General features: G+C 40.4%; 3 protein-coding genes and 1 long non-coding RNA gene across 5 annotated transcripts; 2 read left to right on the top strand and 2 right to left on the bottom strand.

The window, feature by feature from the left end:
* Positions 1-2,475: 2,475 nt before the first annotated feature.
* acot20 (acyl-CoA thioesterase 20) lies at positions 2,476-13,699 on the bottom strand. Its single transcript, XM_034162139.1, is given in 8 exon segments — positions 2,476-4,238; positions 10,231-10,286; positions 10,289-10,432; positions 10,511-10,829; positions 10,831-10,899; positions 10,901-10,937; positions 10,939-11,066; positions 13,610-13,699. Coding segments are annotated over 7 exon segments (1,239 nt in total). The 5' UTR covers positions 10,959-11,066; positions 13,610-13,699; the 3' UTR covers positions 2,476-3,644.
* A 7,024-nt stretch (positions 13,700-20,723) lies between these two features.
* susd6 (sushi domain containing 6) lies at positions 20,724-75,265 on the top strand. The gene is made up of 7 exons (XM_034161866.1): positions 20,724-20,896; positions 26,066-26,240; positions 61,695-61,889; positions 68,344-68,538; positions 68,643-68,781; positions 72,758-73,191; positions 74,870-75,265. The coding sequence occupies exons 2-7, from the start codon at positions 26,108-26,110 to the stop codon at positions 74,893-74,895; spliced, it is 1,122 nt and encodes a 373-aa protein (XP_034017757.1). The 5' UTR covers positions 20,724-20,896; positions 26,066-26,107; the 3' UTR covers positions 74,896-75,265.
* Positions 75,266-87,911: 12,646 nt separating this feature from the next.
* Positions 87,912-112,672, top strand: srsf5b (serine and arginine rich splicing factor 5b). 2 transcript variants are annotated; one of them, XM_034161824.1, is made up of 8 exons: positions 87,912-88,001; positions 88,212-88,340; positions 97,922-97,992; positions 99,698-99,820; positions 99,913-99,985; positions 101,230-101,303; positions 105,739-105,846; positions 111,391-112,672. In XM_034161824.1, the coding sequence occupies exons 2-8, from the start codon at positions 88,218-88,220 to the stop codon at positions 111,716-111,718; spliced, it is 900 nt and encodes a 299-aa protein (XP_034017715.1). In that variant the 5' UTR covers positions 87,912-88,001; positions 88,212-88,217; the 3' UTR covers positions 111,719-112,672. The 2 variants fall into 2 exon arrangements, with proteins under 2 accessions (XP_034017715.1, XP_034017714.1); XM_034161823.1 differs by having other exon boundaries at positions 88,198-88,340.
* Positions 112,673-119,868: 7,196 nt separating this feature from the next.
* On the bottom strand, positions 119,869-122,116 carry LOC117503378. The gene is made up of 3 exons (XR_004558553.1): positions 122,010-122,116; positions 121,051-121,286; positions 119,869-120,119 (listed from the first exon to the last, which is right to left on the bottom strand). It is a non-coding gene; the product is annotated as an uncharacterized LOC117503378 (long non-coding RNA).
* Positions 122,117-122,755: the final 639 nt, after the last annotated feature.

Raw genomic sequence — 122,755 nt, 5'->3', positions numbered from 1 at the left:
AACCAAAAGTGTTGCGTTTACATTTTTGTTGAGTGTAGTTATGGGCTATGTGGCTGTGATTGGAGAAATTGTGCACAGAAAAGGAATGCATGTGTTTTCATTGGTATCCCCAGTTATACAGCTTCATGATGGTATAGGATTTTCTTAAAAAGAAGACCTGAAAGTTTAGCTACAAATTGCCAGAAGGTACATCTGAGATGCAAGCCTAGATTTGATCTGTTTTGGTGTAAGAAAATCCTTCTCCCCCCCCTACTCCACTATGAAGCTAAGAGTGGTGACGCAACATGCAGAATTTGCACTAAGCACAATTTCTCCAATCACAGCCACATAAGCCTATAACTCCTTCTGGATTGTCTGGGTGTCTTTCCTCACTATGTTGTTGTTCTGTTTTGTCAGTTTGTAAACAAACTTTTGTACAATTTGTAAAAACCTTGCAACTGTTAGAATGTCTTAAGCAGTGGGTCACCCGTCTGGGTCTGGTCTGCTTGACGTTTCTTCCTCATTATCAGCAAAGTGAGTTTTTCCTTACCTGTTGAACTTCGGGCACATTGTGTGCTCTTCTGTGCACTCACACCACCAGCGCCCACATTCAGCTTAGTTTCCACTCACAATTTCAAGGGAAAAACCAGATGACCACTATGTGGGCAAATATATTCCAAAATAACAGCAGAGGAAAACTGGAATTAAGGAATGGACAGAGCATGTGGCTGGGGGACGGTGGCAGAATCTTTTGTTGGTACTGCAAATTATGGCTCCTTCACACATAGTGCCAAGTTTGGACGAATACAGCGAAACAGCGCAAAACAGTTCGAATTTGCACACCGCGAAACATCACACCAACGGGCAGGCGTGCACAATCCCGGTGCAAGAGGTCGTGCACGTGACGGTGTCTTTCAAGCAGGAACAGTGTGAGACGCACCACATCACATCACTTATGTGGAATAAATAATAATAAAAAATAGCTGGTACCTGTGGGATCACCACACCGCTTATGTGGAATAAAAAAATAAAAATAAAAAAAAAAACTGTTGGTACCTGTGGGACCACATCACACCTCTTATGTGGAATAAAAAACACACACACACAAAAAAAAAACAGCTGGCACCTGTCGAACCACATCAAACCACTGATGTGGAATAAAAATAAAAAACAGCTGGCACCTGTGGGACCACATCACACCGCTTATGTGGAATAAATAAAAATAAAAAACAGCTGGTACCTGTGGGACCACATCACACCACTTATGTGGAATAAAAAAAACACACACACAAAAAAAAACAAAACAGCTGGCACCTGTCGAACCACATCAAACCACTGATGTGGAATAAAAATAAAAAACAGCTGGCACCTGTGGGACCACATCACACCGCTTATGTGGAATAAATAAAAATAAAAAACAGCTGGCACCTGTGGGACCACATCACACCGCTTATGTGGAATAAAAAAAAAGCTGGTACCTGTGGGATCACATCGCACAGCTTATATGGAATAAATAAAAAAGCAAAAAAAAAAGAAAAAAAAAAACCACACACACACCACTCACGAGACTCGAACCCGCACCTTCCAAAAGCTCCGACTGCCAATCAGAAATGTTACCACTGAGCTACGGAGCTGTTCTTTGAAAACTGCAGGAAGCTGCCTGTATTACAAAAAAAATTTAAATCACACACCATATAAAAACACCGCATTTATCAAGCGAGCAATACAAATATGATCCATCTGTTCCTCTGGTGATGACCCACGGTCACAAACATAGTCATGAAATGACATGAATGAGAAGCAGTGTGCTCGGATGTCCACATCTACTGGTCCGGTGCGTCCAGTTGCCATATGTGTGTTCTGTCCGACAAGCGTGTCTTGTTGACAGTGCACCGCAGCACAGACACCACTTCATGTGGAACAGAGATCACATGGTGACGTGACGGTCAGATCCCCTGCTGTATGTTCTAATCTGATGGTCCGTTTCAACCTGGCAGGCTGTCATTGTCCGTTCCGTGCATGCACTTGCTACCTGCAGCTTGTCACCACGGCGATATATGTTTTTATTTACAGTAGTGTTCAGAATAATAATAGTGCTATGTGACTAAAAAGATTAATCCAGGTTTTGAGTATTTTTCTTACTGTTACATGGGAAACAAGGTACCAGTAGATTCAGTAGAAGCCACACCTCCTGTGAGTGGAACGCACACACCCAGGTGTCAGTGTGTGTGTTTGCAAAGTCACACTCGTGCGGAACTTAGACAAATTTCACTGCGAGTATGACAGTGGTTATCTGCAGTCTGTTGTCATGCCAAGAGTGTGACTGGTCACACATTTTCTAAGTACCATGCGGGCCATGTGAGGTGTTTGTGCGTGTCACCTGGAATTTGGCCGGCACCTGCCTGTCACCACACTCTGTCAGCCGCTGGTGTGCGCAAAGAGTTGTGGCAACAGGTGTACGAGGCGTTGGAGGCAGGGATGAATTTACACAGTTTGCACACAATTCCTGTGTCATGCGCACTTCGACCAAACTTCGCACTATGTGTGAAGGGGCCCTTAGTGATGTCATTATTGAAACACTATTTAGAAGTGTGAGATAACCTATATCAGAATATTTGTGTGAGCTGCCTGTCGAAAAGAAACCATGCTGGCTGGGGCAATGGCACCTCCTGGACTGTTTACAAATGTGCATCAATACCATGTTGTGAATTTCATGTTTAAAGGCTACAGTTAGTGCAGGATCTGCACATCCACTAGGATGTGCGTTGCCTTTTATTGATTTATTTATGAAATAATGGATGTCTAACAAAATAAATTGGTGATACTGGGAGTTGTGTGTAGAAAATGGAGGTATAATGAGATAAAGTCAGACTGCAGGAGAAATTTCCTGCAGCCAGATTAAAAATGTGAGAACATTCAACATCCAGCAAGGCCTTTGAGACTTCTCCTGGGGGCTTTGGAAACGGTTGCAGTCAACTTATTATACCTACTACTTGGAGAGAATTCTATCTGCAGGACATGAGGGGTGCAACCAGTGTTGGGAAGGTTACTTTACAAATGTAGTAGGTTACAGTTCACTAGTTACTCTGTTTAAAATGTCACGAGTAATTACATTACTTTATCATTTCATCAGAGTAATGTGTTACTTTTGAATAATTTTTGAATACTTTTCTAAGAATTTTTATTAAACTGGACATTAAAGCTGAGAAAATACAGATTTAAATGTGGCACCTCACAACAATTACTGTCAAACGTTTATCAGAAGTTCTTCAATGTCACTTAAAATTGCGGTTAATAATCCTTTAATATTTTTATTATATCCAAATGTAGTCACCGATATTGTAAAAAGTAACTAACTACATTTTGCCTACATTTAATTTGTAATTTCATGACATAACGCTGTTAAATGTAGCTAATTAGCAGGGCTGTGCAACACTGTTAGTTGATTTCATTTCAAATCGTGAACTGGATTTGAATTTTGAACCGAGATAGCAAAACGGACGCAGAGTTATAAGTACAAAAATTTTGCACAACACCGCTGCTGCTTCCTCCCCAACTCTGGGTGTAATGGTACGATGGTGTCAAGGTCACAGTTCGGCTCAGATCACTGTGTGTGTATGTGTGTCTCCCCTCAACACACAGTGACTTTACATGAGCACTGATTTTTAGCAGGTGTTATTGTTGTTGTCCAAGTTCTGCTTGAAGAACTCCTGGACTCTTTCCCAAAGGTCCACCTGAGCCTCAGAGTGGGCTTTCGCCTCCCCACCAAATGCCACAGCTTGCCCTACAGCTGAATGGAAGGCAGATGGGCAAAAAGGCATATAAGGGACATCTAGTAAATGCCCAGCCTTGGGGTAGGTAATAACTTTAAATGACTCTTTGCCGTGACGTCTCAGTATTTCCGCAGCCTGCTTGGCAAAAAAGGTGCTGTTCCAGTTGCGGTCATCTTCAGAGGCAGCAAAAAGGAACTGGCAGTTGGCACGTTCTATCGGAATCAAGGATGCTCTGTTCTTCTCCAAAGTAGGGTCTGGCAGTGCATCACGTATATCTATAAGTCCAGAGTCCGTGAACTTAATATTCTCTATGACAGGCAGAAGCGGCGGCATAACAATGCCTTTGTAGTGTAACGGAATCACATTAATTGCATTGCAGGTATTAATACAAACAGTTGCTGAGATCCCAGACAAAAAAGATGACATTGACAAAGCCAAAGAACCACTATGAGAAATTGATATGATGCCGATCCCAGGTCCACGAACCTGCAGAGAGAAGGATTGATGTTAATATATTGAGAATATGAGGGGGCGACTGAGAAGTTCTGAGCCTGACCCAGAAAAAGTAAGGTGCGATTCTCCATCTTTTGGGTCTTTCCATGCCGACTCACCTGAGAGGCACCAGGTCATCCCCTCAGACTTTGCTAAGAAAATTCGTACATGTAGGTCTATATATTACTCGGCATGCAAAAGATCTGCTTTCAGTTGGGTACCGCCAAAGGGGTTAAATGAAACAACATACTACTTCTGGGGACAGCCCTCGTCTGTCCCCATCACAAACACAGCACTTTCTTTGAGTTTTTGGGCAATTTACACAGCAAACAAAGTGAAAATGCAAAGAAAAAGTGACGATGCAGTGGAAAGCGGGCATATGATGTGGTTTGTTTATAATGGCCCAGTCACACGGCACACGACAATTCCTGAACGAAGGGAAAAAGTAAAAACATGTCACAATTCGTTGAGAAAAGGTGGACAAAAGAGCTTTATCACCAAATAACCTGCGAAGCAAGAGCGCAAAAGGGACGAAAGAGGAACTTAACAAAACTGAAGCTCACGATCTCGACGCTTTAAACAAAACTCGTCCGGAGCCACAGCTGGAGCAGTGTGTGTCTGCAGCTCTGAGTTCCAGGACTCGGCGCTGGGACGGAGCTCATAGTGCCTGAGTCCTGGAGAAACTGCAAACAGAAGCTGTGGAGATCTGTGTGCACATCGGTGGACCCACCTGCTCTGGTTCCTCGTCCAGAACAAAAGAGGGATCATCTCCTTCATCATCAGAATCCTCACTGTCTGTCGACACACTGCTCCAATTAAAAAAAAAAAACTGTGATGCACTGTGATCACTGCTGTATCACAGTATTATGTTTCTAAGCCATATATTGATTTATAACAGAAAACTGTCAAAAGGGAGAATAATATAAGTGTAAAGATGATTGAATATATCAGAGCAGTAAATTAATCAGTGCGTGTGAATGCGCGCATTGACTCACGTGCGGTTATTCCACCAGCTGATCACTGATCCATAATGTGAATTTTTCCTTCCAGAACAGCTCTTTATATTATCCTTTGAATCATCTACCTGTTGCCACATGTACAGAAGCTGGATTATCATTCCTACACTCATATTGTTATATTTAATAAAAAAAAGTGCACGCAGCAGCAGCTGCTGCTGCTGCTGCTTTTAAGTACCATTGGAAATTACACAACTTTTTTGTTGTTTCAAATTCAACAGTTGCTTGTGGCAAAATAATTAATTATATCCACACAAAAGATTAATTCTGTCCTATGTAAGGTGCCTGAGCCCATTGAAGCTGACCCCAAAAACTAAACAAACGATTAAAAAAACGTCAAGAACGACAACAAAACGAAACACAGATGAATTGAGGTTTTCGTTGCCCTTCGTTCAAATTTTTCAACAGTTTAAAAATCCTGACGAAGTGCCAGCTGCAGGAACGAAGCTGCGCGACGGTTAAACGATGCCAACGAAAGTCCAGATTTCTTGTTTCGTCAGGGCTTCGTTGCCCTTCGTTAAGTGCCATGTGACTGGGCCATAACCCGGAGATCAAACATGTTGAGGCGGTTGTGCAGGTGAGAGACCGCGGCAACTCTGTTAAGGTGTGTAAGCTAAAACTTACAGTCACAACCTCTCCCATTTGCCTCGTCTTCCCTTCTCCACTGGGAACTAAAAAAATTTTTTTTGCATTTTTCACAACTGCTTCAGTGATTGCAGCAGAAAACAAAACAGTACACCATTTGTCCGTGTGAAGTATAATGCCACTGAATGTTAATTCTACATTAACATGATCAGATACTAAATTTTATCACCGGTGGATATTATGCAATTTTGTTTTAATGAGTTTATCATAAACATAATTAATTTATACAGTCTACACAGTTTGGTTTCCAATTTATAAGCTTCTGAATATGAAAAGTGATTATTTACAAAACTTTCATTTGAATAAAAATTTTTCTAAATATGAAGCCAGCAGCGTTAGATAAAATCCTTTGGTCAGCTGAATGACCTTACATAAACCAGTCTTCAGAAAAAATATAAAGTTATATATAATGCTATATATAATGCTGTGTTTGTACTGTGTAATGGCAGGCTGTCCCCAGAAGTGGTCAAATCCCTCGATATCACACAGGGGTTCAAACGAGACTGCAGTTCCCTTTTCCTCTTAGTTTAGGTAATAGACGCCTTTGGAATTTGATCCTACAAATGCCATATGCAAAAATGTCACCTTTCCCTGACTTCAGGGGCTTATAAATTTAGAATGAACCCCTTAGGAAGCTCATACTTATACATACATATTTACTAAGTGGTATCCATATTTTCTATTTTATCAGATAGCATCTGGGATTAATACTTTTTACACAGTATGAGGCTATAAATATTTTTTCCAAAATGGGGAAAATACGGTGGAACTGTAGGAGCTCTCCTGAAAATATCAGCTTAGAACTTTCCCATCATGATTCAGCAATAATAGAGATATATATTCAGGGGTACACAGGTTGCCAGGGTAACACATTTTGGTAATGAATTTTAAATTTTAAAGTAACCCATCAAAGTGCTCTAAAATGGGCCCTTTTTTTTACCTCTGATTTGGCCATGTGGCTTGGGTTTAGGAACTTTATATTTTTTCTGAAGACTGGTTTATGTAAGGTCATTCAGCTGACCAAAGGATTTTATCTAACGCTGTTGGCTTCATATTTAGAAAAATTTTTATTCAAATGAAAGTTTTGTAAATAATCACTTTTCATATTCAGAAGCTTAGAAATTGGAAACCAAACTGTATAGACTGTATAAATTAATTATGTTTATGATAAACTCATTAAAACAAAATTGCACAATATCCACTGGTGATAAAATTTAGTATCTGATCATGTTAATGTAGAATTCACATTAACATTCAGTGGCATTATACTTTACATCTTTGAAAATAGATCCTGAACATGTTTAAAGTCACGTCCACCAGAACTGACATCTGAGGCCTGAACTACACAAAGAATGTCAAGTAATGGAAGGATTAGGGTTCAGGTTTGTTTTAAGGACTTTAACATAATGCAAATGTTTTATAAGATATAAAATTTAAATTTTTACAGTGCATCCGGAAAGTAGTCACAGTGCTTCACTTTTTCCACATTTTATCATGCCTTATTCCAAAAGGAATGAAATTCATTTTTTCCTTCACAACTGTACACACAATACTCCATAATGACAACATGAAAAAGGGTGCATTTGTTTTTAGATTGAACTGTTAAAAATAAAAAACTAAGAAATCACATGTACATAAGGTGTGACATGTTCTGTTATTTTTATGTTCTTTTTTTATGTGTTGTTTTAAAATTTTATTTTATGTGTTTTATTTTGTAAATTTGTGTTTTTAATGTTAAGCACTTTGGACACCAGTCGGTGCTGTAAAGCGCTTTATAAATAAATGTTGATTGATTGATTGATTGATTGACATAAATATTAACATACTTTGCCATGAAGCTCAAAATTGAGCTCAGGTGCCTCCTGTTTCCACTGATAATCCTTGAGATGTTTCTACAGCTTAATAGGAGTCCACCTGGGGTAAATTCAGTGTATTGGACATGATTTGTAAAGACACACACCTGTCTACATATAAGGTCTCACAGTTGACAGAACATGTCAGAACACAAGTTAAGCATGCAGTCAAAGGAATTGACTGTAGACCTCTGAGGATTGTCTTGAGGCACAAATCTGGGGAAGGGTACAGAAACATTTCTGCTGCTTCGAAGGTCCCAATGAGCACAGTGGCCTCCATCATCTGTTAATGAAAGAAGTTCTGATCCACCAGGACTCTTCCTAGAGCTGGCCGCCTGTCTAAACTGAGCCACTGGGGAGAAGCGTCTTAGCCAGGGAGGTGACCAAGAACCTGATGGTCACTCTGTCAGAGCTCCAGCATTCCTCTGTGGACAGACGAGAACCTTCCAGAAAGACAACCATCTCTGCAGCAATCCACCAATCAGGCCTGTATGGTAGAGTGGCCAGACAGAAGCCACTCCTTAGTAAAAGACACATGACAGCCCACCTGGAGTTTGACAAAAGGCACCTGAAGGACTCTCAGACCAGGAGAAACAAAATTCTCTGGTTTGATGAGACAAAGACTGAACACTTTGGCGTGAATGCCGGGTGTCATGTTTGGAGGAAACCAGGCACCATCCCTACAGTGAAGCATGGTGGTGGCAGCATCATGCTGTGGGGATGTTTTTCAGAGATCTGAACATGGCTGTGCACCAACACCCCCACCCAACCCGATGGAGCTTGAGAGGGGCTGCGAAGAGGAACAGGCAAAACTACCCAAAGATAGGTGCACCAAGCTTGTGGCATCATATTCAGGAAGACTTCAGGCTGTAACTGCTGCCAATTTTTAATTTTTCATAAATTTGCAAAAATTTCAAAGAAACGTTTCATGTTGTAGTTATGGGGTGTTGAAAGTAGAATTTTGAGAGGAAAAAATGAATTTACTCCATTTCTGAATAAGGCTGTAACACAACAAAATGTGGAAAAAGTCTTCACTTTTTCCACATTTGAATACTTTCTGGATGCACTGCATATTCACCGTCTCTGTACATAACTTTGTAAGTACATAAGGTGCTACTCAGCTGAACAAACTTGATATATATGCAATTTTTTTATAAATTAATTGCAATTGGTATGCATTTATAAATCAAACACCATCCTATAGCATTATTAATGCCTGAAAAGAATTCCACCATACTTTCACATATGCCATTTTTAGAGTCACATTCCAAAGGCATCTCTGACCTAAACCAAGATGAATTAATCCTTTCATGTGGCGTAATAACACAGAGATCTACATTTGAACTTTTTCTAACAATATCTGAGGTGGTGACCTGGGCAAGTTCCTGAAATTTAGGTCAGTTGTAGTCTGAGAAACCAACATGTCTTGAGAATGTGTGAAGCTTTGACACACTGGGTGCAATGTTGAGAAATGTTGGTTTCTTAGACTATAAAAAATAGAGAACCACATCCTACTTTTCTGGGTCAGGTTCAAAACTTCTCAATCGCCCCACACATTTGCCAACACTTGTGAACGCTTCACCACGAAGTCTTTTAACTTTTTTTTTTTTTTTTTACAGTGACTACATCAAAATTAACAGTTATCACTTTAAAATGAGTAATCATGACGCAACATCACACTTATGGAGGGAGCAGTAAATCATCTATATTAGAAGCCAAGAGGCCTCTGTATGTGTGCGTGCATGTGTATAATTTCGATCACAGACAAATTGGGGAGAGTTGACATTTGCCATTTGGTATGCTTATATATTTTGGGTCAAGGATGAAAGGTGCCCAAAACGGAATACTGACAGGAGTAATATTTTGGAGAAATTACATATATTACATAACAACAATGAACAATGGATTGTTGATACATTCTGGACTCACGCCATTCCAGCAGGGGGGCAGTAAATCATTATATATTAAAAAACAGGTTTCCTCTGTGTATGTGTGAGTCACGGACAAACATCGGAGAGCTGACATCTGCTGTTTAGTATGCTTATATATTTTGGGTCAAGGATGAAAGGTGCCAAAACGGAATGTTGACAGGAGTAATATTTTTGGAGAAATTACATATATTACATAACAACATGAACAATGGATGTTGATAATTACATTCAGGACTCGCATGCCATTCCAAATCATAGAAACTTTGCATAATTATTACCACACCTGAAAAATGTCAGCTACCTATTTTATAAACACTACCCAATCTAGAGCCCGTGGATCCCCACAGGTGACGGGCAAGTTTCTCTACATGAAACACTGACAATTTTGCAGGATGTACAAACAAGAGTAGTTTTTTTAACTGCAATTCCAGGTAGGCTATAACTGCTGGGACATTTGATTGGATTAAGCAGCTATAGAAAATGACTGATTCTAAGTTGTACTTTTTTCAGCGTATCGGCTTTTTTATTCTTCAGTACTAACCTGGGGTTGTCTCCTCAGGAATGCTACTGCCTCCTCAAAGTACTCCAGATCTAGATTTTGGGCTTTTTTGGCAAATCCTGGTATCCAAAATACGCAAGAGCCAGAACCACAAAACCTTCATTTGCTAACAAACTGGCTCTCGGTTCAGTCAGACCTCCACCGTATGTGTACATGTCCACTATTCCTGGGAATGGACCCTTTCCTTGTCAAAAGAAGAAAAAGAGGAGTACTTGCATTTTCCCACTTCTGAGCATCCTTCACATAATTGTTCAACCCTTACCTGGTGGTATGAACAGGACTCCTCGGACTCGTCCTTCTTGCACAGGTATTCTCTTCATGCCCTCTGTCATGAATTCCCTCTCACAGGTCTCAGAGGCAAAGAGTTCACCAGTGTCACTCAGTGCTTCTATCTTCACCTGCAGTGGGCTGAGCACGTTTCTTCTTCAGTAGTTTGTTGTGTGGACTGTCTGGTGCATGGTCCAGAACAAACCCATTGGCTCCACGCCAGTGTAACTTCCTCCAAGAGAGGGTGTACTGCAGACGTCCACTTGGCCACGTCCATCCGCTGTGTACATGGCAGATGCCTTAAAAGTCACTCCTCCTGTCATCAACTAGTGTGGACCTCAAGTCTACTAGTTTATGAGCAGAAAGACCCTCAACCTTTATTTGCCACAAGTTTGTCAAAAAGACAACGAACACTGGGCAGATTTCAGTCGGATCTGTGCCATTACAGCTGTACAATATGGGCTCCGTGACTCAGTGGAGAATCTGGGTTCACCTCACTCCTTCCTTTGGGCTTTATTTCTGTTTTATCCACAGCTCTCTTGCAGCTGTACCTATCAAAGCATGTAGAGGCAAATAAATGTCAGCACAAGTCCAAAATACAATACAATGTAATCATTCTGCAAATATCATTACTACTTTAGACCATAATTCTCTAAGGTTGAAATCTGTGAGTTTGTTAGTATGTTCATTAGTTGTTCATGGAAAAAAAAAAAACACACACACACACAAAGACACTCACTTTTTCAGGCAACATGTAAAATTGCCTGACGATGTCCAGTAAGATTTTTCAAAGCAAAACTTTAGCTATGTTTTTTAATGTATAGTTTGCTAACAGTGGAAGCCCTCTGCTCATGCTGTTAGCATCTCGCGTTATATGACACCCGTTAGCATCGTGTTAGGTGATGTTAATACGTTTTTCAGGGTGTTAGTGTAATTTTTTACCCTGGTTTCTTTATGTCATTTACCGCCCCTTTCCAAGAACCAAACCATTATTTCCTCATTTTGAGTTATTGAAAGTCACATGAAAACCAGGCCTGGGACCCTCCACAGACAGTGTCCATATTATGAAAGGTCACGACTGTAGCTTGTACAACACTTTTTATACCATGACGCGTTTATAGTAGGGTGTGTTTTGTCTCACATTTCTAATGTTATTGGCTCTCAACAACAGGGGGAGCTCTCCCTGTATCGGAACTTGCACACCATGATGGAAGTGATATATTTTACACTTTAAACCAGGTTTTAAAACTTTCAAACAGATAACCACAGTACAAACACTGATAACTAACATAAAATAATGAATTAGCACAGCTATTATCAAACATTATCTATCATATTATGCAAACCTAGAGAATTTTTCACACTAACATGAGTCTGTTGGAATCAGATGACATGATGCTAGCAAGACGTGAATGATTAAACCCATTGTGAAAAACTGTTTTTAAGGCGCTCTCCTTACTCAGCCACCACAAATACTGCATGTATTTTTTTAAGCACATTATGAATCGCGTTGCTCACAGGAGGCACAGCTCATGCTGTCATTATAGGTGCAATATCTGCATCTTGACATCCCCTAATGCCAAGTAGTGACAAGCCACTAATACATTTCTCAGCCCTATCTACATTGATGTCACTGATGATGCCACACCAGCACAGAAGATTCCAGAAGTTCAAACAACATAATGGAATACTTTTAATGGTGTCTGAATGAGTAATTTGTATAATTGAGGTAAATTCTTCCTCGGGGCTGTGCAGAGAGAGGAAGCATATGATCTTGTTCTTGTTCTGCATAATCTGCAACCTCCCCCTGGTTATGCTAGTCAGGCCAGAATCCCATGCTACACTGGCATCATCCATGTGGACAACTGTATCAAAGCTGATGCAAATCAAATCTTTGGCCTGTCTATATAAGAATTTAATTTTGTATTTGACTTGCTGATCACTTTGTCAGCTATAACATCGCACAAGGGGCAATTAAATTTAAGCAGCCCATAAAAACCATAATAACACAACACATAATAACAATAAAAAAAATAAAAACAGACTAAAGGAGGAGTTAAAATGGGTAGTCAGAAAAAATAAATAAATAAAAGACGCCAGACCTACAGAACATTTAGAATCCAATCGCCAAAGGGAATAAATGACTTTAAAAATGGTTGGTTCTACAACTGGTGAAGCATAACAGCATCCTGAAGGAAGCAGAGAAAACTCCCCTGATAGAACATGACCTGGCAACGACAACATGCTTTCAGCCTTCCGGAGGAATCTTTGAACAAATTTTAACAATATTGTTCAGGCTGTTTCTGTCTTTCACTGAAAGGCTGTGAAACCAGCAGATAAAGACTCTCAATAAAAGACTGATAAAATAACAAAGGCTGACAGGCCTGACAGAAAAAAACTCAATTTACGCAGAAGATAAATTCTCTGCTGTCCTCGCTTCACAACCAAAAATGTCTCTCTTCATTTTGTTTCTTGTGATCAGTGAGGAAGCACTTCATGAGAAAAGATGTTTGCAGCACAAAATATACTGGAAATGATTCCGCTGCTCTCCGTAGCCAGCAATCAATTTGCTCTATTCCGGTGTCAAATCCTGCAAAATCTCCCAAAATCTCAGGGAGGTGGCCTTCGCTGCGACATGTATGTGATATTAAATGTATTTATTTATTTATTTATTTATTATCAGAATCTGGCCCAAATATATTCCAGCAGTGAGGCGGATCACTCGCTTAGTGATCAGTCGAAAGGAGCAAAGTTTGACTTTTATTATGTTGACAGGAGTAGATGTGATTCTGACCTCTGATTGATCAATAACAATTGGGAATTACAGTCCACACAGACATGTTTGCAAATTTCTGTGTGAATTAATTGATTCCTTTACACATTTACATATTTGATTACTGAGAACAGTTACATCAGTATTATCCCACATACAGTCTGCGTTCAACACACATTTGCAAACAATTTGGCATGAAGAACATCCGATATAAATATAACACACTCACACCTCGATTCCCTACACATGAAATCTGAAGCGGGTGGAATTTAACAAAGTGTGATTCGGAGCTGAAGTAACTGTGATTTACAGAAAACATACCTGTAAATAAGAAACACTGCAGAAGAACTTTCCTTTTGCTTCTTGTTTTTTTTTTTTTTTCTTCTTCTTCTTCTTCTTCTTCTTGGTTGTCGGCAGGCTCGGCACGTTCAGTGCATTGCTGCCCCCCTCAGGTCAAAAGACACAGAACACCCATGGAAATATAAAGAACACCCACAGATGGCGAACACCTATTAAACGTCTTCTTCTTCGATTTGCAAACTGACACAGTGTATTACCGCCACCTCCTGTTTGGGCATGGAGAATGGAGTCTGATGTATGCTGTTATGTTAATAAGGAAATAGATAAGGGAGGGGAGAAAAAAAGAAGGTGGGAGGAATGTAACGTACTATATTCTATTGAATAACACAGTTCCCTTTAAGCAATGAAATATCCAATTGCCATTAGACATGGGGTTAGATTGCAAAAAAAAAAAAAAAAAAAGAGGTTAAACATAATTCAGCAACATCATGGGAATACCACACAAAAACAAAAGGATTTGGAAGAAAATTAATAATGTAACACAGTTTAAAAGTTACAATTTTGCCAGGCAATAGTCAGATCCCTCCCTGGAATACTTCCATTCCCAGAATTTGATACAGGTTTACTGAAAGAAAAGAAAGTCAGTAAATTAAGCAAAGATTTATATACAGCAGGTGGTCATATAAAGATTTACTCAGAAAGCTAATAAATAAATAATTTAAAAAAAAAAAAAAACAAATCCTGAAAGTGGTCAATGTGGTCAACATTTTCAGAATTTAACAGTTGAGAAGATATAACTACCACAAGATGGGTTGAAGAAGGTAAGATATTTAAAACAGTTATGTGTATATTCGTATAATTCAGTGGAAGTTTGCTAGAATCTTTTAAAGTGGTCAAACAAATTGAGTGGATCTGATGATACACTAACAAATTTCTGTTTTAACTTACAGTACTCAACTTGGCAGTAGGATACTATTATTCTACAATGTGCCTACTGGAACATACAACAGTTTTAGAACTGCAAAAAGATTACTGTACTGCTCCATGTTGAAATTACAGTCAGCAGCTGTGGTTGCCAGACTAATTATGTATTTAAAAAATAAACAAGCAAATAAAAACACATTTCTTTGAACCAGTGATGTTCTCTCAGAGGTAAATGCACTAAATGTATGTTTGTTTGAGCCTACTTGATTGCATGACATCATGCTTGATATTTTCTGAATTCTTGATATTAACATAAAGTGTTTTAGTGGTGCAGCTTAGTTAAATTTCCATAAAATTGTTCATTTTGTGATAAAAGCATGGAATATGGCGCACATATTTGAAATTAACTAATGTTTATTTTCAGATATGGAGCCATCCTGGAGCTGACCTCTAATGAGCTAAGGGTCAATAAATAATTACAATTCCAATAGTTTGAATGACTATGGACTGACTGAATTCCATGGAGTTATGGGGTCAAAACAGCAAAAATGGTGACAAAGGTCAGTTTCAGTTTGTACAGGGGTCAAAAGTTAAATGTGCTCCAATTTTGGTATTAAAAAAAAAGCAAATTATTGGTTGAGTTAATAGCATTTTAAAAAGGAATAGTTTGCACCATCTGTCATGTTACAGGGTAACATATGTCATATGTATAGAATCCAATGGATGTCGACCTTGTTTGACCTTTACTTTGGAGACCATACATTCAACGCAGTCAAAACTTTTCCATTTATTCACACAGTGTTTTTGGAAATGGCCGCTGCCAGTGTGGAAGCGAGCGGAGCAGTTTTTCTGCCGTCGTTTCACTCAGGTAAGTCCACATTTCTTCACCCTTAGCTCATTTTGAACCCAATTAACTCATGCATTAGGTTATCGAAGTGCAGTTTTTAATAAGTTAACTGTTTCTCAGAAAATTGTCCACTTCCCGTACTCCTGTCTGAAAATGCCACCTGCTGTATCTAACAATGCTTTACGTGTTGTACAAATGCTACCCGTTTGTGATGGAATATTAGCAAATTTTCCTCAAGAAAAAGATTGTTATTGCTGCCAGTTCTCTTCAGGAGCATGACGAGACTGCAGCCAACTTTGTGAAAAAGTATGAATCAAAACACAACTCTTGTGGTGTAACAGCAACACAGCCATGGGTGCAAGATTTCAGGTACAAAACCTGGCAAGGGTGTGCAACTTGTAATTTAATTAAAAAATGATAGGATAGCACCAATAATAATGGAATAATAGAACAAGAAATACTTAATACAACATTAATACAGAAATAAATCATTAGAATTTAAGCTGAATTATCTATTTTTCTCCAATTCTTTTCTCTCTGGCTTTACTTAATCTAGTTATATCAACTGATTGGACATTACTTAGTTGCTTAAATGGGAAAAACAATATCAGAATCAGAATCAAATTTAAGTAAGTTCTCACATACAAGGAATTTGATCTGGTGTAATTGGTGCAAAAACAACAATAAAAACAAAAGGAAAAAAATACTTCTGTAAGAAGCAAAGGAGTCAAATAGACAAGCAAACAGGCAAAACTATGTTCACTGTCAAATAAATATAGCGGAATGGGGCTGTGCAAAGGCAGATGTACGGTACGTTTCAGTGCAGGGAGGGTGCACATACCGAAAATTAATTCTGTCTGTTGTTACATGGCCGTAGTTGTAGCACCTGAGCCATAACAACACATTAGAGCTGACATCAAAACTCACATAACCAACACTTCATCTGACAACACTCAGTGCATTCCTCTGTTCAGGACCTGCTGTTAGTTTGCCACGAGGGGGAGCTATTCTACTGAAACAGCATCCAAAATGTGGTCTGAAGACATAAAATAAGTGCAGCAGATAAATGAAACAATCCTGCAAATGGAGAGTCAAGCACCAAAGTCGGCACAAATACTCCTTAGACATTACTATTTTGGAAAAAAAAAACAACAAGCCACATGAATTTTCAATACAGGTAGGGGTCAACTGAAGAATTACACAGGGGTCAAAAGTGCGCCACTCAAATTGAAAACGACACTAAATTATTTGTCTGATCATAACGATTCCAAATAGGTATAGTTTGGACTATGTCTGACTGAATGTTCAGGAGTCATGGGGTAAAAACAGCAAAAAATGGTGACAAAGGTCAGTTTCAGTTTGTACAGGGGTCAAAAGTTAAAGTTGCTCCAGTTTTGGTAAAAAGTGATGCAAATTATTGGTTGCGCTAATAGGATTAATAAATGGAATAGTTTTGACTGTGTTGAATGTTTGGTCTCCAAAGTAAAGGTCAAACAAGGTCAACGTCCATTGGATTCTATAACATGTGACATATGTTACTCTGTAACATGATAACTAAGCATGATACATGGTCCATACTATTGCTTTTTAAAACCCTGTTGACTCAACTAACAATCTGCATCATTGCTTTTACCAAAATTGGAGCAACTTTAACTTTTGACTCGTGTACAAACTGAAACTGACCTTTGTCACCATTTTTTGCTGTTTTTACCCCATGACTCCTGAACATTCAGTCATACATAGTCCAAACTATACCTTTTTGGAAGCATTATGATCAGACAAATAATGTTGTCTAGTTTTCAATTTGACTGGAGCATTTTGAATTTGACCCCTGTGTAAGTCTTCAATTGACCCCACCTGGCCGCCTATTGAAAATTCAAGTGGCTATTCAGTTTTTCAAAAGAGTAATGTCTAAGGAGTATTTGTGCTGAATTTGATGCTTGTATCACCATTTGCAGGATTTTGCTATCTTTGCTGCTGCACTAAATATACAATATGTGTTTAATGTAAGTGCACTGTTGGAGATAAATCTGCAGTGGCTGTTAGCTTAATAGCCCTTAAAAAAGAAGTAAATATTTAAAAAACAGGAATATGAGAAGTAGTCAGTGAATATGAACAACAAATTTTCTGTTCAAACTATTTCAGCGAATTATAGTCAAAAGTGAGAAACTCAAGCAAGCAGGACTTGTTCTTTTTTATTAGTTCATTATTTATTATCCATTTATAAAGTACATATAAATTATCAAATTCAAAAGTAAAAACAATTATTGTGTGAAATTGACAGGTTTTCAAAGAAACGTCTCTACAGACACCCTCTCTACTTTTAAGATTAGGCTTAAAACTTTCCTTTTTGCTAAAGCTTATAGTTAGGGCTGGATCAGGTGACCCTGAACCATCCCTTAGTTATGCTGCTATAGACGTAGACTGCTGGGGGGTTCCCATGATGCACTGTTCTTTCTCTTTTTGCTCTGTATGCACCACTCTGCATTTAATCATTAGTGATTGATCTCTGCTCCCCTCCACAGCATGTCTTTTTCTTGGTTCTCTCCCTCAGCCCCAACCAGTCCCAGCAGAAGACTGCCCCTCCCTGAGCCTGGTTCTGCTGGAGGTTTCTTCCTGTTAAAAGGGAGTTTTTCCTTCCCACTGTAGCCAAGTGCTTGCTCACAGGGGGTCATTTTGACCGTTGGGGTTTTACATAATTATTGTATGGCCTTGCCTTACAATATAAAGCGCCTTGGGGCAACTGTTTGTTGTGATTTGGCGCTATATAAAAAAATTGATTGATTGATTGATTGATTGATTGATTTTGCATGCCAGAATAATATAACACATATGACAGCATCATTTTCTGACTTGGCAGAGCAGTTATAACATTTAATCCACAGGTACATTTGTAAATAGAGATGGGTGACATTGGATGTACACTTCACAGAGTAATAGTACACAAACTTACACAAGCTTAAAACTTGGGGTTAGGGTTTAGGTTTTTTTAACTGTCTTAGCAGATACAGCTGTACAGTGGCATAAGGAACAGGGTGGTGGATACAAGGAAATGAGATTCCTCTGTCGGGTATGTGGGTTTACACTAAGGGTGAGAGGCTCTAACATATGCGTGGTGGTTCGGCCATCTGGCGAGGATGCCCCCTGGTCGTCTCCCTCAGGAGGTCTTCCTAGCACGTGCAACTGGGAGGAGTCCCCAAGGAAGAGCCAGGACATGCTGGAGTGATTATATTTCCCAAATGGCTTGGGAACTCTTCAGGGTCCCATAGTGTGGGAAGAGCTGCTTGCACGCCTGCCATCTAGACCTGGGCCCAGATAAGCAGCAGAAATGAATGAATGAATGAATGAATGAATGAATGAATGAATGAATGAATGAATGAATGAATGAATGAAAGACTCACATTCAACTCCGTCCTTTTAGATTATTTTTATAATCCAGATCTTATAAGTCACAGAGCTCCATGTGGGTTTCTTGACCAGCTTTTGGAAACGACTAGAAAGTGGCTTGTTGTAACCAGAGACCAGTCAGGTGACGTTTATTAATCATTGAAATTGTTTTTTAAAATTCTCTTTGTATTGTTTATGGCTCTGACTTCTTTCCTAGTCATAGAAAATCCAGCAAAAGGTGTTAATTATGTTCTATCTAGTTATCCCCATGACATGCATTGAAAAATGGGCACTGGGTGTTTCCTCTCAAAGAGAACAGTTCACGTGATGCAACACACTTCTGGGAGGCATCCCTCATGCTGCCTATCTGCAAGATTTAATCTGTCATCTTGGAAGCCTAAATGAAAATCAACACGCAATGGCTGTAACACAAGCGTGAAGCTTGCTGTGTGTTTCATGCCTTATAATAAGCAGTCTTCACCTGAGTGAAGAACAGTTACAAAATTGTCAGTATTTTCGCTTAAAAAAAACTAAAAATATAAGCAAGCCATTGAAACCAGCACATTAACACTGGTTTTAGGCTAGAAATAGGGGAAGCCAGGGCACAGTGGATCAGAAATTTTGTTTTGTGGCAGCATAAACGCATTATGTATAGGTTTAGGTCATTCTGTTGTGGATTTAATACAGCAAGTTATTGTTTATAAGGCTGTTATTTATGTCTCCCCAAGTGTAATTTACAGGTGTTTAAAATTGATTTTAAAATTTTTGATTCACTGTGCCCCGGACACTAATTCACGGGGCACAGTGAATCAACTTAGAATATAATTTAAAAACACATGATTATAAAGATTTCTTCAAAATTATTAAATACATGCTGATACATATACAAACTATAATCCAGCAAACCAGGACATTAAATGTGTGAGTGTCTTATATAGTGATATAAGTCCTTTAGAAACTATTATAAATACATCTGTCATAATTTCTGTTCAAACATGAAAACAGTTGTTTATATACAGAAATTATAGAAATAATTCATGGAAAATAAATGTATAAGCTTCAACAAGTAATATTTGTCATCCATGTGATACTGTGGCTTAGTAAATCACTTTCTAGACTGATTCACTGTGCATGTGACGCACATGAGACATGTTATCAAATAACTGATAGTCTGGAGAAGACATAACACATATGAGTTGAATGTGGGTAGTCTTCTAACTAATAATTTTTTGGGCCACCTTTCCTCCATTGTGAGAAATAAATACAAAGACACTGACATCTACAAAATTTACTTTTGATAGGAAAAAACTGACTTCACTTGTCACTTAGTTTTACCCTTAATGTATCCAAAAACAAAACACTCATTTATAAGGGGGATGTCTTTATGCATAAAAATATGGCATAACTACTGCAAATATATATGTAGTTTTGCAGATATAGCTATTGACTCACTGTGTCCTGTGATTCACCATGCCCTGGTTTCCCCTAAACTACAGCACTCACAGACTTCTCTTGTTGAGTCATTTAAAAGTGAATGATTGTGGTAAAATAGTGGTTACAGAGGTCATTGACCCCTGTAGGTCAGGATGCCTCCACATCTGAAAATGAACTTCAGTTCATTTAGAATATGAGTGCCAAAGTTAATGCTTTTATCACAAAAAATGCAATTATTTTATTTGCTGTATCTGCTGCACTAGACTCAGAGTGAGCAGTCCTTTTTTGCAATGATCACAAATATTAACATTGCTTGGAAGAAGCTCCTGCTCCTATCGAAAAATGGCCTACATATCTGTGAATCATGTGCAAATAAAATAAAATAAAATAAATCGAGAATTATGGAAAACCTTGCTGAGAATTTTGTTAACGAACGTAGGAAAAGATGTCGACATAAATTGTTTCGATCCTTTGTCCTCGTCATAATTGGGTACTTTTATTTTGAAGTCTAGTCGGGTTAACGGAGTTGGACGCCTGTTTCCGCTCACGGCTCAAAATAAAGAGCAGACGAGGACAGAGAACAACGAAAGTCTGCCGACGGACGCTTACCACCCAGAGATTTCTTTGTTTCTTCCTTTTTTTATATACAACAGTTGGCGCGTCAGATGTACATGTACTCTTAAAGAGAAAAAGTCGCTGCTGGTAACCTTAATTTGGTGAGTGTTGCTCTTTTTTCCGCCAGCTAAGCAGATAGGCCTCCCCCCGTCCCTGCCGTGTGTTTGTTTATTACATATTCATAACAGATAAACACACTCGAGCGGTGAATAAACTACAAAGGAACATCTGCGTTTGTCAACCAGCTAACGAAGTGTGAAGTTAGTTAGCAATAAAGATGATAATTGTTGAATTGTGCGCATTTATTCGGCTAGAATGACAGACTGTTTGACAGAGAGCTTTGAGACGGACTGAGGACGTTTATTTTGTGTGTGCTAGCTGATGTAGATACAGTGCTGGAGTGTAACAGTGTTATTACATATGAACAATAAAGGTTACCGTGACGTGTTTAACAGTCGGCACCGTGTCGGTGTGCGTTTAAATGTCTCACGCACACGCACGTGTCGAAGCGTGTGACTCCGCTTTTTTGCCTCGATGAAAACAGCTGATCAGGAACGGTTCCATTTATTACTGACTTTCCATATGATGTGTTCAACTCAAACGCCTACAGCTCTTCTGTTTCCCTTCCCTGTGTTCCCGTAAAACTGTAGTGTCAAAGTTTTGTGTTATAACCAACAGACACAACATTCTAAGTGTGATTATAACTTTGCCTGACTCATGAACAACAAAGATCCAAGTGTAACATAAGGCAAAAGTTTTCAAACTCACTTTTCTCTGATTGCACATATTCTGTTTCAGCAAACAATATGTGTATTAAGTCATTTAGAAAGCCCACTTTATTACCCTGCACATCGGGGAAGTGGCAGGGGCAGGGTAGTGTTTTCATGGGTGTGTGTCTGTAGACAAGAAACTTAAAAACAGCTGGATGGATTTAAGTAAGGAGTCCAACATAGAGAAATATTGGATTCAGAAAAGTTATATTGGACGAGGTGTACTCTGGCCAGGTTGCACTCTGGTCAGAGAAGGGATGGGTATCGAGAACCGGTTCCTTTCGGGTATCGTTAAGAAATGGTTCGAATGGTTTGTCAGGAAAATTATAATTTCTCTACATTGATTACAGACCCTGCAGCGGGTCTGTAATCAACTTTTCTGCAGCGCCGCTTTGCTTTGAACCTTGAACCAATCGAAGAGTGATTCGCAGATTGAAGCAGTGCTTCGATCATTGCTTCGTTGATTAATTTTTTTCTTTCGCTTTCCCCCGCAAAAACCCAAAAGAGCATATGGCTGTGAGTATTATTTACCTTTTTTATGTTAAACCGACCTGTTATGGTCTTCTGAAACAGTTGATATATGTATTTTATAACTTAAAAACGGAACCGATGCTAACACATTAGCATGTCTATGACATTTTCAAAGTTAAGTTAGCATTAAGCAGTTGCAGCTGTCAAGCGTTTGTTGTAAGAGTCAAATGTATTACAAATTGTAATATTTTTTAAATGTGTTTTTGTTTATATATTATTAATAATAGCAAGCACAACAATAATAGTAATAATAACTAATCTAATGATTATATACAATTTTAGAGAAAGAGACAAAAAGAACCTGAATAAAAAACAAAACAGAAAATGTAAAACCAACTAGCAATGAACATACATAAATAAATAAATACATACAGACATACAGAAATAAATAAGTGTTTCCTGTGAACACCTAGTGACTCTTACACCTCCATTTCATCCCTGTCTCATTTAAGTTTAATGACAGTTTGTTTCGGTCAAACCATATTTTCAATGTGTTAATTTCTTCAGTGATTTCCTCCAGAACTATCTGCCAAGCTAGAAAACTGCTGCATCCTAGTAAGAGCAGAATACTACTGGAATGAATTTGAATAAGGAACGTTTTTTTTTTTTTCCCTCACCAAAATGGATGCTGCACTCACTGCAGTTTAATATCTGGAATAGTCCCAGATTGCATTTCAGAGCTTATAGAATTCAAACATTTTCATGCAGGTGGTGTTGGGGGGTAATTTAGGGTTTCAGCTTTTTTTGTTTTTCACCACTTTCATCCCTAAATATGTGAAATTGTGAGTCACTTTTGTGCGGATTAAAGTTACTAACTGGGACTCCTGTCTTGTTGCGAGAAAGAAACAAGAATCGTCCTCCGTTCTGTTCACACAGCTCCTAACGCTGCGCGGCTCTCTGCCGAGTCAAGTTAGAACGATAGAATCCAGTCGGAATTAATAACTTCAAAGTGAAACACCGTTTTGTTTATTTTTATTTATGTCCAGAGATCAAGGATACAGTGACCAATTTCATATTTATTTACTTTAAGACTCAATGAAATACATAGAAAACCTGTAAAGCCTACTTTTAGTACAAAATTCACAAGAGGTATCGATAAAGGAATCGATAAGGAATCGGATTGATAAACAGAATCGATAATGGCACCAGTATCGATAAAATCTTATCAGTACCCATCCCTAGGTCAGAGTGGGTCCATATGATCACTGTCAGTGTTAATTTAACACTGGTGATTTTACTGGGTATATATGGTTGTGGGATCACTTCCCACATGGTCATTTCTATGTAGAGTTTGCATGTTGTCCCTTTGTTTATGTGGGTTCCCTCCAGGTGCTCCAGCTTTCTCCCATGTCCAAAAACATACCCTGCCTCATGCCCAATGACTGCTCCACCCCCCCAAACACTCCTTGACCCTTAATTGGAGTAAGTGGGTATAGAAAATGGATGGATGGTTATGGGTGTAGAGTACGTATGTTTTTCCCTTGTTTGCCTGGGTTCCCTCCAGGTTCCTTCCTCCCACTTCCAGAGATTTGCAGGTTCGGTGAAGTGGAATCTTTAAATTGACTGTACGAGTGTGTGTGAGTGTGTGAATTTGTCTGTCTAACTGTATGTGGCCCTGCGATTTACTGCCGACCTGTTCAGCGTGTACCTTGGCTCTCGCTCAATGACCAGGGGGTTGGACTCCAGCTCCTGCCCCCTCATCCTTAATTGGAATAATTGTCTATAGAAAATTAATGAATGAATCTGTGGGTTTAGTTTACTGAGCTGTTCATAATTTCATTCTTTATTCTCTTTCCCCACTCAACATTCTTGGATACAGATGGGGACAAATTAAAAGAAAAACCTGAACAACACTTTTCATATGGCATGAGGGGTCACTGAATGATTTGATGAGAATGAAACTAATTTGTGTCATATGTCTATTTGAATCAATGTCAAGGCACGTTGAAGTTGATGTTTTGGCCAGTGGCTGTCCAACGCCATACTAACACAATTCATGTTGGTTTTTCCTTTAATTTGTTACCTGTCTACGTAACGTACATAACAAAGGGTTCTTTCTATGCTGCCACGCAGAGCCCCATCTCTGGGCTTCCTCTGCAGGCCCAGCCAGGTTGTAGTAGCACTGGGGCCCATTGGTTAGAAATCTCCTCCCAGCTGTTTCTTTGGAACACTGAGTGTTCTCTGTTCCTAACATACATCTGTAATGCTGCTCTTCTTGGCTGTCAGAGCATTCCAGGAACCCTGGGTAGCTGAAAACTGCAGCAACAGCCTGCTGGCTGGCAGGTTGTCTGTGCCTGAAGTGCACAGTTTGTAGACAGCTGATAAAAGGTTGCAGCAATAACAGCAACAATAATATATCCGTTAAAAGTACCTGAAGAAAATTGATGCATCATAAAATGCATATTCATCATTACGTACCCTGATAGGTCTAATTAAAGCCATTACAAAGACGTACTGATGTACTTGCAGCTTAGGCTACCTCTATAGTCAAAGGTTTTCACAATATCAACATTTTTGTAGTCAATGCCAGTGAAAATGCACAATGCTTGATATATGTTTCAAGAAACAGAAATTCTTTTTAACAGTATTTAACAGCTTTTGAAACATAAAATTTAATATTTAAAACTATATGGAAATGTAAAGGCCCTGTCACAACTTGACAGTTTTGCCTGCGTATGCCGGCCATATTAAACACACTGGCGCACGTTGGCGTACATCTAATAAATTAATGCAGCTGTCACACCTTGACGATTAACCAGCATATGCCGACAGCCCTGTTTGCACCCAGTGGTTCGGGTCGGTACTGCACTGTGTGGTGTGGGTCAGAAACAGAGTAAATTTAACATTATTTAATTTTTTTCTATTTTCATTTTTTTATTTTGGTGGACCATTTTCATTGTGTACAGAATGCTGATGAGTCGACTGGCTGTGGTACATGGTGGCATGAATGAATGGAGTGTTGTGACTCTTTAAACTTTGAAAGTGCCATCAATGTCATCTGATCAGACCTGATAAGGTCATCACAGACCTTAATAATGAAACGCTGTGATGATTTAAACTTGTAAAGCTCCAGTTTGCCGGGATCAGGTGTGATGTGAATGAAGTGCTGTGTGATCTGTCACCGACAGCAACGGCGCTTTAAATGTTTAATCAGCGCATTAATCAGGCATGACCACATCTTATCGATCAGGTCGTTTGATGTTCACACCGACAGCGATGACACTTTAAAGAGTTACAGCACATTCATCGAGTGTGCTCAACCTGATTGATCAATCCTATGTTTTACGTACAGTTTGTAGTTCAGTACAGTTGTACAGTTCAATAAAGCCCCTCGATCAATCAGTCATTCAATCATAAACAATATTTACATTTTAATGGCGTCTGCAGGAGGCTTTGCGTGTGTGTTTACATGAGTTTTGACAAGAGCTGAAGTTGTACAAATCAATTATATTTGTAGCTCATCCTGTTTATTTGCAGGTATTAATAAGACATTTTTAACCCATACATAGCAAGTTAGCTTTGAGTTTGCAGACGTTAGCGCGCATGCGCAAAACAGATCAGATTGATACCGAATGTGACTTTATAACCCCTGAAAATACATCAAGGTTAACCATCTTTGAACTTGTCCAAGGTCTGTGTCCCAATAATTTTTCCTGTGACTTTCAAGAGTCTGGCAGTAATAGGACTGGACTTATGCTGAGCACAGATGGACGGATGGACGAAAAGCCTTCCCATTACCCAGTGGTCATATTTGCTGGCCTTGGGTAAAAAGGAATCATAGCATCAACTATACACTCCTTAACAGTTAATCAGTGGTTATATCATGTTAACAAAACCAATGTCACACTTTCTTCACATCTCTTTGTTCTTGTATTGCTTTTGGTTGAATAATCCTCACTGAGTGTTGATAATTAATGTGTGTTTACGCTCTCCTTCCCTTGCCATCTCTTACTGTGTTTCTGTGCACAGGTTAAGCCATAGAAGACTCCCGCTGGTCGGTGACGGAAAAACATGTGTGATGGAATGGTAGCGTTTCAGACGAGAATCCTGTCCTCCTCGTGTCCATCCCCCTCTATAGCCTACAGACTGGCTGCCCACGTGCTTTTCCTTCTCTTCACCCTGCTCCCTCACACTCACGCATCAGGTAAGACACCACCACATATACTCTGCTTCCACATGGTGCACATCAGCCGTATCGTCGACTTTACCTGTGTAGTCTTGAACCGGTTGAGGTTGTTTGACCTTTATGTTGAAGGTTACTCAGATTAAAGTGGCTTCCTTTATCATCTTGTCATTTTGCACTAGTTCCTGAGACTAATCCCACTGAGCTCTGAAGTGATGATGTCATAGCTAATTGAAACAACCACTCAGCTGGTTCTATACAAACAGTTGTAGGGGGAAAATGAATGGCATCACAATAGCCTCATTCATTTCCTGATTTTCTGATGAGTTCAAAGGACTATAAATGGGCAGCATGTGGTGAATGGTTGGCAGTGTCACCTCACAGTGAGAAAGTCCCAGGTTGGCTCTGACCTGGTCCTGTCTGTGTGGAGTTTGTATGTTCTCTCCATGTGTGAGTGGGTTCACAGACTGAGGTTTCTGCTGTCACGTTGATGTCATAAGGTTTTCATCAGTGACACTGAGTTTCCTCATTCTCATTCCTCCTTCTCTAACGTGACAGATCGTAAATCTTAAAATGATGTAAATGCTGATTTGGTATACTCTTGCATGGCATTTATGCTGTCATTACTGCAGTCAGTGTTCCTGTTCTTCCTTACCCACACACGCACACACACACAGTCATTGCAGATATCAGATCTCTTTCCAAATAAACTCGATTCACAACCCACATTGTGGCATGTGCCACATATTTGCCATCAGAGAGCACGCACTCTGTGTATTTGATATGAGGGTGTTTAAGACCTGTGGAGGTACCTAAATTCACTATTTTTTTCCTTTAATTCTTTTGATATTTGTCTTTGTTAGTGTGAAAATAGAAATATCACTAGAGATCACTCAGAAACTGTGTACCTCCACCAACGCTCACCAGTCAAAATGGTTATCTATCAAGGATGATAAATACATTTTTTTTAATCATTGTGTTCAGTTGATAGTTTCATTTAGAAAGTACAAAGGAGCTTCTGAAAAGAAGAACATTTACTCAAACTCATTTACACACTTACTGTAAATTAATTAAATCTCCTAAGACAAGCTTTTCAAAATCATTCTCTTGTGATGGCACATTAGTTCAAACAGGAAGAAGATCCTGGGTTCAACAATGCTGAGTTTCTTTCTTTTTTTTTGGTCTTTGCATTTTGCACGGACAAAAATTAAAAGAGATTTGTTCCTACATTTGATGGAAATATGTCATTGCTGCCTTCCATCAAATTAGAAAGGGGATGGGGAATACATGAGAATACAGTAGATTAAACTGCTAGAGAGCAGCCCGGAGTTATGTCCAGGGCTTATGCAGGTGGGTATGTGGAATGTTCTGTCTCAGCAAGGAGAACAATCTTCTGATTCTCTCAAGGGTGCTTGGGAGGTGCCACATTGGTGGAGTAACACTCCCTGAGCTTAATGGATCTTGAAAAAGGCACATCTCAAGAGGGTAATGCACCTACTTTTGGTCTGCTCACCTGAATGGCCGTCTTATCAATGGTGTGGCAGTTACTGCGTTCGACTGGCTCCTTCAGATGGGGTCAGACATGACTCCTGTCGGCAAGCATATTATGATTCTCTGACTTACCCACTCTTTTGGCATCTTGTCAGTAGGGTCAGTGTACATTCCAAATGTTGTCAGTAATATCTCAGTGAGGGAGGCATTCCTCTCGCAGCTTTATTCTGTGATTTGTTGCTGTCCCAGAGGTGATTCCCCTCTGGTCATACAGGAATCTTATTGCAGTGGCTGTCACTGAGATCATCAGGTTGGTCCCCATAGGAAAATACTGAGAAATTGGTTAAATGAAAATCGACTGCAAAATGTTTGGTACTTTGAGCTGGTAGATCCTGACTCTAGGGCAGTGATTCTCAACCGGGGTGCCGTGATCGATCGTCAGGGGTGCCGTGGGCAATTATCAAATATCACCGTTATCGGGTGTATGTGCTGTAATAGTGTGGCAGATGTAATGCTCTTTTATTCCAGTAGATGACAGCAAAGCGCTGTACTAGAGTATAATAGACATACTTGCGCACATAGCGTTGTGCGTCTCCATGGTTACGGGTTGCTGACTACAGCGTGAATCTCAGCTGCTCACGGAGCATGGCTCCTCTGGGGAAGGAGAAACTGCGTTGGCTGTGGAGGTGTGCGGGGAAGGCGGCCTCACCTCCGTTGATGTCACCGTGGTCAGACTTGGGCCTTCTCGCTCACAACTGGGTTCGCTGAAGGCAGCCTCTGCACTCCGTGAATATTAGAGTGGCAGATTATTGTGAATAAAAGTGTCAACACGTCTAAAAAAAAAAAAACACTTGAGATTAGGGCTGTCACAATTATTACAATCAATCGCGATTATTTTTCATATTCGCGATTATTTTTCATATTCGCGATTACCGTGAATTATTTATTTTATCCACAAAGCATAAAAGGACTCAGAATCTGACGTCATTGTGCTGCAGCCTCCGTTTGGAGCTGTCGGTGTGTGTGTGTGCGTGTGTGTGCGCGCGCGGAGTCAACAGGCTGCAGACTGCGAGGGAGGGGGCGCGTGAGGGAGATTCCTGAATGCAGGCGCGACACGTTACAGTCTGAGAACCATCAGTGCACAGCGAGCGCAGAGCAGAGAGAGGATTTTAACCCGAATAAACATGTTAACAAAACCAAAACATGAAGCTGCCTTTACTTCTCTCTGAACTTTCTCTAAAGGTGTGATTCTGCCGTTACCGTCCTGTTCACACCATGTGCGTGTCGTATGCTGAATTAATGAGATCATGAGATGAAATAAACGGTCAAATAGCTTTAAAAACATATTTAAAAAAATGAGAATATATGAATGAACTGAGCCACAAAAAACAAAAAAAAACCCTGACATGGAGAAGCTGTGGTGATGTTCAGATGCACAGATCACAAAAAGCAGGTGAGAACTCTGAACTTTAACAGCTGTTATTTTCCAAAGGTATTTATTTGTTCAGTATGGGCTTAATGCAGTGTTTAAACACAAAACGTGACTGATGAAGAGAAACAATTTCAGAAATGCAACAGAAACAACCACAATTCAGAAAAAGTTGGGACTGTATGTAAAATGAAGATAAAAATAAAAATGTTGCACCATTCCCAGTTTCTCCACTCACAGAAGCCAAACGTTCTTCCAGAGTTGTGTAATTATACTACAATAGTAGAATATAAAGAAGGGGAAAAAAAGAGAAAAAATAGAAAATATATTCGTCAATCGCAATTATTTGTCTGACAATTAATCATCTCCAGAAATTCCTAATCGTGACAGCCCTACTTGAGATCAGAGCGCAAAATGCTTGAGGATTTTCGAAATGCGGTGTTTTCTGTATCGATTTTCTATTGCGATAATTGGGTTTTGCGCAAAACCAGAGGTACTAGAATTATAATATTATTTTGATTGGTGGTGTGCCGCAGGATTTTGTAAATATAAAAAGGGTGCCGCGGCTCAAAAAAGGTTGAAAATCACTGCTCTAGGGCATCCAGCTGGACATGGTCTTCCAGTACTGGTGGTGTAAAAAGATTAGCCATGATGTTGTGGTGAACATGCTAGAGATGCTTGCAGAAGGTCTACAGAATTACCCACTTAATGAATGCTGACCATAGACTTCTATCCATCCATCCATTTTCTTCCGCTTTATCCGGAGTCGGGTGGCGGGGGCAGCAGCTCAAGCAAAGCCGCCTAGACCTCCCGATCCACACACACCTTCCCCAGCATCTCTGGGGGAACCCCAAGGCGTTGCCAAGCCAGCCGAGAGATGTAGTCCCTCCGGCATGTCCTGGGTCTTCCCCGGGGCCTCCTCCCGATGGGACGTGCCCAGAACACCTCTCCAGCAAGGCATCCAGGGGGCATCCAGAAAAGATGCCCAAGCCCCCTCAACTGGCTCCTTTCGACGTGGAGGAGCAGCAGCTCAACTCCAAGCTCCTCCCGAGTGACCGAGCTTCCCACCCTATCTCTAAGGGAGCACCCAGCCACCCTGCGGAGTGAAACTCATCTTGGCCACTTGTACTTGCGATCTCGTTCTTTCCCATAGGTGAGGAACAGAACGTATATCGATCGGTAAATCGAGAGCTTTGCCCCCATACTCAGCTCTCTCTTCACCACGACGGTCCGATACAGCGACCGCATCACTGCAGATGCTGCACAAATCCGTCTATCGATCTCACGCTCCATCCGTCCCTCACTCGTGAACAAGACCCTGAGATACTTAAACTCCTCCACTTGAGGCAAGGACACTCCACCGACCTGAAGAGGGCAAACCACCTTTTTCCAGTCGAGAACCATGGCCTTGGATTTGGAGGTGCTGACTTTCATCCCGGATGCTTCACACTCAGCTGCAAACCACCCCAGTGCACGCTGAAGGTCCTGATTTGACGAAGCCAACAGAACCACATCGTCCGCAAACAGCAGAGATGAGATTCTGTGGTTTCCCAAACCAGACCCCCTCTACACCCTGGCTGCGCCTAGAAATTCTGTCCATAAAGATAATGAACAGAACCACCAGAGCCCTGGTGGAGGCCAACGTGCACTGGAAACAGGTTTAACTTACTACCGGCAATGCGAACCAAGCTCCTGCTGCGGTCGTACAGGGACCGGATAGCCCTTAGCAAAGGATCCCGCACCTCGTACTCCCAGAGCACCCCCTACAGGGTGCCCCGAGGGACACGGTCGAACGCCTTCTCCAGATCCACAAAGCACATGTGGACTGGTTGGGCGAACTCCCATGAACCCTCGAGCACCCGATGGAGCGTGTAGGTCTGCCAAAACAGAGGCACTGTCCCCGACCGCCACGCGATGTTGCAGAGGCGTGTCAGCCAAGACAGTCCCACAACATCCAGAGACTTAAGGTACTCAGGACGGATTTCATTCACCCCCAGGAGCCTTGCCACCGAGGAGCTTTCTAACCACCTCGGTGACTTCGGCCTGGGTAATGGGTGAGTCTGTCTCTGGGTCCCCAGCGTCTTTTTTTGTTGGCACGATCCATCACACAGGTGCATCAGTGTTCAGGACACAATCAGGTAGGAAAGTCAAGTGGACATCTATGTTTCACCTTCCTGCAGTAGAAAGATGGTTTGGTTACTTTTAAGAGGTGGGGATGAAGCTGTTGCCTGAGTAATGGCCATCCACGACCCAAGGCAGTTTCATAGTGTGATTGATGCCATGACAAAAAGCACCAGTGCATGTGATTTTTCTATGCTACATACCCACCCACTGGTAAACGTGATAAATTGCAGGGTTTTAAGCTTTGAAGGACTATGGTAGGATTTCCTAAATAATCAGCACTTCACTTAACTTTTGTGTTTTCAAGTGCCTCACATTCTTCCACACAAGGCACCCTGCAAATCAGCCCACCCCCACCCCACCCATGAGTACCGCTGGGCCTGAAAAAAATTATAAGTGACACACTGGTTTTTTGTTGATGTATTTATTTGGGGTTGCTGACATCATCATTAAGCGCAAAACATGATTGGCCACTCAACGCAGAGAGCATTGTGGGTAGTGTAGTTCAGCTTCACTTTGGACGTTACAGTGTTATCGCCTGCTCGACACAAAAACAAAACAGACTAATTTTAACATTATTTTATTTTATTTCTTTGTGCCATAGGACTTTTCTTCACCATTTAGACTCCGTTTGGATAAGCAGGACGCTTTATATGGATTATTTCTTCAGATGAATCCCACTAAACAGAATTTATATTTACTACATGTAAATATGAATCCCACTAAACATAATTTATATTTACTACATGTGTCTTTTACTCTGCCAGTCAATGCATTAATTGACGTATTTCGGCTGTTTAAGCTGCAGGATTCAAAGCATGTGAAAAAGCGGCAGCTTTTAGCTCGTAAATGATGGTGTATCTAATACGGAGATAAACTGTGACTTCTAATACTGTGTGTTACTGATTTTGAAAAATGATGACACTGTTTGGGGTTTTATTTTTTATTCATTCATTTTTCGTGTGTTCTTTGTGTTTGTGATCCTTGAATTTACCCAGCAGCCCCTGCGGCCCTTAAAGTGAAACTGGTTTATCAGACAGTTATTCGGTTATTGGTTATCTGTAATAAAGATACATTTTTTTAGCAGTTTATCAGTTTAGTGTCATAAAAGATAACTTTTCAATTATCTGATTAATGGTTATCGAAGCTAACTTTTTGATTAGCGGTGCCCACCACTGGGTGATATATATGTCAATCAAAGTGATTTATTGTGACAACTACTTCAAAATGTACAGAGGTGAACAACAGTCCCAAAAACTAGCCACAATCCCAGACAAGCCAAAAACACAGGAAAAAGCATGTAAAACAATCAACGCTGAATAAGATCTACAAAGGACTACAACGGGGTAAACACAGGGAGCTGGTAGGTACACATGGCGAGGGAATCAGGGAGAGGACAAAGACTAGGTGCTGATCAAGATACAGGAAGTGACCTTGATGGAGCCTTATTCAATGAACTGGCAACTATCAGTGGAACAAGGACGTGCTTAAATAACAAGATGGAATTGACAGCAAGTGAGCAACAAACACGGAGGCAGAACTACAGGACAGAATGAACAGAATTCAGGCAGATGAATAACTGAACAGACAAAACCCCGGTGATAGAATAAACACATGGACGACAAAGAGTGAGTAGAAAATAAATAATAAACCAACCAAAACCACCAAAGAGAAATGAAACACACAGAAATCAATGACGACCTTAGAGGTGACAAAAGGCAAATCAAATACAAAAACAAAGACTGAAATATCAAGGTAATAAAACATAAATGACATTCAAAGCCAAAACTATGATCAATACCAAAACCCGAATCATCACGGAGCAAAGACGTAAAACAAAGAAATAAACCGTGCACACACGAAGCTGGTAGACGACAGACACAAAACCAAACTGATGATCAACAAGCGTGGGGGATTGGAAACACACAAGACACAGAGGATGAACAAGGCAACGTGCGTAACACACACACACACACACACCGGATGCAGGGAGACAGGTGCACACGGCGGACCCGGGGAGACACACCCACACACATACACACACATCCACATGACGAAGGCAGGGAGAAGTGCACATAACAGACCAGGGAACACACACACACACACACACACACACACACACACACACACACACACACACACACACACACACACACACACACACACACACACACACACACACACACACACACACACAGGAGACATAAGACAAAATACTACACCATATAAAACTACAGGACAGACATCGCAGACAAATGGACAGATGAAAACCCAAAAACATGCAAAGAACTAAAAACCACAACCAGATGGAACCACCACAGTTTGGTGTGGTGATCACATTCCTGATTGTGTCTGAGTTGATGACAGTTGCTGTATAGTAAAGGTTAATGATTGTCGGGCAGGAAGTGGTGTATGTAGCACCAACTGTCAAATCTGGTAACCTACAAGTCATGAAGCATGTGACATATTTATGACTGAACACTGGTTCACTGTGTTATGATTTACTGCTGAAATATGTGCAGTTATAGCAACGCCTTGTTAAATAAAACAGGGTTTTTAAACTGCATAAAATACAGTGAGAAGTGGTTTGTAAATGGCTTTCTGGTGTGTGGTTGTCTGAAACCGCTGCTCCCTTGTTTTCACTCGGGGCTGCCGCAGCAGACCTGAGGTGGGTCTGCGTGTTAATTTTGGCACAGGTTTTTACACCGGATGCCCTTCCTGACACAACTCCACATTAAATACAGAAACGGGCAGAAGTGGGGTTTGAACTGGGAACATTCTGCACTGAAACCAAGCACACTTAGCCACCACTTCTGGTTGTCTGAAGCAGCAGAGCAGACTTGTGGAAGCATCTTGTTGATTAGGGTGGGGAGTAAAAATTACACTTTAAATCGGTAATGTACTTATTAAGTCTCTTCCGAAAAAACTGGAGGAGAAAGTACACAGAACAGCTACAGCTTCTGCACAGCGTGCATGAAAAGAACACCTGTTTTTGGACTATATGTGATACACCACAACACAAGAAGCATCTGGCAACAGGTTCTGGTGACATCTGGTGACAGTTCTTGACTTCAAAGTCTAAAAAACAAAGACGTTACATGACAGAGTGGTTGTTTGAGCTGCAAAAGAACATCTCCACTTTTATCTTCACTATCCGTCAGCACATTAAAGGCCCAGTTGACGGTTCAGTTGAAAGCAGACTCATTCTGTTGTTTCATAAAGGACTAAGAAAAGAATCCAGATAGATTACTTGCCAAGTATCAGGGCTGATTATTAAAAATCATCTCCACCACTATTTTCATTTTGATATACTAGACAACGTATTGTGGTGGAGCACAAGCAGATGTGTTCCTGTTGTCATCAGGCTGATTAACTATTCTGACACGAGTACAATGTGCATTAGTTCAACATAGCCAGTGTGCACGCGCATCATGATGAGGTGAACATAAATGTAGGAAGAAGCTGCAGATGTGAGTCAGACCTTTTTGCTGGAGTGATAATCTAATATTTGTTTGTTTTAGTGGAGTGACGTAAAGAACATCATCTGATTGTCGCAGGATTACCACTGCTGTCCTTTAGGGCTGCTACAATTAGTCGAGTAGTCACGATTATGTCAACTACCAAAATCGTCAACGACTAATTTAATAATCGACATTGTTTATCTTTTAAGCTTTGCTTTTTTTTCTCGAAACTACCACTGTGTCTGCCGCTGCCTTTCTGTCCTTGATGGACATGCGCAGTAGTGGTAATGGGGGTCAGCCGGGATGTCACGGGAAAGTTATGCCCAAACAACTATCATGGCTAGACAGCAGCAGAGCATTTTAACCAAAATTAAAGAGGAAGACATGCAAAGCAAAATCTGCAAGGCAGAACTTTCCTTCCACTGCGGTACAACAGCAATGCAGGAGCATCTGAGAAGGAAACACATTGTGGCTGATTCTGATGAAGAGAGACATTCATCTCAGTAAGTTAATTGGATAGCTAGCTGTGAACAGTGAGCTCCTTATATTTATAGCTGTAAATGTTAACCTTAACAGTTACAATTTCATTAGCCCGAGCACACATACGTTATGTGTTTGCTGTAACGTTATAACACCAATGTCATGTTTGAATAGGAAATGTGACAATGCTAATGTTTTATAATGCTGCATTGCCGTGATAAAAAACCCTTCCTCTTCAGTGGACAACTTTGTTAGCAAGTAAAAGTTGAATGAACTATCATCTTAACTGTCTTTATTTTTTAGTTAGCACATACTTTAAACACTTCAAGCTACAAGCTAGTGATGGTTATATAAGAGCAGCTGCATGCTGTTGCGTTAAGCCGCAATTTACGTATGATCTGATTAGTCGGCTAATCGCAAAAATAATTGGTGACTAGTCGGTTATCAGAATAATTGTTTGTGGCAGCCCTGCTGTCCTTTCACTTTTTTACTTATGGTTAGGGGGCGCTGGATCTGGTATGCATTGGATGACAGATAGTACAGCTGGCCAATCTATTGTTATTATACTAGTTAACTAATAAGAGTCTGGTATCGTGTACTTGTTTGTATGTGTCTTTGTCTTGCACCAGGTAAGCAGATCTGTCATGACATAAGATGTTTCAGCTCCACAGCGGAAGGAAAGAGTGATTATGAAAAATGTAAACACAGCAACATTGCAAAGGCACTGCAATTGAGACATTAGATGATAAGATGATAATTAGTGAAAATTGATTCATCAGTATCACACTGATGCAGCCACTGTGTCTGTATCTCTAAGTCAGGTCCATAATAGTTGGACAGTGACCCCGTGTTTGTAATTTTGCCTCTGTGTGTATTTAAACAGTCAAGATGTGTTTCTTTGGTTGACTTTTCTAAAATAAATATTCTTAGTAAACAGCTTTTAACAAAACCTTTCCACAAGTAAAGCAAGTACAATGGTTCCAGCATGAAGCCCTGTTCAATTTTATATTGAACATATTTTTTGCCAGAAATGAAAAAGAAAATAACTTTTCCAAAACTGTCACACTCTATAAGGAATTTTTTAGAGAATTAATATTAAAGAATCCCTTTACTTTTGTACAATTTATTTTATTTTCTATCTCTTTCTATTAACTGTTTGTTTAATGTTTAATATATCTTTTTAAATAAAGTTTCGAAAAAAAACATTGTGGGAGAGGCAAAAAATCAAGTAAAACCACCTTTGAAATATTTAGAACCATAAATAAACTTGAGTTTGTTTATTTATTTTGAAATTAAAATTGGCCATCACTTATTAAAATAAAATAACTTATCAAGGCCAGGGCTTCTCAAAGTCTGGGGACTATTTAATCACAGCGCAGCAAACAAGGTCAGTATGCTGAACGAGTCAGAGTGAGGAGGATTGTAGATATCCCTCTGCTCGGTGCTTTACAGGCTGCTGCAGGCTGCAGAGGAGGGGGAGACCCGCTGCCGCATGGTGAAAACAGAGACTTTCACTTTCAGTCGCCAAACATCAGAAAAGCCCGTGTAAGAAGGAGACAAGTGAGGGAAGCCACGAAGATATAAGTTATAGAGCAGGGGTGCCCAACCTTTTTTGAACCAAGATCTACTTTTAAAGTTGACATTGTTTCGAGATCTACCAAAACATATCGGACGCCACAGCGTAGTCACAATTTAATATAATAACACAATTACCTGGCACAAAGATAAAGTTTTAACAATAATAATGCATTATTATAGTAAATGTGCAAAAAATAAGCACAAGTAGACTTAGGACTGGCCTGTAACAACACAACACAACAACAAACAACTCAAATTACACAACACCTAATTAAAGTTGGAAAAGTTGTTCCCTACCTTAGTGGGACTTCTGGCACTGAGAGGAAGCAAGAAAAAAGAAAGGCTAAATCCAACAGTCACAGTTTATAGTTAATAGTCACAGTTTAATTGAGCTAACGGCTCACTATTTGCGTTCACAAACACAACAAATGCACGAAAAATAAATTAATAAAAATACTGACTTTTGAACTGTTTATATACCATTTTTGTCCACATTGTAACTTATTTCATCTCTAAGGTGTTATGTTGCTTCAAAAATGTTTTTTCTCATTTTAATTTTTTTCTCCTCTGCATCCTGCACCATGGAAGAAGAAGAGCCATCTTCTTCTTCCATGGTGTTTGTTAGCAGCCGACATCCTTATTGGTGCAGTGCTGCCACCTTCTGCATCAATCCATTATAGCAGCAACGTTACAGCACCGGTGTCATGCAATCGACTGGAACTCAGCTGGTTCTATCGGCTGGTCGGGCACGCCAGTTATAGAGTATATAGGTTAAAACAATATTTAATTATATCTGAAATGTAATTAAATACCTAAAAAGGGGCACCACCTGCATACTGCAGGAACTTGATCATGTTATGATCAATATTAATCAGTCTTTGATCTACAAGCCTGATTTACGTTTGTATTTGAAATGGCATAAATAAATTAAAATGCGTGAAGTATCAAGGGGCCGAATACTTTTGCAAACCACTAACCCTAAGTTCTGGATACGATTGATCAAACATCTGTCTTCAACTGGACACAACACAACTGACATAATATTTACACATTTATTTACATATGCACAGGTATAAACACACGTGACTGAGATTTTGAGAATCAAATCAAATCAATTTTATTTATATAGCGCCAAATCACAACAAACAGTTGCCCCAAGGCGCTTTATATTGTAAGGCAGAAGCCATACAATAATTACAGAAAAACCCCAACGGTCAAAACGACCCCCTGTGAGCAAGCACTTGGCGACAGTGGGAAGGAAATGAATAATGATTCATAGTTTTATTGCTGAGATGATCAGGCATGTGAGAATTGCGCTTTTTTTTTTTTGCGTATTTACACATTTTTAATTTCTGTCAAAGTTTTTTTGCTTAAGGTATAAATCATTCTGTTTTGAAGGTGCACGTTAGCTGTTGTAAAAAAAACATTTTACAACAATCATATGCTTATACAGTACTACCGTAAATGGGTGCGAATTGTCATAAAGTGGTCAAACTAAAAAAAAAAAAAAAAACTTGCTTTGTAGTGGCAACAGACTGCAGCCAAACAAAATGAGTCCAAATCTGCAGAAAGGTACAACAGAAAGGGACAAAACTAGTGATTTGAATACCAGGAACATTGACAGAGTATTGAGTTGTAAATATGTTGAGTTGCAAGTATTGATTGTAAGTCTATCCGTGCACATGCGATAATAATTAGTGGTCACTGATGTGTTTTATTGCTAATTATTAGTGATGGAGAAACCAAAGCATTTTGAACCACTGAATCAATATGAAGCAACTGTGTTGAAATGGCTCAGTGTTTCGAAGCATTTGATACAATTATATATGGCGACATCTGCTGCCCAGTCTCTAACAGAGCACTTGCATGGAACAATAAAGGGCAAGATGTCATGAAACAGTCAGGCACTGTCATGTGTGTTTAATAATAAAGGTCCTATACGTCTAATGTGATTGTGCCATCATAAAATACTGTATGTAATAGAGATATAAATTGTGAAATGCTTGTGCAACTAGGTATTGTTATGACCACAGTTGTACAAAATGAAGGGGATTTGGTGGCTTCAAAGGTTTGTTCCTCTTCTTTGTTACTGCCTCTCCAGTTTTGGAGACTCTCTCACATAGCACAGAACTTGGTGGCATATGACGTTAGATTTTGTCCAGCTTGTAAAGATTTGGATAAACAGCTGCCTCTATCCTCCCTATCTTTCCTTTCCTGACACTCTCAAACACTCACTACACAGACAAGCACACAAACACTTTCTAATGTCACAGTCACTTTACACTTATCCACTAACTAATCTAATGCTCTTTCTCTTGAATGTACGAGGGCTGTCCATAAAGTATAGGTCCTTTTTATTTTTTTCAAAAACTATATGGATTTCATTCATATGTTTTTACGTCAGACATGCTTGAACCCTCGTGCGCATGCATGAGTTTTTCCACGCCTGTCGGTGACGTCATTCGCCTGTGAGCACTCCTTGTGGGAGGAGTCGTCCAGCCCCTCATCGGAATTCCTTTGTCTGAGAAGTTGCTGAGAGATTGGCGCTTTGTTTGATCAAAATTTTTTCTAAACCTGTGAGACACATCGAAGTGGACATGGTTCGAAAAATTAAGCTGGTTTTCGGTAAAAAATTTAACAGCTGATGAGAGATTTTGAGGTGATACTGTCACTTTAAGGACTTTTCACGGTGCGAGACGTCGCGCAGCACTCTCAGGCGCCGTCATCAGCCTGTTTCAAGCTTAAAACCTCCACATTTCAGGCTCTATTGATCCAGGACGTCGTGAGAGAACATAGAAGTTTCAGAAGAAGTCGGTTTCAGCATTTTATCCGGATATTCCACTGTTAAAGGAGATTTTTTTAATGAAAGACGTGCGGGCGGATTGCAGCGTCGGCTCGCAGTCGCCGCGACGCTCCGCCACAGGAAAAACACCTCCATTGGAAGCCTTAAGGACAAGTTGGAACATGTCCAGATGTTAAACAATTTCTCATATACTCACTCCACTGAAAGCCATCAAAAGCTGCCTTGATTTTACAAATGGTTATCAACACGGAGGTGTTTTTCCTGTGCCGCCGCACCGCGCCGGCTGCGTCCCGACGCGCGGACCCGTCCGCACGTCTTTCATTAAAAAAAATCTCCTTTAACAGTGGAATATCCGGATAAAATGCTGAAACCGACTTCTTCTGAAACTTCTCTGTTCTCTCATGATGTCCTGGATCAATAGAGCCTGAAATGTGGAGGTTTTAAGCTTGAAACAGGCTGATGACGCTGCCTGAGAGCGCTGCGCGACGTCTCGCACCGTGAAAAGTCCTTAAAGCGACAGTATCACCTCAAAATCTCTCATCAGCTGTTAAAATTTTTACCGAAAACCAGTTTAATTTTTCGAACCATATCCACTTCGATGTGTCTCACAGGTTTAGAAAAAATTTTGATCAAACAAAGCGCCAGTCTCTCAGCAACTTCTCAGACAAAGGAATTCCGACGAGGGGCTGGACGACTCCTCCCACAAGGAGTGCTCACAGGCGAATGACGTCACCGACAGGCGTGGAAAAACTCATGCATGCGCACGAGGGTTCAAGCATGTCTGACGTAAAAACATATGAATGAAATCCATATAGTTTTTGAAAAAAATAAAAAGGACCTATACTTTATGGACAGACCTCGTATACTTAATATGTGTAAGTATGCAAGTGTGTAAATCAGTGTGTATAGTGTCTGAATGTCTCTGTGCCAATGTGGGTGTATAAATATATTAAGAGATTATTAACCGAGCAGGCCAGGTTAATGATTAATTTATTATATGGCTATAATATATATAAACACGCAAGCATCCGGTGTTGCCTGAATTTGAAAGCTACTGACGGTTTTGGGCTCGTAGTCAGACCTGTTCACCTCTGTGAAGAACGAGCTTAACAGATGGTACAGTTGTTAGCTGGTAAGCTTTCAATCTGTGTGTTTTTTCCGATGCTGGTTTGATATTTATGGAGTATGTTCATGTCCAACTTGGTTTTGCTTTACAAAAACCAATCATGTTTTTAGCTTTCTGGTTTGTAATGAAGTTTTCATTCTGTTCTTGACTGTTTGGAGCTGTGTTTTCATCTCGTTGCTTTTCATTTTGCACGTCCACTTGAAGATCGTTTGCTGTTAATTCATCCATTTTCTTTGTTCGCTTTTTGTTTTGTTTTATTTTGCGCCATCAAAATTGTGAACAAAGCCACAAATCTGATAGACGATCTGGACCAATTCTCATCATAACAGTCTGATATGGGAAAATATCAGACCAGAAATCAACCAGAGTGCACGTAGTGTCATAGCCATATAATAAGATGGTTTATCTGATCTAATGCTAATTTGACCTAAATATCTCTCTCTCTCATTCTAAGCACTACAGTAGTTTGATAACTCCCGCCCTGAATTCATATCGGTGTGACACATCACCGATATGCGTGTGATGTAATGAAGCTTCATTTGGGGAGTCATTTGATTTTTTGCAGGGTGAAGCGAGACATTGAAACATCTTGCCAGCGACACTTCTGCTTTGTCAGATCCATACAGTGTTGAGCCACCTGCTTTGAGCATAACATCACTACTAATTAACCTTCTTGCTTGGCGAGTTAGCAGGTGCATTTCTGGAAAACGTGTTACTCAGCATTTGTCGGCCTGTGATGTAGATTTTACGAAAAGCAGAAACATTCCGATGACTGACAGACAGAGTGAAATGAACGTTGCCATGACCGATAACGTAGCTTCTGAGCTTTCATTCGAAGTTTCATTATTATTACTTCTATTTTGTCATTTAATTTTTAAATGGACCAAAATGGAAATAAGTGTTTTCACTTTCTTGTGTCAACCATGTATTTTTAATGTATTTACAATTATATTATTGACTTACATTGGACTTACAAAATAAAAATCAAAGTGACGGCTTGGATTTACATAGGATGTACAGACAGACAGGAGGTGACACACGTCAACCAGGCACCGGCAGCAAATAGGAAATGCATGGAGGCTGCAGCAGCCACAGTTAAAACCCCTGTCTTAGTTTTGTATAAGTTAAGAGCACGTTGAAGCACGCTGGTACACGTCGTAATATAGCGAGTATGTCGATAAATTTTGGGCATGCACAATATTTCTGATGCATGCCAGCGTATGACTCATACGTCCCACATACGTAGAGGCCATATGTTGTAGGTAAGTTATGCAATTGTTGACAGTGACACATTTCTTGTGCGTTACTCATAAATCGAAATACGTCCATTGATTGGCTGAAAAACAAAGCTGTAGTCATTGTGCAGTTCAGTGTTACAAATATAAAACCATTCACACACGGAGTAAATATAATACAGAGAAGGATTCTCTTCAAAAGAAGATGGGAAATTTCAGAGACTGTGAAGACAGGAGACCCAAGTCTAGATGTGATCTGTTTTGTTTTTGTTTTATTTTTATAAAAATACAAATCCTTCTCTGTTCTGTGTTCTGGATGCTTTTATCTCATCCAGCTTTGCCTTTGTTGCATGCTCTGTTTGAAAACTGTGTTTTCTGTCAAAACTCATGTTTCAGAACGAGTCAGCCGCAGTCAGCAGAACATACCATTGATCTGACAGACTTGCTGATGTTGAGCCCTGGGGAAGGGATGGGCCATGCATGTGCTGTCTTGCTGTGTTTGAGCTGCTTGTTGTGAGAGGTGGTGTGGAACAACAGAGCAAGTCTTTCTGTCTAAGTAGTGCAACTTATTTTTATTGATCACTCCTTCTCCCCATAATGGAAAATTGGCAGCTACAGCCAGCTTGAAATTTGCATCGCACAAAGCATGAACTGTCTCATTCTTCTTGGCTGAGTACAGTGACGTAGCTCAGTCTGCACACTTTCCACCATTTTCCACTGAAAGGAAGTGCATTTACTACTGCTAAAATTGCACCAGTTTTATTATATAATATGTATATGTCACAAACATGAATGAGTGAAGCGCTTCAGCATCTCACCATGTCGAGGTCCTTCAAACTTTTTTGAGCAAATGCTTCAGGGAAGCATTAGCATGGCTAAAACCTTTCAGTTTCTTCCTCAAACTGAAAGCAAATCTTTAGAGATTTGCTTTATCAAGTTTTAGGACTTGATAAAGCCTGTAATCAGTTTTATTGCCAGTTTTCTTCAGACAAGTCAGGGGATGGAAACATAAACATTTCCAAGTCACTGAATATGTCTTGGACTTTATTTACATCAGTTATGAAGAAATACAAGCGTCTCTTTCACCAAAACATCAAATCTAGGCTTGCATCTCAGATGTACTTTCTGGCAAATTGTAGCTGAACTTTCGGGTCTTCTTTTTAAGAAAATCCTCCTCTATACCATTTCATCAGGAAGCTGGATTTTATATTTTACTAATGTAGACTTTCTTTCATTGGAAAAAAGACATTGTGCCTTTGAATGGATTTACAGGAATCTACACAAAAATATACGAGGTCTGTTAGAAAAGTATCGGACCTTTTTATTTTTTGCAAAAACCTGATGGATTTGAATCACGTGCTTGCATCAGCCAACCTTGAACCTTCGTGCGCATGCGTGAACTTTTTCATGCCTGTCGATTGCGTCATTTGCTGGTAAGCAGCCTTTGTGTGAGGACATGTGCAGTGCGCTCGGCGGATTTTCATTGCAAGGAAAAAGACGGAACGACTGGAGCAGCGCTGCATCAAATTTTGCCAGAAACTGGGTGACAGCCAGGTGGAAACCATTCGGAAGATTCAGACGGCTTTCGGTGGCTTTTCAGTCGTGTGACTATCCGAGAAATTGTGGACGAGGTGGGCATGTCACAGCATGTCCTGTGAGACTTCAACACGAAGGTGCTTTTTCTCCGCCGTCAGCAGCTTTGGCATGAATTTCACAGCCGCTGTTTTCATGGCCAAATGTTCTGTCACAGTGGAATGTGCCGAAAAAGTGCTGATGTCCACCTCTTCTGCAATTTTCGAATAGTCACGGTCCCGCATCACCACAGCGTTCACTTTGGAAATGATCTGGTTATTTCAGCATGTTGATGGCCGACCGGAGCGTGGCTCGCTCTCCACCATTGTGCGGACGTCTTTAAACCGGTTGTACCGCTCCTTAATCTGTGTGATGCCCATAAGATCGTCACCAAAAGCCGTCTGAGTCTTCCGAATGGTTTCCACCTGGCTGTTGCCCAGTTTCTGGCAAAATTTGATGCAGCGCTGCTCCAGTCGTTCCGTCTTTTTCCTTGCAATGAAAATCCGCCGAGCGCACTACACGTCCTCACACAAAGGCTGCTTACCAGCAAATGACGCAATCGACAGGCGTGAAAAAAATTCACGCATGCGCACGAAGGTTCAAGGTTGGCTCATGCAAGCACACGTGATTCAAATCCATCAGGTTTTTGCAAAAAATAAAAAGGTCCGTTACTTTTCTAACAGACCTCATAAGTACCTTTTTTACTATAAGGTATGTCATTGATATTTTACCATGATTTTCAAAATATTCTACAAGCTTGCTGAAAATGTTGAAAATGTATCATTAGATAACAAATTATTTGGTAGATCTGGAGTTGCATCAAGAAAGGTAAAAATGAAGAGACTGATCCATACAGTGAATGGGAGAACCTGACAGGATGGAGACAAATTTAGGTTTACTCTATAAATTTATTTTCTGACATGAACTTTGGACATTGTCTGGAGAATCAGGTACAGACTTTTTTTACAGAGTTGCTCTTTCATGTACTTAGCACGATTACCTGTGACAAACATGCGCCCACCCAGTGGAAAAGCTCTGGTTTATCGAGGGACAGTGTCTGCTGTCATTATGATTTACAAAGAGCAAACACAGTTGTTTGACAATGACTGGTTTCACACAACCAGTAACCATGAGTGAACAAAACGCTTTTGTGCTGTCATTCATATTCTCTGAAAAATGCTCACAAAATCAAAAATTCTGCCCGTGTATGTAAACGTATGAGCACAACTGTATGTTCCGGTGCAACTATAGATATTTGTGTTCTCACATACAGTTCCTTTAGACTGGTTCAGCGTTGCATTACATGTGAGAAAGAGGCTTAACTCAGTTTTTCATGGAAAAAACTAAATGCAGGTGGAGATAATCTTTTCTGCTGATATTTTGCCATTGAAATGATTTACAGTTTTGTTTTGTCAGTCTGAAGACAGTGATTTGATGTGTATTTAGTTGCAAATTCTCACTCCCAGTTCATCACATTTTAACGCTTTATCAGTATTTCCATCATGATGTTACCAGTTAGTGCCAATTAGTGAGTGTTTTTTTTTATAGCAGCATCTTTTCTCTCTGATGGCGTGCAGAGTAGGGCTGCAGCTATCGAATATTTTTGGAATTGAATATTCTTTCGATTATTTTATTGATTAATCGAGTAATTGGATAAAAAGTACTTTTGTGTTTTTAAACAATATCAGTAGTGGCAGGGCTCTCCCTAAAGCAGTGCCACAATATTTCTGTGCCATCATACAGATTTTTAAGTTTAGGGTGTTCCCTCTCTCTGTTTTGCTGGGTTATTAATTTTTTTCATATTAAGAGTTTTAGAGCTTTGCCAAACCATAAACCCAGGCAGTCTGTGAAATCTTCAGTCTGCGGACAGTGCATTCTTTTTTCCTTCTTATTGCATATTTCATTTGCACTTTTTATTACTGTGATTTATTCAGTGTTTAGTGTACGAGGTCTATTAGAAAAGTATCCGACCTTATTATTTTTTCAAAAACCATATGGATTTGAATCACGTGTGATTACATCAGACATGCTTGAACCCTCGTGGGCATGCGAGAGTTTTTTCACGCCTGTCGGTTACGTCATTCGCCTGTGGGCAGTCTTTGAGTGAGGAGTCGTCCACACGCTCGTCGATTTTTTTCATTGTTTAGGAATGGCTCAGAGACTGTTGCTTTGTTTGATAAAAATTTTTTCAAAACTGTAAGGCACAACTGAGTGGACACCATTCAATAAATTCAGCTGGTTTTCGGTAAAATTTTAACAGCTGATGAGAGATTTTGGTCTGGTAGTGTCGCTTTAAGGACGGTCCACGGCGCCTGACGGCGATCTGCGCTTCGAGGCGGCAGCGTCTCGCCGTTTCAAGTTGAAAACTTCCACATTTCAGGCTCTGTTGACGCAGTAAGTCGTCAGAGAACAGAGAACTTTCAGAAGAAGTCGGCATGAGGAGTTTATTCGGACATTCCATTGTTAACGGTCATTTTGTAATGAAAGAACGTGCGGGCAGAGTCGCATGTCGGGCTGGACCCGACCGCGGGGGGTCGCGGCAGGAAAAACACCTCCGTTGGAAATCTTAACGGGCAAGTTGGAACATGCCCAAGCTGTTAAACAATTTCTCAGTTACTCACTTGTTGAAAGCCATCAAAAGCCGCCTGAATTTTACAAATGGTTTTCAACACGGAGGTGTTTTTCTGGTCGCGGCGCACACAGATTTGCGTCGTCGTCACGGAAACGACTCGGCGAATTTGCGCGCACGTTCTTTCATTACAAAATGACCTTTAACAGTGGAATGTCCACATAAACTCCTCATGCCGGCCTCTTCTGAATCTTCTCTGTTCTCTCACGACGTCCTGGGTCAACAGAACCTTAAATTAGGATGATTTCAGCTCGAAACAGCCAGACAGTGTCGCCTGGGAGTGCTGCGCGACGTCCCGCTCCGTGGGAAGTCCTTACACCGACAGAAACACCCCATAATCTCTCATCAGCCGTTAAACTTTTCACAGAAAACCAGCTTAATTTCTCGAATAGTGTCCACTCGGATATTCCTCACAGGTCCAGAAAACATTTTGATAAAGCAACGCGCACCGTCTCGAGCAGCGTGTGAAACAAAGGAATTCAGCCGAGAGGGCGGGACCACATCTCACTCAAGGCCTGCCCACAGGGAAATGACGTCACCGACACGCGTGAAAAAACTCACGCATGCGCACGAGGGTTCAAGCATGATTGGTGTAATCACGTCATTCAAATCCATATAGTTAAAAAAAAAAAATAAAAGGGTCGGTTTATTATCTAAGAGACCTCGTATATTTAAAGATGCCGTACCGAGTGCAGCTCAAACTAAAGTCAAATTCTTTGTTTTCCGTGGATACTTGGCGAATAACAGAGCCTTTGAAAAACGGCTGTGGATTGCAGCGTTTCCACAGAAGCTGCCTAAAAACTGATGCTTAATAAAAACTCTTACCAAATCTGAATTAAAGCTTTATTTTAATCATTAAACATGACTCATTTAAAGTGCGCGTCCTTTTGCTTCATCTGCGGAGGTGGAGAACGGCCAGTGGAGCAAAATGTCTTTTTTTTAAATACATACAAACACACTGCGTCACTTTAAACTTTAAATGCACAATATGTCCGTTTCAGAAGATCCACTTGGACCCTTTCTCTTAAAAGGCTTTATTTTACTCAGCGTGTGGCTTTGCAAACTTGTAGCATCGCCTGCTACATTGATTAGCACTATGGTCTTCTTCTGTTTTTTGTAGGAGCGTTACAGCGCCACATACAGGCCTGGCATATGTACTACAGCTTTAAACGAAGCCTTGAGGCAAAGAATTTGCCTCGAACATTTTTTGTAATCGAATTACTCGATGAATCGTTTCAGCCCTAGTGCAGCGCTAACTGCTTCACTTCCTCATCATCAGGGAACATTCATCAAGCATTTCCCTGCACATCACAGTGTCACATCATGAGTTACCCGATTGACCGTCAGTCAGAATGAGCTGTTTGCGTCAAAATGTGACGACTTTGGTGTGAGACTGGGTTGTCAGGGTGTTTTTCATGTACAGAATGGACAGCATGTCGATTTATATCATGGGTACAGATTTTCATTATCCTCCAAATTCTGCCGTTTGAAGTAGTGAATTGAAAATCTGCTTCATAGAGAAATGTGTAAAAAACTGGACTATTACAGGTCACATGACATACAGAAAGATTCACGCGACTGTAAAATATGTGACATGGTAGAAAATAAGAGATAGAGAGCTTGTTAAACGTTGCAGCAATATTGTATTTAAAAAAGGCAACAACAAAATTCCAATATTAGAGTTACTTACTGATCTGTTGCCATGACTTTTGGAATTAAAGTTCTTACGAGATCCTATGTAAACTGACAGCGCTTTTTTGTCAACATTCTGAAAATGTCACTTAATGTTTGTACAAATCTGTAATGAAAACCCAGCTACTGTTCACATATTCTGCTTTATTATGTCAAAGAGCATCATTCATAAAATTCATGCTTTTTATAAGTTTTACACTCACTGGAAAACATGGTGCACCATTTCATCGTTCGTGCTTTCTGGTTTTGGCAGTGTAAGTCACAAACGCTGTGATCAGAATGCTTTGTTTGATAAGTGTGATTGACAGACAGGCAAAGAACTCATGGCTCTCCAGGCCTGCTGAAATCTGACCAGCTCACAGTTGCATCAGTTACATTGTCTGCGTGTGTGTGTGTGTGTGTGTGTGTGTGTGTGTGTGTGTGTGTGTGTGTGTGTGTGTGTAGAAGGTGTCCTATACACTTTTGTTTTATTCTGAAAGCTGAGAAGAAGGAATGTCTGCCTCCCAGCTGTTCTCTGTGGTGAGAGGGATAAAAGAGAGGAAGGGAGCTCAGTGTTTTCCTTTGCAGATGTCTCTCCATCTGTTGTTCAAGTGTCTGCGTGTGTGCTTGTGTGTGTGTTTGCGTGGGGTTGGAGTGAGGGGCACAGCGCCACATCCCTGCCATCACCCTCTTGCCTTCTGATGCGCATTTAACTCATTGAAAAGCTAATTTGTGTGTTGTTTTTGGAGGGATGCTGTGTAAATCTGTCACTGTGTCACATCGATCAGGGAACCTGGACACGGGGGCACGATGGCACCGAACGTGGCCTCTTAAATGCATAACAGCAGCAGGAGTGGGTGGAGAAAACGAGAATGTTTCTGCCTGCTTAGTGACTTCCTTCATGCTGAGTGTAGCATGTGTTTGTTTGTGTGTTACAGCTGCAGGAAGAGATGTGAAAAGTGGTCACTGAGGTTCTCTGGATGAAGTTTTTTTACAAACTCAGAGCTGTGTGACTCATATTTTACTGGCAGGCTTCCTGTTTACTGTACAAATGGCAGTTTGCTTTGGTATAACTGCTAAATGGGAACTGGTTTGCCTTTTATGGAATGTGTTTTCATATGGGAGTGAATTGTGTGTCCAACATTCTGTCTAATAATCAGATTCATACCCTGTGCTCCCTGTAATTCACACACACCAGAGGATGGTCAGTGGCCTTTTTGTGTCATTGAGCAGCACAAACAGTCTGTGGGCCTGCAGTCAGTTGTGACCTAATTAATATCAGCTGAGGTGGTAAAACAACACTTACATTCCAGTCTCAAGTTATCGTAGTCTACATCTTAGTCAATCGGTCCTTTAATCTACATCGTCTCAGTCCACTCAGCTGTAAATGGGTTTCGGTCTCGCCTGGGGAAGTAACCTGCATCGGACTGCGTGATGCTCCACAATCCAGAGATAAGCACCGGCATCAATGGGCAACACTTCTTCTTCTGTGGTATACTGGACTGAATTGTAAGTGTCGCTTTGCCACCTTAGGTGATTGTGAAAATTAGCTTAACTGCATGCATCTGCATGGACTCAAGCAAGTGTTTTTGTAGAAATCAATACTTGTCAAACTCCCCTCAACCCCCCCAGAGGGTAAAGAGCTGTGTCAGCAGGCACGGTTTACTAAGGGGGGGAAATATATTAACAGCAGCTGAATTCAAATGAAGCTGATTCATGTGGGAACAATAAAAAAAAGACACTATTCATCTTGTTTTACAAGGCCATTAAAGCTCAGAAGGCAAAAATATTTACTGAATCAAAATTATGTTTTAATGTTTTAACACGTCTGGCATGAAAAAAAAAAAAATTCAAATGTTCTGTAGTTTTGAACATGTTCTTTCAATAACATAAAATACATTACAATGTGCTTCCAGTCATGTCTTAAGCTATAATCACGTTATTTCTGCAGTCGTGAACAATAAAAGTGAACAATAGGTCAACAACAATGAGAAAACTGCTGAACCTTTCCCCTATATCCTGGTGTAACACCGCCCTTTCCGCGAGGACAAGCTGTTCTGTTCCACCCCGCGTGTGGGCCCTCAAACGAAGTACACGTACAAAGTTGACTGCAAATGATTAAGTAATAAAATGATGTTATGAGTGAAGAGAAGATGAAAACAGACCTGAGTGTTACCTGATGAAGGATTTGCACTTGTCTGCAATACAATATGACACCGTTAGTATCACTCTTGCAGACAGTGAGCGTTTCATGCCACATTTCTCTGTTCATAGTGAGGCATATCATTTCATGCAGCAAGCAGCAAAATACGTTTCACTGAAACCTCATTAGTGATGTGTTTAAAAGAATTAAAGCAAGTATATGAAACATGGTGCTACTTTTCATGTAAACTTCAACATAAACAGGCTCTGTCTTCCACCTATGCAAAGCGGAGTGGAAGTGTTATTTCTAGTTTCCACCCTACACAGTTGTCATTTTAACCCTCAACACCCCAGTTCTGTAAATACGTAGTAAATACACTTTGGACTGGAATATAAAACACTGCCTTACAACAGCCGAAAAGATTAATTAAAAAAGTATAAAAACCTTTATACTACCCCCATGGCATTATTACATTACATTGCGATATTTAAACCAGTCTGCTAAGAGATGCTAAAATGTAAAATAAGAGGAAGATCCTATTGAGGTTGATCTTTTTCTTTATTGAGTTGTGTGATGGATGTTGGGATGAATGAGAGGTTAAGGTGGTTCGTTTTACACTTGCATGCTCTGTAACATCTTCTTGAAGGTCAAAAGTCATACTCAGAGAACAGAATGTGTGATGCCTTATTCAAGATCCTGTGTGCCAACTTAATTGCAGAACTTTCATACAGTAGTTAAAGGGGAACTATGCAACTCTGGTCTTTTTTTCTTTGCGCTGTTTTCAATTTTTTCATCTTCTTCTTCTTTTACTTCTTTTTATACTTCTTCCATAAAGAGGTCCCCCTACAGCTTGGAGTATGTATTTCACAAAACTGTCGTTAAAAAGTCACTACCCGTCCTCTCCTCTTCCACCACTGCCCACGTGCATTTTTTCAGTTGAGACTAGTGAACACAGTCCGTGAAGCAACAATACACAGAAACACACAGAGAACACAGAGTTTATCTCAATATACTTAACAGGTGCAGCAGCAAGAACACCAGATCTTGCTCAGTTTTGCACGCTTCTTTATCTTTCAGCTCTCAGTATTCTGAGAACGCCCCACCGAGGTTGACTCGTGCATGACCCCTCGCTTGGTCACACATTCCTATTCTCTTCCTCACTTCCTCCAACAGCGGTTTTCTTTTTTTGTTTTTTTACTGGCTCTGCCATGACGATGAGTAAGTAAGAAATAAAGCCTTCGTTGGCTTGTTCTTAAAGCTGTTAGCTCGCTGGTGCCTCGATGGGGGGGGGCGTGTATGTGTTATAGTGCTGTAAAGCACTTGGTGTGACCGCGTCAGTGTCTCTGAAGTTCCCATGCTAGTTTTCCGCTACAAGACGCTTGGGCGGGAGGGACCAAGTCATTTAGGGATCATAATTTTTCCCAAAATGTAAAATTAAGGGGAAAATGTTGCATAGTTCCCCTGTAATCATGTCTGGTTAAAAAACTAAAAATAAAATCTAATTATTAAATATAAAAACACTGTGTGTGTGTGTGTCTAAGGCACAGTACTGTGCTTTAGATTTTGTACATGGGTAAAAATGGGCCTTGTACACAACTGTGTATGTGTGTTTGTTGTGTAAGATGTTTTAATCAAAGTGATTTGCAATATAGTCAAATGTGTAAAACTCCACAAGCTTGGATGCAAGGTGCTGACCTGCACTATGGTGCAGTTTGGGATTCAGTGGTTTTCAGACATTAATACACACAAAATCACTAAGCTGTGATTGAACCATTGACTCAACAAAACATTCACACATTTTACCAAAGGACACGATTTCACTGGGTTCTGAATAATGGGGTTGAGCAAATAAATAAATAAATAAATAAATAAAAATTTTCCCAGACAAACTGTGTTACATCAGCTGTTTACTCTGTCTTTCAAAAATCATGTAGACCATTAAAGACCACCTGAGGGAAGTGAAGTGAAGGTGAAGCCAAATAACTCAACGATTGTGTAATACAGCATACAGATTTGAGGAATACATTCTGAACTGCTCAGAAATTGATTTGGTTCATCCACAGGATATATTGAAAATGTGATGGAGTTAGATCATTGGCTAACTGTACTAATATGCACTTGCGTAACTGCGGGGATTTCCACTTGCGTCTGCCACCATGTGTCAGATTTAAGACATTTGGTAGTTCTTCATCTATAGAAATTTTAATGACTCAACCATGGTGTATTTTAGAAACTATTGCATTGTCCCTCACATTATTACCTAAATATGAATGTGCTTTTATAATAACACTGTTTAAGATGTATCTTTTCAAGCTTCATTGTTTGTGACATTTTAAATTTAGCTTGATGTCTGTGTGGATAAATAACTATTGTAGATACCTTTTATAAATCAAGATAAATACATAAAAAAGAAACGATGACCACTCAGACCTGCTGTCAGTCAAAATCTTTGATTTTGTATGTGTGTATACAGTGCATCCAGAAAGTATTCACAGCATTGCACTTTTTTCCACATTTGTTGTTACAGCCTTATTCCAAAAAGGATGAAATTTGTGTTTTTTTTTTTCTCAAAATTCTACACACAATACCTCATGATGACAATGTGTAGAAACTTTTTTTTTTTAGATTTTTGCAAATTTATTAAAAACAAAACACTAAGAAATCACACGTACATAAGTATTCACAGCCTTTGCCATGAAGCTCAAAATTGAGCTCAGGTGCCTCCTGTTTCCACTGATCATCCTTGAGATATTTCTACAGCTTATTGGAGTCCACCTGGGGTAAATAAAGTTGATTGGACATGATTTGTAAAGGCACACACCTGTCTACATATAAGGTCGCACATTTGACAGTCGAAGTCAAGTCAAAGGAATTGTCTGTAGACCTCAGAGACAGGATTGTCTCAAGGCACAAATCTGGGGAAGGGCACAGAAACATTTCTGCTGCTTTGAAGGTCCCAGTGAGCACAGTGGCCTCCATCATCCGTAAATGGAAGAAGTTCTGATCCACCAGGACTCTTCCTAGAACTGGCCGCCTGTCTAAACTGAGTGATCGCGGGAGAAGGACCTTAGTCAGGGAGGTGACCAAGAAACTGATGGTCACTCTGTCAAAGCTCCAGCATTCCTCTGTGGAGAGAGAAGAACCTTCCAGAACAACAACCACCTTTGCAGCAATCCACCAGTCCGGTATGGCAGAGTGGTCAGATGGAAGCCACTGCTTAGTAAAAGGCACATGGCAGCACACCTGGAGATTGCAAAAGAGCACGTGAAGGACTCTCAGACTATGAGAAACAAAATTCTCTGGTCTGATGAGCCAAAGATTGAACGCTCTGGTGTGAATGCCAGGTGTCATGTTTGGAGGAAACCAGGCACCATTCCTACAGTGAAGCATGGTGGTGGCAGCATCATGCTGTTGGGATGTTTTTCAGCAGCAGGAACTGGGAGACTAGTCAGGATTGAGGGAAAGATGAATGCAGCAATGTACAGAGACATCCTGGATGAAAACCTGCTCCAGAGCGTGCTTGACCTTAGACTGGGGCTATGGTGTGCACAGCCAAGATATCAAGGGAATGGCTCCAGGACAAGTCCTGAATCCGATTGAACATCTCTGGAGAGATCTGAAAATGGCTGTGCACTGATGCTCCCCATCCAACCTGATGGAGCTTGAGAGGGGCTGCAAAGAGGAATGGACAAAACTGCCCAAAGATAGGTGCACCAAGCGTGTGGCATCATATTCAAGAAGACTTGAGGCTGTAATTGCTACCAAAGAGATGCATCAACAAAGTATTGAGCAAAGGTTGTGCATACTTATGTACATGTGGTTTCTTATTTTTTTTTATAAATTTGTAAAAAAAAAAAAAAAAAAACCTTTTTCATGTTGTCATTATGGGATGTTGTGAGAACAATTTTGAGAGAAAAATGAATGTACTCCATTTTGTAATAAGGCTGTAACATAAAATATGGAAAAAGTGAAGTGCTGTGAATACTTTCTGGTTGCACTGTAATTTTCACTGATATTACAGGATGATACACCAATCAATCAATTCAATCAATTTTATTTATATAGCGCCAAATCACAACAAACAGTTGCCCCAAGGCGCTTTATATTGTAAGGCAAGGCCATACAATAATTACGTAAAAACCCCAACGGTCAAAACGACCCCCTGTGAGCAAGCACTTGGCGACAGTGGGAAGGAAAAACTCCCTTTTAACAGGAAGAAACCTCCAGCAGAACCAGGCTCAGGGAGGGGCAGTCTTCTGCTGGGACTGGTTGGGGCTGAGGGAGAGAACCAGGAAAAAGACATGCTGTGGAGGGGAGCAGAGATCAATCACTAATGATTAAATGCAGAGTGGTGCATACAGAGCAAAAGGAGAAAAACACTCAGTGCATCATGGGAACCCCCCAGCAGTCTAAGTCTATAGCAGCATAACTAAGGGATGGTTCAGGTTCACCTGATCCAGCCCTAATTATAAGCTTTAGCAAAAAGGAAAGTTAGGAATGGTTATTAGATCATGTGAATTTATGTTCACACATCCACTGTATTTATAAACAGTGTGAACACAAAAAGGACTAGAACCAACCTACAGCGACATATCCATTTTTAAAAGCACATGTTGTGAAAGTGTAGTGACACGGACCCACAACAGGGGGCGCAAATGAACGGTCAATAGATGAGCCAAAAAATAACAATTTAATGTTGTGAAGGTGCACAACGAATACACAGACAATCTCAGAATATGATTACAGTCAATCCACAAAGGTGACGTGTGGGCAGGCTCGAGGATAGAAGACGTCTGTCCTGAGAAGAGCCGGAACCACACGATTTCCGCCGCCACCGAACCTGGTGAATACTGGAGCTGCCAAGTCCCGAATTCCCAGGTGATCACCATCCCCGACTGTCGGATCTGGTACTGCTGGCGAAGAACAAAGACAGTCAAGTGTGGGTGTGTGTACACCCAGTAACAATAACGGTGGGAATGCCACCTCCACCTCTCACTCAATATGCTGATGAATTTACAGTGATCCCTCAGAGGAAAAGAGTGCCGTCCTGCACTCACTCAGCCTCCACAGGAAGAGGGACCGGTACTCCTGCAAACACTCACAATATACAGCTTATAAGTAAACACAAATGGCTGAGGATATTACCTCCATTGAAGTACGATATCTCGGCGATGAGGTGGAGGTGACGTCTGGGTTTTATGGAGTGGGATGATGAAGAATGAGTGACAGCTGTCAGGACATAATGAGTAACAGCTGTCACTCCCGGCTGTGTCCGTGGCGACAGCGCCCTCTCGTGCCTGAAGCCCGCACTTCAGGCAGGGCGCCCTCTGGTGGTGGGCCAGCAGTACCTCCTCTTCTGGTGGCCCACACAACAGCACATTGGGGTTGTGAAAACTCCCTCAGAGCTCTGAGCCACTGGAGCTACTGCTGAGGAACTCCTGTGGATAAAAAAAAAAAAAATTCTGTCTGTTATACTCTGAGACCAAAATCTTAGAGTTAGCCCCTACCCTCCATTCTTTAATCTTTTCTTCTACATTTGCCTTTTGGAAGTAATGTCTTTGGATTAGTCAAGTGAAACAACATGTTTGCTTATCTCTGACACATTCTCTTGCTCATAAACACACATTATGATGGAGAACTCCACTCCACTGTCAAATTAGGGTGACAGAGAGACCAAGAAGGTTATGCTGTGTATCTCATTCAATAAGCTTTTTTATATATCCAGAAGAAAAAAAATTTCAAAAGTAATGTCTCAGTTTCTGCTAGCCCAACGTGTAGTGTGACACACACTCTATTATTGTACAAAACCTCTTCCTTGTACAGAAAACCATTGTTTGACTGGGCGTGGCGTGTCTCTTTTTAGATACCATTTGATAACTAATTGTCTGATAGTCCATTCCTGAATCACTTCCAATCACCCTCTCTGTCAGTTTGACACTTTCTGATGAGTACATTTTCTTGTTATTATTTTTGTCTTTCTTCTGTTACAGTCCTCGGAAAATTCCTGTTACAAAAGAAAAACTTTGAAAATGTAGGTTAGTGGACTCATACAAGTAGTACTCAAACACCACTTCTTTCTTTTTTTAAGCAGACACTTGATCAATCAAACAATCAAGAGAGCAAAAAAGAAGATAAAACAGTTCTATGAGGCCTGTCAGGTATATCTTGTTTAACCTCTCTGTGCTTGCTTTTATTAGACACCTTGTGGTGCTCCTGTTGACAAAGATTGGTAACATTTCCTTTCAGGGTGTGGACAATGAATGTCACTAAACACTGTCACAGGTTCCGGCTCTAATCAGGCCTTATCAAACCTTGAACTCCATGGTAAAGGCAGTCATGTGTGAGTGCTATAATGATGTGTGCACACGAATTGATCTGCCAGCCCTAATAATGCTCCGCCCCCTGAAGGTGTCTGAAAATCACTGCAAAGTGTCAGGACGAAGTCCTGTGTCATATTACATGATGACACAGTAATGTTGTATCTGTCCCTGTGACCAGAGGCAAAGACAGCAAATGAGCAAACATACAGGATCTATATCACATCTGTTTGTGGCAATATGGAATTTAAGGTGCCCCAATTCAAAGAAAAGACCTGGGTATTGTGTTATTAACCATTTATTTGTGGTGTGTGTGTGTGTGTGTGTGTGTGTGTGTGTGTGTGTGTGTGTGTGTGTGTGTGTGTGTGTGTGCGCGCGTCAGAGCAGGAAGAGAGCTCATGCTAGTTTTACACCTGGCAGTTTTCCACACTACAGACAAATCCGTTTTTGCAGAGCTTTAAACAAAGAAAAGGGTGTACAGAATGGTAATTTATTCTTTTTTCGTGGAGTAACAGTGTGTCTTTGTCATTTTTATTCTTGAATTATTTTTTCATTCTGAGTTTCTTGAGAGAGTCTTAATTTAAATAATTTTTCCTGACTAACAATAGTTCTCTTGTTTCTTCAGTGGGTCTGTGTCTTCATTCATTCATTTTCTACACCACTTACTCCAGTCAAGGGCCACAATGGGGCTAGACTCTAGTCTAGAGCATATCCCAGCAGTCATAGTGCAAGAGTACATACATCCTGGGCAGGACGGCAGTCTGTCGCAGTGCTACCGATCAGTGTAACCACACAATACTTGAACCCAACAGCCCATTATGTAAATAGCCCTTAAAGTAATGGACAAGAAACCTGTAAGATGGCACCTCCGCTTAATTATAAAGAAATATAGCCTCCTTACTTTTGACAGTTTTGTGGACTTCTGATTTTTCAAACTGAAGACACCTTGACACTTGCGCAAATTTGATCCCCACATTGGCACACAACCTTGCATGTCAGTGAGTCAACTCACTGTCAACTGTTGTAAACTGCGTGGAATTTTGTGGCAAACATTCATTTCGTGCGACATGCGTGAACTAGTCATGAACATTGCGCAGCTATTCAAAAACACTGCGTGTCACTGTACGCAGGACATCTGAATGATTATTGTGTTACATCTATAATAAACATAACTTTACAGATACATTATCTAACTCATGAGAAGGAATGCCAAAATGCAACTGTTTTACCAATCCATTACTATATATATATATATATATATATATACATACATACATACACACACACACACACACACGAGTTCTGTTAGAAAAGTATCCGACCTTTTTATTTTTTGCAAAAACCTGGTGGATTTGAATCACGTGTGCTTGCTTGAGCAAACCTTGAACCTTGGTGGGCATGCGTGAATTTTTTCACGCCTGTTGATTGCGTCATTTGCTGGTAAGGAGCCTTTGTGTGCGGATGGGTGTAGTCTCTCGTCGGATTTTCTTTGCAAGGCAAATGGCGGAACGACTGGAGCAGCGCGACTGCATCAAATTTTGCCAGAAACTGGGCGACAGCCAGGTGGAAACCATTCGGATTATTAAGACGGCTTTCAGTGACGATCCTATGGGCATCACACAGATTAAGCAGCGGTATAACCGGTTTAAAGACGGCCGCACAACGGTAGAGAGCGAGCCACGCTTCGGTCGGCCATCAACATGCCGAAATGACCAGACATTTCCAAAGTGAACACTGTGGTGATGTGGGACCGTCGTGTGACTGTCCGAGAAATTGCGGAAGAGGTGAACATCAGCACTTTTTCGGCACATTCCACTGTGACAGAAGATTTGGCCATGAAAAGGTTTGCAGTGAAATTCATGCCGATGGCTTCGGCACAAAGCTGCTGCCGGAGCAAAAGCACCTCTGTGTTGAAGCCTCACAGGACATGCTGTGACATGCCCACCTCTTCCACAATTTCTCGGATAGTCACACGACTGAAAAGCCACCGAAAGCCGTCTGAATCTTCCGAATGGTGGAAGAGGTGGGCATCATTTTTCGGAGTCCAGCATGTCCTGTGAGCCCAGTTTCTGGCAAAATTTGATGCAGTCGCGCTGCTCCAGTCGGATACTTTTCTAACAGACCTCGTATATATATATATATATATATATATATATATATATATATATATATATATATATATATATATATATATATATATATATATAAAATTGCCTTTGAGACAAGATTCCACAACAAGCATGAGACAACTTGCAATTGTAGATAATTCCTCTGTGATTCTGGAAGCGATGAGAGAATGGTTTTATAAGCCAAGTTCTGAGGGAAAATGCTCCATCAGCTACAAAATGATTATTTTATACAGTGTGGCATCAAACGGGACAAAGCATGATGCATCGGCATGATGAATTGCGCATCAGTGTGGGAATCAAATTCATGCATGTATCAGAGCGCCTTTATTTTGAAGGGTGTCACCAACCTTGCTCCAGAAATCCTTTGTCAGCTGGTAAACAAACAAACTTTTGAAATAAGAATAAAGGGTGTAACAAGCAGTAACTATAGGACAGCCAAACACAGAACATTTGGAGTGCGTTAACACCTGAAATATAAACACTGACAGAGCTCAAGGTTGTTAACACACAAGCAAAACAATGGCTGAAACTGAAACACATCTGTGAACATTGACTTTTAAATATTTTACTGTCCTATTGTAACTTCCTTTTCTTATCTGTTTTGTGTTATTGCTTTGATCTTAATATGTTTTATATTCTTTGCAGTAATGAGGGACAGGGGTTGCAAATTAGCTGTGGCTAGAAACCTGCATGACATCTGTTTTTATATATCATAAGAAATAATGTTTAATGCATTTGTCCCTGTTCAATAAAAGAAAGAAGAGTATAGACAGACAAACTCATTCACACACCTATGGTCAGTTTAAAGTTTCCATTTCACCTAAAACACATCTTTGGAAATGGGAGGAAGGCGGAACACCCGGATGGAACCCACACAAACTCCATGCAGAAAAGACCGAGTTGAAGTGATACTACGACCTTGCTGTGAGACAACAGTACTAACCACTAAGTCGTTGTGCCACCCTTTACGTCTCCAGTGTTTATCAGTTTCTTTGTCATTGTCTTGACTTGTGATGTGTGAATAAGGGTGATTCTTAGACTACGGGCACTTATATCCTTTGATCATATTGTATGAAAAACAGAAAAAAGGGGAAATTTCACACTTTTATAGTTATCTTTACAATGAGTTAAGAATGACTGTGATGACTTTTTCACCTTTTTTCAGCATCATTATATGCAAATATTGCCATTTTGTGCTTGTCCCACATCCAGACTTTTGATCTTCAATGATAAAAATGAATGGTAAAGAAACGTTTTTTCTAATGTTTTAAAATATCTCTGAATAAAATATCAGTAAAATAATCAAAACATAATTGGGGTATTCAATGTCATACAACTGTTGTGATTTTTTTTTAAACAAAATGTAGTTGTCCCACACTATTGCCGTAATTTCCACCACAACACTGTAATGTCCCTAAACAGTTTGTATGAAAGATTGTTTGGGTAGTTTCTATGGAAATAAACAGTGACATCAGAGCACATGTATATAGCGCCAAATCACAACAAACAGTTGCCCCAAGGCGCTTTATATTTTAAGGCAATGGTGTGGTGGAAATTACATTTACAAGGCCAATAGTGCCCGTAGTTAAAGAATCACCCATAAATGTCTTTTATTCAGTGGAAACCTAAAACAAATGACACAAAGAATCATAAGCAGTGTTCTACTACATTTTGAATTATGAGACTGTGGCTGTCAAAGAATTATGGTATGTCTCCCAGTGTGTATCAGGCACTTTGTATGGCAGCGCCCTGACATCGGGTTAATGTGAGGCATTATTGTAAAGCACTTTGAGCATCTGATGCAGATGGAAAAACGCTATATAAATGCAGTCCATTTACCATTTTACCATTTATGTCACAACAGCTTGACTCCCCTGTGGACCAATGTCCAAATTCTATATTTGGTGTCTACAAATCAGAGATAAGACCATAATATACATTTTTTGTGAGTTATTGAGATAAATTTTTATTGTACGTCCAAAATATCCACTGACTCCCAAACGTTTATGAACAGTGGGTACATGTCCCCACAGTTATCACCAGGAGTGGGGATGCTGGATCTGTCAGATTGTAGCTGTGAATGTATGATGGGTGTCGATAATATAGTTTGTATGTGTTGACATGGGGTTTGGAGATGTGGTAATACAACATAAATTCAATAAATTGGCTCTACTTCAAAGTATCTAAATACATAATTAACCTTCAGATAGGATGATACCTGTCAGCCAAACAAGGTCTTGCTGATTCCAGTTCTGTAAATGTCACAGTCTGCCACTACAATGCTGAATCCTCCAGGCTCCCTCGACAGCAGTGGGACCTGGCTATTGTCAGGAAAGATGACTTTAAGCTTTAAGCGCTCTAAAAGGTTAGTCTGGTTTTTAATGAAAATAACACATTCTGGGGACTCGCTGTACGAGTCACTAAATTCAAAATCTAGCAACATTCCATAGCCCTGATCCATAAGAGGAGAGCTGCCGTTAACGGGCGTGGCCAGTTCGTATCCTGGTTCCAGAGAAGGCTATTCGACCGGGGTGCGAGATCAGCGTCAGCGGGGTGGACGTCCGGATGGAGGCAGTGAGCGGCTAGACGAATCTCCTCGCCACCAGCTTGAACAGCCTTTGTGCAGCCCTGCCGGGTAATACCCGTGGAGACACGAAGGTCGGACCCCAGAGACGGAGAGCTGGTTTTGTACACAAACACACTCATCGGAGGGTGAGCATGTGCCGTGTGTCCAAAAAAGCGGGATCTGACACTATCTTTAGCCAGAGGACAAGCCATGTGCCCACCCACCAGATCCTTCTCATGTTGGAATGCTATGATGTCAATGCTTATACCTCAGTACCACACCAGTTGTGGTGGCCCTTAAGGGTCGTGGTCCTGCCCCTCTTTCATCCGTTCCAATGATTCAATTGAAACCCAGTCCTTCCCACTTACCTTTCCCAGTGGGTGGTGTTTCCTGGTGGAAAGCAGCAACAGAGATACTGCTACGGAGAGTGAACCAGTTTTCTATTGATTTTGAGATTCTTTTTTTCCTTATTTTGTTTTGGTATATTTTGTTTGCGCAGTGGTTGGACTAATAATATTGCCACCAAACCCCAGCAGCTGTGTTCTACAGGCTTGGAGGGCACCTTCAGACCACCCTAGTTCCCCACCAGTGAAAAATGTTGCATTGATTTAAAATTATTAAACAGAATTTCATTTCCACTGCAGTGATGTTTACATGACCCTGAGTCATCTCAAAGCTGAAAGGTGGAACAAAATATTTTTATATTTCATTTCTTTCTCTGTAGGCTGTCCACAGCCACCTGGTGTACAGCATGGGGACCTGCTCAACCAGACTGAAGCAAACAGGGGCTCCTTTCCTCCGGGCACACAACTGAGCTACAGCTGTGAGCCTGACTACACTGCAGATGGACCCACCACCATCATTTGTACCAGTTCAGGAACATGGTCCCAGCAGCCCCCACGTTGTGTCCGAAGCGATGGTGAGAGAATGTCATATGCATGCAGACACGTCCCTGTACAAGTTCTGTTAACACATTAAACTGGCTGTGTGTGTGTGTGTGTGTACTTGTATATAAAGATTAAGGAGACTGTAAAATGAGGTGTGATCGGACACATCAGTAAATATTTCATCATATTCTATGGAAAAACAAGTTTTCTGCTGTTTATCTGAAATATGGAGTCAACCCAGCAACAGCAGAGATTTGACGTTCACAGTTGAGGTTTATTTATGTAGTTTCTGCATGAATTTGTTTACACATACATGTGATCATGTTCATAATTTGTGCCTCTACTCTCTGTTCCCTCACTGTGCATCTTCTGCATCCGAATTTAAAAAAAAAATGTCAAACACAAAGGCATTGCAATGGGACATGTTTTGTGCTTGTATGAGGTCTTTGGGCCACCTGATTTGCTTTTGCACATGCAGCGTGCACCACTCAGAGCAACAAACACTATGATATGGAACTTGTCAGTTTCATTTTTGCAGCCGGAAGCTTCGACGGCTTCAGCTGAAGCCCTACCGGAAGAAGAAAAAGTTTCAGTTCCTTGACTGGCCGCTTGAGCTTGGGTCCAAAAGCGAACAAGTTCCCATTGAACTCCATGTTAAAATGTCCACATATAGAGCAGAAATAAACGGGTGATTCTTAGACTACGGGCACTTATTATGTCCTTTGATCATATTGTATGAAAAACAGAAAAAATGGGAAATTTCACACTTTTATAGTTATCTTTACAATGAAAGTGTGTTAAGAAATTTGTTCTAGTAGTCTATGATGACTTTTTCACCTTTTTTCAGCATCATTATATGCAAATATTGCCGTTTTGTGCTTGTCGCACACCCAGACTTTTGATCTTCAATGATAAAAATGAATGGTAAAGAAACATTTTTTCTAATGTTTTAAAATATCTCTGAATAAAATATCAGTAAAATAATCAAACATAATTGGAGTATTCAATGTCATACAACTGTTGTGATTTTTTTAAGCAAAATGTAGTTGTCCCACACTATTGCCGTAATTTCCACCACAACACTGTAATGTCCCTAAACAGTGTGTATGAAAGATTGTTGGGGTAGTTTCTATGGAGATAAACAGTGACATCAGAGCACATGTATATAGCGCCAAATCACAACAAACAGTTGCCCCAAGGCGCTTTATATTGTAAGGCAATGGTGTGGTGGAAATTACATTTACAAGGCCAATAGAGCCCGTAGTTAAAGAATCACCTAAACATGTTTATAGCCTGGTACAAAAAAACGGTTTCGGTCTCTATAGATAGTTTCCTCCTCCATGACAACTGTATTTGGGGGATTTTTTTCTAACTTCTTAGTTTAAGACATAACGTTATGTGTGATTGGGAGCGTGGTTGCTCTGATTGACAGCGGCTGAGCGGTGCGTCTTTGCCTCTTGTAACAGTGGCAACTCACTGTCCGGTGGCAGCAGCTGCTAGCTGTTATGGAGGATTTTGTCTGTTTTGCTTGGAGCATTTTATTATAAACACCAGGAATGATATGGCTTGTGTTGTGAAATGTCCAAACAGATCATCTAATGGCCCAATCACACGGCACTTAACGAAGGGCAACGAAGCCCTAACAAAACAAGAAATCTGGGCTTTCGTTGACATCGTTTAACCTTCGCCCAGCTTCGTTCCCGCAGCTGGCACTTCGTCAGGATTTTTAAACTGTCGAAGAAAAGAAGGGCAACGAAAACCTCAATTCATCCATATTTCGTTTTGCTGTTCTTGAAGTTTTTTTTATCGTTTTCTTAGTTTCTGTAACGTTAGCATTTAGTTTGTTCGACCAGCTGAATGTTTTCACACAGCACAGAAGCTGTTTCTGAGCACTGCTGCTGCATTCATATACCGTCGGAAATTACAGGGCAAACTCAGCCTGTTTGCTTGGATTTTTTTCATCTGGGTGGGGGGTCACCTTCACTGGGCTCAGGCACCTTATGGGTGATTCTTAGACTACGGGCACTTATTATGTCCTTTGATCATATTGTATGAAAAACAGAAAAAAGGGGAAATTTCACTTTTAGAGTTATCTTTACAATGAAAGTGTGTTAAGAAATTTGTTCTAGTAGTCTATCTTTATTAGTTGGCTATGTACCACAGGCTTTTAAGGTGGCAGTAATTAAACCATTACTTAAAAAGCCATCACTTGACCCAGCTATCTTAGCTAATTATAGGCCAATCTCCAACCTTCATTTTCTCTCAAAAATTCTTGAAAGGGTAGTTGTAAAACAGCTAACTGATCATCTGCAGAGGAATGGTCTATTTGAAGAGTTTCAGTCAGGGTTTAGAATTCATCATAGTACAGAAACAGCATTAGTGAAGGTTACAAATGATCTTATGGCCTCAGACAGTGGACTCATCTCTGTGCTTGTTCTGTTAGACCTCAGTGCTGCTTTTGATACTGTTGACCATAAAATTTTATTACAGAGATTAGAGCATGCCATAGGTATTAAAGGCACTGCGCTGCGGTGGTTTGAATCATATTTGTCTAATAGATTACAATTTGTTCATGTAAATGGGGAATCTTCTTCACAGACTAAGGTTAATTATGGAGTTCCACAAGGTTCTGTGCTAGGACCAATTTTATTCACTTTATACATGCTTCCCTTAGGCAGTATTATTAGACGGCATTGCTTAAATTTTCATTGTTACGCAGATGATACCCAGCTTTATCTATCCATGAAGCCAGAGGACACACACCAATTAGCTAAACTGCAGGATTGTCTTACAGACATAAAGACATGGATGACCTCTAATTTTCTGCTTTTAAACTCAGATAAAACTGAAGTTATTGTACTTGGCCCCACAAATCTTAGAAACATGGTGTCTAACCAGATCCTTACCCTGGATGGCATTACCCTGACCTCTAGTAATACTGTGAGAAATCTTGGAGTCATTTTTGATCAGGATATGTCATTCAAAGCGCATATTAAACAAATATGTAGGACTGCTTTTTTGCATTTACGCAATATCTCTAAAATTAGAAAGGTCTTGTCTCAGAGTGATGCTGAAAAACTAATTCATGCATTTATTTCCTCTAGGCTGGACTATTGTAATTCATTATTATCAGCTTGTCCTAAAAGTTCCCTGAAAAGCCTTCAGTTAATGCTGCAGCTAGAGTACTAACGGGGACTAGAAGGAGAGAGCATATCTCACCCATATTGGCCTCTCTTCATTGGCTTCCTGTTAATTCTAGAATAGAATTTAAAATTCTTCTTCTTACTTATAAGGTTTTGAATAATCAGGTCCCATCTTATCTTAGGGACCTCATAGTACCATATCACCCCAATAGAGCGCTTCGCTCTCAGACTGCAGGCTTACTTGTAGTTCCTAGGGTTTGTAAGAGTGGAATGGGAGGCAGAGCCTTCAGCTTTCAGGCTCCTCTCCTGTGGAACCAGCTCCCAATTCAGATCAGGGAGACAGACACCCTCTCTACTTTTAAGATTAGGCTTAAAACTTTCCTTTTTGCTAAAGCTTATAGTTAGGGCTGGATCAGGAGACCCTGAACCATCCCTTAGTTATGCTGCTATAGACAGACTGCTGGGGGGTTCCCATGATGCACTGAGTGTTTCTTTCTATTTTTGCTCTGTATGCACCACTCTGCATTTAATCATTAGTGATTGATCTCTGCTCCCCTCCACAGCATGTCTTTTTCCTGGTTCTCTCCCTCAGCCCCAACCAGTCCCAGCAGAAGACTGCCCCTCCCTGAGCCTGGTTCTGCTGGAGGTTTCTTCCTGTTAAAAGGGAGTTTTTCCTTCCCACTGTCGCCAAGTGCTTGCTCACAGGGGGTCGTTTTGACCGTTGGGGTTTTTACGTAATTATTGTATGGCCTTGCCTTACAATATAAAGCACCTTGGGGCAACTGTTTGTTGTGATTTGGTGCTATATAAATAAAATTGATTGATTGATTGATATGATGACTTTTTCACCTTTTTTCAGCATCATTATATGCAAATATTGCCGTTTTGTGCTTGTCCCACACCTAGACTTTTGATCTTCAATGATAAAAATGAATGGTAAAGAAACGTTTTTTCTAATGTTTTAAAATATCTCTGAATAAAATATCAATAAAATAATCAAAACATAATTGGGGTATTCAATGTCATGCAACTGTTGTGATTTTTTTAAACAAAATGTAGTTGTCCCACACTATTGCCGTAATTTCCACCACAACACAGTAATGTCCCTTTAAACAGTTTGTATGAAAGATTGTTTGGGTAGTTTATATGGAGATAAACAGTGACATCAGAGCACATGTATATAGCGCCAAATCACAACAAACAGTTGCCCCAAGGCGCTTTATATTGTAAGGCAATGGTGTGGTGGAAATTACATTTACAAGGCCAATAGTGCCCATAGTTAAAGAATCACCCTTATATAGGCCAGAATTAAACTTTTGTGTGGATACAATTAATTATTTTGCCATAAGTACTGCTGAATTTGAATCAACAAAAAAATGTGTAATTTCCGACGATACTTGAACGCAGCGGCAGCAGAAGCTCCTGTGTGCGCTTATTATTTTTTATAAAATATAACAATATGAGTGTAGGAATGACAATCCAGCCCTTATATACATGTGGTAACAGGTAGATAATTCTAATGATTATTTAAAGAGCTGTTTTGGAAGGCAGAATTCACGTTGTGGATCAGCAGCAGCTCGTGAAAATAACCGCACGTCAATGAGCGGCATTCACACGTATTGATCAATTTACTGCTCTGATATAGTCAGTCATATTTACACTTATATTTATTCTCCCTTTTGACAGTTTTCTGCTATAAATAGCTTAGTAACGTGATACAGCAGTGACCACAGCACACCAGAGTTTTTTTTTTTATTGGAGCAAGACCGAGTGCCCAGCATGTGGTCAGACAGTGAGGATTCTGATGATGAAGGAGATGATCCCTCTTTTGTTCTGGATGAGGAGCCAGAGCAGGTGGACCCACCGACGTGCACACAGATCTCCACAGCTTCTGTTGGCAGTTTCTCCAGGACTCAGGCACTGAGCGCCGTCCCAGCGCCGAATCCTGGAACTCAGAGATGCAGACACACGCTGCTCCAGCAGTGGCTTCAGGCGCGTTTTGTTTAAAGCGTCAAGATCAACGTTTGCTTTGGTTTCATTTTGTTCCTCTTTCGTCCCTTTTGCGCTCTTGGTTTGCAGGCTGTTCAGTGATAAAGCTCTTTCACCCATTTTTCCTCAACGAATTGTGACTTTTTTACTTTTGTTCAGGAATCATCGTTTGCCGTGTGACGTCCCTGCTGCAATATTCGCACTGAGTGAAACTCTCGTATTTTATGTTGTAGACTACCAGGTTTAGCACTTTTAGCAGCTATCAGTACCCTGGTTTCTGAGGTCCCTTTAATGCATGTTTACTAAGGAAAATAAGCGGCTCATACCTTTTGTTGTCCATATCAAAGTAAATCATGACAAGAACCACTGCACAGTCCCCAAAAATATGACTTAATAAACACCCGAACTGAGGTTAACATGTTAGCTTAGCAGCTGACTGCTTCCGAAACAGCTACAGATAGGGGAGCATTCAGGCTTCTTTCTTCACACACTGAGCCACCCACACACCACCTCTTTATGACAGGTGGGTTTGGTTGGAGACAAATGCAAGGCTCACAGTCCCAGCTCTGTTTGCAAAAGGCTTTAATGAGAAGGCAAGCAATGGCCGGTACACAGGGAGGCGGCCCAAAAAGCACAGCAGAAGTACAAGGATCATCAGGCTAGACCTGGTCGGTAGATACGGGCAGGAGGTCAAGAACACACTGAAGCAGGCAAAACTGGAAAACACGAGAACAAGAGCTGGAATGATGGTACAAGGCGCAACAAACTGGCAAACAACCAACACCACCTGTGAACTAATAAAGCCCCAGGTGGCAATCAGCAGATTAATGACAGGTGTGCATAGTAAGACCCAGAAGTGGGGTGTGGCCAGAGAGAGAGAGAGAGAGTGAGAGAACCACAGACAGACCCCAGCAACAAAATCCCACAAGCACAGAAAAATAATACAAAAGCAAGAGGAGGAAAAAAAACAAACCAAAACTCCGCAACAGACCAGATAAACATCAGGCCCTGACATTTTATCCATTAATGAGTTCAGTTTCGGATCTCTGTAGAAAACCTATGGGTGACGTCACGCGGGCTTTGTCCAGTATATATACAGTCTGTGGTATCAACTTTGAGAATTTTGATTTGATCCCTTCTTTCTTCCCACACACAAAAGATACAATGAGATAAATGTGAATTGCTTGTAATTGTCACAAGAGTGAATATAAGATAAGATTGTGGATGATTTTGAGAGTCAGCAGGGGGCACTAGATAATTTTACCCTCAATTTGAACCCTGATATAATCTGACTTCAGGTACCTTAGGTATATAAGATTGTGAAAATTCTTTACAGTTTTTTTTTTCTCCCCAGTGTGTTCACCCCCCACCGAGCCAGAAAATGGGGGTTACCGCTGTCACCCGTCTCCTTGCCATCGTCTCTCCCACAAGACTGTCATTGAGTACTTCTGTGATGAGGGTTATACTCTGAAAGCAGACTACAAGTTCCTCACCTGTGAAAATGGCGAGTGGGATGCTCCCATGCAGATTAGCTGCCGGCTCAGTCATGGTCTGTCACTTTGGTTGTATTTGAGTACATATAATTTTTATGCAGGAATCTGGTCCATAGTGTTTGACTTCACCTGCTCATTTTCTCTAACTTCTGTCCCACAGACAAGGAGCCAAACTCTTCTCTTGGCATACCAGCACTCTCTATTGTGGCGTCCACTGCCAGTTCTGTGGCACTCATCCTGCTTTTAGTGGTACTGTTTGTTCTTATACAACCAAAACTCAAGTCTTTCCATCACAGCAGGTAAGTTAAACAGGTTAACATGCACATTACAGTATTCATAGCACTAAGATTAAAAACACTACATTTCACCATTGCTGTAATGGAAAGTGTTTTATTGTTGGCCCAAAATTTTATTAATTAAACTAGATGGTGCCTGCCCTTGTTACAGAGGGAGCCAGTCAGAATTCTGACTTGTCCATATCGGGCCTTTTTGACATCTTAAGTAAAGACTTACAGCATCTCACAATAGTAAATTTACAAAGTAAATAAACTAAATCATTTGTGACAGATCCAGATCACCACCAAGGTTTGCCCAACTATTCCTTTACCCAGGAACCATTCCTGTTTTCTTTTTTCATTAACCATATGTTGGGCAGCAACTTATCAACAGGTTATGCATGCATGGAGCATGTAGAGCAGGGAGCTTAGTGAGAAGTTGGCTAGCAATGTATGTCTGTGTAGGACTTACTTCTTTTGTGCAGAGCACACTTACATGTTGGTTAGGTGAATTCTGTCTGTCCATTTCTCCATCACACATGACGTGTGCCATTTTGTGGACACCGTATCTCCCAGTGTAGTTGTGCACAGATATGTGAATTTTGACCTTGGTCCCAGGATGACCTTGTTTCACGCCCATGGAATCAGAAAATATTAATAACACCTTTGTTGCTCTGCACAGTATAGTTCTTTGTCCAGTTTCATTGTCTGCAAAGACACAATAGATAAAGGGGACAGTCATATTTCCATGGATTTTATACTTTTTTATTACTTCAGCTGATAAAGGAGGGCCTTTAGCAGTTGAACCACTAAAAAGTATGAAATTTGATTATTAAATATGGATGTTTACTGTTCAACATCAGTGATGATGCAGCTAACATGCAGGTGTCATACAGAGGTTTGTAGTCGTGCTCATTCATGATTCAGATTTCATTTTTATTATACTTTGGATCATTTCTGTTAGCTTGACATGTAGTTTCTCATGACTTACATGGCTGTGTATTCAGTAGGGCTGCCACGACTAGTCGACTATTGGAACCGTCGACAACAAATTTAGTCAACGAGTCGTTTATTTTATTTAAGTCTTTGTTTTTCTCTCAGTTCATAGTTTTAGGCAGCGAGCCGTCCTGCTGTCATTTGGATGTTCAAATTTTGGGAAAGATGGCCTATTAAAGCAGTGGCCGTCTTGTTTAAAGACGTTTAAAATGCACAGTTTACCAATGGAGCTGTCGGAGTGTGTGTGTGTGTGCGTGCGCACGCGGAGTCAACTGGCTGCAGACTGCGAGCGAGGGAACCCAGTGCGCTGGAGACAGCGAGCAGAGAGAGAGGGAACATGTTAAAAAAAACAAACACAAAAAAAACACACACACAACAAAACCAAACCATGGAGCTGCCTTTACTTCTCTTACCACTTTCTCTACCTGTGCGGTTCTGATGGCATCGACCAGTTCATACCATGTGTGTACGTCGTATACTGAATTTATGAGATCATGAGATGAAATAAACCGTCAAATATCCTTAAAACATCCTGAAAAAATGAGAATACATAAATGAACTGAGCAAAAATTACGCATACACAGGTTAAAAACAAAACCCCGACGTGGAGAAGCTGATGTTCAGAGGCACAGATCACAAAAAGCAGGTGAGAACTCTGAACTTTAACAGCTGTTATTTTCCAAAGGTATGTATTTATTTAATCTTAAGCTTAATGTAGTGTTCAAGCACAAAACGTGACTAATGAGGAGAAAGAAAAATGACTTTTAAAAATGACTTCATCACACTAAAATGAACTGGAGTTAGAATAAAAATACAAGATGCTGATTTTTGTTATTTTTCAAAGTTATAAGCTGCAGCGATATGCTTTATTAATTTCAAAGTGAGTTACCTCTTATTTTATTCTGATTTATTTATACAAAAAATGTGGGGAGCCAAATCAGCCTGCATTGTTCTGTTCAGTTTATATCAAAGTTTTCCTTCACGTCTGTGTATTTTTTCTTTCTTTCTAAGAGTTTGGTGTTTACATTTGCTCCACAAAGTTTTAAAATACAATAAAATGTTCACACTTTTCTTTATAGCAGTTCTGTAATTTCAGAAATGCAACAGAAACAACCACAAATCAGAAAAAGTTGGGACTATATGTAAAATGAAGATGAAAATAAAAATGTTGCACTATTCCCAGTTTCTCCACTCACAGAAGCCAAATGTTCTTCCAGAGTTGTGTCTTGGTGGCTTCCCTCACTTGTCTCCTTCCAGCATGGACATTGAGTTTTTGAGAACTGCCTATCTGACACAGATTTACTATAAAGTACCACACTGTTTGTATTTCTGAATGATTGATGTAAATGAAGTCTAAGAAATAGTCACTAATTTGGAAATGTTCATGTTTTCATCCCCTGACGTTTCTCGGAAAATACTGCAGGCCTTAATTTAGGAAATTACATATGATCTGACTAGTTAACTAATCGCAAAAATAATCGTTGACTAGTCGACTATCAAAATAGTCGTTTGTGGCAGCCCTAGTATTCTTGTGAGTGAGTGACTTGTGAGTGATACATTGCCTGTACTACACAACTTTTCATGCAGAACGTATTTATTTCTCTATCCATTGTATATGTACGTATTTCTCTTGGGTGGCTTTAACCCACCCCAGCACACATTAAGGAGAGGCAGCATCAACCCTAGGCAAACCAATCACATATTTCAGTGTAACAAAAGTGTGAATATGTACATTTGCCATTTCACCACCACTCAGCAATGTTTGTGACACTCCCTAGAGCAGGGGTGGGCAACGAGGGCCGAGACACAGCAGGTTTTCCTTGCAACCAATCACCTCAGCAGGTGGGTTGCTGATGAGCCTCTCCCTTGAACATAAACACCTGGTTATCAATGAAATCACCTGCTGAGACACCTGAACATTAATGAAATCACCTGCTGAGACACCTGAACATTAATGAAATCACCTGCTGAGGTGATTGGTAGCAAGGAAAACCTGCAGCGCTTCTGCCCTTCATGGCACATGATTGCCCACCCCTGCCCTAGAGTGTACCAGTGGATGAAGAAAAGCTTAGGAGGAAAACCTTCAATATTTGGGAGAAAATATGAAAATCAGTCAGTCTTTCATTTTCTATGCCTGCTTACTCCAGTTAAGGGGCTGGAACCTATCCCAGCAGTCATAGGGCAAGAAATGGGGTACACCCTAGACAATTTTTGTTACCATTTGAACATTTATCATGTACACACTTGTTAATAGAACCAATCCAGTTAATATCTGTATGTTGTTGTCTCGAGTTTTAGTGAAGAATGTTCTCAATCTGTTTGAGGGCACTATGTTTTCACCCTGTCAGGACGTCCTTTTGAAAACTTTCTTTCCACACAATAACTAAAGAACACATTATCTGATAGGAACTCTTTCTTGTTGATGTATCAGAGGAGGGTAGAGGAAGCTTCCTTTTGAAAATGTGGGTTAATCCACCACATAATTGTAAAACAGAAATTGTTAATGATACAAATAGATCACACGCCATCTTCAAACCACCAATCTTTCATTATAGAGATAATTTCCAGACTTCATTATCACTTTTATGGTAAAACCGTACACCAACTTAATATACGAGTGTGAGCATATGGCACACTTTGCATTGCTCTTGTTTTGTTTGTTTTTTTAACAGTTAGCCAGTTTGCCTTTCACACCACATGCTTTAGCCAGAGTCCTTGAATGCTCTTTTCTATGGAAGAACACACTGTCTTTTTGTTTGGTGCTCTAAAGCCATAATGTAACGTCAGATTACATCGAATACACATTTAAACTGAGCATGCAAGGAAATCAAATTTATGAGTGAAGTAATTTAAAATACCATGGTTTAAATACCTTATATTAAATACACAAATAATACTTTCAGAAACATTTGATTTTTACTTGCAACATGACTGTGTGAGAAATCACCTCTGGTTTGTTTTTCCTTCTGTCTTTCATTTTTTTCCTGTATCTTGAACATATCAGGAGGGAGCAGGGAGTCATAGGCCAACCCAGCTCCATCATGGTGGAAGGGGTCCAAGTGACATTGCCTTCTTATGAAGAGGCTGTGTATGGAAGCAGTACTTCTGATTCTCCACCACCACAGACTCTATCAGCTCCTCCAGAGTCTCGAGTCCCAATCGTGCTGTCTGAGGGGCTCCCCCAGCGAGCTATGGCAGACCAAGACACCGCCACAGCCCGCCATAACAGAGACTTAGATTTGTGTCTCCAAACCACATCCTCTCAGCATCGCACAGAGACGGTGATGGTTCATCAGGCCCCCTCCTCGTCTTTAACGTCACTGACCAGAGAGCATCTTGAGGGCGCATGCGCAGTCCCTCTGCCTCTACGTAGAGACTCTGAAAGCAGTGACCAACACAGTCTGCTGTCTGTCACGTCTGTGGATGACTTTTCTGATGGTGAGTAGAACTGGTTTTGTTAAGACACTGATATACTTCAAAAGGATGAAGGAGAGCGACTGCGAGCCGCTACTGGTGCTGCTTGTAACGTAGACTTTCAGCTTTAATTCAAGGGGCTTAAATAAATAATACATATTACATAAATGTTGTATTAGTCATTTAGGAATTATAGCCCTTTTATACCCACAGTCCCTCCATCTAATAACTGAACAAACTAAATATTTGGTAAATGGACTGCCTTTTTTCCAAAGTGCTTTATAGTGATGCCTCACATTCACCCATTTTCATACACTCCCACACTGGACGTTGCTCAACAGCACACTGCAAATTAACCCCTTAACGCCTATTGTCACATATATGCTACAATATTTGACTCAAATATACAACATACCAAATTGACCAGTATGCCTGTTGTCGCAAATTTGCAACATACCATTATTATTATTATAACATTTTAACATACATTACCAAAATACCAAAATAACTATTTATTTTTTGTGCAAAAGTGTAATTAATAATCTCAACATTATGTACCATCTACTTAAAGGCAAAAACACACACAAAACATTTTTTTTATATACAGCTATATAAATTCAGGCCTTAAGGGGTTAAATATGGATTGTTGCTCATGCAAATTATTGCTTTTACAGCCAATTTGTTTTTAGATAAGTCAGAGAATGGATTCATGAACATATATATCTGTATCATATACATAGATGTCTTGAGCTTTATTTACATCAATACTGTATGGTACTGTACCATGAAGCTGTCTGGAGTAGACAGTTCTCTGATCATGAGGCTGTGACACCCATGACAGCTCTGAAGGAGATGCAGGCTTTTATGGGTGTGATTGGAGAAACTGAGGATAGTGCGACTGACGTTACACATGCTGCAGTTGGCAAATTAAATTTCCACGTTATGGTTACTAGATGTCCTGTATTGTACAAAGAGGGACTGGTCCTTTTATTAAAGAGGTTTTTAACATAAAATGAAGTCAGAGCATTTTTTAGAAGGGATGCTCCTGAGCCCAGTAAATGAATCTATTACTTTTGTTTTGTATTACACAGTTATTTATAGACACCTTGTCCCTGTGCAGTTCCAGTCTCAGGTCAGTCATTGGTTTTTGTGGAGAGAGTTCAGTTCTTTGTTTACAGGCTTGCTATTAGCCATAATGAACTCACGTTTTCAGCCTTTCATCAGTTTTATGTATTTCAGTATATTTGACTGTCCTGTAGGTGAACTCAGTTTTTTACATTACAGGCAGAAACATCAGAGACGTACAGCATAAACTACTGTAAAACATGAAATTAATACAGAACACAGCATGTGACAACTAGATGTCATTGGTACAAGTTCTCTTTGGAGCATCCCATAGGTACCACAGGAATTACTTTGGATCATCTCCCATAGCTGATGTTTTACTCTAAAAATCTCAAAACTCGCATTCTGTACTGTTTTATATTTGCTTACATATAAGTGTAACTAAAGGCAACGAGGAATATTTCACCTTTCCTTGGCTGCTTCTCTGGTGATCTGACCTGACTAATGCAGGCGGGCCAATACTTCCTGCACTGACAACATCCATATGACACACACCTATCATCTTATGTGAACATGAAACAGAAACAGTTCTTGGGTACTGCAGCAGTTTCATAAGCCTTCTCTGTTTCCTCTGCAGATATTCCCCTCTTGACAGAAGCATGAAGCCTGCCAGTCTCCTGTTGGCATCACAAGGAGAAACCCCCACTTCCAAATTATCGTACTGCTGACCAGGACTGACTGTAGCTGTCTACCTACCTACACTCAACAGGTAGCAAAGAAAAGTCTAGAAATGTTGCCGTTCCCGTCCAGCCTCCTCTGCCATTACAGCCTAAGCAGACAGACAGCAACCAATACTCAACTCAGAATGCTTCTAAGCATCATGGAGCTTCATTGGCTCTACTTCACTCTAGCAACCGGCTTAAGCCCAAAAAAACAGTGCTGTTAGCTCAGCATATATCATGTATATTCTGTTGTTGTTCTGTATGGTACTGTGCACAAGTTTTATGCACCTGTGCATTTTCAAGTGGGTCAAAAAAAAAAAAAAAAAATTAATTCAGAATGTCCAATTATTCCTATTCCAACAAAAATCAAATGTGCGATGTTTTCACCTTCCTTAAATAAAAACTCAATTATCATCGATCAGTTATTATAAAAACTCAATTTTCAGAAGGAATTTACAAACAAGTAGGGCTCTGTCTTCAATCAGCACTCCAAGTGTCCAAGCATCCACTGTGCTAACTCCACAGCATGGGGCACCTGTCACACTCTGGTTTAAAGGAAATGACAGGTGCCTCCCTCCGAGATTGAATTTAGGTTCACATTACAACAAACTCATGCCTGATGAATACAATAAATTACACACAGTATTTACATCCGTGCACTCAGTAGCTTGTTTTGCACCACTCTTCAAGATGGAGCCCCTGCAGTTTATTCCCAGTATCCTATATTTTTGCCAAACTGGTCGACCACTAAATAAATAACACTCAAATTGATGACAACTCTGAGAAAACAGAGTTGTCAGAGAATCAACACACACACACACACACACACAGAGTGCCTAAAACCTTTGAACAGTACTGTATATGACTTACAAATGCACAAGGCAGGTTGTGTACAGTAGGCTAGATGCATACTGTCTTACAATATGTCATTTCCATGAATACTTCAACATTGATAAGGTTATTGTTTCAATATCTACTACAGGACGATGAACCAAACACTGAACACGAGTTGAAAGTGCAGAATACAGACAAATTAGCTGAAGCATATTAGAATTACAGCACATTTTATGTCACCCCAACAGTTTTTAAAAGGACCAAGAGTTTTACTTGACATGGCAATGACAGGTTATTCATCTCCAGCTCCCCTGATCAGTACAAACTTTAGATTTTCATGGCGTATATAGTGATTTAGTTCATGTTTTAAGGTGGATGCCCTTTCTGACACAACTCCGGAACTACACAAAGGAAATTAATAATTTGCATTTTTTTTGGTTGTTGGAAGGAAAAGAAAACCCATACAGACTCAGGGTAACTCCACAAGATGAGGAACTGGGCTTTAAATCCATGAGCATCTTGATGTGAGTCAAGAGTGCTAACCTCTGCACCAACCAAACTCAGAAATAGAGTTTTTAATACCCAGTTGCAAATTCCTTGTAGTTGATTGCATTCAGTTTGAAATCCACAGACATGTTCTTGCTCTGACAAACTGCTGCTGCAGCTGTCATCAGTTCCTGCTTGTTCTTGATGCATTTTGCTTCTGTTTTCCGTCAGCAAATGCACGTTCAGTTGCATTCAGGCCAGGTATTTACCTTGAAGAGTCTTGTGATGCTTTCTCAGTGTATCTACGTGACTGTCCACCTGCACCATGAAGCAACTTCCAGTGAGTTTGGAAGCATTTGGATGAATGCGAACACATATTGCAGCTGTATAGAATTTATCTTGCTGCTTTTGTCAAGAGGCACAAAAAACTTTATTTTAATGAAACAGCACTGAACTCACCTTCAGTGTTTGCTTTGAATTCACATATGTTTAAATATTCATGGACCTGAGTGTACTTGTCTCCTCCAAGTTGCTCTGTATTAACATTGTTCACACAGGCCTTGTGGATAAATTGAGTAATGGTGACTGTCTGGAACTGCTGCTGAAGCATATATATATATTATATATATATATATATATATATTATATATATGATGTTCACGCCTGATGCTGTGGCATACAGAATCAGAATAGTCTTCCCGCTGTACTTGAAAAGTTGTGCTTTACAACTGAGTGTATGGCTGTTTTTGTGAATGCTGCATATTATTTTTTAGTTGTTGTTAAGAGAGCACAGTGGTTTCTTTTGAATGAAGCTTGAAGCCTCCTCCGTGTCTTTCCAGCAGCCTGTGTATTCATGTGGTATCTAACATATGGATGAGCAACATTGAAAACTACTTCATAAAAGCTAAAAGCATGGAGCAGCATTTCACATGCCATCATCACATCATGTCATTCATACATACACACACTTATATATACAGCAGGTAAAATAGTATGAAACACATCACAATTTTAGTCAGTGATTAAATTTCTAATGGTGCTTTTGACATGAAATGTTCACAAGATGCTTTTAACAACCCAAGTAATCCACACATGCACAGAAACCAAAATAAATAAGTACAGAAATTAGGCACTCAGTTGGAACTGAGCCAGCTGATATTAATTTGCACTGACAAGGGGCAGGACTGCTTTCTAATTACTGAGAGATTTCAGCTGGTGTCTTGGCTTTCCACACCTTTTTGCACCTCCCTTTGTTCAGGTGTTCAATATTACTTGTGTGATTTCACATTATTACACTAATTTATGGACATCTATGGTTTAATTTCTTTGTATGCGTGGGGTACTTGGATTGTTACTGACATTTGGTAAAAATTTCATATCAATAGCATCTTTAAAAATATATTTACTGAGGAAAAATATGGTGACATGTTCAATACTTATTTTACCTGACACTGTTTTTTGCACTGTGACACAGTGGTACTGTTTTGCAAAATTAAATGTTGCAGTGTATTAGCCCCTTAAAAATACGGGGACAATTATTATGAGCAAGAAAATGCATATCATTGACCAAATTATTTAGTTTAACCCCCCTGTACATACCCCCTGCAGTCCCAACCCCCCAGATATTGCATTTTTTCACTCAAAATGGCAATGACAAAGAGCCTGTAAACTGATAAAGTAAGCAATTTTAGTAGCATTTTCCCTTATCACACACAAAAATAATATTACAGGAACATTGTAAATATTGTGAGGTTTGAATAACGTGAGCATTTATGTCCATAATCGTAGGGGTTGGTGTTAGCACAAATAATTTGAAATTTCCCCTTAAATATATGGAGACAGTTATTATTAGGGATGCACCGATGCTGATACCAGTATCGGGTTTCGGCCCGATCCTGTGTTTATTTACTCATACTTGTAATCATAAAACGTCTCTGATATTCTGAGACCCGATACCCCTTTACAGCAGCGTGATGTCAACCTCTTAATTTTCATGCTCACGCTCCAAAATTCCTGGAATATAAGCTGCTACTTTTTTCATACGTTTTGATCACTGCAGCTTAAACAATGATGTGAGTAAATTACGTATTTTACAGGCTTTCATGTAATTTACTCATAAGTCAAAATATGGCCGTCAATGCTGTCCACTGATTGGCTGAAAGCTGCTGTCCACATGCACAAGTCCACAAGTAAATTCACAAACACAGTAAATAAAAGTCTTACCTGTTTGTTTCAGTGGAATTCATCATCATATGATCTTGAAGAAAAATAATCCACATAAAGCCTCCTGAGTTTGGAAAATAACATCTGAAAATACTTTAATTCCTTGTGTGACTGAAAAAATTTCCTCTGTGACTTTGGCACTTTGCTTCCTCAGTCAGAACTCAGATCATGATTTCGGCGGCGGAGATTGTCCATCAGGTTGGTGGGTTTCAGCCCTTAGTGTGGGTGTTTAGGCCGATAGGAGACCGGCTTGGTCTGCTACAGGTGTAATCCATTTGCGGAATGTCTGTGGCACTGTGTTCTGACCCTCTGCTCGCCTCCACAACCCGCAGTTTTGGTCAGGATTAGAGTCGCTGCTCCTTGTTAATGGCTCAGTTACCACAGGCTTCAGGCGATTCTGTCTGAACGGGAGGAAATTATCCCATGATCCACAAATGAAAAATAAAATAATGTTAAAATTACTTCATTTTGCCTCAGCTTGTCGCGGAGTTGCCGCGCAACACATTGTGTGCGTGTGCTGCTCATCAATATTTCATGTTCCACATTTGGGGAAAAAAAAACATTCACGGTTTGTGTATGTTACCGGTACGTATTTCATTTAAAGTTTAAAAAATAGTGTGGAGAGTTTCACATTGTAGATAAAAGGAGCTGATAACACAGAGAAGCTTCTTTTCATCAAAATAAATCTGCCCCTCACATTTTCAAAAGGCTTTTAGTCCTCACAGACATAAATAGTTATTGATGCAAAGTTTCAGTTCAGTTCCTGGTGTCATATTTTGTAGTCCACAGGTTACATTTCAGTGAGATGTCTGTCAGTGTCATGGTTTGTTAAGAAACACACAATTAATGTCAAAGGACAATTTGTTGTAGTCAAAAAGTGAACTTACATGATTTAAGTGAAATGTTTGTAAATAAAAACAAAGCTAATGATATTGGTAGCATTTACAGTCAAAAAGTAAGGAACAACTGCTAAATAAAACATGTTTTCAAAGTCATCATAAAACTGTAATGGTATCATTAAATATTCGTATCGGTACTTGGTATCGACGAGTACCCAAATGTATGTACTCATACTTGTAAAAGGTGGTATCGGTACATAATATTGCTTTTGTGTGTGATGAAGGAAAATGCTGCTAAAATAGCTTTATGTATCGGTTTACAAGCTCTTTGTCATTGCCAGGCAGCATTCTTGTGTATGTCTTGGGGCTTTTGACTTCAGGGGGCATATGCACAGGGGGTTAGACTAGATCATTTGGTCAATGATTTGCATTTTCTTGTTCATAATAACAGTCTCCATATTTTTAAGGGGCTATTTAAAAATATTTGCACTGACACCAGCCCCTACTAGGGAGGAGTTCCAGGCACATCCATCTGGGATATACACACATATACATATATATATACGGTATATAAAAATTTCAAAAATTATCTTCCTTAGATTCAAACTGAAAGTAAATCTCTACAAGTTGATATAAATTAATTAATAATACAAAAGCCAAGATGATGGGTTGTATAAGTAATCAGCCCCTTTGGTATAATACCTGTAAATAATCAGTTTAATTGCTAGTTTTCTTCAGACAAGTAAGGGGATGGATACATGAACATTTCCAAGTCACTGAATATGTCTTGGACTTTATTTATATCAGTTATGACGAAATACAAACAGTTTGGCACTCTGTGGTAAATCTGTGTGGAGGAGACAGTTCTGAAAAACTGAGTGACTGTGCAAGAAGGAGAAAAGTGAGGAAAGCCACCAAGACACCCAGACGTTATAGGCTTATATGGCTGTAATTGGAGAAATTGTGCACAGTGCATGTTTTGCATTTTGTATCTCCAGTTATACAGCTTCATGATGAAGTGGTGCAGAGGAGGATTTTCTTTCACCATAACATCAGATCTAGGCTTACATATCAGATGTACCTTCTGGCAAATTGTAGCTGAAGTTTCAGGTCTTCTTTTTAACAAAATCCTTCTCTACACCGCTTCATCATGAAGCTGTATAACTAGGGATACAAAATGCAAAAGATGCACTATACACAATTTCTCCATTCACAGCCACAGAAGCCTGTAACTTCTTCTGGGTTGTCTGGATGTCTTGGTGGCTTTCCTCACTCTTGTCCTTCTTGCACAGTCACTCAGTTTTGAGAACTGTCTCCTCCACACAGATTTACCACAGAGTGCCAAATCGTTTGTATTTCTTCATAACTGATGTAAATAAAGTTCAAGACATATTCAGTGACTTGGAAATGTTCATGTATCCATCCCCTGACTTGCCTGAAGAAAACTGGCAATTAAACTGATTATTTACAGGTATTATACCAAAGGGCTGATTACTTAAGCAACCCATCATCTTGGCTTTTATATTATTAATTAATTTAATTTTTGAAATTTTTATATTGAGAAGCCTGATTTACTTTTTGTCTTTGAAATGCCATAAACAAATTATATATATATATAGTAAAAGTAAGTCCCTTCGGCTGCTCCCTTGTTTGCACTCGGGGTCGCCACATCAAATCCAAGGTGGATCTGCATGTTGATTTGGCACAGGTTATATATATATATATATATATATATATATATATCCAAGTAATATTCCCACTAAGTCTGAAGGAAATCCATCCAACAGTTTTTGAGTAATCTTGTCTACAGACACACATGCTCGCCATTTGAAAACAATACACTGCTATCACAGCTTTGCCAACACACAGGGTAATAAATGCTAACATCTTGTAAGTGTCCAAATATAGGGGTACCAGGGGCACCAGATCAATTCAAAAAATCAAGTCGGTTTTGCTTATGTAATATACCACAAACCTGTCTGCTGTCTGGACATGTCTGGGTGTGTTGCAGGTAATCAGCTTATTATCACCTGCATGATGGAAATTGAGTTACATTTTGCTTGAAATTAGCTTGCTTGCTAGTTTCTTTAATTTCCAAATCCTAGGTGGTCACCAAGACCACCACTGCTTGTGGTGACCACCACGACTCAGTGCCAACAGTGATGCTGCTTTATACACATGCGAGTGTATAATGCAGCATCACTGTTGGCCTTAAGTCAGGTAACAATGTGTATTATTCATTTACTGTCGTCTCAAAGTACAACATTTATCATTGATCTGGATGGCTCAAAGTACAAGTCTCTGTGAAAGAATTGCTTTGCATCTACCTTCGTACTGAACTGATCATCTAAGCTTTTATGCATTTTTGACACTGCTGCACCTGAACGCAGTGAAAGAAAGTTTTGTTACATTGCCTCATATATTTGCACCTTTCTATTACATCAAGTGCTAATTTCAAAGGAAATTATAGTTTACCTTGCCCGGTGTAACAGTATATCTTCCCCCTGGATATCTTCGGGGGTGGGGGGGAGTTGTCCTAGTTGTCCCCCCCCCCCCCGGATATCTTCCTACCCCACTTCTGACCCCCCCTTTTTTTTTGTGTAAATTCTCGTAATTCACATCTATAATTTCTTCCCTGTTCATGTATTATTTGACGTCCCCACGTATGATTGGGTAGAGGTATCCAGATCACAATATCTTACCCCCCACCCCATCATGGACAGATGTTCTGTCATATTTCAGGTTGTCAGTCAGGTCCATATATTTGTAGAGTATATTTGGAAGTATATTTAAAGATACTTCAGAATAGGAAATAATACTATGGTAGATAGTTATAGCTATACGAGGTCTCTTAGATAATAAACCGACCCTTTTATATATTTTTTTTAACTATATGGATTTGAATGACATGCGATTACACCAATCATGCTTGAACCCTCGTGCGCATGCGTGAGTTTTTTCACGCGTGTCGGTGACGTCATTTCCCTGTGGGCAGGCCTTGAGTGAGATGTGGTCCCGCCCTCTCGGCTGAATTCCTTTGTTTCACACGCTGCTCGAGACGGCGCGCGTTGCTTTATCAAAATTTTTTCTGGACCTGTGAGGAATATCCGAGTGGACACTATTCGAGAAATTAAGCTGGTTTTCTGTGAAAAGTTTAACGGCTGATGAGAGATTATGGGGTGTTTCTGTCGGTGTAAGGACTTCCCACGGAGCGGGACGTCCTGCAGCACTTCCAGGCGCTGTCGTCGGCCTGTTTCGAGCTGAAAACATCCTAATTTAAGGCTTAATTCACCCAGGACATCGTGAGAGAACAGAGAAGATTCAGAAGAGGCCGGCATGAGGAATTTATGCGGACATTCCACTGTTTAAGGACATTTTTTTAATGAAAGACGTACGCGCAAATTCGCCGAGTCGTTTCCGTGACGACTCGGCAAATCTGTGTGCGCCGCGACAGGAAAAACACCTCCGTGTTGAAAACCATTTGTAGAATTCAGGCGGCTTTTAATGGCTTTCAACAAGTGAGTAACTGAGAAATTGTTTAACACCTTGGGCATGTTCCAACTTGCCCGTTAAGATTTCCAACGGAGGTGTTTTTCCTGCCGCGACCCCCCGCGGTCGGGTCCAGTCCGACATGCGACTCTGCCCGCACGTTCTTTCATTACAAAATGACCGTTAACAATGGAATGTCCGAATAAACTCCTCATGCCGACTTCTTCTGAAAGTTCTCTGTTCTCTGATGACTTACTGCGTCAACAGAGCCTGAAATGTGGAAGGTTTCAACTTGAAACGGCGAGACGCTGCCGCCTCGAAGCGCAGATCGCCGTCAGGCGCCGTGGACCGTCCTTAAAGCGACACTACCAGACCAAAATCTCTCATCAGCCGTTAAAATTTTTACCGAAAACCAGCTGAATTTATTGAATGGTGTCCACTCAGTTGTGCCTTACAGTTTTGAAAAAATTTTTATCAAACAAAGCAACAGTCTCTGAGCCATTCCTAAACAATGAAAAAAATCGACGAGCGGGTGGACGACTCCTCACTCAAAGACTGCCCACAGGCGAATGACGTAACCGACAGGCGTGAAAAAACTCTCGCATGCCCACGAGGGTTCAAGCATGTCTGATGTAATCACACGTGATTCAAATCCATATGGTTTTGAAAAATAATAAGGTCGGATACTTTTCTAATAGACCTCGTATACAGAAAGATACCAATATCGTTCATAGTCAGGCAAACTGTGCTTCATCTAGGACCATAAAACATCCATGAAATATCGAGTTTAAAGGTTGCTCTGTCCTGATTGGGCCTTATCAAGGTTTGGGTAAGCTTTAATCAGTGCTGCCCTGTAGGACTGTTGCCTTTCAGGGGTGGGGGGAAGATATCCTTAGGGGGAGATACAGTGGTCCCTCGCTATAACGCGGTTCACCTTTCGCAGCCTCGCAGTTTCGCGGATTTTTTTGTGCAATTTTGCATGCTTTTTTTTTTTTTTTTTTTAAACAGCTCATTGTGTTGTGCGTCCTTATCAGGCGGGCCGGTCGCGGCACCGGTCGGCATCACCGCGATTGCTCTCACTGCCTCCAAGGCGCTTACTGAGACTGCGGACTCGGTAAATGCAGCAGCGGGCCACTCACACCGCCCTCCTGTCTGCTGTGCGGAGCTGAGCCAATTCTGGCGTATAAAGTGTGTAGTGAGGGGTTTTACAGCCTTAAAACATATATAATAATTGCAAAAAATAGCGCTGACTACTTTGCAGATTTCGCTTATCGCGGGTTATTTTTAGAACGTAACTCCCGCGATAAACGAGGGACCACTGTATACTGTTACACCGGATTTCATGCGACTTAGAAACACTGGCGGTTGATCTGGTCACCCTGGAAACAGCGTCTGTGATTGATCTGGACTCCTGACAAATACTTTGCAAATCATTATGGTTGGAAAATATGAATTTTTGGTCTCCTTTTGTCCTTTAGTATCAATGGCCATGTGATTCATGCAAACACAGAATGTTGCCTTAGAATTTTGCATTTCCCTTTTTTTGTGTATACTTATAAACCTCAGCATTGACTGCTTCACAATATTGCAATGTATTCTGTTCTCCCAATGGCCTTATCAAGTTTTTTTCCCTCTCTATCTTTCCTTTCTATGCATAAAACTGTCTTATGTATTTATGAGTGTATTGAGGCGACTTTTGTTGTGGACACAGCTAAATGATCTATGTCCCTGGTTTGTCCAGTTACTGTAATGAAAATGATGGCCCAGTAAACAGCTGTTTATTCCTTTACTTTTGATACACAGCATTAAAAAACTTTGAGATTCAAATAAATGAATATATATAATAGCATTGCAATCTGGAGCACTGTTGTGCAGTGTTGTTTCCCTCAAATTAACTAGTACAAATGTTGATTTTTACTTTCAGTGCTTTCAGCTTTTGTTTTCCTCTGTACATCTGCAGTGGGTGTGAAGATACTTATTTAATATTTGTATAAAATTAATTTAATTTTACAGTGTGTATATAACTTTCTAAATAAAACTTTCTTTTGAATGTGGAAGATTGTGTCATTTATTCAAGCCTTTGATTGCTTTTGTCCTCTGTTGTATTGTGTATTTTCAAGTGAAATATTTATCAAACTGGCAAATATAACACCATATTCTGAGACAAGATACCTGAGATGAGACTTTTTTTTTATCTCTTAACTTGTGTAAATATCTGTGGCAGGTTAATTATTTTAAAAAAGTCAATACTATAATTCTCGAAGGCCCAAATCTGTGTGTTTTATGTTAGTTTGTACGGCGATAAACTTAAAAAAAAAAATTGAGATTGTCATTTTTTTCAGCCAACATAGAAAACTGTAACTAAGCACATTTTAAATCATGTTGTTCACAATGTAGGCACTCGGCTCCTGCTAACATTAGCCTGTTAGCATTGCATAATGAGTTGTTAGCAAGTTTTCATGCTAATGTTAGCATTGCATTATGTGATACCCATTAGCATTGCGTTGGGAGCTTCCCACTAGCCCAAGGGTCTACTAGTCCTGGTATTAAGGACAGCATGTTGAAGTTTTTCCATTTATGGTAGGCTGTATGATGCACAAAAGTAGGCTAAGTAATATTACAAAAGTGTGACAATAAAAAAACCCATTTAATTAACATGAATTAGCATTATTTGTTGATTTTCAATTCAACAGCTTTATAGGCAACAGTACAATTAGAGGTGATTAATGGTGTATGTCAACAGAATCATGTTTTATTTTTGTAAATTGAACAAAACAATCTGGTTTGATGAGTATTTGAAAGCATTACATTTATTTATGAACTTTTAAATTGGTTTGGGGTTATAATATACACCATCAAATAATAAAGAGGATAGGACCAGTCACAGAGGTTAATATGAGTGGACCCTAGGACCAGTGGACCCTCCCCCATTGCATTATGTGATGGCAGTGAGTCTTCATGCTGACATTAGCCTGTTAGGATCTCGTTATGTGATGCCCATTAGCATTGCGTTATATGACAGCCGTTAGCATTGTGTTAATGTAATGACAGCGAGTTTTCATGGTAACATAAGCCCATAGCATTGCGTTATTTGATGCTAGCAACTTTTCAAGACACATGAAGAATTAACTCCATTATGAGTCACTGCTTTAAGGTGCTCCCCTCACTCAGATCCTCAGTGACCACAACTGCATATTTTTAAAGCACTTTGTAACGGAGCCATCAGCTCCTGCTAAAGTAGATTGCACATAATGCTAAGCTAGCACCAAGCCAATATACAACATAGCAGACTAACTCTACTCAAATACTGCTGCAACACAATGGCAGCAATTATAAACTGCAACTGCATTAAATATATATAATTTAGGAGGACTCGAACATTTTTCTCAGTATTTTCCATGCAACTGCTCCAAAGAAAGACAAATGATTCAGCCAAGGTTCACTAGGTCTTAGTAGAGTGCGTTTATTAGAGAGAGTGGCGACATGACGAGTTGAAAAAAATCAATCACGTGACTCATGGTGCCATCTTAGGACAAAAATAGCGTTCACTGTTAATGTATCTCCATGTAAATCCAGCTAGTTTATTTATTCACTGAAAAATGACGGGTTGCTGTGCATTTGGATGCACAAACAGACACAACAAGGGCTTCAAGATGTACAGATTCAATTCAGATCCGAACAGATGAAAAATTTGGGAAAATAAAGTCAGCCGTGTGGGATGGAAGCCGACATCATCATCAAAGCTTTGCAAGGTAAATTTATTGTTCAGTCCTATGTACAGTAAAACTCAACTAAACCGTTGTTGTATAAACCAGAAATTCGCAGTCACCGGACAAAAAAAGTCCCAAAGTTTTGTATTGTTTTCCATGTAATAAACACCGTATATAATGGATTTTGTACAGCGGATTTTTTGCTCACATCGGATAAAATACAACATCCGATCCCAATGTATTTCCATTAAAAACCCCGAGCAGTCTGGACCTGCAGAGGTACAAATTAAAATTCAGCTCTGACACTCGCTGATTTGTGGAAAGTGGGAGAGGAACTGTTAATTCTACCCGGTCTTTTATGTAAGAATCTGCCCCTTACCAAAAACCAAACATTTTGAGTTCATTCAAGGTCACGTTAGAAACCAGGCCTGGAACCCTCACAGACAGTGTCCATCTTGTGAAAAGGCCCCTAAAATGAGTCATACAACACTTGTGGGTGTTAACATGGCTGTGGTTTAGTCTCACATTTCTAATGTTACTGACACTTACCAACAGGGGGAGCTCTCCCTGTGTCTGAAACTTGACACATGATGAAGTAAAACTTAACTTATATTTCTCAGAACTTCCAAACAAATAACACAAATAGTTGATAGCTAACATAAAATAAAGAATTAGCACAGATATTATCTAACAGAATCATTTCTGTGATTAAAAGTCCAACCGTTTAGTTTTTTCAAACCGTGCTCTGACTCGGACCCGCAGCCTCACGTGCACATGTTAAATCAAACACAAAAGGCTGTGATTTGACAGTTTTCTGCTTTTAATCCTTCATCTCCTATCATATAACAGTTTTTACAGTGCGCACGCTGATAAATGGATCAGAAAAGTCCACATTTGCAGCACGAAGTCGGTAAAAGAGGAAAATATTGCTTACCTTCAATTTAGAGGTGATGATTGCAGAAAGAAAAGCTTGTTGAGGGTCAAATTAGTCCATTATAAAGCATAATCCAGAGACGGAGAACTTTAAAACTGTCATGCATGGCACGGAGTTAAAGAGCAGCAGCTGCATAAATCAGGCTTTAAATTAATTAAATAAATCTAAATTGTTAATTTGACAGCTTAACTATTTTTATATTTATTTTGATAGCACCTGTAACTGGATGTGTTGCTGTATGTGGTTAAATTATTAAAAAAAAAATGTTGAAAACATAAAAGGTCCATTCAATCGATCAGCACAGTTGGAACAAAAATGGCGCCATGTTCTGAGTTGACGCCACTCTTAGTGTCTTTGAGTGACACCTAATGGTCAGAAAAAGAACTACTCAAATCTGTGACTGTGATGACGTCTCCGCTTTTTTAAAAACGTGACGTCAGACGCTCGATCACGCTCTCAGACTCCATTTTGTTTAATATCTTAGTTTTGAGCGGAGGCAAAGCGAGATTTTCCGTCGGGATTCCACTTAAAGGTATTTTTTTTTTACAGCATTTGAGGTGTATTTCGAAGATTGTAATTGTTAAACGTGAAAAATTTTTATACTTGTGGTAGAAACGAGCTAACGACGCCGTGTCTGACACAGGTCCGTTCGGCAGTCTTGGAAAAAGGGCCTTTTAAAATTTAGCAGATTAAAGGCGCTAATGTAATGAACGTGTGTTGATGTTTAGAGTCCTGTTTTCAGATCAACATGACCAGTCGGATTTTCATCGGTCGTTTGAGCCCGATGGCCAGAGAGAAGGACGTGGAGAGATTCTTTAAAGGTTACGGCCGAATCCGAGACATCGACCTGAAGAGAGGCTTCGGCTTTGTGGTGAGTCACCGTACCTAATTACACACGTTTATTCTTGTTTTAAGTGCTTCGACTATATCGTAAACAATTTCACTTGCTCTGCGAAATTTCTGGAATTTATCCTCTTTCATGGACCCATAATGCAACGCGCGTTTGGCGTCGCGGACCCCCTCCTCCCTTGCGCATTTTGCGCATGCGCGTAAGTCGGAAAACAGCATGATATCTCCGGTAGCGAGGGAAGTCTCTTCACTGCAAACTCGCCCCAGGGAAATCAGCCCATGCTTACTTTCTTACTTAAATAATTAAGAATAACTAGTTTAAAGTTGGGGACCTGCCAGTGTGATGTATAGAACTGGGCCCTGCTTCTCCCATCAGTGGGCTTTTTAACCTGACAATTGCATACCTTTACCTTAAAATATCATCTCATTTACAAAACATGAGTAAGAACAGTGTAGCCTATAGAGTTTCATGTGACGTATCAGTCACGTGATTTTGAGCCTCGCGACCATTGTGGATTACGATGCGGTGGTCACTGTGATAGGCTACGTGCATTTGGCGAACAATTGCAGAAGCTTCAACAATGGTCACGTTTTGTGCTGTCGTCAGTTGTTCAAACAGAGGTGATAAAAATGAGGTAGGTCGTTCATTTTACAGGCTACCAGCAGTTATTATGCATCAAGCAGTGGAATGTTACGAGCTTTCTAAGGGACACGGAGACCTGGCTCAGCAGAAGAGGCAGAGCAGATCTGAAGGAAGCTTTAATCTGGCCAGTACCAAGCGGATCAGTAGCTTGGTGGATTTCTGGTAGCAGCAGTTCTCTCTCAGCACCACGGTGCCGGGCCTGTAGAGGTGAAGCTTCTTCACACCGCCGGTAGCCAGGCGCTCTTCGGGGTGGCTTTGGTAGCGAGCTGCTTCCTCTGAGCTTTCCTCCAGTGGATTACGGGCGGTCTGCTTGGTTCTGGCCACTTTGTTACATCGTCATTAAATTCACTATCCGGTACAACATACAGATCCACTGAACCAACTGCTACACATTGATTACAATAAACAGCTTTTTCTCGAGAGTTTAAAGCCTCGTAATAAGCTTTCATTCTCTCTATTTCCTTTCACGCACCAGCCGTGTAATAATCCACAATAGAGACTGTAGCAATCGGTCACGTGATTGAAAACCCTCTATGGGGATGTGGACAAGTAGGCCAGCATCTCAGTTGGGTTTGCAGATAAATGTAAAGGCATGGAACACTACTGAATTTTCGGGGTGATTCGGATTGGGGGCGTCACAAATCTCTGTTTGGTCTCGTTTTCATTTATAAGCAGTTATACCATTTTGTTGTAAAAAGCCAACACTTCCTGTCTCACTTGACCTTATGGCTAAAATACTTCCTACCAAAACGTCTTTCAGGCCTTAGAATTGAATTCCTCCAGTTTTTACTCTTTACTAAATAAACCAGTCAAAAAATGGCAAAATATATTTTGCCTGCATGCCAAAATCAGCCTGCATCAATTTTATTTTTTACAGAAACTGTTTTGCAGGATACGATCTCAGGCACAGTTTAAGTGCCAGGTACAGTTAGGGCAACGGACCTGACAAACACGTTTCAAAAAGTTGGGACATCGGCAACAAAAGACTGGGAAAGTTGATGAATGCACAAAGAACACCTTTTTGACCTGTTTGAAACATTCCACAGGTGAACAGGTTAATTGGAAACAGGTGTGTCATGATTGGGTATAAAAGGCTCAGCCATTCACAAGCAAAGACAGAAAACCACTTTTTGAACAACTGCTTGAAAAACTAGTCCAACAGTTTAAGAGCAATGTTTCTCAACATTCAATTGCAAGGAATTTAGGGATTCCATCATCTACAGTCCATAATATAATCAGAAGATTCAGAGAATCTAGAACTTTCTACACGTAAGCATCAAGGCCGAAAACCAACATTGAATGCTCCTGACCTTTGATCCCTCAGGCAGCACTGCATTAAAAGGATCTTACCACGTGAGCTCAGGAACACTTCAGAAAACCATTGTCAGTTAACACAGTTCGTCACTGCATCTACAACCCCTGGCAATAATTATGGAATCACCGGCCTCGGAGGATGTTCATTCAGTTGTTTAATTTTGTAGAAAAAAGCAGATCACAGGACACGACACAAAACTAAAGTAATTTCAAATGGCAACTTTCTGGCTTTAAGAAACACTATAAGAAATCAGGAAAAAAAATTGTGGCAGTCAGTAATGGTTACTTTTTTTAGACTAAGCAGAGGGAAAAAAAATATGGAATCACTCAATTCTGAGGAAAAAATTATGGAATCATGACAAAACAAAGAACGCGCCAACACATCATAAGTATTTTGTTGCACCACCTCTGACTTTTATAACAGCTTGCAGTCTCTGAGGCATGGACTTAATGAGTGACAAACAGTACTCTTCATCAATCTGGCTCCAACTTTCTCTGATTGCTGTTGCCAGATCAGCTTTGCAGGTTGGAGCCTTGTCATGGACCATTTTCTTCAAATTCCAAAGATTTTCAAATGGATTAAGATCCGGACTATTTGCAGGCCATGACATTGACCCTATGTGTCTTTTTGCAAGAAATGTTTTCACAGTCTCTAGTGGCCCCAGAATGCCGGGGGACCTTCGGAGATCTCTTAAGGCCTAAGGTGCTTGCGGCCAACTTTCATCTTACCAAGGGAATATTCTAAGAAATGCCTGAGAATTTAAAGAATTCTAATAACATCGCTAAGAACTGTCAGTAAAACCTGACTCTACAAAATAGTATGTGAATGAGAATGCCTCTACTGGTGGTTAGCTCTCACTGCGGTATTGTATCACTTCCTGTTCCGGAGCACAGCAGTGTTTTGCTGTATCTGTTAGCTGTTTAATCTGCGCAGTTAGATTGATCTAGTTACCTAGATAACGATTTGTTTCACAGTGTAATCTTCACGTGCCTTAACTAAAGCACTCCCTCTGCTGAATCACCTCTAAATTATTTACACATTATTCACTTTGTGTGTTTTTAGGAATCCGCTAGCTTAGCGCAGCTACTAGCTCTTAGCCGGTTTAGCATGGCGGCTTCTCCTGTCTCTCCTGCACTTTTCTGCTCTGGGTGTGAAATGTTCAGTTATTCCTCGGCCTCCTTTAGCACTAATGGTACTTGTAATAAGTGTAGCTTATTCGTAGCTTTGGAGGCCAGGCTGGGCGAATTGGAGACTCGGCTCCGCACCGTGGAAAATTCTACAGCTAGCCAGGCCCCTGTAGTCGGTGCGGACCAAGGTAGCTTAGCCGCCGTTAGTTTCCCTCTGGCAGATCCCGAACAGCCGGAAAAGCAGGCCGACTGGGTGACTGTGAGGAGGAAGCGTAGTTCTAAACAGAAGCCCCGTGTACACCACCAACCCGTTCACATTTTTAACCGTTTTTCCCCACTCGACGACACACCCGCCGAGGATCAGACTCTGGTTATTGGCGACTCTGTTTTGAGAAATGTGAAGTTAGCCACACCAGCAACCATAGTCAATTGTCGTCCGGGGGCCAGAGCAGGCGACATCGAAGGAAATTTGAAACTGCTGGCTAAGGCTAAGCGTAAATTTGGTAAGATTGTAATTCACGTCGGCAGTAATGACACCCGGTTACGCCAATCGGAGGTCACTAAAATTAACATTGAATCGGTGTGTAACTTTGCAAAAACAATGTCGGACTCTGTAGTTTTCTCTGGGCCCCTCCCCAATCGGACCGGGAGTGACATGTTTAGCCGCATGTTCTCCTTGAATTGCTGGCTGTCTGAGTGGTGTCCAAAAAATGAGGTGGGCTTCATAGATAATTGGCAAAGCTTCTGGGGAAAACCTGGTCTTGTTAGGAGAGACGGTATCCATCTCACTTTGGATGGAGCAGCTCTCATTTCTAGAAATCTGGCCAATTTTCTTAAATCCTCCAAACCGTGACTATCCAGGGTTGGGACCAGGAAGCAGAGTTGTAGTCTTACACACCTCTCTGCAGCTTCTCTCCCCCTGCCATCCCCTCGCAGAGTTGTAGTCTTACACACCTCTCTGCAGCTTCTCTCCCCCTGCCATCCCCTCATTACCCCATCCCGTAGAGACGGTGCCTGCTCCCAGACCACCAATAACCAGCAAAAATCTATTTAAGCATAAAAATTCAAAAAGAAAAAATAATATAGCACCTTCAACTGCACCACAGACTAAAACAGTTAAATGCGGTCTATTAAACATTAGGTCTCTCTTCTAAGTCCCTGTTAGTAAATGATATAATAATTGATCAACATATTGATTATTCTGCCTACAGAACCTGGTTACAGCAGGATGAATACAATGGTTTAAATGAGTCAACACCCCCGATTCACACTAACTGCCAGAATGCTCGTAGCACGGGCGGAGGATTAGCAGCAATCTTCCATTCCAGCTTATTAATTAATCAAAAACCCAGACAGAGCTTTAATTCATTTGAAAGCTTGACTCTTAGTCTTGTCCATCCAAATTGGAAGTCCCAAAAAACAGTTTTATTTGTTATTATCTATCGTCCACCTGTGAGTTTTCTCTGTGAATTTTCAGACCTTTGTCTGACTTAGTGCTTAGCTCAGATAAGATAATTATAGTGGGCGATTTTAACATCCACACAGATGCTGAGAATGACAGCCTCAACACTGCATTTAATCTATTATTAGACTCAATTGGCTTTGCTCAAAATGTAAATGAGTCCACCCACCACTTTAATCATATCTTGGATCTTGTTCTGACTTATGGTATGGAAATTGAAGACTTAACAGTATTCCCTGAAAACTCCCTTCTGTCTGATCATTTCTTAACATTTACATTTACTCTGATGGACTACCCAGCAGTGGGGAATAAGTTTCATTACACTAGAAGTCTTTCAGAAAGCGCTGTAACTAGGTTTAAGGATATGATTCCTTCTTTATGTTCTCTAATGCCATATACCAACACAGTGCAGAGTAGCTACCTAAACTCTGTAGTGAGATATAGCTACCTAAACTCTGTAAGTGAGATAGAGTATCTCGTCAATAGTTTTACATCCTCATTGAAGACAACTTTGGATGCTGTAGCTCCTCTGAGAAAGAGAGCTTTAAATCAGAAGTGCCTGACTCCGTGGTGTAACTCACAAACTCGCAGCTTAAAGCAGATAACCCGTAAGTTGGAGAGGAAATGGCGTCTCACTAATTTAGAAGATCTTCACTTAGCCTGGAAAAAGAGTCTGTTGCGCTATTAAAAAAAAGCCCTCCGTAAAGCTAGGACATCTCATCACTAATTGAAGAAAATAAGAACAACCCCAGGTTTCTTTTCAGCACTGTAGCCAGGCTGACAGAGTCAGAGCTCTGTTGAGCCGAGTATTCCTTTAACTTTAACTAGTAATGACTTTCATGACTTTCTTTGCTAATAAAATTTAACTATTAGAGAAAAAATTACTCATAACCATCCCAAAGACGTATCGTTATCTTTGGCTGCTTTCAGTGATGCTGGTATTTGGTTAGACTCTTTCTCTCCGATTGTTCTGTCTGAGTTATTTTCATTAGTTACTTCATCCAAACCATCAACATGTCTATTAGACCCATTCCTACCAGGCTGCTCAAGGAAGCCCTACCATTATTTAATGCTTCGATCTTAAATATGATCAATCTATCTTTTAGTGGCTGTGTACCACAGGCTTTTAAGGTGGCAGTAATTAAACCATTACTTAAAAAGCCATCACTTGACCCAGCTATCTTAGCTAATTATAGGCCAATCTCCAACCTTCCTTTTCTCTCAAAAATTCTTGAAAGGGTAGTTGTAAAACAGCTAACTGATCATCTGCAGAGGAATGGTCTATTTGAAGAGTTTCAGTCAGGTTTTAGAATTCATCATAGTACAGAAACAGCATTAGTGAAGGTTACAAATGATCTTCTTATGGCCTCAGACAGTGGACTCATCTCTGTGCTTGTTCTGTTAGACCTCAGTGCTGCTTTTGATACTGTTGACCATAAAATTTTATTACAGAGATTAGAGCATGCCATAAGTATTAAAGGCACTGCGCTGCGGTGGTTTGAATCATATTTATCTAATAGATTACAATTTGTTCATGTAAATGGGGAATCTTCTTCACAGACTAAGGTTAATTATGGAGTTCCACAAGGTTCTGTGCTAGGACCAATTTTATTCACTTTATACATGCTTCCCTTAGGCAGTATTATTAGACGGCATTGCTTAAATTTTCATTGTTACGCAGATGATACCCAGCTTTATCTATCCATGAAGCCAGAGGACACACACGAATTAGCTAAACTGCAGGATTGTCTTACAGACATAAAGACATGGATGACCTCTAATTTCCTGCTTTTAAACTCAGATAAAACTGAAGTTATTGTACTTGGCCCCACAAATCTTAGAAACATAGTGTCTAACCAGATCCTTACTCTGGATGGCATTACCCTGACCTCTAGTAATACTGTGAGAAATCTTGGAGTCATTTTTGATCAGGATATGTCATTCAATGCACATAGTAAACAAATACACTCAACAAAAATATAAACGCAACACTTTTGGTTTTGCTCCCATTTTGTATGCGATGAACTCAAAGATCTAAAACTTTTTCCACATATACAATATCACCATTTCTCTCAAATATTGTTCACAAACCAGTCTAAATCTGTGATAGTGAGCACTTCTCCTTTACTGAGATAATCCATCCCACCTCACAGGTGTGCCATATCAAGATGCTGATTAGACACCATGATTAGTGCACAGGTGTGCCTTAGACTGTCCACAATAAAAGGCCACTCTGAAAGATGCAGTTTTATCACACAGCACAATGCCACAGATGTCGCAAGATTTGAGGGGCGTGCAATGGCATGCTGACAGCAGGTGCTCGTGTATTGAATGTTCATTTCTCTACCATAAGCCGTCTCCAAAGGCGTTTCAGAGAATTTGGCAGTACATCCAACCAGCCTCACAACCGCAGACACGTGTAACCACACCAGCCCAGGACCTCCACATCCAGCATGTTCACCTCCAAGATCGTCTGAGACCAGCCACTCGGACAGCTGCTGGAACAATCGGTTTGCATAACCAAAGAATTTCTACACAAACTGTCAGAAACCGTCTCAGGAAAGCTCATCTGCATGCTCGCCGTCCTCATCGGGGTCTCGACCTGACTCCAGTTCGTCGTCGTAACCGATTTGAGTGGGCAAATGCTCACATTCGCTGCCGTTTGGCACGTTGGTGAGGTGTTCTCTTCACGGATGATGCGAAGGACATGTGTTGCACTGCATGAGGCAAATGGTGGTCACACCAGATACTGACTGGTATCCCCCCCCAATAAAACAAAACTGCACCTTTCAGAGTGGCCTTTATTGTGGGCAGTCTAAGGCACACCTGTGCACTAATCATGGTGTCTAATCAGGATCTTGGTATGGCACACCTGTGAGGTGGGAGGATTATCTCAGCAAAGGAGAAGTGCTCACTATCACAGATTCGACTGGTTTGTGAAAATATTTGAGGGAATGGTGATATTGTGTATGTGGAAAAAGTTTTAGATCTTTGAGTTCATCTCATACAAAATGGGAGCAAAACCAAAAGTGTTGCGTTTATATTTTTGTTGAGTATATGTAGGACTGCTTTTTTGCATTTACGCAATATCTCTAAAATTAGAAAGGTCTTGTCTCAGAGTGATGCTGAAAACTAATTCATGCATTTATTTCCTCTAGGCTGGACTATTGTAATTCATTATTATCAGGTTGTCCTAAAAGTTCCCTGAAAAGCCTTCAGTTAATTCAAAATGCTGCAGCTAGAGTACTGACGGGGACTAGGAGAGAGCATATCTCACCCATATTGGCCTCTCTTCATTGGCTTCCTGTTAATTCTAGAATAGAATTTAAAATTCTTCTTCTTACTTATAAGGTTTTGAATAATCAGGTCCCATCTTATCTTAGGGACCTCATAGTACCATATCATCCCAATAGAGCGCTTCGCTCTCAGACTGCAGGCTTACTTGTAGTTCCTAGGGTTTGTAAGAGTAGAATGGGAGGCAGAGCCTCCAGCTTTCAGGCTCCTCTCCTGTGGAACCAGCTCCCAATTCAGATCAGGGAGACAGACACCCTCTCTACTTTTAAGATTAGGCTTAAAACTTTCCTTTTTGCTAAAGCTTATAGTTAGGGCTGGATCAGGTGACCCTGAACCATCCCTTAGTTATGCTGCTATAGACTTAGCCTGCTGGGGGTTCCCATGATGCACTGAGTGTTTGTTTCTCCTTTTGCTCTGTATGCACCACTCTGCATTTAATCATTAGTGATTGATCTCTGCTCTCTTCCACAGCATGTCTTTTTCCTTTTTCTTTTTCCTCTCCCTCAGCCCCAAGCAGTCCCAGCAGAAGACTGCCCCTCCCTGAGCCTGGTTCTGCTGGAGGTTTCTTCCTGTTAAAAGGGAGTTTTTCCTTCCCACTGTCGCCAAGTGCTTGCTCACAGGGGGTCGTCTTGACCGTTGGGGTTTTTCCGTAATTATTGTATGGCTTTGCCTTACAATATAAAGCGCCTTGGGGCAACTGTTTGTTGTGAATTGGCGCTATATAAATAAAATTGATTTGATTTGAGTAAATGGGTGATTCTTTAACTACGGGCACTATTGGCCTTGTAAATGTAATTTCCACCGCACCATTGCCTTACAGTGTAAAGCGCCTTGGGGCAACTGTTTGTTGTGATTTGGCGCTATATACATGTGCTCTGATGTCACTGTTTATCTCCATAGAAACTACCCAAACAATCTTTCATACAAACTGTTTAAAGGGACATTACAGTGTTGTGGTGGAAATTACGGCAATATTGTGGGACAACTACATTTTGTTTAAAAAAAAATCACAACAGTTGTATGATATTGAATACCCCAATTATGTTTTGATTATTTTACTGATATTTTATTCAGAGATATTTTAAAACATTAGAAAAAATGTTTCTTTACCATTCATTTTTATCATTGAAGATCAAAAGTCTGGGTGTGGGACAAGCACAAAACGCTAATATTTGCATATAATGATGCTGATAAAAGGTGAAAAAGTCATCATAGACTACTAGAACAAATTTCTTAACACACTTTCATTGTAAAGATAACTATAAAAGTGTGAAATTTCCCCTTTTTTCTGTTTTTCATACAATATGATCAAAGGACATAATAAGTGCCCGTAGTCTAAGAATCACCCAAATATGTATAAAACTAATAGGGCATTTGACACAAGACTAAGCCTACATTGAAAAACAGGTGGCAAAATTAACACTACGAGTAGTAGCATGTAGTTAGTATGAATACCAATGGAGAAACTTTAAACTTAATATAAAATGAAACCTTGACCATGGACCTCTGGTTGTCACATTGCATCCTGGTGATCAGCAGTTTGTGTGCCACACATTCCGTGCTCCATTATCATCAGACGTGGTTGATTGTTTGTGTGTGGTGTTTGTTCTTCTAACTGAACCTGATGTGCTGAAAATATTGAATGTTCTGTCAAACAGTTTCTTTAATGATACTGTCTTTCGTGATGCATATTTCTGTCATTGTGATGTTAGAATGTGAAGAAAAAAAAGGTGCCCCTAAATGTGTGTTCTGGTTGCTGTAGGAGTTTGATGACCCCAGAGATGCTGAAGATGCTGTGTATGAGCTTGATGGTAAAGAGCTGTGCAATGAAAGGTAAGGAAATGTATTCCTGTGTAATAAATTTGTATGTTAAATAAATAAACTGTTACTAATTTATAACCATATGTCAGTCGATGACAGGGTGTCTAAAAACTCCTCGGAGAAAAACGTGTATTGCAACAAACATACAATGTAAACTACAACAAGTAGATAAGTTTATTGTAACAAAATCTGCTTTATGTAGAAACTTTTCAAATGCTCTTTAGTTACATGGTGACATGTCTATAACTTGATTTAAGTGCTGTAAATAATAATAATCATGTAAAAATAAATAGTGTAAATGTCCTTAACACACTAAAACACTTGTACAGCTAGTCGGCTTTAGAAAGGTCACGGGACAGACCCAAGAACATTCTCAAATCAATGAAAATTCCTTGTTGTTCATTTAGAAAATATCCAGTGTATGACATGGTGGGGTAAATATGTCTAGGCTGTCCTCAAAAACCACCCACAGAGGAGACAAGTGAAGGAAGTTAACAGGGATGACTATCATTGTGATTTTAATGGTTCTACTTACTCTTGGCTGTAGTCACAGTCCACACATGTACAAACAAGCTGCCAGCACAGGGAGAGGTGGACGGGGAGTCAGTCAGACAAGACCTGCCTTCAGCTCTGCACACAGGGCTACAAAAGAGAGTGAGAGCTCTAAATTAATTTCCTTCATTTCTCCAGTACAGACAACCATACTTTTAAGGGGATTAAATGTGGAGTATCCATAGCACCAGGCCCGTTTTAATACCATGTTTCGGTACCCACCTCAAGAAGTCTCCCATAATAACTCTGAGTTGGGAGCCATACAGAATTTCCATCATTCAAGAAACTAATTCCACATAAGTGTGAGGAATTAGCTGTTTATCTCAAAAGTCTTGACAGAACCTCAAGGTCACACCTGAGGAATTGGTGGTGTTGGAAACCTCAGATTACCTAAGAGTATGTTATCCACTGTAAAAATCGACATTGTTGGCCTCGCAGGCAGCAGGTCAAAAATATGTTAGTTTGACTGTGACCCTGGTGTACTTAAACTGCTGGCTGACTGGAAATCTGACATAGTGGAAAAAAAACCTTAAAAAGCATCTTATATCTATTACCATTTAAATAAATTTAACAAATATACAAACTGATGTCAACAAACAGTGTTCATTTATCCATCTTTTGACTTGTCTAAAGAAAACTGGTTATGAAATGGGATTTAGTTGTTACTTTAAAGGGGGCCAAGAGCCCATATTTGAATTGGTCTTATAAGAGGAAATGTCGGCCAAGACTGATCATCTGAAAATGCATTTAATCAGCCACCCAATTAATAACTTGACCACAAATTGCTCTTGCAGTTTTTTGATTAGACACCAAGGACATAATAAAATCATTGCTGTTTGTTTGTCTTTTAGAAGGATTATGTCAAAAGTACGTCATGGAGTTTGACTAAATTTTCACCACAGGTACATATTAGGGCATGGAATACTTCATTAAGTTTTGGGGGTGATCCGGATTCTGGATCAAGAATTCACTTTATATAGGGTACGGAAGACTCCACTGAATTTTGGAGGTGATCTGGATTGGTGGATGTCAGAAATCTGAGATTGCTCTTGTTTATTACTGTTCCTATACAACGACAGAGTTAAATCTAATGTGATTTTTGGGTCAGTGCTTCTAACGGTTAATGCCCCGTGTGTGTGTGTATGTAAACGTGGGTAAATTTTAGGGTGACCATTGAGCACGCCCGTGTACGTCTGCGTGGCAGTAGAGGCAGAGGTGGTGGCGGTGGAGGAGGAGGTGGGGGACGTTTCTCCGACCGCTATGGACGAGGATCCCAGAACAGTCGAAGGTACCAAAGTATTAGTTAAAATAGTTCACCAGTGAAAAAGTGCTGCGCAGCCATACTTTGTCTTGATGTTATTGTGTTTTTCTGTATTTTAGCCGAAACCCCCCTCCAGTACGCACTGAGAACCGCTTGATTGTGGAGAACTTGTCGTCTCGTGTCAGCTGGCAGGTTAGTATAAGCCACATATCTGTTTCACTAAAGCTGCAGCATCGTGATCACAACGCCAACCGTCTGACTTCATCTATACTTTTCTATGTTTGATAAATATCAGTAGAAACTCTTCCTGAAATCAAAAACAGTAATTTTGAATTTCAAGCTAATTTGTGTAAAAATGACTATTCCCGACTACTTACTTTAAAATGCTTGCTCTGTGCTTCTGCACCTTATGCAGTTAGATAATAGGAGAAAGAGCATTACAGCAAGAAAACATAAATTTGTTCCTGTTTTAACCAATTCTTCACCCCTTTATTTGCCAGCCTGACAGTTGTGTCATATGGAAGAACTCGCGTATGGTGGAGTTAACCCCTTCTGGGTCCTTCTGTCTGGTTTGAGCCTGTGGTGTCAGCCAATCTGTCCTACTCCTAGTTGACGCCTGCTGGGCATGTGAGCGCTCGCTCCACACTAGAGGCGCTGGTGGCCCCTTCGCTCGCTCGCAACACCCCCTGGCGCAGGCAGGGGGTGCCAGGTGTGTTGGTGAGCGCGAGAGAGAGGAAACAGAATGTTGGCAGAGAGACGCTGGTGATGGCGTATTGATCGATGGGTCGGTAATTTGAGGGGCGTCGATCGATAAACCCCCCTCCCTTCCCCCCTTCTGTGGCGTTCCCGCACATCGTGAGAGAGTGTGAATTCCTCCCAGGTGTCCATGGATAAAATCTGCTGTTATCCCGAGGTTATGGTGGGCTCGGAGAGCCTGTGGTCCACCCCAAAGGGTTTCGCTCTCAGGTAGTAGTTTCCTCTCTTCACCCTGTTAACTCTCTTTACTGAGGCAGGGTGCCAAGATGGGGGCGGTCCCGGCGCAGAGCCCTGTACCCTCCTTGCTAGGAAAAATGGGGCTCTTTGTGCCATATGCTGCCCAGAAGGTGCCACTGCAGTTCAGTTAATGCAGATGGTGTTCAGCTCTCTGTACATTTACAAAGCACAGGGTCCAAAAATCTCAGAACTGCTGCTAACTCTGAGTCTGTCCAGTAATTGTTCTTATCAAACCTAGTTTATTAAAATTCAGTTTAGATTTGATTAATAAAGGACAGACTGCTCAGTTGAACATATTCTCTGAGGTTCTTGGACTCCTCTTTCTTATCTGCAGTGTCCTTTGTAGTCCTCATTTAATCTTTTTTTGCTAAGTCACTAGTTATGTTTCTGCCTTGCTTGTGCTCTAAGTCTTTCTGTACATTCACTAATGTGTACATGTGTAGGACCTAAAAGATTTCATGAGACAAGCTGGAGAAGTGACATTCGCTGATGCACATCGCCCAAAGCTCAACGAAGGGTAAGATGCACACTCGCATACATACCAGTTTTACAACTATCCCACTTGTGGAACATTATACAGTAGTGTTCAGAATAATAGTAGTGCTATGTGACTAAAAAGATTAGTCCAGGTTTTGAATATATTTCTTATTGTTACATGGGAAACAAGGTACCAGTAGGTTCAGTAGATTCTCACAAATCCAACAAGACCAAGCATTCATGATATGCACACTCTTAAGGCTATGAAATTGAGCTATTAGTAAAAAAAAAAGTAGAAAAGGGGGTGTTCACAATAATAGTAGCATCTGCTGTTGACACTACAAACTCAAAACTATGTTCAAACTGCTTTTTTAGCAATCCTGTGAATCACTAAACTAGTATTTAGTTGTATAACCACAGTTTTTCATGATTTCTTAACATCTGCGAGGCATTAATTTTGTTGGTTTGGAACCAAGATTTTGCTCATTTACTAGTGTGCTTAGGGTCATTGTCTTGTTGAAACACCCATTTCAAGGGCATGTCCTCTTCAGCATAAGGCAGCATGATCTCTTCAAGTATTTTGACATATCCAAACTGATCCATCATACCTGGTATGCGATATATAGGCCCATCACCATAGTAGGAGAAACATGCCCATATCATGATGCTTGCACCACCATGCTTCACTGTCTTCACTGTGAACTGTGGCTTGAATTCAGAGTTTGGGGGTCGTCTCACAAACTGTCTGTGGCCCTTGGACCCAAAAGAACAATTTTACTCTCATCAGTCCACAAAATATTCCTCCATTTCTCTTAGGACAGTTGATGTGTTCTTTGGCAAATTGTAACCTCTTCTGCAAGTCTTTTATTTAACAAAGGGACTTTGCGGGGGATTCTTGCAAATAAATTAGCTTCACACAGGCATCTTCTAACTGTCACAGCAGTTACAGGTAACTCCAGACTGTCTTTTAGGGGTGTCGGGGAAAAAATCGATTCACGTCCAAATCGCGATTCTTATTTATTACGATTCTGAATCGATCCAAAATGTCCAAGAATTGATTTTTAAAAAAGCATTTTTTTTAAACATTTTCTTGCTTACTCGCTGCGTGTACTGTTTGTCAGGCAACGGCTTCCATACTGCAGCGTCTCTGCGAGGGGGGGGTCTGGTGTGCTTCAAACACTTGTGAGCTGCAGAGTTCAGTGGCTGAAGCTTAGCATGGCGGACGAAGAGCTAATTCAGCCAGCACCATCTTTGCTGAAGGCAAATGTTTGGGCGCATTTTGGATTTTATTTGCTGCATAAGAAGGAGCCTGACATGACTTATGCAGTGTGCAAAATCTGCAAAATGAAAGTCAAGTACTTCGGAAACACTTGAAATCCACCAGCCCACATGCTACGCCATCACCCAGAGCTAAACGGAGCGGAGCAGCGATCTCTGCCGACTACTGACCAGCGCTTCGCTAAACTGCCAGCCAACTCCGAACGAGCAAAGCAGATAAGTAACTTTACATCTACAATCACTTGATTAACCTTGTAAAGTTGCATTTTTGCATTCAACATTTTTTAAGTAATATAACTATTTCTCAGAGCTCTTTGAATCGAAAATCAATTCTGAATCGAATCGTCACCCCAAGAATCGGAATCGAATTGAATCGTGAGTTGTTGTCGGCTCAATAGAGTCAGAGCTCTATTGAGCCGAGTATTCCTTCAACTTTAACTAGTAATGACTTCATGACTTTCTTTGCTAATAAAATTTTAACTATTAGAGAAAAATTACTCATAACCATCCCAAAGACGTATCGTTATCTTTGGCTGCTTTCAGTGATGCCGGTATTTGGTTATTTTCATTAGTTACTTCCTCCAAACCATCAACATGTCTATTAGAACCCATTCCTACCAGGCTGCTCAAGGAAGCCCTACCATTAATTAATGCTTCGATCTTAAATATGATCAAGCTATCTTTATTAGTTGGCTATGTACCACAGGCTTTTAAGGTGGCAGTAATTAAACCATTACTTAAAAAGCCATCACTTGACCCAGCTATCTTAGCTAATTATAGGCCAATCTCCAACCTTCGTTTTCTCTCAAATTCTTGAAAGGGTAGTTGTAAAACAGCTAACTGATCATCTGCAGAGGAATGGTCTATTTGAAGAGTTTCAGTCAGGTTTTAGAATTCATCATAGTACAGAAACGGCATTAGTGAAGGTTACAAATGATCTTCTTATGGCGTCAGACAGTGGACTCATCTCTGTGCTTATGTTAGACCTCAGTGCTGCTTTTGATACTGTTGACCATAAAATTTTATTACAGAGATTAGAGCATGCCATAGGTATTAAAGGCACTGCGCTGCGGTGGTTTGACTCATATTTATCTAATAGATTACAATTTGTTCAAGTAAATGGGGAATCTTCTCACAGACTAAGGTAATTATGGAGTTCCACAAGGTTCTGTGCTAGGACCAATTTTATTCACTTTATACATGTTTCCCTTAGGCAGTATATTAGACGGCATTGCTTAAATTTTCATTGTTACGCAGATGATACCCAGCTTTATCTATCCATGAAGCCAGAGGACACACACGAATTAGCTAAACTGCAGGATTGTCTTACAGACATAAAGACATGGATGACCTCTAATTTCCTGCTTTTATACTCAGATAAAACTGAAGTTATTGTACTTGGCCCCACAAATCTTAGAAACATAGTGTCTAACCAGATCCTTACTCTGGATGGCATTACCCTGACCTCTAGTAATACTGTGAGAAATCTTGGAGTCATTTTTGATCAGGATATGTCATTCAATGCGCATATTAAACAAATATGTAGGACTGCTTTTTTGCATTTGCGCAATATCTCTAAAATTAGAACGGTCTTGTCTCAGAGTGATGCTGAAAAACTAATTCATGCATTTATTTCCTCTAGGCTGGACTATTGTAATTCATTATTATCAGGTTGTCCTAAAAGTTCCCTGAAAAGCCTTCAGTTAATTCAAAATGCTGCAGCTAGAGTACTAACGGGGACTAGAAGGAGAGAGCATATCTCACCCATATTGGCCTCTCTTCATTGGCTTCCTGTTAATTCTAGAATAGAATTTAAAACTCTTCTTCTTACTTATAAGGTTTTGAATAATCAGGTCCCATCTTATCTTAGGGACCTCATAGTACCATATCACCCCAATAGAGCGCTTCGCTCTCAGACTGCAGGCTTACTTGTAATTCCTAGGGTTTGTAAGAGAAGAATGGGAGGCAGAGCCTTCAGCTTTCAGGCTCCTCTCCTGTGGAACCAGCTCCCAATTCAGATCAGGGAGACAGACACCCTCTCTACTTTTAAGATTAGGCTTTAAAACTTTCCTTTTTGCTAAAGCTTATAGTTAGGGCTGGATCAGGTGACCCTGAACCATCCCTTAGTTATGCTGCTATAGACTTAGACTGCTGGGGGTTCCCATGATGCACTGAGTGTTTCTTCTCTTTTTGTTCTGTATGCAGCACTCTGCATTTAATCATTAGTGATTGATCTCTGCTCCCCTCCACAGCATGTCTTTTTCCTGGTTCTCTCCCTCAGCCCGAACCAGTCCCAGCAGAAGACTGCCCCTCCCTGAGCCTGGTTCTGCTGGAGGTTTCTTCCTGTTAAAAGGGAGTTTTTCCTTCCCACTGTTGCCAAGTGCTTGCTCACAGGGGATCGTTTTGACCGTTGGGGTTTTTCCGTAATTATTGTATGGCCTTGCCTTACAATATAAAGCGCCTTGGGGCAACTGTTTGTTGTGATTTGGCGCTATATAAATAAAATTGATTTGATTTGTGCGATTCACATCCCTACTGTCTTTGATCATCCTGGAGCTGATCAATGGGTGAGCCTTTGCAATTCTGGTTATTCTTATATCCATTTTGATGGTTGTTTTCCGTTTTCTTCCACGCGTCTGTTTTTTTTTTTGTCCATTTTAAAGCATTGGAGATCATTGTAGATGAACAGCCTATAGATTTTTGCACCTGGGTATAAGTTTTCCCCTCTACAATCAACGTTTTAATCAAACTACGTTCTTCTGAACAATGTCTTGAACATCCCATTTTCCTCAGGCTTTCAAAGAGAAGCATGTTCAACGGATGCTGGCTTCATCCTTAAATAGGGGACACCTGATTCTCACCTGTTTGTTCCACAAAATTGACAAACTCACTGACTGAATGCCACACTATTATTGTGAACACCCCCTTTTCTACTTTTATTTACTAATAGCCCAATTTCATAGCCTTAAGAGTTTGCATTTCATGAATGCTTGGTCTTGTTGGATTTGTGAGAATCTACTGAATCTACTGGTACCTTGTTTCCCATGTAACAATAAGAAATATACTTAAAACCTGGATTAATCTTTTTAGTCACATGGCACTATTATTCTAAACACTACTGTACATTCAGATTAGCAGTGGAAATGTGAGTGAAAAAGCACGATTTTGACTCCAAACTGTAATGTCTCCTGTTCCAGGGTTGTTGAGTTTGCTTCTTACAGTGATCTGAAAAATGCCCTTGAAAAACTTTCTGGAAAGGAAATCAATGGCAGAAAAATCAAGCTCATTGAGGCAGCCAAGAAGAGGTGAGATACCTGCTTGAACCTCGCTTCATTCCACACATCATTATTACTGCTAAAATGGTTAATCGACAGAAAAATATGTCAGCTGTTGTGATCAAGGAAAAACCTTCAGATTTCATTTTTGTGCCTATTTGTCTATTGTGAGGTTTTATGAACGTTCTCTGATTTTTATTTATTTTATTCACTGCAACATGCGATCTTTTCTCTATATGACCAAAGTAGAATTCTCTGCATTACATCAGACCTGTTTAAATTGACCTGTTATGGTCTTCTGAAGTAGTTACCCGTTAGCATGTCTATGACATTTTCAATGTTAAAGTTAACATTAAGCTGTTCGCATCTCAGCAGGTTGTGTGTGCATTTGATTTCTGTATAATAATGGCTCAGCGTATTAATAATAGCAACAATAGTAATAACTCATAATAACAATGCTATAATACAATTTTAGAGAAAGAGACATAAAGAACCTAATGAAACAAAACACAACAGAAAAGATAAAACCAACTAACAATGAAAATAAATAAATACATATAGAAATACATAATTTTCCTGTGAACACCTAGTGACTCTTACACCTGTACTTCATCCCTGTCTTATTTAAGTTTAATGACAAGTTGTTTTGGTCTAACCATACTTTCAATGTGTTAATTTCTTCAGTGATTTCCTCCAGAACATAGATAGATAAACTTTATTGATCTCACAGAGGAGAAATTCACGTTACGTCAGCTCTTAAGTACACCTGTATTGAAATAAATGTGGTCAGATCTCAGAAAGAAATAGCTGATATGTATTTATAAGACCCTTATGAATGCAGTAAAGTAAATCTGTAAGCCCAAATTTGTAATTCAGCAGAAAAATCTTTGTTTAAAAATGACAAATTTGCAGCTAAAATTTAGCCCTCTGCGAAAACAGTTTGTACATCCGGGTCATTTCCATGACGTTGGGGAGAAGACGGAGCGCTCGCACCTTCAGTCCGATCCCGTATTGAAATTGATTTTTACTGTTATACACATCCTGGTTTCAACATCCAAAGTAAGCTGCAATGAATGCGAGATACAGCTCTGCATGCTCAGATTAGCGGCGACATCGACAGTGGGCGACGTTCTTCTCCGATGCCTTGCTCTCACTGCCTCCGATGCGCTTACTGAGTCTGCGGGCTCGGTAAACACCGCAGCGGGCCACTCAGTGCCCTCGTGTCTGCTGTGCAGCCGGCACCACCTCCCTGTCTACTGAATGGAGGTGCGGCCAACTTGGCACCAAGTCCAGAGGCTAAACTCGCTGTTTTGATGCTGAGAGGCCAGTGACACCTGTTGCCCGCAAGGACAGACTTCTTGCAGCAAAATCCGCAGCGCTGCACGGTCTCGGTAATCGGAGCCACAGAGCTCCGTAGCCGCTGAGAGAGGTTTATATCTTTTTAATGACTTGAATTCTTTGTGGGTCCCGCATCCGTATCTCGCGACGGTAACACCAGAGGCGAAAGACAGTAGATTTTCAATGCGACACCACTCAATCAAACGGGCATATGAAAAAGTCCCCAAAAATAATTTTCAAGCAGCAATAAAAGAAATGTATACTCACCAAACGTGCCGCAAGACGATATGTTTTTAAAAAAGTCGATCCTTCTGTATAAGACAATAAAAAGGTGCTTTTGTAAGAGATGCAAACTGACGTAAATCCACAAATTACAGTTGGCGCGCACAATGCATGCTGGGATAGGGTCTTCTCTCTGGCGTCTTGGCAGCGTCCCGGATGTGCTGACAGTTTAGCGGAGGGCTAAATTTTAGCTTTAAATTTGTCATTTTTAAACTACGATTTCTCCGTTGAATGACAGATCTGGGCTTGCAGATTTACTTTACTACATTCAGAAGGATCTTATGTTTAAATATAAGTAATTTTTGGTCCAAGATCTGACTGCATTTATTTCAATGCAGGTTTACTTTAAGAAAACACACAAGGTGGGTGCAAGTAGAGGAAAATGTTTGAGCAGCGTGTGCAAGGATAAGCAATAATAATAATACTTGTAACAATACGACATAAGAAATGAGGTAGAAATAGTGTGTGTGTGTGTGTATATATATATTAAATAAAACATGATTGGGATTGAAAGGGAGATAGGAGCACCTTCTTTATAATATGTGAAATGGAGTTTAGGTGTGGTAAGGTGACATTAGTGCTGGGATTTGTAAACGAGTTGTTATTGCACATGATATGTGGACATATTAATAATATTGCACGTGATTTGTGGACATATTATTGCATGTGGTTATTTCAGTGTTATTGTACAGTCTGACAGCAGCAGGGAGGAACGACCTGCGGTATCGTTCCTTCTTGCACTGAGGGTGCCTCAGTCTGTCACTGAACGAGCTGGTCAGCTCCACTACAGTCCGGTGCAGAGGGTGAGAGGAGTTGTTCATGATGGATTTGAGCTTGTTTAACACCCTCCTCTCAGCCACCTCCTCCAGAGAGTCCAGAGGACAGAACTGGACTTCCTGACCAGCTTGTTCAATCTCTTTTTCTCCTGCTCTGTGCTGCCCGGGGCCCAACAGACGACAGCATAGAGGAGAGCTGAGGCTACAACAGAGTTGTAGAAGGTCTTAAGCAGAGGCCTGCTCACTCCAATGGATCTCAGTCTCCTCAGGAGGTGGAGGCGACTCTGACCTTTTTTGTACAGGGCGTTGGTGTTGTGTGTCCAGTCCAGTTTGCTGTTGAGATGAACACCCAGGTATTTGAGACTGTCCACAGTCTTTGTTCTCACCCTGGATGTTCACTGGTGGGTGAGGTGGTGGTTTCTTCCTGAAGTCGATCACCATCTCCTTTGTCGTACTGGTGTTGAGACACAAGTGGTTGCGCTCATACCACAAAGTCTGTGATGACCGACCGGACAGAACAATCTGTCATCTGCTGCATCCTAGTAAGAGCAGAATACTACTGGAATGAATTTGAATAAGGAAAGTTTTTTTTTTTTTTTTTTTTTTTTTCTCTCACCAAACTGGATGCTGCACTCACTGCAATTTATTGTCTGGAATAGTCCCAGATTGCATTTCAGAGCTTCTAGAATTGAAACATTTTCGTGCGGGTGGTGTTGGGTTACAGCTTTTTTTGTTTTTCACCACTTTCATCCCTGAATGTCAATTGTGAGTCACTTTTGTGCAGATTAAAGTCACTAACTGGGACTCCTGTCTTGTTGCGAGAAAGAAACGAGAATCGTCCTCTGTTCTGTAAGCACAGCTCCAAACGCTGTGCGGCTGTCTGTCGAGTCGAGTTAGAACGATAGAGTCCAGTCGGAATTAATAACTTCAAAGTGAAACACCGTTTAAATGACGCCTCTTTCCAAACGTAATACAAACTGCAATCAATCAAAAGTTTTTTTCCTCCCAAAAGAGACGTCCTGCACTGATGTGCAGCAGTCGGCTGAGCTCAGCTCAGAGGTACGGAGAGACATTCATGCCAAAATGTCTGAAAGGAAATGCTTTTGACAAAAACTACAGCTTTTATTTGTTTTTATTTATGTCCAGAGATCAAGGATCCAGTGACCAATTTAAAATGTTGACAGTAGAAAACCTGTAAAGCCTACTTTTAGTACACAGAAAATTCAGAAGAGGTATTGATAAGGAATCGGATCAATAAGCGGAATTGCTTATGGAATCGATATCGATAAAAACTTATAAATTCACATCTCTATTCTTGTGGCACTTTGTGAATGCAGAAATGCGCTCCGACTTCAAAATGTGTTCCTGTGATATAACTCAAACGCACTCTTATTCTGTGGTGTTTAATTGCAGCTGGCGTCCTTATTGTTGCGTTGCTGCCACCTTCTGCATCAGTCTGTTATAGCAGTATTAAAGCTTCTTGAGTTCAGTGTCTTTCAAGTATTTAAAAAGCCAACACTTCCCCCTCCCACTTTATTTGAATCTTTATTTAGCCAACTTTTTGTACACAGAAAATTCACAGGAGGTATTGATAAGTGAATCGATAAAGAATCAGATCGATAAGCAGAATTGATAATGGCATCAATATTGATAAAATGTTATCAATACCTATCCTTAGTCCTATCCTCGCCTGTAGTCATGAAATTGGATGGAAGCAGGTCTCTGGTCTTACACTCCCGAACAGGGTGCAAAGCTCGACTGGGATCACCGTGCACGCTGGAGAGATTATATTTCCTAGCTGGTTTGGGAACACCTTAGGAAGAGTTAGAGTACTTGGCAGAGAGGATAGGGAGATGTGGGTTGAGCTGCTTGCTCTACGGCCATCGTGACCAGGAAAATGTATGAATGAGTTTAAGCCACTGCTCAATGAAGTTATGTTTTCACCCTGTCTAACTCTAATCACTTCTGCATAATGAGTTAAGAATGCAGCATCTGATTGAACCCGTTTCTTGGTAATGTATTGAGGGAGTCTAGAGGAAGGTTCCTTTTTAAAATTTGGCTTGTCTGTCATCGACTATGACAGCCAAAAGTACCATCTGGATTTTTGTCTGATTGAAAACAATTCTCTGCGCTATGATTTAGATTAGATAGAACTTTATTGATCCATTGGGAAGACTCCCTCAGGGAAATTGAGGTTCCAGCAGCATTATAAGCTGAGCACACAGGGTAAGAAGCACACACAGCATCAAACGTGAAAGTTAAAAAAAAAAAAAAAAAGTAGTTTGCATATAATATAAATATCAGACTTACTGATCAGTACTGGTTTTCTTGTTACTACTGTTCCTCTCAGTCCCATCCTCTGTCTTCCTATTACTCCTCCTCCGTCTGAGTTGTACAGTCTGATGACCAGAGGGACAAAGGAGTTTTTCAGTTTGTTGGTTCTGCACTTGGGAAGGAGCAGTTTGTGACTGAAGAGGCTCCTCTGGTTGCTGATGACTGTGTGCAGAGGGTGACTGGCATCGTCCATAATGTCCAGCAGTTTGTCCAGTGTTCTCTTCTCTGCCACCGTCACCACAGAGTCCAGCTTCATGCCAATCACGGACCACAGACAAAAGTTCAGGGGTTTTATTTATTATTTTTTGGTCATTAAGGGCATTTTACACTGACAGCAAAGTTGTACGTGTCTTGTTTTTTTTTTTTTTTTTTTTTTTTTTTTCCTTGCTGATCTGAAAAATAATTTGATTCTTGACTTGAAAACTGTATCTGTTCCAAACCCTCGTTTTTGTGATCTGTGACACTCCTCATACTTAATCTTCTTACGGCAGCACAGTGACGTCCTGATCTGTACTGTTGCCTCACAGTGAGAAGGTCCCAGGTTCTGTTCCAACCTGGTCCTTTCTGTGTGGAACATGAAACTCCCTGTATTTGCCTGGGTTCCCTCCAGGTTCTTTAGTCGGTTAAGTGGTGACTCTAAATTGGCTGCAGGAGTGAGTGTGACTCGGTGTCGACCCTGTGACAGACCGGCAGCCTGTCTGCTTTAAAATCTGCCGTCAAGTAAAGGCATAAATGCCCTTTTTTTTAAAGGCACTTGCTGAGTGCCATTAGACTTTATTTTAAACACTGTTGTATTGTGTGTACTGTTTACAGTGCTAATTTTCCTTTTCTTCTGTTTTCTCAGGTCTAGAAGCCGGTCCCGGTCTGATAGTTCCTCCTGCTCACGGTCGCGGTCTCGTTCCCGGTCCCGGTCTCGTGGTCGTTCTGCATCCCGCTCCCCCAGGCGTTCCCGCAGCCCCACCAGGGACAAGAACTTCTCTCGCTCCCGTAGCCGCTCTCCTGCTGGTGGCACTTCCTCTCCAACCTCCAAATCGAAGGAGCCCACCAAACACTCAAAGTCCAAGTCTGCCACCCCGCCGTCTCCCCCACCTGCTCAGAGAGCCTCTGTCTCCCGCTCTCGTTCCCGCTCTCGCTCTCGTTCCCGTTCTCCTTCTACTGACAGCCAGCGTTAAAGCTCTGTCAAAGGTTTTACGGAATTGTAGAGAAGAAAATTCATTTGATTGAGTCGAGTCGAATGTGTTGGCAAAGTTAGAACTTCATAAAACCTGTGAACACCACAGTAGAAGTATTTTTCTCTCTAGGATCAGCTCAGCTGCAACTGACAGTGCTTTATTTTCCTTTTTTTTTTTATTAGAAATTAATCTGTCAGTTTTGTTTTTTGTTTTTTTTATGATTATGCTTTAGTTTGGGGGGGGGGGGGGGGGTAAGGAAGCAGTTGTTACAACATCCAAGAGACTAAAGTAATTGGTGAAGTCGAGATTAAAAAACTGCCCTGTTTGAAATATAATGCAAATCTTCACATTTGTGAAGATGAGATGGATAAATTGTTTAATCAGTCAGTTAATTTTTTTGATGAGTCGTTTAAGTGCTGAATCTCCTGACACATTTTTTGTGCAGAGTCACGATCCCTTGGAATGAGGAACCAAGGCGGTAGATTAGATAAGGGGCTTGTTTTTGGTTTGCAACAAAACTGATTTATAGCAGATAAATTTGTGCAGGCACATTAAGTGTTGTGGTTATTTGAGGATGTGTAACCTGAAATCCCAAATATATGAAGCTGTAAAAGGTCGATTTAAAAAAGGATTTTATACAGTGTGACACCTGTAATAATTTTACTCAAACCTGGTTGTTGGAATTGTGTGTTTATGCCTCGACTTTACGGGATTTATTGCTGTACAAATGTGCTTCCTGGCATTTTTTTTTATTTTATTTTTGTTTTGTTTTTTTAACTGCTTGGTCCAGAATCGATATCTAACCCACCTCTGGTCACAAACAAAATGTTTTTCAGCAGGACGACAGCTTCCTGTTTGATTCTCTCCTCTAAATGATGTTATGTCCTTGTTGCTCATATTCTCTGAGCCTTGCATGGTTTTTTTTCTGTAATAAATATTCATGCTTCAATCTCACTGTCCATTTTTACAGTTGGCAGCTTCAACATCAGACACCTGTCTGCACTAACGCAGTGTTTTTAGATTGTGTACACACGATAAATTAATACCTACTAATTTTTAATGGGTATCACTTAATAGAACTAGAACTTTATTCTCACTGTACAAAATTAACAGCAGTCCCATTTGAGGTACCAGTAATTATCCCACATATTGCACTTGTGTGTTGGAATATATACATGATAAACTACAAAAGGTGTTGGAGTTGGTGAGCTCAGTTTGTGTTTGGTTGTGGGATGTCTTTGTGCTGTATTAGCCTGGTTTTAATGTGCTCTCATGGGGCAGCTATGCCTTAAGGTCCGAGTGTCAAATGAAGGCAGGATTTTGGAGCAGTCAGGACAGTCTTTGGAGGAGGCAAGGTGAGCAAGTAAAAAGGTCATGTTGAGACCGAAACCGGACTAAAGTACTACAAAAGACCTCAAGTCCTCCAAAAGACTAGTGGGCATGTGATTATCTTCTGGACTGTGTTAATGATCCACTGAAGAGCATTTCTGTTGGCTACACTGCAGTTGCTATACTACACAGGCAAGCACTATGTCCACACACTGGGTGGAACGGCGGTCAACGGAGAGCAGCAGGTTCTCTTGTAGTGGGGCGGCATAGCAAAACAATTTTGTGATAAAAGCATGGAGTTTGGCACACATTCTAAATATTTTCAGTATTGGAGCCATCCTGGAGCTGACCTCTGAGTTACAGTCAATAAAGAAATACAGGGGTCAAAATTTAAAAATGTTCCAATCATGTTGAAAACTACATTATTTGTCTGATAATGATTCCAAAAAGGTACAGTTTTGTTGATGAATATTATGGGGTAAAAATGGTGGCAAAGTTCAGTGTCAGTTTACAGTACAGGGGTCAATGCAAATTATTGGTTGAAATAAAAATAAATGCAATAGATTTGACTGTTGAATGCTTGATCTCCAAAGTAAAGGTCAAACAAGTTTGAAGTCCATTGGATTCTATGACGTTTGGACTGCATTTACATATATAGCGCTTTTCCATCTGCATCAGACACTCAAAGCGCTTTAAAAATAATGCCTCAAATTCACCACAATGTCAGGGTGCTGCCATATGAGACGCTCACTACACACCGGGAGCAACGGGATTAAAGACCTTGCCCAAGGGCCCTTAGTAATTTTCCAGTCAGGCTGGGATTTGAACCGAGGATCTTCTTGTCTCAAGCCCAACGCCTTAACCACTAGATGTATGACATATGTTATACCATAACATGATAACTAAGCATGACAGATGGTGCACACTATTCCTTTTTCAACCAATAATTTGCATCATTTTTTACCAAAATTGGAGCAACTTTGGACTTTAACTTTTGACCCCTGTACAAAGTAAAACTGACCTTTGTCGCCATTTTTGCTGTTTTTACCCCATAACTCCATGGAATTCAGTCATAGATAGTACAAACTATACCTTTTTGGAATCGTTAAGATCAAACAAATGTGTAACAAGATTTTTGTTCCTGGCAAATAAGTGTCTTTTTCCAACTACATTTATTGCAAAACAATAGAAAAGCCCAATTTTCATGCCAAACGTTTTTTTTGGGGGGGGGGGGGCTGCACAGCAATTTTATCCCCTCAAAACAGCTATTTTTGACAATTTTCTGACTTTTTCACAATAAAACTACAATATGGAACATAACTGTAGCAAGGTTTATTTTCAAACATTTGAAAACAATTTTACAAAGTTAAAAATGAACAGTTTTCCTTGATTTGCGAATGTGCAACGAATCACTTTCCCTTATCAGATCCCAAATGTAGTCCCCCATCATGTTTTCATTGTAAGATCCCTGATATCTGTGTTCAAAGTCCATTATGTCTTGGTGGAAGCGCTGCCCATGTTCTTCTGAGTATACCCCCATGTTGTCCTTGAAGTTGTCAAGGTGAGCATCCAGAATGTGGACCTTCAGTGACATCCTACAGCCCATTTGACCATAGTCTCTCACCAAAGTCTCAACCAGTTCCACATAATTGTCAGCCTTGTGGTTGCCCAGAAACCCATGGACAACATCAACAAAACTTTTCCATGCCTCCTGTTCCTTTGCTGTCAGTTTCTTTGGAAATTCAGGGCACTCTATGATTTTCTTGACTTGTGGTCCAATGAAAACACCAGCTTACAGCTGACAGCTTTGGGAAAAAGTCTTGAAGATACTTGAATGCTGCAGACTCTGTCAAGCGTTGTGACAAATTGCTTCATGAGACCCAGTTTGATGTGCAGAGGCGGGAACAAAACCTTGTGAGGATCCACCAATGGCTCATGTTTAAAGTTACAGCTTCCAACTGAGAATTCAGTCCTTTCAGGCCATTGCTTCCGGTGATAATGTGCTGCCCTGTCTCTACTGTCCCAAAGGCAGCGAAAACAGGGAAACTTGGTGAAACCTCCCTGGAGTCCCATCAAAAATGCCACCATTTTGAAATCCCCATCCATACTCATCATAGTTCAAAGCCTCCAGCAGATATTTGACACTGTAATCCTCCTTGAGATGCACTGAATGAGCCAAAGGAAGTGATGGACACTCGTTCCCATTGTGCAGTGGCACAAGCCTTCAGGCTTCTGGGTGAGCTATCAATGAAGAGTCTCCACTCATTTGGATTACATGCAATTCCAATTGCATTGAACAGTCCTGAAATGTCACAACAACAGCACAAACTGTCTTCCTTGGCAAAGAAGCGAGAGAAAAGTTGGTGACGTTTTCTTTGGCTTGTTACTTGTACACTTTTCATCCAACAAGTCCAACTCCTTCAGCCTTCAGATCAAAAGCTCAGCATTTGTCTTTGTCAAACCAAGATTTCTGATCAGGTCATTCAGATCTCCTTGACTTGGGAAGTAAGGATTCCTCTCATAAACTGTATCTGTAATGTCACAGTCCACTTCACTGTTCTCCCCATCCTCTGATTCAGTGCTTTCTTCTACTGATGGTTGTTTTCTTTCTGGAGGTGAAGGTACAGGAAGCTCAGCACTATGTGGCAGTGGTGCAATGGAAGATGGAATGTCAGGATAAGGAATGGCAGGTGCATTCTTCCCACTTCAGCGTTTGGAAGGATCCACCATGTAGTAGCAGTTGGTTGAGTGGTCAGTGGGTTCATGCCATATTCTTGGAACAGCAAACTTCATTGCTCTCTGTTGTTTAATTTTCTTTGATTAAAGAGTGAAATATTCATGAACAAAGGAGATTCTTCAAACCTCAGTAAATTACTCTCCTGTTCTTGAAAGTTCTTGCTCAATCTGTACAAATGAGGAAGGTTTTCATAAATGTAATTGCTTTGTTGACATTGTATTATGTTTGAAATGTTTGAACCCTTTTGACATGATCACAAAAAGAAAATATGATGACCACAACTCTGACAAATGGACTTAACTTTTCCAGAAATTAGTAGTGACCACACGTTTTTGCGAAGGCTCTCAGTTGTCCAGGTGGTTTCCATAGTAGAGAAGCTTGAATCTTCGACTGGTTTGAGAGAGGGGTGAAGGAGGCATTGTATGTGAAACAGTTGAAACCCAGCCTTAACCGGGGAGGGGGTCTGAGACACACTTTATCCCCTGTTTACAATGGGGTACTCAGGTCAAAGCAGTTTCAGTCTTTTGTTCATGGTAATGAGTCATTCACGTCATCAGGAGACGTGTCAGGGGAGCCGTCAGGAGAGGCGTCAGTCCCATCGTTAGGACCTACCCTGTCATTAGGAGGGTGCAAACTAGAGCACAGTAGGTGCTAATTAAAGCAATTGTTGAGTCACTAGCCAATAGCAGTCTGCCTCTCAGTACATTGGATGAACATCATATGAACAAAGAATGAGGACAGGTAATGTTTGCATGCAAACATTCAATGAACATTATACAAACGTTCTCAAATGTTCAAACATCATATGAACAGTTGAACCAGAACATTAAATGAACATTTGTAGAATGTTCGAATGCTAAGATTACCTGTCCTCATTCTTTGTTCATATGATGTTCGTGCAATGTTCCTGCTCAATATATCTACAATTTTTTGTGATTTTTCCTATTGAGAACTAAAAATGACGTAAAAACAAACTTTATAAATGTTTTAAAATTCAACAGGTTTTATTCAAATAGTAACTTGCAATGTATTTATGGAATTCACATATAAAATCAATAATGCAGAAACTTTTGAAATCACTTACAGATTTAATGATGGAATACATCTTTACAGAATTAAACATCATGCTCAAAAATAAAGCACATAAAATGAAAAATTTTCAACTTTGCAAAAGATTTCTTACATGGCATACCACCGACACTACTCCAAAAGATGTTCAGACAAATAAACAATAATCTTCGAGAAATAATAATGAAACCTAAAAAAAAAATTAATCTATTGATTTACAACCAACTACACATTTTATGAGCAAAATAAATTCAGCTTACATCTACACTCAACAAAAATATAACGCAACACTTTTGGTTTTGCTCCCATTTTGTATGAGATGAACTCAAAGATCTAAAACTTTTTCCACATACACAATATCACCATTTCCCTCAAATATTGTTCACAAACCAGTCTAAATCTGTGATAGTGAGCACTTCTCCTTTGCTGAGATAATCCATCCCACCTCACAGGTGTGCCATATCAAGATGCTGATTAGACACCATGATTAGTGCACAGGTGTGCCTTAGACTGCCCACAATAAAAGGCCACTCTGAAAGGTGCAGTTTTATCACACAGCACAATGCCACAGATGTCGCAAGATTTGAGGGAGCGTGCAATTGGCATGCTGACAGCAGGAATGTCAACCAGAGCTGTTGCTTGTGTATTGAATGTTCATTTCTCTACCGTAAGCCGTCTCCAAAGGCGTTTCAGAGAATTTGGCAGTACATCCAACCAGCCTCACAACCGCAGACCATGTGTAACCACACCAGCCCAGGACCTCCACATCCAGCCTGTTCACCTCCAAGATCGTCTGAGACCAGACACTCGGACAGCTGCTGAAACAATCGGTTTGCATAACCAAAGAATTTCTGCACAAACTGTCAGAAACCGTCTCAGGGAAGCTCATCTGCATGCTCGTTGTCCTCATCGGGGTCTCGACCTGACTCCAGTTCGTCGTCGCAACCGACTTGAGTGGGCAAATGCTCACATTCGCTGGCATTTGGCACGGAGAGGTGTTCTCTTCATGGATGAATCCCGGTTCACACTGTCCAAGGCAGATGGCAGACAGCGTGTGTGGCGTCGTGTGGGTGAGGGGTTTTCTGATGTCAATGTTGTGGATCGAGTGGCCCATGGTGGCGGTGGGGTTATGGTATGGGCAGGCGTCTGTTATGGACGAAGAACACAGGTGCATTTTATTGATGGCATTTTGAATGCAGAGATACCGTGACGAGATCCTGAGGCCCATTGTTGTGCCATACATCCAAGAACATCACCTCATGTTTCAGCAGGATAATGCACGGCCCCATGTTGCAAGGATCTGTACACAATTCTTGGAAGCTGAAAATGTCCCAGTTCTTGCATGGCCGGCATACTCTCCGGACATGTCACCCATTGAGCATGTTTGGGATGCTCTGGACCGGCGTATACGACAGCGTGTACCAGTTCCTGCCAATATCCAGCAACTTCGCACAGCCATTGAAGAGGAGTGGACCAACATTCCACAGGCCACAATTGACAACCTGATCAACTCTATGCAAAGGAGATGTGTTGCACTGCATGAGGCAAATGGTGGTCACACCAGATACTGACTGGTATCCCCCCCCCAATAAAACAAAACTGCAGCTTTCAGAGTGGCCTTTTATTGTGGACAGTCTAAGGCACACCTGTGCACTAATCATGGTGTCTAATCAGCATCTTGATATGACACACCTGTGAGGTGGGATGGATTATCTCAGCAAATGAGAAGTGCTCACTATCACAGATTTAGACTGGTTTGTGAACAATATTTGAGGGAAATGGTGATATTGTGTATGTGGAAAAAGTTTTAGATCTTTGAGTTCATCTCATACAAAATGGGAGCAAAACCAAAAGTGTTGCGTTTATATTTTTGTTGAGTGTATATCAGGTATCATATATATGCTACTCTGGAACCACCCCTAAATCCAAACACTCCAAATGTCAACCCCACTGAGTTGAGTGTACATACAGTTAATACTTTACGATACTTAAAAGCAAAACTGTGGACAGTTTTAAAACAAACATTACTCTCAAATTCCCTGAGAAAATTCCTATGAAAAAATATTAAGTTTTTAATCACAGATTTGAAGACTCAGTATGACAAGTCAGATACGACAATGCAACTTGCTGAACACATTTTTAAGAGTGAAACTGAACAGTTTAACACAAAGACATTACAATCCATAAATTTCCTGAGGAAATTCACATGACAGTTTTTCATGATAAAAAATATACAAAAATAATTATTAATTTAAATTAATGTTTGATCACCAGACAAAAAATTTCTCCGGAAGTAAAATTAAATTTGATCAAAAATATTCCATGTACAAGGCAAATTAAATGCTGCTGCTAATCTGCTCATAAGCTTTGATATTATGAAATATAAACACAATGCTAAAATACCCTCAGCCGTATGAGGATTGTCTTCATAATTACTTAATTGATATCCCAGTGCAAAGTGTATACATATATACCCTTTATTGTGTTATCTGTGTATCTCTAATATATTCGCCTCTGTATGTTTATATTGGTGTTATAGGATAAACTCAATGACATTTTAATGGCATCCAAAGGAGATCATGCGTGTGCACATGCATGAGCTTCTGAAAAATGTGGAAGTTACCATCGACTGCAGGATGTGTGTGCACACTGATGTCTGCGAGATGTCTTGTGTTATCAGGTTGTGAAAACAGCGTTTTCCAGTAGCTTTACATAACATATGATAGACATGTTAGATTTACACGGAAATTAATCTGTTTTGTAGCAGATTCTGCCATGTTGCATTAGCAGCCAGAGAGAGACCAGACGTCACAGTGCCTCTCTACTGTGACTGGGTGTCACCCCCCCCCCCCCAAAAGACAGATTTGCAAGATTGTTAGTTTCTCAAACCTGTAATCTGGGTCAGGAAGAAGTTGAGGATGGTCCCGTCTATACTTCTTCTGCTTGGATAGGACATCTTCAGATTATGGCACAATTGTAGAAATGATGATTGATGTGATATTTATTGCAGCCTCCATAACAACTCTAAATTTGTGGCACGTCCCTGGCAAGGCTGCCTTTGACGGTTCCTGACTTGCCCTGACTGCTGAAGCACTGCCAAAGATAAACGGGAGCCGTAGCGTACAAGCAGCCCCTGACAATTCTTGTTACCGTATTCTTCCATTGTTCCATTCCAGGGGTGTATGCAGTCAAGGCATTGATTAGGGCATTCCTCTGGTGCCTGGTTCACTTGTCCTCACCATCTAGTCTGTCATTAGCACTCTTGAGCTGCGAGTTGAACATTGCCATTGTTAGTCATAAGCAATTATATATACTTTCCTGCTCAGATACTGTATAATTTGAGCGGCATGGTCATAACTGGTATTCAACTCAACTGCTTATTGGACAGGCCCTATATTTTTAACAAGCTGTTTATTTGCTTGCAGAATTTTTCTCAGGTTAGTTATCAGTGAGGTATACCACACAGGTGAAAGATCAGACAAAAATGATTAATCCTCTGTACCCAATGCTATTTGTGTAAAGGGCCTTTCACACCGCATGCTTTGGAAGTGTCAGAGGCATCACATATCGGTCTAAAAAGCATTATTTTCAATGAAAGACGTAGCTTTTTACAGGCGTTAGACGTTTTGCGTCAAAAGCTGAGCTAAACAGATGCTTCTGACAGGAGTGTGCGCATTCCTGCTTGTCAACAGAATGACATTCAAAGTTCAACCCAATCAAACTTTTGGCGCTCTGAACTGTGACAAAGCTTCGCACTGTCCAATAGAAACGTGTTGGGTCCAAACATGGAAGACACCACTGACCTCTACAAAACAGAAACATGTCACAGGACTGCTCATTTATACAGAGCAGTTTTCTGAAGAAAAATCCTTGCAAATGTTTAACCCCAAAATTAATTTGATTGTGAAATCAAATTGCTATATTAAAGCTTTTTCTTGGTTCATCGACACATATACAACATGGTGATCATTCAGCTTTCCTCGGAGAAAAAAAAAAAAAAAAAAAATCAGAGTGAAAATCTCCACCCCCTGCTGCATGCGTCGCGGTAGGGCGTAGGGAGGCGTTGACACAACGTGACTGACGACACATTGGGAGTTGTTGCCTGACGCGTATAAAGCATGCAATGTGAAAAAAAAAAAAAAGGAAAAACTTTATTGAAGTGAAGAGGATCTAACAAACAGAAAACACATTAACTCACTTCTTTGAGTGACTTTACTGGAAGCCCCATTACTTCCAGGCACTGCTTGTAATTGGTTCAAGCACACACTTCTGGTTTAGCTGGCCAACCTTCGGACAATCATGTCAGCAGCGTCCACATGGTTCTCTCTCCTGGTATGTCTGGGAACCGACACTTTCAGGGATGGTCCAAGGATGTAGTGCATCAACTTTGTCATTCAGCTGTTCGATACTGTGAATGATGTCATTCTGCTGCTCCTGGAACACAAAATGTATATAGATCCACATGTTACAACCTTAATACAGAAGTTCCCACTTTTTTATTAAATCCTATGCTTCACAAATGATTAAGCCAATGCTGTTGACCTTTCATCATGAGCACAGACAAATCTGTGAATGAACTGATGAAAGTGAGCTATGGGGAAAAAAAAAAACAAAAAACTTGAAAGATCTTGACAAGGCCCTGGCGGGGTCTGGTGGTTGTCCCCCAGAAAAATGTGAAATCTCAAATGCATTCTGGTGCTTACTCAGGTCTATTCCAAAAGAATCTACAAAAAATATTTTTTTTTTGTTGGCACAGGTCAGTTTTTCCACCCCAGATAAGGTGGTAAACCTCAGTAGTACTGCATAGAAGTCCTTATGTTTCAAGTGTATGGTACCATAGACAGTATGCACACACTATGCAAATGAAACATTATGCAAGGGACAAAGAATTTTTTATATAAGAAATTCTGAAACTTTATGTCAGCAATAAATAAATATGTTTGAGTAACAGGGCCTGTAAATTATTTCTTTAAGGAAGGAAAGTTAGCATATACAACTTCATTACTGACAGATTTTACTCTATTTTCTAATTATATCCCAAATAGAACAGAGTATTTCTTGCCAGAAATGTTTGAATATTTTGCTTGCTGAACATGAATTTTAGAATCTACTGGCACAAGACACTATACAATCTTATTTAACCATTATAGTACAAACCTCTGCATAATCGGGCTGATGTGAATCAACTGCAGGCAGACACTCAACCCACTGATCAGATGGAGGATTCACTGATTCAACAACACTTATGGCAGCCGGCATGGTTGTTGTTGGGGGGGAAACAAGCAATAATCCAAAAATACTATCACAAGCTTATCTTCATAAAGTCTCTTTCTGGGCACTGACATTACTTAAACGTCAATTACGTCAACACCTACTAAAAGAGAGTATATATTTTAGTCATGTTTTAGTCAAAATATTAATTAGGCCTGTGCCTCTCTGTGGCTAACGTTAGCTCTATGCTATTCAAAAATGTGTTGGTTTGGTTCCCATTAATCCATGGCTGGCATAATCAAGCTTCAAGCAAGTTTTGTTATTCCTGGCTAAAACGACTTTGTGCTCACATCAGGTTCCATTACCTTCTTTTGATAATCACAGCGTCGATATCACGACACAAAGGCCCAGCCATTTGATGGTAGCTATGTGGTGGTTCTTTGCGAAGAATCCCAGTCGACGAGCGTCCAGCGTTAGTCTCCTCTTCTGCTCTCAGTGGTCTCTTAATCACAGTATAGAGACTGAACAAGCAAATTAACTTGTGAAACACAAACTTTTATTTGCTAAAACAGAACGGAGTTGAGTGCTGCAACTCAGCTAAGTCTTCTTCTTCTGCTCTGTTAAACAGCGGGTTTTAACCCAACTCGGTGCACTACTGCCACCAACTGGTTCGTGAGCAGCACTGCAAGCGA

Source organism: Thalassophryne amazonica, chromosome 21 (assembly GCF_902500255.1).
Source record: "Thalassophryne amazonica chromosome 21, fThaAma1.1, whole genome shotgun sequence".
Taxonomy (NCBI): Eukaryota; Metazoa; Chordata; class Actinopteri; order Batrachoidiformes; family Batrachoididae; genus Thalassophryne; species Thalassophryne amazonica.
Note: the sequence above shows the minus strand (reverse complement) of the source record. Positions and strands in the feature narration are given on the sequence as shown.

Bases quoted from the DNA above. Each gene is read 5' to 3' on its own strand.
- susd6 (XM_034161866.1), top strand. From the start codon at position 26,108: ATGTGTGATGGAATGGTAGCGTTTCAGACGAGAATCCTGTCCTCCTCG. The intron at 68,539-68,642 runs GTCTGTCACTTT...TCTGTCCCACAG, and splicing joins TAGCTGCCGGCTCAGTCATG to ACAAGGAGCCAAACTCTTCT. The intron at 68,782-72,757 runs GTAAGTTAAACA...TGAACATATCAG, and splicing joins AAGTCTTTCCATCACAGCAG to GAGGGAGCAGGGAGTCATAG.
- srsf5b (XM_034161824.1), top strand. From the start codon at position 88,218: ATGACCAGTCGGATTTTCATCGGTCGTTTGAGCCCGATGGCCAGAGAG. The intron at 97,993-99,697 runs GTAAGGAAATGT...GGTAAATTTTAG, and splicing joins AAAGAGCTGTGCAATGAAAG to GGTGACCATTGAGCACGCCC. The intron at 99,821-99,912 runs GTACCAAAGTAT...TCTGTATTTTAG, and splicing joins GGATCCCAGAACAGTCGAAG to CCGAAACCCCCCTCCAGTAC.